We start from the raw sequence: 144,179 nt of genomic DNA on the forward strand, positions 1-144,179 counted from the left end.
AGCAGTGGCTGTAAACTGGAACAAATATCCAAACAATGCAATAAAATTAATAAGGGAGGAGCATTTTTGCTAATCCCAGAATTTTAGGGAAATGCATGTACAGCCATCCATGTATAAAAAATGTTGTGTTACGAAGTACTGTCTCTCTGGCAGCATAACTGGTACATTGGTACAGGAGAGAATACAATGAACTTAATGTAAGCAAAGTATAACAACAATAATGAGTAAATAAATTACATTTAATTCTTATGAAAATATAGCAGTCATCAGCATGTATTTAATTATCTTCTTACAGTAATATGTAAAACTTTGCAATGACACCTTTGACTTTGTGAAGGTACACCAGTTGCAGAACACTTCAATAGAGAAACACCCATGCAAAATTTCATTCACATTATAGGTGGCCAAGTGAGACTATTGGGCCACTTTATGTTCAAGGACCCTAATATAATTTTTTTATTAAACTTATTATAAGAGATAACTGCAAATGTTATCCATCTTATTTTGTGTTGAAATTTACCACTATTTATCGTAGGGAACACAGAGTTCCACAATGCTGTTGGGGTATTTTCAAATGGAGTGTAATTTCTCATCTGCTGCTTCTACATTGTCTTAAAATAACTTACAATTATAATACAGATTAGGCGTCTTTCATTCTTCTACTAAAGAGTAATTTATTAATCTCTTATTTTATCAATGCTATGGACAGTAAAAACAATTACTGAAAGCAGCTGGTATGAGAGGATACAAAATTTTGGTGAATTAAATTCAGGATTTTTCCTGTCCATGTTAAACATACAATGTCTTCTGTACTCTGGCCATTTCTAAATGAGAAAGCATGTCGATTATCTATTTTATTGTAAAAGTTGCACTGTTTAAATACTACATAAGGGCACCATTTCTATATGTAAGTTATTTCATATTACCTCAGATATTTCACATTTTGGAAAGGTTAATATGGAAGTATTACCAATTTATACAAATTTGATGAAAAAAACCATATCAAGAATTTAATGCATATTCACACCCAGAACCCTTTCAGTAAGCACGCCTTATACTGCTGTTGTGAAATGTAGTCCTGCTGTTATGAATATAAAGAAACTTTAGCTTCAATATAACTATAGCTGTTTAGGATAATTAATCTCCACAATGTAATCAAAATTAAAAGCTCTCTAAGCATTGAGCTGACTGTCTCTTTCACTTGGGATTATTAGTGCCGCCCCCCCCCCCCCCCCCCCCCCCCCCCCCCCAATAGTTTGTTGCAGATTATCCTTTTTATTGGTTGAACAGATTTTTGCTAACTAGTATCCTGATATTGCACAAATATTGTAATGCTCCAGTAGGGTTTTCACTCTGAAGAGATGATCCTTGAATTATTATCAGAGTCTCATTTGGCTATCTTTCTGAAACTGTACTGATAGTTTAAATAATTAACTGGAACTTACCTAAATTCTAACTAATACTGTAACAGTTTAAGCTTAGTTCGGGTGTTAATATTCGTAATTTCACACCTTAAAAAAATTTATACTTTTCTGTCACATGAATATATATTAATATAAATGAGTCAATTAGATAACAATGTAAACACAATATTATCAAGTTTAAATCCCTCAACTGTTGAGATGTAAATCTGAGTACAACAATTTAAAAACAAAAATTATCTCTTATTCTCTCAATGTTAAACAAGCAGCTGATGAGCAACAATTTTAGGTTCTCAAAATTACCCAATTCACTGGCTAGACAGTATAATAGTACAAATAATCTGTGAACAGAGGAATGACACATCCACACTCTTTTTGGATTGTATGTATTTCTAACAAAAATAGATTTAGATAATACTTATTCAGTTAATTTTGTTTCTTAGTTCACAGTGGTTTTAGTGAAAATAATGAAGATCAGACATTAAGTTTATTTATCACAACACACATTTATCACATAATGTTAGTATCACAATCAACAGCATTTGATATAAATAAAATTGGAGGTATATTTTGTGAAGAAACATTCATTCTTTCATGCATTATAAGCAAGAAAACTGCAATGATCAACAGTAATATAAATCAAAAAAAATTTCTTGTAACATTGAAAGCTCATCAGTACTGCTCCTGCAGTTTTATATCTTACAAAGGTGTACTATTCAATGAGCATTTAAGATTATAATGCTCTGAAGAAGCAGGCACCTAAAGTAACAGTTTTACATCATGTCTTAACTATAATATGATAAATTAGGGTGTTATCCAGTCTTTTAACCAGCTGTCACAGCTGTGTTCCAGGTACTTTTAACCTTATTCTTGTAATCACACAGTTCATGTACTGCCAGAAATTTTCAGGCAAATTACCTTATTTCAAAAACTTCCATTTTATTGTTGTTACAAACAATCAGTATTAATGAGAGTGAAATAAGGCAGCATATTCTATGCCTGTAGCATTCTGATTAGTGTATTGCGTCATCCACATTATAGAGATGTAGTCTTCACAAATACCACCTCATTAGAGGTGCATAATTACGATATGTACAGAATATACACTCTGAAAATATTTCACTATATCTTGGTAAAGGATCTCTACAGCAAGAGTAAGATCACACAATACAGCCAAAAATAAATAAAAACAGTCATTGCTATTGAAACAGTGCCATATATACAACAGGTATCACAATTGTGGTCTTCATTTTCATTATGAAAACAAACTGTAGTTTCATGGCTGCATATTGTCAAGTATCCAGTCCATGTAGTATGCCACTCTTGTGTACACTCCTGGATAGCCCTCAGATGCACACTTCTTTGGGCCAAATGAAACTATTCCATACTGCACCATCACTGGACCCTTGTTACTGTTTTCATTTATCATTAAAGGCCCTCCACTGTCTCCAGCACATGAATCACGCCCTTCAGAGCCTCCTGCACATATCTGTTTGATGTTAATTACTGCACTAGTTCTTTTATATGCTGCAGCACATCTTTGTACAGGTACAACTGGAACTGTCACTTTGAGAAGCTTTGAACTGCTGGTTCCTGTAACAGTATTTTACTTTTACTTCATCTAATTGTTTGTCATTAATACTCTTATTGGAACAAGTTTTACACAGACACTTAGAAGTGCGGTGATTTTAAAACTAAATTTTCATTAAAATGCTATTCCAGAACATTAGAGTGAACACATGAAATTTATTGATGTTTTGCCCAAAAACATGCCATCAATCCTACATCTATATCTATATCCATACTCTGCAAATCACTGAAGTGCACAGCTCGAGGTACTTCCCATTATGCAATGCATCAAAATTTCTTCTTTCATTTGTGGACTGAGTATGGGAAGCAAATATCAGTTTTGCATCTACGAGGAATGGTGTTATGAGATGTGACTGTGCTAGATGACTACAAAAATGTGGTCTGACAGATGTCACGATACAGAGGAAAGATGAAATGAGGAAAGAAAGGATAGGGTGGTGGAGATAACATTATCCATTTTGATGTAATTTAATGATTTTCTAAGCCATGCAAGCGTTGCAGAAGAAAGGTATATGGAGAAAAGCACTTAAGAATGAATTAAAACCGATGATTCAATTCAATTAAACTTAATTCAATTCAATTGATTTAATATAACATATCTCAATTATAGAGGTTTAAATTTGACCCATTGCCATTTATCATTTATATCATATGTGGAAAAAAAATCAAATGATACATCTGAAATTGTAGTATTGCAACTCCTGTGGTTTACTTGCTAGCAATAAATGTTTGTGAGGATTCCATCATACACAAAGCACACTTATTTTACTTTACTGTTTACTTAACCACATTGTTCATCACAATCTTTGTGGAATAACTATTTCCCTACATGAAAACAGCTTATGTCTTCTTTTGACGATTTCAGTGAGTAAATTTATTAGTTGTTATGATTTTTCAACACCTGATCCTAAGGAATCACTCTTTATAGTATTATATTTATGAATGTTACCATTGTTTTCGATCAGTGAGCAATAGTTTACAACAATTTTCAAAGGGCAGCAAATTTACTGTATGGTTGTGGGCAGTAAGCCAAACTGTCTATAGTGGACTTCACATATTACTCTTATTACAAACTCCTGTACAATGAGCACTTTCTTCACCAGTGAAGAGTTGGCAGAATACATCTCTGTAAGATATCTATGAGTGAAAATAAAAACAGTTTGTAAACTTTTTGACAGCATCTTCAAAACTCTGCTCTTACACACAATGCAAAAGATTTTAAGTTCCAGTGTTTAAGTGGATCAATAATATTTGACTTTTTTGGCAGGGGGGAGGATGAGTCATTAGTCTTCCGACTGGTTCAGTATGGCCAACCAGAAATTCTTGTTTTGTACCAACCTCTCCATATCAGAATAGCACTTGTAATCATACATCCTCAATATTATTTGTTTGATTATTGGATGTTTTCCATGCTGGTCATAGCATGGGGTACTGATGCTGTTTATTGGATGTAAAAGGAAGGGATTTTTCTTTAATTGTACTGATTCAAGATCTTTTCCTGGTTACCAACTTATGCCTACTATATGTCTGTTATAACATATAAACTGATAAACAATGTGTTGTTGGTGAGGGTCCAGGCTGAAAATTTATCTGGAGAAGACCCCAATAATGGTGAAATACTAACCTGAGGGTTTGCCTGCCATATGGCCAGACAACCAGGAGAGCTTGTTTGGGGTGCCATTTCATTTCATAGCTGGATCACTTTGGGTTGTCATCCATAGCACCTTTACAGCACAGGTTGCATTGACAATATGCCATGCCCCTTATTGTTCCCTTCATGGCCAGCCATCTTGAGCTTAATTGTCAGAAAGAATAATGCCCACCCACACTTGTTGCAAGTTTCTACTTCTTGTCTTTGTGCTTGCCAAATCCTACTTTGACCAGCAAGGTCACCAGATCTCTCCCCAATAGAGAACATTTGAAGCATATTGGCAGGGCCCTCCAAGCAGCTCAGGATTTTGATGATCTAAGGTACCAGTTTGACAGACTTATGCACTTTATCACTCAGAATATCCAACAACTTTTCAATCAATGCCAAGCCTAATAACTTGTGCAAGAGCCAGAGAAGGACCACCACATTACTGACTTGCTCGATTTGCAAAGCTCTTCCTCTTGAACAAATTGTCCAGATTTTCTGGAATTGTAATCAACACTGGTTTTGCAATATTTCTCACACTTATCTGCCCTTTATGTCTTCAGGGTTGTGTGGCAGATATATTTTTGAACATCTGATGCTACGCCTCCAGACTCTGATCTTACACACCTACTTAAACAGTCATGTGGTTGCCACTTTCCCCAATGACTACAGAAATTCCAAAGGAATTATCAGCATTTAACAATGCAAACACTCAAAACTATGTAATTTCTGTTTCATTTATTGATTCTCACTTAAGTATTATTTTCAGGGGGAAAGAGGAGTGTCATCAGTCCTAATACAGTACACATGTTTACTTACTGTGTATTATACAACTTCAGTATCTGTCCATATGCAATAATAAGTTAATAATTTTCAAGATATATTTATTTACCATTTATAATGTAGTAGCATCTGCATCAGATTGGATTACAGCACTTTTATCTTTCACAAAGAGTCCCTAATGCCTGCACCTTGTGAAGGTGGTGAGCTCGTAGGACATATTTCTGTGAAAACTCAAAAATGTTACATGAACTCAGCCCATTGTATTTGTCACTGTATCCATATTGGCTGAATGTGTTACTGTATTACTGTCATAGTATCCTAAACATTCAGTGATCTTGCCTTGTCTCTTCAGTACGCTAAGGTAAAAGACTCCCTATTTCTTGATGCCATCAATAAAGCGAAGGAAAGTATTGTGTTGTGACAATCTCCACCTAGAGAGCAGATGTTGATTCAGGACAGTTCTTAATCATATTCTGGGTCCAGAACCTCATTAACATGTAAAAATGTAAGTGCAGAAGACTTCCTAGTAGTGAGGGGGAGGGAGGCAGAGTAGGGGGTGGGGGGATGGAGAGTGAGGGAAGGAAATGGGTGGTGGGGAGAGGGGGGGGGGTGTGAGAGAGAGAGAGAGAGAGAGAGAGAGAGAGAGAGAGAGAGAGAGAGAGAGAGAGAGAGAGAGAGGAGAGAGAGAGAGAGAGAGAGAGAGAGAGAGAGAGAGAGGGGGGGGGGGGGTGGAGGAGGGAGGGAGAGTGACTGAGTGAACCCAACAGGTTTCATTGGTGTAGTACCAATAAAATTTAACAATGCACCATTATGTAGAAAATTTATTTCTATTTAAGATATCCTAGTTTCGGAAGCTTTAGATTCACCATCTTGTAGTTAATTTGAGTTTCACAATTGGAAAGAAGATGTTCTTTGTCTCCTTTTATTTTAGTCTGCAGTTTTGACAGTTGTATTTAAATAATAGAAATTAAACATATTTTATAATGAAATATTTACCTGTTTCAGTAACTCCCCAGCCAGCAACAATCATCCTCTTCTTGTTAGGGTTCATATATTGTTGCTCTTCTCCAACTGGTAAACAGATTGGCTTCACTGAAATAAAATTACATCAAAAAGTCAATGAAAGTGTAGCACTTTACTGTCTTAGCTGTATTGTAACAAGGGATCAGTGTTGTTTTAAGGTATTTTATCAAATTGATTGAGAGTAGATTTTGGAAGAAAAAATTTGGAAGGTTGATACCACGAGCCTTGTGAGTATAATATTTTAAGAAAACCAGCTTTCTGAATAAACCTAATTTCGACTCACTAGAAAAAAATCAGAATACAAAGAATGTTTTTAAAACTTTTCTGTCCTACCTTTTTTTGTCTCCAAACCATTTGAAAGATTTCTGATATGATGTATAGTCAAGCACACCTTGTTTTCCTGATAGATTAACATATTAATTTGTGAAGAGAGCTCAATGAAAGTGAATGTACTGTTTCTCACTAAGAAATCTAAGTAAACTTAACTGAACAGGAATGCCAGGCTCATTTTTCTTCAATCATAGAGAATGTATTTGGTGTCTTTAAAGAAATGCTTGCATACAGGATGATTCAGAAAGATGTGCACAATTTCAGTTGTCTATATTTTCTGCACTGTTATTGTACTTGAATTAAGTATATTTGAACGCATATATTGTAAAGTTTTGAATACTGCTGTTAGAGTGCTCTGGCACTGCACTGCATGTAGTGTGTACTGCAGCAGTTGGAAGTGAGCTGGCTACTATGCAACCCAACTCATTTGACATTCATTCATTTGGTTAAGTGAGACTGCAGCTGTGGTGCAGCATGCATTTCAGCCTAAGTTTGTCATTGGAACTCCAATGGGGAGAGGCACTAGTTAGTGAACAAACAATATTATCTACGACTGGAACAGACTCTTCAGGCAAATGATAAGAAGAAGCATGGAGAATTTTGTGACCAAGAGCTCTGAAACTGAGAAAAAAGATAAATTGTTTCTGCTTTGTGTAATTTTTAGTGATGGAGCTACAATTCACCTAAATGGGAAGTCAACAGGGACGTCATTTGGATCTGCAGACTACAAAATCCCCATGTAACACTGGAAACTGAACTGGACAGCCCCAAAGTTAATTTATTTCACAATGCATTGATGACAAAGGTTTATGAACCTTTCTCTTTTGATAACAGTATGGTTACTGGAATAACATACCTCAGAATGATGCAAAACTTGCTTGTTTCTCAAATGAATGAAGGTCCAAGAATCACATTTTTCAGCAGGATGGAGCTCCACCCCATTGGCATCTGAATGTTTGATGTTTTCTGAAAGAATCTCTACCTCAGTGATGGATAAGTTGCATGGAGAATGAAGACTTAGTTAGCACTTCACTTGGGGCCACTGAGATCACCTGATTTCACATTCTGCAATTTTTTTCCCGTGAGAATTTGTGAAATGTGCAGTTTATGTACCATTTTTTCTCACAGATGTGAATGCTTTTCCCACTTGAAAGACCTAAGTAAATGTATCACGTCTGCGATGAACCTAGTCATGCAAGACATTTGTCACTGAGGGTGGCAGGAATTCAGTTACTGTCTAGATGTAATCCATGGAGCCAGAGGAGGACATATTGCGCTTTTCTCACCTTCCACATATATATAATCAAATGTAATTTACAGAATTAAAATGCAACATACAGTGCAGGAAATATAGGGAATTGAAATGGTGACCATCTTTTTGTATCACCCTGGCATAACACTATGATGTTCATTCATATTGCCTGGCTAGGGTGCAGTCTAAGTGATACAAATTAAAAATCTGCAGATGTAGCACTAATAAAGGGCATTGTGGTTCATTGATAAAGTGCCAGACTAAGGTATCACTTCTTTTACCTACAACAGTGATTGTTTATGTGAAAAATGCTGAGTTGCATTGAGGTTCAGAGTCCACATCAAATCCTTAAGTCCTCTGTAAATTGGTGGTTGTCAGTTCAAATGTTGGAGGAAGGCAATGACATAACACCTCCAATAGGATCATTCCTAGTAAGCCAACCTTCGAGTTACTGACAGCTTGTAGGGCAACAATGATAGCTATGTTTGCCATGGTACTAGCACCATGATTAATAATTTTAATGCCACACTGTGATATAGAAGTGTATTTGTCACTAAATGTGCATGTCTGCAAACCCAAAATGATGAAACTACCTTTCTTCCTTTTTTGGGGGGCAATGGGAGGGGGGGGGGGGGGGGTGACAGTTGTTCTGAAAGATATAAAAGTTTAAACAGTACATGGACATAAAAGGCTGGATAACTGCTCATTAATGATCAATGAGCCAGATATTTTGAAACACCATAAATACTGTGCCCAAGTAAGTTGAATCTGAATAATGAGTGCTTAAGTATTCTACACTTTGCGAGTTAAAAATGAGGCACTTTTGTAAGTACACCACAAATATAATCTGTAACATAAAATACAATTCATGAAACAGTTTCAACACACAGGCACCTATGGTTGGGTACATGACATCATGGAACCACTAGAAGCTGCTATAATATACATTCTTGAAAAACACTGAAGATGTACATTTTGGACATCCAACAGTATCACACTGCTTAACAAACCAATAATAAAGTTCTGTTTCTGAAAAGACATTTAGGTGCAAAAATGTGAATAAATGGTCCAGTTTTATGTGCAACCATACTTACATGAAATGGAGCCATCTGTGTAATTACTTGTGTGAAAGCTTGAGAAATTGCATAATATTGTAGCTCTGAGAAACAGAGGACATTTTGCTACTCACCATAAAGTGGAGATGTTGAGTTGCAGGCAGGCACAACAAAAGGGTTGTGCAAGTAAGCTTTTGGCCAAAAGCCCTTTCTTCTGACTTAGACAACATACACGCACACATTCACGCAAGCACAACTCATGTGACCACTGTGTCTGGCTACCAAGATTGCAAGCAACAATATATGATGGGAGAAGCAATCTGAGTGGTGGTGATAAGATGGAGACTGGGGTGGGAAGGGGGGTGGGATAGCACGGCAGAGGGGGGGGGGGGGGGGGGGGGTATGGGAAAGTGCTGCTTGTGGGAGCATACAGGGTACAGGGACAGGGTGGGCAGATGGTAGGGCAGCTACATGCAGTCAGGAGGTTAGACAGAGGGTGGGGGGAGCAGAAAAGTAGGGGAGTAAAAAGACTGTGTGTGTGTTGGTGGAAAAGAACGCAGTATAGTGCTGGAATGGAAACAGAGAAGGGGATTGACAGGTGAAAGACAGTGGCTAATGAAGGTTGAGGCCAGGAGGTTTATGGATAATGTAGGATATATTTCTACATCTATATCTACATGATTACTCTGCTATTCATAATAAAGTGCCTGGCAGAGGGTTCAATGAACCACCTTCATGCTGTCTCTCTACCGTCCCACTCTCAAACGGCACACGAGAAAAACGAGCACTTAAACTTTTCTGTGCGAATCCTGATTTCTCTTATTTTATCATGACAATCATTTCTCCCTATGTAGGTGGGTGCCAACAGAATGTTTTTGCAATCAGAGGAGAAAACTGGTGATTGAAATTTCATGAGAAGATCCTGTCGCAACAAAAAACGCCTTTGTTTCAATGATTGCCACTCCAATTCACGTATCCTGTCTATGGCTCTATCTCCCCTATTTTGCGATAATACAAAACAAGCACCCTTCTTTGTACTTTTTCAATGTCATCTGTCAGTCCCACCTAATGCAGATCCCACACAGCACAGCAATACTCTTAGAACAGGGCGGACAAGTGTGGTGTAAGCAGTCTCTTTAATAGACCTGTTGCACCTTTTAAGTGTTCTGCCAATGAATCACAGTCTTTGGTTTGCTCTAACATTATCTATGTGATCATTCCAATTTAGGTTATTTGTAATTATAATCCCTAAGTATTTTGTTGAATTTACAGCCTCCAGATTTGTGTGACTTATCGTGTAATCAATATTTAGCAGATTTCTTTTAATACTCATGTGAATAACTTTCCACTTTTCTTTATTCATGGTCAATTGCCAATTTTCACACCGTGCAGATACCTAATCTAAATCATTTTGCAATTTGTTTTGGTCATCTGATGACTTTGCAAGATGGTTAATGACAGCATCATCTGCAAACAATCTAAGAATGCTACTAAGATTGTCTCCTATATTGTTAATATATATCAGGAACAATAGAGGGCCTATAACACCCTTGGGGAATGCCAGATATTACTTCTGTTTTACTCAATGACTTTCCATCTATTACTACAAACTGATCTTCCTGACAAGAAATCATGAGTCCAGTCACACAACTGAGGCGATATTCCGTAGGCACACATTTTGGTTAGAAGACACTTGTGGGGAATGGTGTCAAAAGCCTTCTGGAAATCTAAAAATACGGAATAAATTTGACATTCACTGTCGATAGCACTCATTATTTCACGAGTATAAAGAGCTAGTTGTGTTTCGCAAGAATGATATTTTCAGAATCCATACTGACTATGCATCAATAAATCTCATTTTCTTTGAGGTACTTATAATGTTCACATACAGTATATGCTCCAAAACCTTACTGATAATCAATGTTAGTGATATGGGCCTGTAATTCAATGGATAACTACTACTTCCCTTTTTGGGTACTGGTGGGACTTGAGCAATTTTCCAATCTTTAGGTACGTGTCTCTCTGTGAGCGAGCAATTGAATATAATTGCTAAATATGGAGCTATTGTATCACAGTTCGTTGGTGGCCATTCATGTGGATAGACAGCTTGTTGGCTGTCAAGCCCACATACAACACAACACAATGCAGTGGTTGCATGTAGATCATATGACTGGTTTGAAAGGTAGCCCTGCCTTTGATGGGACAGGTGATGCTTGTGACTGGACCTGGAGTAGGTGGTGATGGGAAGATTTGTGGGACAGGTATTGCATATAGGGCCATGAGGCAAAGGGTTATAAGCAGCGGTTCAGTAGGGATGGACGAGGATATTGTGTAAGTTTGGTGGGTGGTGGAGTACCATGTGGGAAAGATGGAAAGGACAGAGGGTATTCCTCAATTTAGGGCCCAACGAGATGTAGTCAAAACCCTGGCAGAGAATGTGACTCAGTTGTTTCAGTCCTGTGTGGTACTGAGTTACGAAGGAAATGCTCCTCTGTGGGCAGACAGTAGGACTTTGAGAGGTGGTGGGTGACTGGAGAGATAAGGCACAGGAGATATGTTCCTGTACGAGGTTAGGAGAGACATTATGGAGGCCTTATTGGGATGCTTGATATATTTTGAGGGGGACTGCTTGTCACTACAAATGTGATGGCCATGGGTGGCTAGGTTTGGAAGGGACTTCTTGGTATGGCATGGGTGGCAGCTGTCAAAATGGATGTATTGCTAGTGGCTGATACGTTTGACATGAATGGAGGTACTGATGTAGATGGAGGTTAACATTGAAGAAGATAGCTTGCTGGGTTGAGGAGGACCAGGCAAAGCAAATGGGGGAGAAGGTGCTGAGATCTGGAGGAACATGGATAAAGTGTCCTCATCCTAAATTCAGATCACAAAGATGTTATCAACGAATCTGAATCAGGTTCTGCGATGTCTAGGAAGGATTCCTCTAGATGATCCATGAATAGGTTTGTATATGATGGGGTCATGGGCCTGACATATCTGTAATGTGGATTTGTTTGTAGGTGGTGGTGATGCCTTGAAAGACAAAGTAATTGCAAGTGAGCATATAGTTGGTCATGGTGAACAGGAAGGAGGTTGTAGGTTTGGAATCCTTTGGGCACTGGGAAACTTAGTGTTCAGTAGTGGCAAACCCAAGGGTATTAGGGATGTTCGTGTAAAGGAAGGTGGCATCAACAGTGTCAAGCAGAGTGCTGTGTGGTGAAAGAACATGAGCTGAAGACTCAGTGAAGGAAACAGTTGGTGTCTTTATACAGGAAGGTAGGTTGCAGGTAACAGGCTGGCAAGGTGTTGGGTCTATGAGAACAGATATTCTCTCAGTGGCGGCAGAGTAACTGGTCACAACGGGGTGTACTGGGTGGTTGAGTTTATGGACTTTAGGAAGGATATAGAAGGTGGGAGTGTGGGGAGTGTTAGGAGTGAGGTAAGAGATGGACCCTGGGGAGACATTGTAGGATGGGCCAAAGGCTTTTTAAGAGTCACTGGAGATCATGCTGGATTTCTGGAATGGGAGTGGTGTGGCAGTTTTTGTAGGTGGAGTCCCTCTGCAGGTAATCTTTCTTGTTCAAAACTCCAGTGGCAGAGCCTTTGTAAACAGATTTGAGTATAAAGTTTGGATCAGTTTTTAGGTGGTGAATTTCAGTTCTTTCACAGATATAAGGTTAGCTTAAATATTGAGTGATTTGGGGAATGATGGTGATGCAAGACACAAAGTTCAAGAATTGTGGAAAGTTACTGTGTGTGTGTGTGTGTGGGGGGGGGGGGGGGGGGGGATTTTGGGGCAGCGAGCTATGGATTATGATTGAATGAAATAGGAAACTATGTCAGAAGAGGGTTCAGCATTAGGAGTTGTTGGAGTCTGGTAGGGTTGATGACGAAAACGTGTTTCCACAGTAGGGAATGGAAGAAGGAGAGATTTCCTTTAACAAGTCCACCATGACTTAATTTGGGAGTGCGGCAAAAGATAAGGGCCTTTGGGAAGGACTGATACTTCTGTGGGACCAACAATTTTGGAGGAAAGGTTAATGGCTGTGTTTCAGATCTGTTTAATCTCTGGATTCTGTGTGTTGGTGGGAGGGAGTTATTGAGGGTGGGGTAAATGTAGTAGATCATGAGGCTGGGGTTGTGTATGTAGGGAAGGTTTGAAGGCTGTTTTAAAGGTAGTGGATAGTGGTAGTCCAAGGCTGGAGTAGGAGACAAAACTGGTTGGAGAGTTTCTTGAGGTGGCGTCGTGCATGCTGCTCTAGTTCTTGGAAAGCAAGAGCTTATGTGTAAGATGAGATGCATTAATATGAGATGCATAGAAGCAGAATTTGGATGCAGAAGAGGTATTGCAAGAAGGTTTGGGCCAATTTACATGCAAGACAAGGTTGGTGAGGATTTATGACTGGTGGAATATGAATGGATGGAGGTAACTGTGGAAGGAGGGGTTGCAGCTGGAGATGTTTGATTTGGTGGTAAGGCCATTTAGAGGGTATTCTAAGAACCAGGCAACAATGCAGGAACAGTATGTGGAACTGGGTTCTGCAAGGAATAATGAAACTTTCTTGTATAGGGGGACAGCACCTGTATCCAGACTAGATGAAGTTAGTGTGTGCAATCTGGAAAAAGAAGGGGAGGGGTTGGGGAGAGGCTGGTAGGATGAGCAACGAGTGTGTGGCAGATAAATATATATGAAAAGTAACATGCGAAAACAAGTGACAGTGACGCAGGAAGAGTGATCTATTTGAAAATCTAGGATTAATGATATTGGTGAGAATAGTACTGGACATGAGATGGTGCAACAACAATCGACACAGTCACGTAGACGTGTTGTGTTCCGATGGGATGGTTGATACAGTGGTAATTTTCATTATTATGGGTGAGAGTAGAAAATTAAGGCAAAGAGGTGGTGACAGATCACAGCATATCTAAAATGGAGAAATACAGTCAGTGGGTTAATGGAGCCATCTTTGGGTTATCATGATGCCTCCAATAATAACTGAAATCAGTAGTTGTATCACATCATGGCATGGACACACACATTGAAAAAATTTATTACAATGGAGTCCAGCCATGAAAACCTACACTCTTATATATGCATCAGCCTTCTTTTCACAAGACATTATGGATACTCAATTCTGATGGTCAGTAGTTGTGTCTTTGCTTTGTCAACTCCATGTCTACCAAGTTCTGGTGAAACAATGGATGAAATGGCCATCAGTATCATCCACATTCAGAGTCAAATGAACTCGTTGCAGATGGGAAAATACCATGGACAGTCCGTTTTACTGTTGTGTTCTCCCTTAAATTTCATTATCAACTGAATGCACTAATGCAACATCTTAAATATCAAGGGACAAATCTTTAAGCTCTTCAGCTCTTCATGCCTCTTCTCTGATGAGAAGTAACACATCTTTTCCTTCATTGTTTATAATTCCTTAAAAACCTTGCAAGTCAAAGAAAAACTTATTACTCTTGAAATAGAAACAGACCCCATCAAATTCACACTTACACAGTTTCTAGCTATTAACAATACTAAACCTTATATATAAAATTCAGTTAAATGAATGTAACAGACAATAATAGTGTAAATATTTGGATACAGTGGAATCACACAGCCAAGCACGCCAAAAGTTTATTCGAACATGTACCTAGGTTTTGACAGATATAAACCTGTCTTCCTCAAATGAAGCAGTAACACCTAAAAATCTGATGTAGTACAACCTGTACATGGAAGTCATATATGCAGCAAAAAGGAACATAAAAAATTACTTACAGTGACAATATAAAATAAACTTATATGTTACATATTGTGTGAAAAGATAAATGAAGTCATAAGGTTTAGTCAATAGTAAAAATGATCCACATAAAATCTAAGGCAGATGGGCATCATACAGACTAACAGACAACAGGGCAGAAGGGACATCCCTGCAGGATACTTAGCCCCGGAGATGCTCAAATGACAGGTGGTGCCAACCACAAAAGACAGCTGATATGTTATTGAAGTTACATTAAAATAGCATTTACGGAAACAGTAACATAACAAAAATTGTTATAAAAATCATAAATCTATGCAAACGGTGAACAAAACTATGATGCACATTAAAGTAAGATAGTGACAGATTTTGTCTTTGAGAAAAATAACACTTTGAAAAGGCGCAGAAAACCTGATACAGCTGCAATGGGAGATTAAGAATAAGCTGAAAGGCATAAAAAAATCTGTTTTTAAGCTGTAAGTGATCATTATGAATAAAGTCCCTATAATTGAAATTGTGCTTAAAGTTTTGAAATCCCTCCAGCAAGTGCAATCTAAAACCCTTCTCCTCCCTATGCAAAATAATTATGTCTTTGAATTTAATAGGAGAGTGTGCACACTGTATGTGATGCTCGGCAAAAATAGAGCCACAATCGTCATATTCTCCTTTACCCAATAAATGTGATTTGAATCTAGCTTTGACTGCTCCTTCTGTCTGCACTATACAGAAACAGTGACAGCTTTTACACTTTATTTTGCAGATCTAGGAAGAGAAAATAGTTCTTATTACACTTTAAGGCATGAATTAAATTTTTTCCAAGATTTTTGTTTGCTGAGAACCAAAATTTACAGCTATATTTCTTAGTAGAAGACAGCTTATCTGGAAATGGTACAGAAAAAAAATGACCCTACTTTTTACCTTATATTTCCATTTTTATTTTTCAGCAGTTTTATTAGCCAATATTCGATCTGATAATGCCTAATGATGGTTCAGAGCCATTATTACTGGCTACAGTTTCAATCAAACTCATCTCTTCCCAAAAATTCTGTAGGGATAATGGAGTAACCAAAGTGTGAGAATGGAAAAGGCCAATCTGAGAGCTTGAGGGTGGAAATAGTGTTATCTGAAAAAGTTTGCTTATGAAAGATTCTGAAGTCTATTTGTACATATGATGTATGATTGTCTTAGATTTTATATGGATAATTTGTACTATTGACTAAGCCTTATGGTTATGCGATAGCATTTATATGGATAATTTCATTGTTCACTAAGCCTTATGACTACTTTTCTCTTTCCACACAATATGTAACCCATAAGTTTATGTTATATTTCCACTGTATGTAACTTTTTATGTTTCTTTTTGTTGTACATATGACTTACTTGTACTTGTTGTAATATATGTATATGCTGTTACTTCTTTTAAGGAAGACAGGTTTATATCTGTCTAAACCTTGGTAACGGTTTGAATAAACTTTTCGTGTGCAATTGCTTGGCTGCACGATTCTGACTGGATCCAAATTCTTCAGTTGCTGACTGCTGCCATGTTCAAGAGCACAAATACATATTTTTTCTGAATACCATCACCTAATCTACCATGTGAATATAAATGGTAGTGTAGTGCAGAAATGAACGTGGAGTTAATATTTATTTAGTGAGCATTTAACATACACTACATCTAGACAGTAAAATAACAAATTCACCCTCATCAGGGTCACTGATTTCACACTCACTCTGTTCCTTTGTCTCCCCCTTTTTCATAAGAACTATGCCACTAAGTGGCTTGCCTGATCAGTCCATTTCCTCAAACTCTATCCTCTCTTTGGCAGAAGAACAAACTTGTACTTCCAAAAACCGCAACTTAAGATTTTTTCCATTAAAGCTACTGGATATGTACTACAACCATTTTCCTCATAGATAATACTAAATCTATTTTTTTTTAGCCATTCAAAATGTTCAGGAATTATTATTTTACCTGTCTCTGTGAATTGAGCTTCTCCTCGAATACGCACAAGACCAACATCATTTTGAAGTTTGTCTTTCGTGAATGATGGATGTGCTATTGCATATTCAATTTCAAAGTCCTGTGGTTCTGGTGCACAAACTAGCCCATTGTCTTCACAGTCTCTTGGGCTTCTTAGGTCATGCTCTCCCAGTCTTATCGTGGATCTGTGTAATTGGAAATGGTCACAATAAGTGAGATTGTATTGTTGGGATAAACTATGAGTAGTTTAGTTGAACTTACAGTTTTAATCCAGAAGGGTCATGTGGATTTGGTATGCAATGGGCAGCAGTTAAGACATACTTCCCATTAATAAGTGATCCTCCACAACGGAATCCATAGAACTTATTATCTGCAAATAATTTACATTAATTAAAGCCAGATAGGGTTCCTTTAATATGAATCCATTTATTTAAGATAACCAATTCAAACTTAATTTACATCTATCGTAAGTATCTGATCTCTGCATTATACTGCACAGATTAGAAAGAAACAAATTTTCACCTAAATGACATAAGGAGGGAAGAAAGTAAATGTTGGATCAGTGCCTTAGAATCTTAATTTCCTAACCACAATCTGCAGTGGAAAATGAAGCATCAGTAAGTTTTTTCTAGATAACAAAATCAACATAGAGTTATGGGCACTGCAATTCCAGCCAAGGAAAAATAAAATAAGTGAATGGAAGGGAAACAATGGTAATTACACAAATAACAGCAAAATATGAAGTTAAGAACCATGTATTTTAATTGTCTAGTTCAAATCAAGTCTGACAAATTATTAGCACGGACAGTGACTGGCAAGCATACAAGAATGACTGTTCACAGTATAGTTATTATTTTACTGTAAATTCAAAACTGTGTTCAGTGTTCAGGTAGGAGGATTATTATTAAGTAACATATTTGTACTAATAACTTGCAAATATACAATGTATTCACTGATACTTAGCAGAACTTTCAATTTGTTAATGTCTATCTTGACTCTTTCCACAACACAACGAATAGTGTCACCATGTTTTGAAATAGTGTGCACTTGTTGTTCTCCACCAGTTCCTCCAATTAACTTTCCAGTTTCCTGTCACTAAACTTCCTAACCTTATTTTACTAACTAGTAAATACTTGTAGAATTTGACTTATCACATTTGGGAATTCATGGCTGTGTATTTGCTGTCTAACAGTTCACTGTATATTTAGGTTTATGTTCATATGGCAGTCAATCTTAGTTCATATTATTATTCCATCCTGGATTTTCCAATTTAAAAATGAGTAACACATAATATAATAATCAAAATGAAGAAATTCATAAATAAAGCTGAAAAATTTAATGCCATATTCAGAAATGGAAATGAGTGTTATGTAACTGGAGTTAATGAAATACCAAACTGAAGTCAAACACTGGAAAATAAATGACCCATAAGTTTTTCTTTTAGTTTCATTTACCATTTTATTTTCATCTATTTATTTATTTTTAATTCATCTTGCATTTTTATCTGTTAATTTATCTTTATTTATTTATTCTTATTTATCTTTTATTTACATTTTTAATTCTTTTGGCTGCAAACTTAAGACTGAACCAGATAGTATCCAAGTAACTGCATTTTAAGTTTTCCACCTCTTCCTTGAACTGTCACATACACAACATGAAGAAGTTCTAAATTATATGTATCATATTGTAAGGAAAACAGTACAGAAAAGTATTTAATAAAATTGGTGTCAGCCTACTTGAACCATGATACTTTACAGAAAATATGTTCTGAATCAATCGGACATAAACTGTAGCACAAGTTTTTTTTAACACCATGACTTGTGTCAGCCACCAAGGCCATTTTCAAGTATGGCAGACATACACACATGCAGATTTTGGATTGATATGTATGGCATCAAAATCTGGGAGAGGGGGTGGCTGGGTGTGACAAAGCAAGCTGGGATATTTTTACTTCCTCTCTTGTGCCTTCTTAAAATTCATTTTTTCATTCTTGACTAATTACTGTTAACATGTGTGAATATAATCTGCATTGCCATAAAAGAGAAAGATGGCCCTCAGTTTTAAAGGATTTAACAAAAGATCTAATGTTGTGCTTAGTTTTATGTATGTAATTGATTTTCTAATTTATTTCAACTACTCCTAGTTAATATATTTTGTTATACGGTGGAATCAGTAATTGTTTCATAACTTAGATTCTATTGTCGACTTATATACAAAGATAAATTCTGTACTAATTGTAAACATCTAGAGGAACCACCAATACTATTCTTAAAGGGTATATGCATAATGATATCTGTTCATTTCATCACTTAAGCAAATAATTCGGCCTAACCCTTGTAGCAGAAGAAACTGTTAAAAAGAATGAATTTTTCGATGTATTCATTTACTTTAATGAGTGATGTTTTAATTGCAATTTCTGTTATTTTAACTTCGAACAATGTATAGATTCTGTACCTATTATTGTGAGGATAAATGAAGGCTCTATTTTGGGACTCGAGACAGTCAGTCCACGGCTGAGATTCAGACGAGAAACCGGTATTGGTTAGAACTACAACAATGCATAATTTTAACTCTGAAATAAGTGTAACACAATTAGGCCATGTTAAAACAATGACAGTGTGTGATCCATACATACCTGACTATCCTGAAAGAATTGTGAACTATGTGCTTATGTTTTTTACTGCTCATAGATGTTCAACAGTGAACTATTGTAGCAGTATGTGAATGTTTGCCTGCAAACTATTAATGAGGCTTATTGAAAGATAACTGTGTGTTATTGGGGAGGGGGGGGGGGGGGGGTGTGTGGAGGTTGTGAACAGTGAAAGTAAAGAACTCTGAAATGCTAATGTGCACCTGTCGGCTACATCATTTAAAGTTGTTAGTGTTGAACTTCCAAGCCCCATTTTTCAGCCAGTGTAACAATGCAGTATGTTGACACTGAGGACAACAAACTATGAAATAAAGCAGGCGAACGTCACACAGGGCGAGGTGGGGTGGGGGATAGGGTTGTACCAGCGGTTTATACACAGACATTTTAGACAAAAAAAGAGAGAGAGACAGAGAGAGAGAGAGAGAGAGACAGAGAGAGAGAGAGAGAGAGAGAGAGAGAGAGAGAGAGAGAGAGAGAGAGAGAGAGAGAGAGAGAGAGAGCCTTGTAGATAAGTTTTCAGGAAGCATAAAATTCTTACTAGCTAACGGGTGTACATTCTCGAGGCAACTGCATTTGTGAAACTAAATCTACAACATAGTTCAATGAAAAGCAATGTACACAACAACAATAGATGGGGAAGCCAAAACTTTCACAGAATTATTTGCAGGCATAATAATAAGCTCCAGGCTGCAGTCCACATAAAATGTGGGCAATTGTTTTACAACAGACAACCATCTAACTTTAAGATAGCTAATGTCAATGCATTAAAGAAAATAATGAAGCATTTATTAATAAAGAAGTGCTGTTCATTCAACAGAAGGTTTCAAATTGTAGTGACCCTTAGTAAAAATTTTAGTGTACACAATATTAAGCTTTTGTAACAAAAACTGATAATTTATGATCTTTGGTTCTTATTTGAATGTAATACAGACCTATTCTCATGGGGGGAGGGGGACTTAAATCCAAACACTTACAATATTGCAATTCAGATATTCTTAAAACTGTAAATGTCACATTCTGTGTCCTTATTTAAATGGCAGAATTACTTGTTGGAATGTATTGTTGTTCATATCTGTTTACTACAAAGTATCTTGTGTTTTTTACTACTGCCAATGCTGACACTTAACTTACAATTTGTTGCAGGTAGCATTTTTAAATAAAAAGTCCAACACCACATAACAGATAACTTGAGATTGGATTCTGTTATGAAGTTTTTGTACCATGACCACACAATAACTATCACAAACAAGGGAAACTCCAGCACTGGCAGCACTGGTTGCATAAATTTGAAACTTTTTTTTTAAATTATGGCATACTGATTTCAATCACAGACAGATCTCTAGTGCTAAAATAAAAATAAAAACACACAAAGTCAACCCTGAACAATGCATGTGCCATTTTACAATACAGAACAGTGGCCTCTTCATTGAATACATTTCGGATGTGGAGTATGTGTTTGTACATGAGGAAACAATAGGTCACACAGAAATTTATGAGGAAACAGAATACAGAATTTTATAAATTAAAAATATTGCCACAAGAACATCGTACTTGCACTGTGTGTTCAGGCAATATTTTTAACTTTATAATTCTGTGTTCTATTTCTATATAAATCTCTGTAGAACCTATTGTTTTCTTCTCTACAAACAATCTGTATCATAAATGTATTCAACAAAGAGGGTTCTGATGATGTCCACCACAAACATGGAGCTTATCTGGATAGGTTTTTGTAAGCAGCTGGCTCAGTTTGAGTCTTACCTGCTAGTTGGCATGTTCTTCATGGCAAACACCTATATTTTGTGCATGATTTTTATGAGTCCACTGGATTTAGTCTTGGTATGTATTTTACCTTGTAAAGCTCAATATCGTCTACTGTAAAATGATGCATATGTTTGTACATTTAACATTTAGGTTTGACTGTATGTTTTAATTTTATTTTAGAACTGACGATGGTCACTCGGTGACTGAAATCAATATGCGATATTAACAAAAAAATGGTTTCAAATTTATGCAACCAATGCTGGAGTTTCCCCTTTTTGCAGTACAGGCAACTTGTTCATTCATTCTAAATAACATCTTGACAATGCTTGGTATTTACAGTGTTGTTATAATTAATATTTTATAAAATTTACAATTAAAAAAGCTTTTACAAGATTATTTAAATGTGACTTCACACTTAGCATAAAACTGAAACATATGTTTTATAGTTAGTTTTGTAAAATACAGAGTGTTAAATATTATGTGTATATTTTTATTAGAATTGAACTTATATTTTGATTGTTTACTATAGAGGCACCATAATTATATTCATCAGTCTTAATTATTCTACACAAAATACACCATCACATCTTGCATTGAAAACCAGTAAATAATGTGTTTACTTCATGAATATTTGTTTACATATTTTATAAGGCTTGAACAATAATTCTACTGATGTATTTTTTACATTTCTCAGATGTCATTAAACAGTAAAATATAAGTTGAATATCAAGACATGACTATAAATGTATAACCATGTAATAAAATCTACAGTGTATCATGATGTTTGTTAATCAGAGTATCATTTACAACAATACGTAAATCTCAGTCCATTATATTACAATGTGCATTTACCTTTTACTAGTAAGAGAAGTAGAGTCAGTACAATCTTGTACTGCACCATATATGTAAATTAAAGCTATGACAGTGTCTGAGAAATGATTATTATGTAGACAGCAAATAAGTAAGTAAGTAATTGGTACCAACCACGTGTCTTGTAGCCTAAGAGAGCCATCCATGGGAATTCAAATAATCCTGTTTCATTTCCACCTATAATTCGATCATTCTCTGCATGCCCACATTCACTGAATGGTAAAAGACCCACTCTTGGATGTAGACTCACATCGTTGGGCTGCTCTGAGATAGGAGCAGGAAGAGCATCAGTGGAAGAAAAGCCACTTGGTTGGATTTTTTGCTGTGGGCAGCAGACTACTGGAACCTTGCCCTGAAGTAAAGATGTAAATAATTTTCTTTGATAATTAGTCTTGGGTACATTTTCTAGTTATCCATTATGAAAAAGAGAGGCAAGGAGACATATTTAAAAACACAAAAGATATAAAAATAATCTAAAATTAGGGCAAAGTTACAGGATCTGGTTCTTCGAGAACGTTTTTTTGGCAGTGCCTTTGGTTCTGAAAAATGTCATTTTTAATTTGAATTATTTATTTTGATAAAAGCACATTTATTTCACAAGGGAACACACATTAAGACTGTCTCACCTTGTCTGAAATGGATAGCAGAAAGATCTTTCCCACCTCAAATGAGATGGGATTGTCTTGCTCTCCTGCCCTCACAAAGTGGATACCAAAATTTTTCACAAACCAGCAGCACAACACCAAATGGGAACAGTAAGGAGGCAAGTTACTTGCATTTTATGTTAACAGTGATGAAACATTGTCCTAGGAAACAACAGAGCACATATATCGAAAATTTGACTCCTAGCTACACGAAAGTTAAAATTGTGATATATAATATAAATTAAATAATATGAAATTGTTACATAATGAAATTTTATTTTATTACACCCTGTTCACTTATATTTCATATGTGCACAGTTTTAGTGTCCTTAAGGCCAAAATTTAAACACAACAAGTACATTTTCTTCACTGCATCTGAGGATCTTTTCAAGTTAAGAACGAGAGTTGAATCAATTAAGAGTTCTCCGATTCCTTAATTTGTACATCTCATTGCAAATGAGAAACTTCAGTAATATGTCAAGTTTAGTTATTCAATAACAGAGAGAAATAACTAGTTTGTATACTATACTAACAGATAACCGTTAGGTGCTGTACTACACTTTGTCTTAGAAAGGCAAAAAGATATACTAAATACAAATAGCAAAATAGTTTGAAAAAGCTGTCGTCTTCTGAGCTACAATGAGCAGCTATGAATAATCTACTTCTGCTTAATTAATATCCATAATTGTTCTGATAACTGTCAGTGGATAACAGCTAACACTACAGGAACAGAGATGCATTTATAACGGTCACTGTTACCTTGCCTATAATTGTGTTTTTCAGTCTTTAAATTCATTGACACTGATATATCACTGTAAATGGTATATCGAAAGATTTAAATGTTATTTTTAATCCCTAATACAATGAAGAGGGAATGTACAAAGGAGTGAAAGTAAGAACATCAGTATCTTTACAAGATCTGTTGTTACTCAAGTTGCAAAATATTCATACTTCTCACTCTTCCAGAACAAATACTTTGAACTGAACTGCAATATTCAACAGAAAATATTCTTGAAACATCATGGATAGAAATATTAAAATAGAGTTTGTAGTTTTGTCTTCTTTTCAGATGTAGAAACTTAAATAAAAACTAATGAATTTCCCACTAAAATAATGATTTCAGCTGGTTACTTCTCTGAACACCAATACATTTTACACATAGTGTTTTCTTTAGCCCTGGATCATCATGTATGTTTATTGTATCTGTAAGTAACACTTATTTTCTTTCTTTTACAATTGCATAATGTGAATTTCTCTCAGAAAAGAACTTATCAAGTTTGCTGTTGGCTAGGTGCCAACCTTTACAGTATTATCCCGGTATGAATTGGTCTGAACCCTTGATTAATGTTTTGTTTTATCACCATCAAACATTACAGGTTTTTGAAGAAGTCATTAATGTCTTTAGCATACTATTTGTCTCTCATATATGAATAGTAACATGCTCATTAATAAACCACACAGGATACCATACTGTATGTTGTCCATTTCAGAGTTTAATTTGATTTTCTGGTCCAATTTATCAATGAAATACTCTGTTTTCTATTAGACACGATGGAAAGATTCCAAATTAATGCAGGGGGTATGCCATTAATCACAGTATTTTACTTTCTCAAATAATGTCTTCCGGTTTACACAAGTATTTGCCATGTCAGAAACAATGAAGTGGTACCAGAACAATTAAATTTACCACTGCCGTGATTACACTAGTGATAGAAAACCAACCAGAGGCCCAGAGTCTCCTTGGAAATGTGGAGAAGTGTTTGACAGTAGGCTACATTCTTAAACATTTTTGAAAAGGCTGAAATGAGTGAACTATGTAGACAGATCATTTGCTTTACTTTGTTCCCTTTGCCTATCATCATTACTGCATGTTTAAGTCTGTCAGGAAATAAGCCTTTAGTAATTAACTGAATTAAACATATTTTGGATGAAAAAGGTGGAAAGTCATAAGTCTACAGAATTTTTAAGACTGTGCCAAAAACACCACTGTAACCAGAGAAGTTGAAACTTTTAGTAAAACATACACAATACTTACAATTTTGAGCACGTTTTACTACTATATATTTTCTACATTTTTGGAATATCCATTTTGCATGGAAATTGTATTGCATCCATAACATTATATAACAGGTACTGGAAAATGATCTTACCCAAACTGGCTGAGCAATTAAAAACAAATTATACAGCAGCTTCACATGTTATATCATTTCTTTGATTTATGAGAACCATGAAAATTATTTAGAAATCTGAGGCACAAAGTGTTATCCTGAAGTACAAAAAATTGAAATAGGAGTTATTAAAATGTCAAGAAAGCATAAAATTCAGCAAGCAGTGCCTAGCTGAGAATTTAACAGTGACGTTTGGCAAAATCAGCATCATGGCAAATACTTAAGCAGCAAAACACATGAAGCTGAAGTGTGAGAAAATGTGGGTCACTGAAGAACTTCATAAGAAACATTAAACTGAATACTTGTTTAAAGAAACAAATGTATACAGCATACTTGAATTTTGGAAAGAAACTTTGTGGGTAAGTTTTTAGTGGATGTTTGATTTAATTAACAACTGCATTAATAAGGAAACCTTAACTATTAGACAGTGCCATGTCAAGAAACAAGCTGCTCTCTTTTTTAATTATTTTCATAACAAAAAGAATGAACTGATTGTATTAAAACATAAATTTTATGATGATGTAAACAACCTGATACACAACACATGTGAGGAGAGGGAGACAGGTTTGTTGCATGAAGGCTTAACACACAACAGAACTTAGTTCCTCTACCAAGTAATCTGTAATAGCTCATGTTAAAAGTGCAATCAATGTAGCAAAAATTAACAATCCTGAACAGAACATCATGACAAGAAAAATTGCAAATATCATGTATAAACAAATTAATACTCAACAAATATATGAAATGAGTTCATCTGACAGGCATTTGTAATGAAAATCCAATACAAATTAACAGCTCACAATGCTGTAACAGTTACAGCTGACTTTTAAAGTAATTCAGCTGTCATCATATATAAATCTGGTTACACAGAAAAATATTGAAATATTTATTAAACTATTTTCAAGTTGATAATATTACTCAGATACGGACACTGCAGAAAACTGACAACTTGCTTAAAAATGCACTTAATAACAACCATTTCTTCTTAGAGAAAATAAAAATAACACTGATATGAATCCAAGAGATCCTACATTAAGAGCACACCCAAATCCACATAAGGGAAGAGTCACTGCAAGACCAATCAAACTACAGAGGAAGCCCTTCTTATCTGTGGAGTCAAAAATAAAATAAAGGAATAACTTTTTCATAATTCATATTTTTTGAACAACTCCTCTGAATCAATTTATGAGATTAAAAGTATTGACATTCCACCAGAAAGTAAATTTCTTTCATTAGATGTGTTAGAATTATATACGAATGTTCCTGTAGATGAAACAGTTAATATTCTTAAAAATAAATAAATAAATCTGAAATATGGGAAACTTAGCCAGGCAGAAATTTTTGAACTTGCTGAACTTTGACAACAAATCTTTGCTACAGCTACTTCATTTTAAAAGTGAAACTTTCATGCAAGATAAAGGCTTTGCTATTCATTGTAACCTGGCAGGAATGTTAGATCAATCATATGGAAAATGAGCTCGACAAAGTGATGTCATGTTAAGGACACTATTATTTTGTTCAGTGGAACAAATAATGACACATCCACAGTTTATCAGAAATTCAATGAATTCCACAAAACCACACACAGTACCACTTAGTATGAAAAAGAGAAGAACAATGAAAATGGAACTTATACATTTAATGTTTATGGGAAATGAATCACTTCTGATGGGATAATTACAATATCTCGTGTCATCTGACTACAGGTAAAAAAGCATTTTTACATGCCATGGTAGACAGAATAATCCATTTTCCACTGCCTGATAAGAACACTGAAACAGAGCTATATCTATTGAGAGAGACAGGCACAGAAAATGGATACAATCCTGATTTAGTGAATAAAATCTATGTAGATAAAAACTATAAGTAAGAGAGGAATAACCATAATAAATGAAAAGAGAAAAAAAAACCACAAAAATACACAGTCTTACCACATAGCAGACAAATACCTTGCAAAATTAGCTACACATTTTGTAAAACAGGAATAAAAAATGATTTTAAAACTGGTAATACAATGTATTTCAATATGGGATATACAATGAAGAGCCAAAGACACTAGTAGAGCAGCCTAATATTGTGTAGGGCACCCACGAGCCTGAAGAAGTGCCGCAACATGGTGCGGCACCTGCTTGACTAATGTCTGAAGCAGTGCTGGAGGGAGTCTTCCAGAGCTCTCCATAAATCCGTAAGAGGATGAAGGGGTGGACTCTTCTGAACAGCATGTTGCATGGCATCCCAGATATGCTCAATAATGTTGATGTCCGGGGAATTTGGTGGCCAGCAAAAGTGTTTAAACTCAGATGAGTGTTCCTGGAGCCACTCTGTAGCAGTTCTGGATGTGTGGGGTCTCTCATTGTCCTGGTGGAATTTCCCAAGTCCATCAGAATGCACATTGGACATGAATGGATTCAGGCGATCAGACAGGATGCTTACGTACATGTCACCTGTCAGAGTCTTATCTAGATGTATCAGAGGTCCCATATCATTCCAACTGCATCTGCCTCACACCATTACAGAGCCTCCACTAACTTTAACAGTTCCTTGCTGACATGCAGTGTCCATGGATTCACGAAATTGTCTCCATACCCACAAACGTCCATCTGCTCAATAAAATTTGACATGAGACCTGCCCGACCAGGCAACATGTTTCCAGTCATCAACAGCCCAGTGTTGGTGTTGATGGGCTCAGGTGAGGCATATAGTTTTGTGTTGTGCAGTCACCAAAGATAAACAAGTGGGCCTTCAGCTCCAAAAGCCCATGTTGATGTTTCCTGGAATGGTTTGCACTCTAACACATGTTGATGGCCCAGCACTGAAATCTGCAGCAATTTGTCGAAGGGTTGCACTTCTGTCACATTGAACAACTGTCTCCAGTTGTCATTGGTCCCATTCTTGCAGTATCTTTTTCTGGCCACTGTGATGTCAGAGGTTTGTAGTTTTACCAGATTCCTGATATTTATGGTACCCTCGTGAAATGTCCGTACAGGAAAATCCCCATTTCATCGCTACCATGCAGATGCTGCGTCCCATCACTTGTTCACCAACTGTAACATGACATTCAGATTCACTTAATTCGTGATAACCTGTCATTGTAGCAGCAGTAACCGATCTAACAACTGTGCCAGACACTTGTCTTATATAGGCATTGCTGACTGCAGACTGTTTACTAATCTCTGTATTTGAATATGCTTGCCTATACCAGTTTCTTTGGCACTTGAATGCAAATCTGATCCAGTACACCATTACCATACCAGGTAAGTATATGAGATACAGAGCAATGATTGCAGTAAGTTTTACATTGGACAAACTGGTAGAAAAACATACATGATATAAGTACCATTGTAACACTAACAAAAGCAACTTTTCAACATTGGTTATAGATTTAAGGAACACTAAGCATGTAAAAAAATAATGAAAACAGTGTTACTATGCTACACAAAGCAGAGAAAGGTAGATAAATGAATCTCCTGCAAGAGAGAATTTGTTTCACATTATGTTGAAGTTCCAAAATTCATGTGGAATGGGTAACTTGAATTGAAAAACAAGAACTTTATTGGAAATTCTCATGATACTTTATTAGAAGGACAATACTGGTCTTAATACCATCAAGAGTTTCAAAATTAGTATCAGGATTTTAAGAGTGTGTAGCATAAATTATATTCAATACATCACATGAAAGAGAAACTCAGTCTGTTTTGTTTGTATACCTGTGTGCATGCAGTGATTCCTGCACCTTCCAGTAGAAAAAAACAGTTTGCAAGGACTGAAACTGTTTTTACAGTGCAACACATGTTCTGTATTAGGTTCCATTGTAATCCTTCAAGTGATAATAACACTGACTGAAGGAATCATCAGTTTGAAGATACCAGCTGTATTTATAAAGAGTAAGGTATGGGAGGACCAAGAGCGAGTGAAGAAAATGTTGAACAAGTTAAAGTTTTTCCATGCATAGCACCGAGAAATCAGTCCATAAGGCTGGGTTTGAAATAGCAGTTCCAGTGATATCTGTGTGGAGATGCTTACAACTATGTCCTTACCATATGAAGTTGTTACGAGCTTTAAAGCCTATAGACTACTTTGCTAACAAAATGTTGCTACTTGACCGTGATGATTTTCTGGATAGTTTTGTCGACAGTAACTTATCAACATTTCACCCAAGTGGAAATGTGAACACACATGTCCATCTGGAGATCACGAAACCACTGTGGTATTGTTGCAATAGACTCCACTAAATTTAATGTTTTTCATAACATATAGCAGCAGAAAGTTCGTGGTCCTTTCTTTTTTGGTGAATCAACTGTAACTGGGATTTCTTATCTTATGCACTACAACTAAGGCTCTTTCCTTAATTGGAAGGTGCTGAACCAAAGAACTTTGTTTGACAGCAAGATGATGTGCTGCCTCATTGGCCTAACTCAGTATGTGGCTGATTACTCAATGTTGCAGCTGACTGCTGGATTGGCAGCAAAAAGTTGGATGACAGAACTTGTTTCACATGGCCTCCAATCTCACCTGATCTCAAGCCATGCAATTTTTACCCTGGTGGTTTCATAAAGGATCATGTATATGCAAGGGCATCCATATGATGGTTTGAGGGGGAGGGGCTAGAGACCTGGGGTATGGAGTGCTTTTAACATTTTAGAAGATGAATGGTGACTTAACTATCCACAAAAATATTCCAGTTCTGACTGTGTTAAAAACCCGCATAATAATGACTTAAATAATTTTCTTGAAAGAAAAGCACCCTGAATGGTGCTCACATTGAACACTTGTGAGAAAACTGTTTGATTTCCTCTTTCATATGCTATTTTATTTGTGTTTGTAAGCTGATTGTAGTACATGCCACAAAGCCTTCAACGCTAGCATTAATTTTGCAACACGAGGTATTATTTTCAAATGTTATATTTTGAAATTTGTTTTATGATATATATTTAACACCTGCTTTTAACAAACATTTGTAAGTATTTTGTATATTTTACTACACTGTTCAGGTATCCTTTTTGCATGTAAACTGTCCTTTATTTATAACATTGTGCAAGAGGAACTGAAAAATTGCTGTGACAGACTGGTCGTACAATTAAAAATAAATTATACAGCAGCTTCATGTGTTACCAATATAGCATTTCTAGGGAAGTTACTCATTTTCAGTAAACTAGCTGTAAGTTGGAAAGAGATGCTTGTTGAAGAATGAATTGACTCTGCAGTAAGATTTGTGCTGAAATTTAATTGATCTGGGAGGAAGTTTCAAATGTTTGTTGGTTGTGTATAGAGTCTCTACTGTATTCTAATGTTGTTACATTTGATTGTTTAGTGTTAGTTCCTACCATGTATGTAATATTAGAGAATAATAGGCGACCATTAATTTCATTGGACCATTTCAGTCTTTGAGTCTGGCTTTGCTAGAAAATTTCTCTCTTTCATTGCCTATTTTGGGAGAATTTTTAATACTACTGTAACAAGGATTGATGCAGTAATCTGCAAAACCAAATACTGAAACTTTTTCATGACCCTTGATTTTTTCAATTTTTACTGTTCATAATGATACATGTACAGATTGCCTATGATATATTGTGTGCAGATGGCCTATGATATACAGAACTGTGGCAGTATCTAAAAACAATCTCTAACAAATATTACCTCTTTCATAAGACTCAAATAAAAATTAAGTGAGTAGTATGCATTTGCCAAGTTTACACACGTGAGACGTACCTGGTATCCACAGTTCGAGCGCGAAAGAAGTTCTATGGTCTGTCGTGAGGGTGATGCCTGCAGCAGCTGAAATAGCTCTGTGCAGCGTGGCAGTGGCTTGCAAGTGCCATCTCGTCCATCAACAAACAAGCAGTCGTCACCATCGGATTCTGCAGACCATACAATTAAGATAAAAGAATGAAAACATTTACTTGTTTTTTATATACATGTTACTTCATAGTTTTTCTCCAATTCATAAAATTTTTAAAACATTAGTCCAACTAAAAGGATAAAGAAAACATGTCTTAACATTTTCAAAAAGAATATTTGTAATCATTTCAAATAACTGACAGAATGTCAGCTTTATGTAAAATCAGGTAGGAAATATTAGATTGTGGATGGATGTTATATGTTTAGGGCACACAACAAAATTGTCCTTGATGCTCTTACTTATATTAATATCTGATGAGGATAGTTAAAACAAAATACTTTTTAAAAAAAGTAGGAATAAAGCAGTCAGTATAAAACAATCTGCAGTTCAGCACATGGGTTGTGTAAGTAACTTTTGTCTTTGCTAATACTTAAAAAGAAGAACATTTAAATAGTCAAAATTATAAAACTATGATTCAGGTCAATGTAGCTGTTTCAATTTCAGGTGTTATTTCCATTTTCAAACAGAAGCAATGTCTTATGTCATGGTTGGCATAATCTGCAGTAGCTTATTATTTTGTATCTCCAGTCTCCTCCTTTTATTTCCAAGTTGGGGAGTGTATTTGACTTGGGTAGTTCATGCAACTATGTTGACCATAATGCTATGGTGGTGTAATGGTCAGCATATCTGCCTAGTAAGCAAGAAGACCCAGGTTCGAGTCATGGCTGCAGCACAAATTTTAATTAACTTCTTCAGCTTCCAACATTATTGTAGATAAATTAGTGACTTAAATGTCTTAAGGAAAATTTAATTTAATATCTATACGATCACATATAGTACAGGGCTTCCCCATTACATCCAATGCTGGGGTGCTATTCCAATGTCGGAGAGCAATGGTGTTAGTGACAATATAAGGGGAGATGTGAATTGGAGTTTGTGTTGGGGAGGGTATTTGACTTGGGTAGTTGATGCAGCTATGTTGACACTAATGCTGTGGTGGTGTAACGGTCTGCATATCTGCCTAGTAACCCAGGTTCGAGTCCCGGCCGCAGTACAAATTTTAATTCACTTCTTCAGCTTCCAACATTATCGAAGATCATGTCAACAAAGAGATACAACAGCACCCAAGGGGATAGGGCAAATTGGTTTCAGAATACGCTTTCTTTTCCTTGCCGCTATGTCAGTGAGCTCATTTCCAGAAGAATTACACATTATTACCTTGACATAGTAGTATGCGACGGATGTTTGATGTTCAATGCATTTTGACTGTTACGTACACCTACATGATAACTTAATACTCTGAAATACATTTATGAAAATCAGAGAAAATCGGTACATTACATGATTTGCAGTGTGTTGTCTGCTGCAATGCTCTAAGGATCACAGAGTTCTACATCACATACTGTATTTTATCACATACTTTATTTTTACTTGGGAGCCCTGTCCTACACCAACTGTGTGGGAAGACTGCTTAGTAGCTGACACTTTCTCATTCAGACACACCAATTATTATTTAAAAAGTATGAAGTATTTCTTTAAAGACAAAATATAGAGTAAAAAGTTTTTTGACCTGTAGCATGTAACATGCTGGTGTGTAACATAACTATGTTGGTGAGTGAGGAATAGCATGCTGTAATTGAGTTCTGAATTGGAAGACTTTATCTATGCTTCAGGGGCACTATCTCCTTCAGCATGACAATGCCAGACCACACACGAGTGCTGTCACGTCTGCAACCATCCAGTTCACTGTCTTCGATCTTCCTCCATATAGTCCCAACTTGGTCCCATCTGATTTTCCTCTGTTTTTGAAATTTAAAGAACATCTTCAAGGACTTTACTCTGATAGCAATGAAGCACTGCAAGCAGAGACGACACTGTGGATTTGTCATGAAAGGCAAACAATGCACACTGATGATATCAGCAAAGTTGTCTCTTGTCGGGAGAAATGTGCTAGTCGCCAGTGTGATAACATTGTGAAATAAATATGTAAACGTGAAGAATAAGATGTAAACTGTTAATTACACTGTTTCATTTAAAAAGCTTTTAAGAGTTTTTGTATGAAGAGTTTTTGTATGAAGAGTTTTTATATGAAGAGTTTTTATATGAAGAGTTTTTATATGAAGAGTTTTTATATGAAGAGTTTTTATATGAAGAGTTTTTATATGAAGAGTTTTTATATGAAGAGTTTTTATATGAAGAGTTTTTATATGAAGAGTTTTTATATGAAGAGTTTTTATATGAAGAGTTTTTATATGAAGAGTTTTTATATGAAGAGTTTTTATATGAAGAGTTTTTATATGAAGAGTTTTTATATGAAGAGTTTTTATATGAAGAGTTTTTATATGAAGAGTTTTTATATGAAGAGTTTTTATATGAAGAGTTTTTATATGAAGAGTTTTTATATGAAGAGTTTTTATATGAAGAGTTTTTATATGAAGAGTTTTTATATGAAGAGTTTTTATATGAAGAGTTTTTATATGAAGAGTTTTTATATGAAGAGTTTTTATATGAAGAGTTTTTATATGAAGAGTTTTTATATGAAGAGTTTTTATATGAAGAGTTTTTATATGAAGAGTTTTTATATGAAGAGTTTTTATATGAAGAGTTTTTATATGAAGAGTTTTTATATGAAGAGTTTTTATATGAAGAGTTTTTATATGAAGAGTTTTTATATGAAGAGTTTTTATATGAAGAGTTTTTATATGAAGAGTTTTTATATGAAGAGTTTTTATATGAAGAGTTTTTATATGAAGAGTTTTTATATGAAGAGTTTTTATATGAAGAGTTTTTATATGAAGAGTTTTTATATGAAGAGTTTTTATATGAAGAGTTCAGAGGCATTATGGTTTCAGATACCATTGTAAAAACAGTCTAAGCCTCACTGACAACTACTATAGATAGGAAATTTGCTCTAACCCAGCTACAGATGCTTTAGCTGCGGTAACCAAGTGAATTTCTCATAAAAATGAGTTCTCCCTAAATGTATGTCATACAGATAATGCAAAATTTCACTGTTATTAGTTTAACTAATTAATGGAAAATCTCATATAAAGATGTGAAGCATTCCGGGCGTAATGGCGCGGACAGGAGTGCTGTTTCTTCGAATGCTTGCATAAAAATATCTGCTGCAGCAGGCGAAAGAGGGGAACCCGTAGCAACACCGTCCGTCTGCTGGTTACGATACGTGGATGACACCTTTGTTATCTGGCCACACGGAGAAGAAGAGCTTCAGAACTTCCACGAACACCTTAACCAGCAGCACAGCAAAATTCATTTTACCATGGAGATTGAAAAGAACGGGGTATTGCCTTTTCTCGACGTAGAAGTTTATCGTAAGCCAGACGGGAAGCTTGGACACAGAGTTTACAGGAAGCCCACCAACACGGACAGGTACCTGCATGCATCCTCCCACCACCATCCTATGCAAAAGAATTCGGCCCTGCGAACTTTAACTAAGAGAGCCTACAGGATCAGCGATGAATACAACCTGCAAGCTGAACTGCAGAACCTCAGGACCATTTTTGGAGCTAATGGCTATGACATGAGGCTGATACGCAAAACCATGGCGCCGAAGGAAGAGGGCAACAGGGAAATACAGAACGAAGCACAGAACACCGCCGTGCTACCGTATGTACAAGGGGTTACTGAATGTCTGGGCAAAATTCTCCGTCGGGCAGGTATTAAGCCGATTTTTCGTAGCAACAACAAAATAAAAGACATTCTGGGCTCGACAAAAGATACAATTGACAAGTTTCATGCCGCCGGAGTTTATGAAATCGAGTGTGAATGTGGACTGGTGTATGTAGGTGAGACTGGGCGGCCAATAAGCACGAGGCTAACTGAACATGAGATATATATCCGCCTCAAACAATATAGCAAATCAGCGGTGTCAGAACATCATGAGCAGTGCAGGATGAACATCGAATTTCGAGAGGCCCGAGTACTGGCGAAACAGCCGTTTAGTTTGAGGAGGAAGATTAGAGAGGCTATAGAAATAGCCAAGCGATCCGATAATATGAACAGAGAAGACGGGTACAGACTTCCAGCGTCTTGGCTGCCTGCTGTGACAGCTTTGCGGAAGGACAGCTCACGCAAAGCAACAGGCGTGCGGTAGGCTACAGCGGAGGATGGTACACAGAGCGCTGACGCGGCCTAGTCGATACTGGGCAGTTAGTAAACAACGCTACGCTGCACCCGCCGCTAAGTCTCCTATTCGCCGATTTCCACCAATGGCAGGCAGTAAAGGAAACTCCAATGGAAAACGCCTATTTCTGCCAATAACAAGACGCAATGCAAACGCCAATAAAATGAACTCCTAGTACCCTTCCTCCTCATCCTCACATCCAATCACAACTCTCTTCCATAGTATATATGTACCCACACTTGCGCTCATTCAGCAGTTAGCAACACACCCTGAGGAAGGCGTCTTGCAACAGACGCTGAAACGTTGGAATTTTATAAATGACAATGCGGTCTCTAACCCAGAAGAATTTTATTGACATTGACAACGGCCGCGGAAGCCTACGGTTACATTTAACTATAGCCATACGTCAAAAGAGTGCTGTTTAATGTCCTCCATGAATATACGCGAAGCCAACGTCGCCATCAACCATCAAGCCATTAGTGTAAACCACTTCGTGGTCCTCATACACGTCAAGAATCGAGAGGAAGTGACAGCAGAGAGCTGTGAGGGTAACTAAGTCCTTAGGATCATGTGAAAGTTCCAGGAAAAGATTCGGCATGGGTGAACACCATGGATTTGTACGTGAATGGACCTTGAGTGTAGGTGGTAAAGGCACTCCAGACAGAAAAGATTGAATGGGAACTGCAATCCTAAGCCCTCACCTGTGCCTCCAATGCGGGAGATGAACCGCTGTGGATGGGAGAAGGGGATGGTAATTCAGATGCTCAGAAGAGCTATGAATGTGTACAACATAACTGGCCAGCAGTTGTGCATGTCTAACCTGTAATTGAGGGACTCTGGCCTCCACCAGGACGGTGGTCACCAGACTCGTCCTAATAAGCTACTGTCACAGGGCGAACACGAGAGTGCTGCACTGGGTCAAGTAACTGCAATGCAGAGGGCACCGCCGAACCATAAACCAGACTCCCATAGTCAAGGCAGGATTGAACAAGGGCTGTGTACAGCTGGAGCAGCATAGAGCGATCTGCACCCCAGTTAGTGTTGCTCAGGCTGTGGAGGGCACTGAGCTGCTGCCAGCACTTCCGCTTAAGCTGACGAAGGTGAGGAAGCCAAGTCAACCGGGCATCACACACCAGTCCTAAGAATCGACATGTCTCCAATACAGTGAGTGGATCGTCACTAAGATAAATTTCTGGTTCCGGATGAACTGTAAAACGCCAACAGAAGTACATGACACACGACCTCAGGGCGAAAACTGGAAGCCGTGGGCTAGAGCCCATGGCTGCGCCTTGTGGATGGCTCCTGTAGGTGCCGCTCCAGTACTGGAGGAGCAGTACAAAATACAGAAGTCGTTTGCATACAGAGAAGGTGAGACCGACAGCTCGACAGCTGCTGCTAGACCAGTAATCGCCAATAAAAATATACACTCAATACGGAGCCCTGCGAGACGCCATTCTCCTGGATATGGGGTAACTATGGGAAGCACCAACGTGGACACAGAAAGTACTAAGCGATAGGAAATTTTGGATAAAAATCGGGAGCGGGTTCCAGAGACCCCACTCATATAATGTGGCAAGGATCTGATGTTGCCAGGTCGAGTCGCTTTTTGTAAATAAAAAAAGACGGCAACCAGGTGTTGGCATTTGGAAAAGGCTGTTCAGGTGGCAAACTCGAGGGAAACTAGATTATCAATGGTAGAGCGACCCTGGTGGAAACCGCCCTGGTATGGAGCCAGTAGGCCACGTGGCTCCAGGACCCAACACACAACCGCTGACTTACCATACATTCTAACAGCGTACAAAGAACATTGGTGAGGCCGATAGCTATCCGCATCAAGCATGTGTTTACTGGGTTTGAGCACTGGAATGATGGTGCTCTCCCGCCATTGTGATGGAAACGCGCCAGCGCACCAGATCTGGTTGAAGATGAGGAGATGTCACTTGTAGTTGGATGTTTGATTATCTGACTGTGGATCCAATCTGGCCCAGGAGCTGTGTCGGGGCAATGTGCAAGGACTTCGAGGAGCTCCCACTCTGTAAATGGAGCATTATGGGGTTCACTGCGACGTTCAGTGAACGAGAGGTCTGTCCTTTTCATCCGCCATTTGAGGGTGCGAAACGCTGGGGGATAATTCTCCGACGCAGAGGCTAAAGTGTAGTGCTCAGCAAAGTGTTCGGCAACTGAATTTGCGTCGGTAGATAACACGCCATTGATGTTAATTCCAGTAACAGCTGTCAGGGTCTGGTACGCACAAACACGCATGATCTTTGTCCAGACTTGGGAAGGTGACTTATGGCACCCAATGGTCGAGATGTACCTCTCAACACACACTTGTTTCCGTCGTTTTATAAGCTGACGAACACAGGCACTGACCCGTTTAAAAGCTATTAGGTGCTCTAGGGAAGAGTGCCGCTTATGTCGCTGTAGAGCTCGCCGACGCTCTTTAAGGGCCTCAGCGACTTCCGGTGACCACCAAGGTACTGATTTTCGCTGGGGGCACCCTAAAGAACAAGGGATCGTTTTTTCCGCCGCCGAAAATATCGTTCTAGTGACCTGCTCAACTACTTCATCGATGGCACCGTGTGGGGGAGATTCAACGGTGACAGCAGAGGTGAAAGCTTCCCACCCAGTCTGCCTTGTTTAGAGCCCATCTTGGTAGACATTCGGGGGAATGGCGCTGGGGGAGTGACAGGAAGACGGGAAAGTGGTCACTACCACACAAGTCATCGTGGGCTCTCCAGTGGACAGATGGGAGAAGTCCTGGGCTGCAGAGGGATAAAGCAGTGGCTGAGTAATTGCCATGAGCCACACTGTAATGTGTGGGGCCCACATTATTTAAGAAGCAGAGTTCGAGTTGAGACATCTCTACATCGGCCATTAATCACAGTGCCACTCCACAAGGGGTTATGAGCGTTAAAATCTTCCAAGTGGGAAAGATTTAGGGAGTGGATGAATCAGTGCAGCCAATGCGTTCAGGGGTACTGCACCATCTGGAGGAAGATATACGTTGCAGACAGTTATTTCCTGCATTCTAGTTATCCTAACAGCCACAGCTTCAAAAGGGGTTTGAAGGGGCACAGGTTCACTGCATATTGAGTTCAGGCCACACACAAACTTCACCTGACACACTATTATAGTTGCTACAGTTCTTGTAACATCCCCTATTGCCGCGAAGGGCAGGGGTCTGCATTGCCGGTAAACATGTTTCCTGGAGGGCAATGCAGAAAACAGGTGTAAAGCTTAACAGTTGCCATAGCTCAGCCAGGTGGTGGTAAAAAAGCAATTTTACTGGAGGATGAGGCTGGGAAGGCCTGAAGCATGCAAGGAGGCAGGTTATGCCTCAGGGTCACCTGCTGCCACCGATTGTGTATTTGTATCCATTCCTATGGTGGATGAGGCATCAGTGAGACCCAGGTCCTCAGGGAGCGCTGAGATCTCCACCTCATGTGAAGGTGCAGAAATGGTATGGGGGGAGGGTGGTGTTGGGACCACCGGAGGGTCCTTTCCTTAGCAGACTTCTCTTTAGGGGCTTGCTAAAAGATCTTCTCTGAAATAGCTTCAGGCACAGAGGAAGACCGTGAAGCTCTTTGTCCAGCAGCTTTTGGCTCCTTTAGCCACTGGCCAGTGTCCTCTGTGGCATTAGTGGAGACCTTGGGAGAGAGGGTCCCAAGGGACCCCTTCCGCACGAGAGTAGCTGGAGGAGGCTGTTGCTTCTGTGGCTGGGGTGAGGGGACCAATGTCCTCTGCATTTGGGGGGCTTTGCTCCCGAAGTAGGTACTTTGGGAACAATGGAAGGAGATTTTCCCCCTACCACCAAGGGGGCAGATGTATTCTGGAGGCCCAGAGGGCCCACTGTTTGTGGCACAGAGTATGGTACTACTGGTACGTGTGATGGCAATGGTACTGTAGTTGCAGCAATTGTGGGTGTCAGCCGAATGGTGTGTAATCGTTCCAATTTATGTTTAGCCTCTTGGTAAGTCAATCGGTCCAGGGTTTTGTACTCCATGATTTTCTGCTCCTTTTCGAGTACTGCACAGTCTGGTGGACAGGGGAAGTGCTGCTCTCCACATTTGATACAAGTGGGAGGAGGGGCACAGGGAGTACCTGGGTGCGGTGGATGTCCACAGTCTCGACATGTGGCGTTGTATGTGCAGCAGGAAGACATGTGCCCAAATTTCCAGCACTTAAAGCATAGGGGGAGCGACGTATGGTTTAATGTCACAGCAGTAAACCATCACCTTGACCTTTTCAGGCAATGAATCACCCTCAAAGGCCAAGATGAAGGTACCTTTAGCAACCCTGTTGTCTTTCGGTACCCTGTAAACGCGCTGGATGAAATGAACGCCCCGCCGTTCTAGGTTAGTGTGGAGCTCGTCGTCAGACTGCAAGACGAGTTCGCGATGGAAAATAATCCCCTGTACAATATTGAGGCTTTTATGGAGAGAGGTGGAAACAGGAATATCACCCAGCCAGTTGCAAGCGAGTAACGCCCAGGATTGGGCTGGTGATGTCATCCGATTCAAGACTGCACCGCTTCTCGTCTTTGAGAGCACTGTCACTTCCTCAAACTTATCCTCAAGCTGTTCAACAAAAAATGGAGGCTTCATAGGTAGAAAGGAGTCCCCATCCATTCCGCTCCAGACTAAATACTGAGGCGAATATGGCTCTCTTCTTTCTGTAGCCCTACGTTCCTCCCACAGTATAGCGAGAGGGAGGGAAACTATTTAGCGTCATATCTGTCTTGCCTTTCTTAGAGACTGCTGGCGTCGTACTATCACCAGCAAGAGATGACTTAGTCTGCTTCATTGTGGGTCATCTGGACTGAGGCCACCCACTCTGATCAGGGGATCTCCCCACGGGCGCCACCCAACCAGAGCATAGGCCACCTGGCATGATGGCCGTTGCTGGGACTCCTGATGCCCCAGGAAGACATCCATGTACTCCTTGGCATACGTGGGAAGTTTACAGCTCAGGCATCAACAGTGCGATCCCTGTGTTGTCAGGGGGCTATCACCAAATAGGTACATGACGGTCCCACTACAACCGAGTTGCTACTGTGATGGATATTGGGCGCAGAGAAATCCAATACTATCATGGGGGCGAAAGAGGACAGGAAACAATGGAAGAAGATGACATACCCCGAAAAAGTGTCCTCGCCCAAACAGTTGAATTGCAGGTGGAGATGCAAAGCCATGAGAAGAGGTTCAGGAGATTGAATCTAAGGGCACTATGGATAACTCGTGCACCACGTAAGGTGTCCTTCCCCATATGGCCCCTCACTTCTGTAGAATTTGAAAAGTGGCACGTCAAAGCATAAAATGGGACCTTAACTTACATGACCGAAAAGTGGAGACTCCTTTTAGTCGCCTCTTACGACAGGCAGGGATACCTCGGGCCTATTCCAACCCCTGGACCGGCAGAGGGATTTTATAGCAGTATCCCATTCTTCTGTTGAGCTATATATGTCAACTGAGGAATAGGGTACTAGGACTCAAAGAAACGATATATTTAACATTATGTTCGAAATATAAATGTACGTGCTACATGTCTACTATATGTTTTCTCTGTTCTGCGTTCCTTTGTTTCTCAACTTTCGTCTTTGCTGTTAAATCTGTGCAATACATCATCTCTGGTACCTTCTGACGTCATTGATCAAAGCCGACGGGTTGTATCCCACCCTTCAGTAATCCCGGTTTTTGTTCAGTCACATTCGTTGGCTTAGCCAACTCACAACCAAACTTTAACACTGAAACATGGAATAGTAACCGCAGACGTTCTGTCATATACACAGAAACAAGAATACAAGACATACATACGAAAAATAGTAACTAGCTTTGTGACCCACAGTAGCCAGATCAATAATCGTCAATCTCGCGCTATCCAAGTCGAAAAGAGAAGGCATCAATTCGTATTTTCTGCTGAAACAAGTCATAGGGGACAAGAGACAATGGAATGCTATCATCCGATGGGCAACGAGCGAGGGAAATGGACTGTCGACATCAGCACGCAGGAAGAGTTACCAAATCCATTTAAGTGCGCTTTAACCACAATACATACAGAATCATTGACACCACCCAATACAACTGATGTAATCAAAAATAAAGCAGAATACGAGCAACATATTTACAATGCAATTCAAAGAGTGAAATATACGAAAGAAATCGTAATCAGGAACACAAATATAACCAGCTTTTGTTCACTACGAAACAAAAATAAATATGGAAGAATTTAAATTATGGCCTTGGTCTAGACTTCGGCCCAGGTCGTGTTACTCGAAGTTTAACCCCCGTGACGAGAACATTAAAGGAAAAGATATGAGGTCAGCGAATAGCCAGGGTTCAGTGATAACATCACAGCACATAATGAAATAACGTCTTTTTCACACTTCATTATTAAGTTTAAGTGATTTGTCTTTCCTTAGTGTAAACTTTCAGCTGTTCCACACTCCTAAATGTCCTCAATCATGATGGGATCTATGGAACATGAATGGATGACCATGGAGATTCTGAAAAACCCCGAACTATCAGAGCTTGAAGACAAATACCGATCATCTCGCACAAGCCTGTTTACAAAGGTTCGATAAACCAATATTAAATGAAGAATCTTGGAATATACTATAGCCTCCAACGTATAGCTGGTGGCCTGCAAAGACAATTCTGGAGTAATTACTGTGGGCAAAGACAGATCGAAGCAATTATTCTTCCCGCACACAATATTTGAACGGAAAGTGAAGAAACCTAATATGTGCTGCAGTGGGAAATACGTGGTGTGTCTAAAAAGTTCGGTGAATGGTGTCATACCTGAACGGCAACTTAGCGCCTGTTTGCGTGCATGCGTCTAGGTATTCAGATACTTGAGGAGAGTCTGTGGATGGCATGCACTGCATGTGACTGGCTGTGTAAACAGACTGCGACCAGTTGAACGTAGTGTGAGAGGAAGTGTCACAACGGCAATCGAACAACGTGTCAACATCAAGTTTTGCTACAAATTGGGAAAGACTGCAATGGAGTCACATGGAATGTTGGTTCAAGTGTACAGGAGGGAAGCCGTGAGCAGAAAATGTGTTTACGAATGGTTTAAACGCTTCCGTGATGGGAAGAAAACAACTGAGGATGAGCCACGTTCAGGTCGGTCATCGACAAGCAGAACCCCAGAGAAGATTGAGAAAGTGCGACAAATGCTGGCACAAGATTGGCGGCGGACTCTCAGATTGACTTCAGAGGAATTGGACATTAGCAAGGACATGGTGCACACCATCGTCCGCGATGATCTGGGTACGCGGAACATCTGCTCCCGATTCGCGCCGCACAAGCTCACAGACGAGCAGAAAGCAAAACGGATGGAAACTGCTGGTGATTTCACTTCCATGTGTGACCAGGATCCATTGCTTCTCAACACCATCGTCACGGGAGAGGAGACGTGGTGCCAGCAGTTCGATCCGGGATCAAAACGGCAATGGATGTAATGGTGTTCACAGTCTTTCCCGCGACAAGAAAAAAGAATCCATCTGCAAAAATCCAAGGTGAAAACACTGTTGATCCATTCTTCGACAACAATGGGATCATCCACAAGGAATTTGTTCCTGCAGGTCAACCCATTAATGCTGCATTTTGAACCGATTGCCACAGCGTATCCGGATGCTGCTCCATGCCAATGCCCCTTCACACTGCGCGATCCGTGTGAGCCAGTCCCTGCCGCAGAAGGTGGTAACTGCTCTTGGACACCCTTCGTACTCCCCTGATCTGGCTCCTGCGGTTTCCTTCCTGTTTCTCTGCTTCAAGACGGCCACGAATGGTGAACATCTTGCGGACGTGAATGTCTTCAAAGATCGTGTGACAGCCGTTCTGCGATTGCTTCCGCAGGAGGCCTTTGCTGATAGTTTCCAGAAGCTGTAGTAACGCTGTCAAAAGAGTGTTGTAGCGGGTGGCGACTATTTTGAAGGTCAATAAACAACATCTGTTTGTATCTTTTCTTTCGTTTATTCTCTGATAGCTTTCACCGAACTTTTTAGGCACACCACGTAGTCTGTGCCATGCACGTCACAGTGGTCTGCCTGATGAGCAGGGGGAAAAAATGTACTCTTGCGTAATACTTCAGTTGTACCTGGTTAACGTATTGCACATTTCATGAGATGTCGTGCTTAGCAGGTTCGTGTACCAAGTCTGAAACTGTCAGTTTCTATCTAATTGTAATAATATAGGTTATACGATTAAAAGTTTTGAATAAAATAGCTATGGGTATTCTTTAAGCTCTATGTCTGAAACGCCAGAGAGAGAGAGAGAGAGAGAGAGAGAGAGAGAGAGAGAGAGAGAGAGAGAGAGAGAGCTAGCTTAGATGTCCGGAAGGCGACAAAAAGAACAGGGCAAACGTACAGAAGGCCTCGTACGGATGCTGGTGGGAAACTTCCTGCTACCAGCCAACACGTAGCCGTCTTCGTCGTCTACGAAGCGGCTGCAATGACCCCGGGCGACTGTGCTTCCCGCTTGCGTCACGCAGATGGCCGCCACGTGCGCCGCCTGCTACGTCACAGCTGCTAACATCTACAGACGCTATTCTGACTCAGTCTGTTACTGCTGCGTTCAGATTCACTTACATGTTTCTTCTCGTTCGTATCTAATCAGCCTCGAAACAGTCTTCACTCATTTTGGTCTAAATCCAATCATGTACACAGCTGTTTGTTTCTCTTAAACGTTTACGTAGTGCCCTGTCATTGACTTAATCGATAACAAATTTTAAGCAATTCTATGTCGACAAGACTTGTCTCTTTAAATATCTGCCTTGTGTGTTTTACAGCTTTTACTGTTGTTTTCATCTTAAATATCATATGACAAAACAGTTGCAGTGAACAAATAATTGCGTAAAGTGTGAGGGGAAGTCATCAAGTTTCATTTATAACCTAAAAAAAACCGTATCTAATTCCGTAATTTTATAAATCCGAATTGGTAATTAGAATACTACACTACTTCCTCCCTGTATGTTGGGTGTGATGAAGTTTCTGGCAGATCGGGACCCTTTTCGCGAGCAGCAGTCTCGACAATTTGGCTTTCTGAGCACGCCGCCTGATGTGGCTTCAATTATCATGGTCACCGACGTTCCCGCCTGTGATTTCCAAACCAGACGTCCTCCTATGGGCTAAGTATGAACAGCATTACTGGAGGAACGAAGCGCAGGTGCTAGGATCGGTATATATACAGGGTGTTACTAAAGGGTGCGGCCATACTTTCAGGAAACATTCCTCATACACAAAGAAAGAAAATATGTTATGTTGACATGTGTCCGGAAACGCTTACTTTCCATGTTAGAGCTCATTTTATTATTTCTCTTCCAAATCACATTAATCATGGAATGGAAACACACAGCAACAGAATGTACCAGCGTGACTTCAAACATTTTGTTACAGGAAATGTTCAAAATGTCCTCCGTTAGCGAGGATACATGCATCCACCCTGCGTCTCATGGAATCCACGATGCGCTGATGCAGCCCTGGAGAATGGCGTATTGTATCACAGCCGTCCACAATACGAGCACGAAGAGTCTCTACATTCGGTGCCGGGATTGCGTAGACAAGAGCTTTCAAATGCCCCCATAAGTAAAGGTCAAGATGGTTGAGATCAGGAGAGCGTGGAGGCCATGGAATTGGTCCGCCCCTACCAATCCATCGGTCACCGAATCTGTTGTTGAGAAGCGTACGAACAATTCGACTGAAATGTGCAGGAGCTCCATCGTGCGTGAACCACATTTTGCGTCGTACTTGTAAAGGCACTTGTTCTAGCAGCACAGGTAGAGTATCCCGTATGAAATCACGATAACGTGCTCCATTGAGCGTAGGTGGAAGAGCATGGGGCCCAATCAAGACATCACCAACAATGCCTGCCCAAATGTACACAGAAAATCTGTGTTGATGACCTGATTGCACAATTGCGTGCGGATTCTCTTCTGCCCACACATGTTGATTGTGAAAATTTACAATTTGATCACGTTGGAATGAAGCCTCATCCGTAAAGAGAACATTTGCACTGAAATGAGGATTGACACATTGTTGGATGAACCATTCGCAGAAGTGTACCCGTGGAGGTCAATCAGCTGCTGATAGTGCCTGCACACGCTGTACATAGTACGGAAACAACTGGTTCTCCCGTAGCACTCTCCATACAGTGATGTGGTCAACGTTACCGTGTACAGCAGCAACTTCTCTGACGCTGACATTAGGGTTATCGTCAACTGCACGAAGAATTGCCACGTCCATTGCAGGTGTCCTCGTCGTTCTAGGTCTTCCCCAGTCGCGAATCATAGGCTGGAATGTTCCGTGCTCCCTAAGACGCCGATCAATTGCTTCGAACGTCTTCCTGTCGGGACACCTTCGTTCTGGAAATCTGTCTCGATACAAACGTACCGCGCCACGGCTATTGCCCCGTGCTAATCCATACATAAAATGGGCATCTGGAGCGGTGTCTGTTCTGTTAGACATGCCCGACAGAATAGACACGATTCAGATACATACATTTTGGAAGAACGTGACGACTCCTTGACATTTGTCTCAATGCGGATGCATTAGTATCGTCCGAACTCTTACGGGAGTCAATAATCTACGAGTAAGGTGTTAATGGACGAGGGACGCTGTGCTGCAGCTTGCGGTAAGTTCAGAACTTTGACGAAAAGTGTGTACGGATGGCCGATACGCTAAGGCAACCGTTCTGTAGAAGCAAAACATCCGCCATCGAGTCCCGGTCAGGTACAAATTTTCAACTTTCGCGTTTGCATTAACACAATGCCCTGTGCGGCTGGAAGTCACAATTTCAAACACATCTTTTCCCTTCACGTCCCGCCGGCCGCGGTGGTCTAGCGGTTCTAGGCGCTCAGTCCGGAGCCGTGCGATTGCTACGGTCGCAGGTTCGAATCCTGCCTCGGGCATGGATGTGTGTGATGTCCTTAGGTTAGTTAGGTTTAAGTAGTTCTATGTTCTAGGGGACTGATGACCACAGATATTAAGTCCCATAGTGCTCAGAGCCATTTGAACCTTCACGTCCCCATCCTCTATTTCACATAAATGTATATAATCTCGTCAGTCTAAATTGTACTCCAGTTAGGTTAGCTGCCACCTTATGTTGACAGCTTACTTCAAACTGGTATGTTTGACAGAATGAAACTATTTTTCCAAGAGTCAAAACACGGGAGAGGCAAGAGTTAAAGATGGCATATATGTTTCGTTTTTATTTTTTGAGAAACATTATATTGTTATCAGTAATTAGTCATTTTGCAGGAACTACGATCATACTGAAAACAAATGCTAGAGAATAAGATATTAGTAATTTGAACTGTAAGGGGCGCGCGATAACGTCTGCATAGCGGTATAAAAAGTAGAGTATATACATCCATTAAATGTGAAACTGTTGATACTATTTCTTTTATATTGTAATATTTACAATTCTTACGGATCGGTATTCGTGGGCGATTCCAGCTTAGCCGATTCAGGTACCTTTAGTGGAAATTACTGCCTTTGTTCACGTTGAGTTGGCAGAATAATGTGTGGTAAGAGTTTGATCATCTTGGTTAAAATGTCCGAAATTCACGGCGAAAGGGTTGGTGGGCGATCAGACTTAATAGCTAAGTTGGTGAGTAACCTGGACAATAAGCAAGCAGAGGTGGAGCATAAACAATTAATTGATCCGTTTATACACCACTCACGGTGCACAGTAATGAAATCTGACCACCTTTTTGTCTCAGGCTTTACATTAAGCTTACATAAATCTGTATTTCTATCAGTTTTCACTTGATAAACTACTGATATTGTCTACAGGGTACGATCTTCTCCGTCTTCCTCTTGTTGGTGAGCAAGGTTCGTTTAAGGGGCTATCCGCATGGAGTACGGAGTGCACGGACAGATGGAGCGTGGTAAGTTCTGGGACCCCACAGGAGAGCAATCGCGAGAGGAAGTCCTGTCACCAGTGGACGCTGTAAAGGAGGACGCTTCTCGTACTAGGTGTGGGAAGGTGCGACAGGAACCACGGCAGAGATCTGGTTTGAAAAACGTTGATGAAGGGGGGAGGGGGGATCGTCATGATGTTAGCATAACAGTGATATTCATAGGATGTAGGCATTCATAGTTCTTCCGTGCCTCAGCATATTACAGATAGTAGTCAATAGGTCTGTATTTTTGTATCTTCTGTTCGTTCTTAAAAACTGGACAAACTGTCGAATCATAGTTCTTCCGTGCTTCAGCACATGACAGATAGTAGTCAATAGGTCTGTATTTTTATGTCTTCTGTTCCTTCTTAAAAATTAGGCAAACTGACGAACATGGAGGGTGATGTTCTGCCAATTGACCCACAAGCTGGGTGTTCACACAAGGACTACCTTCGTCGAGTAATCATCCACAGTTGCTGCATTCGGGATCCGCCGTGCTTTGGGGTGACATACGCCGAAATTGTAAAAATTTGAAGCGCCCCATAGGCGGTGGGACATATGGTTTCACATCAAACCTGTACACAATGACCTTAATGTTTTCTGGGAGGACATTCCCTTCAAGACAAAGCCGCATGTATCCGTGGTCTTTTTTGTACATGTCTGATAAAATGTACGCCTTGTCGCTAGAGATTAGTCCGGAATTCCTCACTTGTTTAGAGCATAAGATCTCTATTAGAAATGATTTCTTGGGCCATTTTCAAAGTTTTGTGTCGGGCAATGGTTACAAATATGTTTATCTAGATCAGGGGTTTCCAAACTTTTTAGTCCGCGGGCCACATTGACTCCTCCACGAAGTCATAAGGGCCAAGATCTACCTAGTGGCATTAAAGCACCCTAGCACTCCATGATCACCGTAATCCAAGGCTAACGGAAAGATGAAATCGCAAAAATCTAAGGTTGTGGGAATAGCGTGCGCTGAAACGAACTACGATTTTTATTTAATTACATAATTTGGTTGGTGGACTTACCTGGCCGAAATTCTGGCGAATTTCACCGAGAAAAAAGTATGTCACTGCATATTCTTCACGAAAGCGTCCTGCAAAATTAACTAAATCTCAAAATCATTGTTAGCAACACTATTACTGCAAGACGTAACAGAGGTAGAGTATGTCAACGCATTGTTATTTCAAGCGGTGCAACAATAAGTTCAGTTATGTAGTCCTGTAGCGAGTAGCAGAGCCAATGTCGCGGTGTATTGGTTGCGATAGGCCTCAAATATTTGGCGGGCCGGATACCGGGGATGTCCGGCCAGCTAACGCGAGCCGGTTTCACATGCATGTAGATCTGTAGATTGTGCAACAGAGGAAGTTTTAATTACTAACGAACCACTTCGAATATTCAAATTCCCAAAATTTGGCGTAGCCAGGGAAGGAAACATCGTATCTCTCTGCATTACGGTAATCTTTTACATCTAAAGAGGCTGCTGAGGTCTTGTGGCCGCCAGCTGTAGAAAGTATAATTCGCTTAATGTGGAACCTTCCACCACAGTACCATCCACTCTGAACAGAGGCTCCCCCCTGGGCACCACCCAGCCACAGCAACGGTTACCTGGCCAGTAAACGGTTGCCCGGAGTCCTATGCAGGTTTCTTTCGTAATGAGCTGTGTGTAACGTCTGTAAGGCGCCTATAGCTTCATCGAGAGTGCTGGCTTGATAGTGGGAGTGCAGCTCTCTGCGTCGACGGTTCGGCGCCGCCCGCTGCTGCTGCCCAGTGTTGAGGCCGCCCCCCCCCCCCCCCCCCCCCATCTATTGCGAGCAACTTCAACGTCGGAATTTTTGGGGCCCTAGATATAATGTTTGACATGCACCACAGCTTCCCTGATCCGACGTTTGCCAGACAAGTCTTCCATGAAACATCTCTGGCCAACTGTAGGAAACTTGTGCTTATACAGTAACTGCTGCTGACAGTTCATGGAAACAGATACCAACTGCAGGGAGGGAAAGGGGGGGGGGGGGGTAATGATACCTTAGGAACACCTTCACGTTCTTACGTCAGACGTTTCAGAGCTGACTGGAATATGTGGGAGTTCTCAAATTATGATTTGTCAAAGTCGTAGATCAGTTACAGTCTCTCAAGCCTAATCATTTAGGTGCTGCCATGCACCCAATCTGTGATGTAAAGTACGCTTCACTCACATACATCCTTATTGTATATTACAAAGATGTTAATGTGTGTTCGTAGACCAAAATGAAGTACAGTTATTTTCGTGGACGCAAAGGAAGCAAGTAAACCTAGAAGTGCGAGCGAGGTATGGACGTTGTGGTGTGCCACAGGATTTCCTGTTCCGCCTAATTTCAGCGCACTATCCAATATTGAACGGAATGCCGTTACAGCCGAATGTTTTGATCTTGTATCGTAATTTTAAGGTCAAAACCGACTCTATGGAACGCAATTCTTAATCCAGGTTGTTATTTGAGAAGTACCAGCCGTGCAAAGACGCACGTTATCGAAACTGTTTTCGTCATTTGTTCCTCTCGGTGCCTAATTACTATCACAGATGAACTGGTCGTCAGTTTGCACTGCAGTGTTTTTGAGAATCGTTATCTGTTAGCTTCAGCTATTGTAAGTTACTAGTCAACTAGGCTAAGTACACGGCAGTAGCATCAGCAGTGAATAAGTTTGTTGGACGTACAGAAGTTTCTCTGCGCCAGGTTACATTACCAAAGTTTCAACATACAGATCTAATCAAATTCCCAGTCAACCGGTGGGGAAGTCTACAATGTACCATCCACTTGATATCTAACGTATACTGTCAAGGTTGACTAGGCTTCCAGTCTGTTCAGTTGGTACCAACACACAAACTATATGCCTTGGCTCTGTCACTCTCCTGTCATCTCTGCTGTCAGGAGTACTTTGCTGATGACTGCAATTGTATCAAATGGACTGGAAGTGTTCTGCTAGATATCTGTGGTGCAGTTCTTGCTAAAATTCTGTGCTGTACTGTAATTACTAACGTCTTCACGAAATAGCTAATTCTTAGATTTCTAGGTATCTATACCGTTCTGGGCTTTGTATGTACAGGTAAATTTTCAGTATTTTCAAGTGTTCTAACAACCCAACCTGGTCCGAGACAGGTGTCATGACCCTTGACCTCAGTTATTTTCGAAAGCGGAAACCCAAAGCAGTTGCTTTCGAGTGCCCCCCTATTGTGACCAGGATCACACTAACAAAGAGTTTGGCAGCTATTCATTTACAGGACAGCTACCACAGCAACAATCAATGCAAGTTCTATTCTCTCTTTCATATCTCTCAGATGCCAGTTGCCACAGTCAGTTGCAGATAACACTTCAGGCAGCAAAGTAACAGATGATAAGTTTTCATTGTCTGCAATGCTTCTGTATACGGCGTGTTTATTTTACACAAAAGCAACTGCGAAAGTGCGCATAAAGACTGTAACCACGATGCTAAGCCGATTCAGCACTGCATGTTAATGGGCAGCGTGTAAATACACTCCTGGAAATTGAAATAAGAACACCGTAAATTCATTGTCCCAGGAAGGGGAAACTTTATTGACACATTCCTGGGGTCAGATACATCACATGATCACACTGACAGAACCATAGGCACATAGACACAGGCAACAGAGCATCCACAATGTCGGCACTAGTACAGTGTATATCCACCTTTCGCAGCAATGCAGGCTGCTATTCTCCCATGGAGACGATCGTAGAGATGCTGGATGTAGTCCTGTGGAACGGCTTGCCATGCCATTTCCACCTGGCGCCTCATTTGGACCAGCGTTCGTGCTGGACGTGCAGACCGCGTGAGACGACGCTTCATCCAGTCCCAAACATGCTCAATGGGGGACAGATCTGGAGATCTTGCTGGCCAGGGTAGTTGACCTACACCTTCTAGAGCACGTTGGGTGGCACGGGATACATGCGGACTTGCATTGTCCTGTTGGAACAGCAAGTTCCCTTGCCGGTCTAGGAATGGTAGAACGATAGGTTCGATGACGGTTTGGATGTACCGTGCACTATTCAGTGTCCCCTCGACGATCACCAGAGGTGTACGGCCAGTGTAGAAGATCGCTCCCCACAAAATGATGCCGGGTGTTGGCCATGTGTGCCTCGGTCGTATGCAGTCCTGATTGTGGCGCTCACCTGCACGTCGCCAAACACGCATACGACCATCAGTGGCACCAAGGCAGAAGCGACTCTCATCGCTGAAGACGACACGTCTCCATTCGTCCCTCCATTCAAGCCTGTCGCGACACCACTGGAGGCGGGCTGCACGATGTTGGGGCGTGAGCGGAAGACGGCCTAACGGTGTGCGGGACCGTAGCCCAGCTTCATGGAGACGGTTGCGAATGGTCCTCGCCGATACCCCAGGAGCAACAGTGTCCCTAATTTGCTGGGAAGTGGCGGTGCGGTCCCCTACGGCACTGCGTAGGATCCTACGGTCTTGGCGTGCATCCGTGCGTCGCTGCGGTCCGGTCCCAGGTCGACGGGCACGTGCACCTTCCGCCGACCACTGGCGACAACATCGATGTACTGTGGAGAACTCACGCCCCACGTGTGGAGCAATTCGGCGGTCCACCCGGCCTCCCGCATGCCCACTATACGCCCTCGCTCAAAGTCCGTCAACTGCACATACGGTTCACGTCCACGCTGTCGCGGCATGCTACCGATGTTAAAGACTGCGATGGAGCTCCGTATGCCACGGCAAACTGGCTGACACTGACGGCGGCGGTGCACAAATGCTGCGCAGCTAGCGCCATTCGACGGCCAACAGCGCGGTTCCTGGTGTGTCCGCTGTGCCGTGCATGTGATCATTGCTTGTACAGCCCTCTCGCAGTGTCCGGAGCAAGTATGGTGAGTCTGACACACCGGTGTCAATGTGTTCTTTTTTCCATTTCCAGGAGTGTATATCCAGCTGTTGCTACCGCAGACATATTGTGTGAACAGACAACCGTGAAGCGATAACATCGCCCCCTCCCAAGATCGAATGTCTTAATTTTGTTATTTTGGCCGAGCAGTAGTATGCCTAACCTGCTCGAAATCTATGGGTCGCAGCCTCTGTCTCTCTTTATAATCGACAACTACTGATACTCCCTCATAATGTTTTCTCCTTGATAACCATGCGTTAACGCAGTAGTATTCTTCAAAGAGTAAGTTACACATATCGTTCCGCACTAAGACAATGGCACAACGAGAGCGGCACAATGTCGGAAGAGAAAATATTTTCCGGGGTTCCTGCAGTCACAATTCTACTGCGGTATGGAAAATAGATGCATGAAAGTGTGGGAGTGAAATGGCTGGGCAACAGGAGTCGTTCTCCAAACCTGAAGTACGTGGAACAGAACGACTCTTGTGAACAAAACATCTAAATTTCTGACAGAGTCACCGTGAAATTCTGGCGGTATACGGACAAAATGCAGTGTCTCGTCGAGGCCGCACAGACGTGAGTGGCGCTGACTGGGAAGGGAGGCCATCGATGTCTGCCACAGACGGGATTGTCCAGGCTGTCGACGAACTGATTCGCAGTAATCGCAGATTTTCCAACGATGAGGACCTCCACACAGCTTTTCTGGAAATGCTCTGTGACCAGGGAGCGGATTCTCATCGACGAGGAATTGAAGGATTGGTACAATATAACCGTGGGTTATAGAGATTTTCTGAATTTGTTGTATCTGTGTCACTGTGAAGTGTAGTGCAGCATTCAATGAAAGTTACTTCGCCTGTCACAATAATGAATAACTTTTTAAACTCCACTCGCACTATAATCGTGCCGTCATACGAGTTTTGACCCGTATGTTAATTTCTAAGGTCTATGAGAAACAACAAACGGATACAGGCACTAGGAAACATTTGTCAGAAATAGCTGATCGATAGCATTAACGTGATTTGTAAAACAAACAGAAAATAAAAAAATAAAAAGAGGTTCTAGTACTGTGACCTTTTGGCAGAAGTTTCTCAAATTTAGACCTCTTAAAAACGTTAAAGTAGTAGTGTAACATCTAGACAATGTAACAGAAGGAAACACGTGATAACTGAGGACGGGGAAATTAACGTTCTTGCTGCTGCTGCAGCAAAGGATCCGCAAGTCAGCTCCCGCGCAATCGCACAAGGAAGAGCCGTAAGACACGCAAGTGTCCCACGCATTCTCCATCGATACAGGTTCCTTCCCTACCACATCTCTCTCCATCAAAAACTGCATGGAAACTGTTATGAGAAGCGTATTAGCTTCTGTGCATGTTCATTAAGTCAGGATACTTGAGATGTATCACGTATCTTGTTTAGAGATGAAGCCACATTTCCTAGTCATGGTCGAAACGTGCTCTGTTGGTCTGTTGACAATCCCCATTGGCTTCATCAGATGGAACGTCGGCGCCCATGAGGTGTAAACTTGTGGTGTGGGATAGTGAATCACTAGCTCATAGGCCCAAAACACAGTGCGCCAAGTGTCGCAACTTACTAACAGACCGTCGTCCACGGATTCTGTAACACGTTCCTCTGCACTCTAGGAGGAACCTGTGCTACAAGCATGATGGCTGTCCAGCCATAGTGCACGAAGTGCTACAGCATGTCTTCAGATATTGTTTCCAAATCGTTGGATTGGGCGCAGAGGACCTCTTTATCATGGGTAGCCCGTTCCCAGGATTTGACGCCTGTATACTTTATCCTGTGGGGAAAACTGAAAGATGCTGCCTATAAGGACATACGAGCTACACTCGATGATATGCAACGACGTATTACTGCAGCCTGCTCGGCCATATCCGCTGAAATGCTAGAACGTGTGCAGCAGTCGTTCCATACCAGACTGGAAGCGTGTATTGCCGCTGCCGGTGGTCATTTTGAACACAACTTGTGATGGTCAGCAGTCTCGTTACTGGTCAGAATCCACGTAACTAATGTATGCACTTGGATTGTTTTTTAGCGTGTGCTACCAAAGGTATCGAAAGAGTGTCTGGGAAACTTTTCAAAATACGATATCTCGTAAACGACTTGCACACGACTTGCACTAGAATCCTGCAACAAAAGGTGAAAGCGTAGAGAATGGTATCACCACTGACATTGTAATGTACCCCACTTTTAGTTTGTTAATGTCAACAGGCATTGTTCCATTCAAAAGGTATGCACAAAAAATGCACTTTCTGTGTATTATTATAGTCTGCTGATTGGCTAACAATACGAGCCCATGGCTACGAATCCATGTTGTGAAAACCGCACATCAATAGCCCTTACCGTTTCCGCGATATTTGTGGTGCAAGTTTTAGGTGATACAGGGTGTATCAAAAGAATTATCAGATTTCTAAAAAAATCTTAGGTATTATGTTATTTGAGATACGCGTGAACAACGTATTGGTGGAAAGAGGAAACCCTCGAGTTTTACATGGTTCCTGCTAAGTAGCAGCGGTGTGCATACACTTCCCTTCTAGTAAAAATGGTGTCGGGACAACACAAAGTGTTTTGTTTTCTACGTTTTGCGCAATGCGGGTCAGTAATAACTTTCCAGCGTGACTTTCGTTTTAAGTATGGTGTGGATCCTCGTACAGCAAAGAGCATTGGACGATGGCATGTACAACTCCGAGAAACAGATTGTTTGTGTAGAGGCAAATCGCCGGACCGTCCCAGGGTGTCTGACAGACGTCGAACACATCGCAGAAATCCGTTCGCCGTGCAGCTCGACAGCTCAACATGCGCCCGATGTCCGTCTGGCATGCGTTCCGTCGACGTTTACACATGAAACCATACAGAATTCAGCTACTGCAAGCTCTTCGTGAAGGTGACCATCAATACCGAGTGGTGTTCTGTAATTTCGTTCTTGGCAAGATGAAGGATGACAGTTTTCTTCCACACTTAGTATTTAGTGACGAAGCAGCATTCTATTTAAATGGAAAGGTGAAACGTCATAATTTGAGAATATGTGGTATGGAACAAAAACATGAAATTGTACGGCATTAGAGGGACGCTCAAAAATTAAATGTGTTTTGTCCAGTTTCGCGGGAAAATGTGTATGGTCCATTTTTCTTTGCCGAGAACACTGTAACAGGAAGCAAATACTTCGACATGCTTGAGAACTCTTTTCCCAGAGCTGGAGACTGATTCGAACGACTTTGTTTATCAACAGCATGGGAAACAGCCACACTGGTATCTGGAAGTGCGGGAATGTTTAAATCAAAGGATTGCCGAACAATGCATCGGTCGCACTTGACCGAATGATTCAGCCGTACATTACTAGCATCCAAGGTCCCCGGACCCGACTGTACGTGATTATTTCTTGTGGGGATTTATAAAGGAGTCTGTGTATGTGCCTCAGTTACGCATAACAGCAGCTTTGGAAGCTGTAACTCAAGACATTGAACAATTTGAATACCGCATTGACATATGCCGTGCATCTCACTAGGTCATATTGAACACCTATGATAAGGTGTGGAAAAAAAAACTTTTTGAGTTTCCCATTCATCAAAAAACAAAGTTCATTGTATATGTTTGTTAGTTTCAGAAATATAAACGTGCCAAATGGTATGATTCTTTTTGATACACCCTGTATGTTTGAGAAAGCTACACTTGTTATCGAATCAAAGAGTGAACGGCTTATCATGTAAGGTTTCATGAGCTATACTACTAGTTTGTCCCACTCCATGAATGTGTAACCTCTATGTCTGTGACAAAAGGAGCCGTAGACAACCAAAGATTGCAGCAGTAAAGACAGTTATGGCGTAAGACGAATGTATACGTACTGGGAATGTGTAGATATGGAAAAACATTTACACAAAAAATAATAAAATATTAAGAACGATCAATCATCCTGTGTGCATTTGACCACTTTCATTTGACCACAGTCATTTCGACTGGATGACGGCCTTATCGGTGGACGAAGTGAAAATTGCAAAAATATATTAATAGGTATGAAGGGTGGTCATAAAGTTTTAATTATCACCTCGATAAAATAAACTGAAGTATTTTTTTTCCCAAACAGCCAAAATGCAGACTTCTACAATCAAGGTCTCCACTAAGTCATCCATCGTATGGAAAAATGTGCCATGTTCAAGGGTGAAAACGTAGAGAATGGTAACACCACTACTAATTTTCACAGTCGCAGTTTGTTGTTTATTGAAGTGATAATTAAAACTTTCTGACTCCATCTCGTACAGCGAAGCAAGTACAAAGCAAAATACGATTTTTTAACGTCAGATAAAGCGATGTTCACTTCTAGGCGTTTCGCAGTGAAAAGGCCAATATTACAAAGACCACGATTTTTAACAAACTGTTTATAAAAAAGCTAAGAGAACACTAACTTTTACAAAAAAATGATAAAAAGATACCGCAGTACATTGATAAAGATCTTTTAATGTACTTTAGGGGCCTACGCGTAACAACTGAAAAAAACCATTTTTAGAAAAGTGTGCACACGAACATTAGCTCATGTAACTGCATAACATCTTAGATCCTAAGTAAACACCTACCCAAAAGTAAAATTGACAAGAATGAAAATAAAATTAAATATTCTCATTTTTCAGTTCATCGATGGCAGAGAATCTAGACCAACTATCTCATATTTCTGATTACACATCGAGGCAATTAAATCTGCCGATTACGAGCTACACGATCCTCCCTACACGTTTCCAGTGCAGGAAACTGACAGTACAGACGTATTGTATGCGGGGACACGGTACGTTTGTTATTACGACACTCTGCACCTGTCGCTTCCAACGACAGATTACACATTTGTATGACATTACAATGTAATCCAGATCTTTAGTTGCTTACAGGCGTTGATAGATATCAACAGGGACAATTGAAAAATGTGTGCTCCGACCGGGACTCGAACCCGGGATCTGCTGCTTACATGTGAGACGCTCTATCCGCCTGAGCCACCGAGGACACAGAGGATAGTGCGACTGCAGGGACTTACGTCTGGCGCGCTCCCCGTGAGACCCACGTTTCCAACTTACTGTCCACACACTACGTTTGTAGTGCCCCTGCCCACTATACTCACTACTCGCGGCAGCCAATCTACCGATTCCCGTAAGAGTTCGGGCAGTGTGAGTGCATCCGCACTAAAGAAGATCGTTGGCCGGTAAGCCTTATATATGTGAAGATGGTATCTGTGCGGAGATTAGTCCCTGCAGTCGCACTATCCTCTGTGTCCTCGGTGGCTCAGGCGGATAGAGCGTCTGACATGTAAGCAGCAGATCCCGGGTTCGAGTCCCGGTTGGAGCACACATTTTTCAACTGTCCCTGTTGATATCTATCAACGCCTGTAAGCAACTAAAGATCTGGATTACATTGTAATTTCATTCTTCGAGATACCAATGGTATCTGTTCTTTCGGGCGTGTCCGAAAGAACAGATATTTATTAGGCATTTAGCGGCGAGCAGGAAACGGGCGTGACCTCCCCTGGGACTAGCGCGCGGCCGAGCCCGCGTTTCCAGGTTCGCGTAGGTGAGAGCACGCACAGCCGTCGTCCCGGAACTCTGCTGCGAAAGCTGGAGCCGAATGTGGGCCGCGTGCCCGGCGCCTCGCCTTCGTCTCCTCAGTCGCCTCCAGCTTCTCATATTGCCGTGGTAGTGACGCGGCGCTTCACACCGCTACAGCACAGTTCAAATGTTAAGCAACTTAAAGTGCGGTTGGCAACTTTAAACTTGGTCTGCGTCTTAGACATTAACTACAGATGAAAAATCACATTTAAAAAAATATATATTTCTTTTCTCGTCCGGTTACCGGCCGAGTTGGAAGTTTTCTCCGGTCGGGGACTGGGTGCTGCGTTGTCCTTTCGCTCGTATCGTCATTTCTGACATTCCACTACTGAGATGGCTGAATGGGAACTTCTGCAGCCTATTTATACTAAACTGAGCATATAAGCAGTTATTAGCATCTCATTTAGACAGTGAATTGGCACCAGTTAGTTGCAGTAAGATGGATGTAGAGGAATTATGGGTAAGTTTAAGCAGATAATAAATCATAGTATGGAGAGTTATCTTACTAGTAAGTCGATAAAGGACGGAAAAGACGGAAAAGACTCACCACGGTTTAATAACGAAGTTCGGAGGATGCTGAGGAAGCAGAGGCTACTGCACTCTCGGTTCAAAAGGGAGCGCACAAATGACGACAAGCAATGATTGGTAGAGATTAGGGCCACTGTGAAAAGATCTATACGCGAAGCGCACACAGACTACCACCGTCACACCTCAGCAAAAGATCTGGCAGAGAACCTGAGGAAATTCTGGTCTTACTTTCGCTCCCTTGTTGACCAGTCTCGTGTGGCAGTTCAAGATAACAAAATGGAAGCCGAAGTTGTAAATTTTAGGTTCAAGAAATCGTTCACACAAGAGAATCGTACAAACATACCGTCATTTGACAATATCATAAGCATCCCTGGCGCAGAGAAACTACTGAAAAATCTGAAAGCAAATAAATCACCAGGTCCAAATGGAATCTCAGTTCGAAGTTACAAAGAGTACTCTACGGCACTGGCCACATACCCAGCTTGTTTTTATCGCGAATCTCTCGTCCTGCGCAAAGTTTTGGAAATTTGTGGTAAGATCTTATGGGACCAGACTGCTGAGATCTCGGTCCCTAAGCTTACACACTACTTAATCTAAGTTAAGCTAAGGACAACACACACCCATGCCCAAGAAAGGACTCTAACCTCCGACGGGAGGGGGGAGGGGGGGGAGCCGAATGAACCGTGACAAGGGGCCTCATACCACACAGCTACCCCGCGCGGCAGTGCAAAGTACCAAGCAATTGGAAAAAAAAGGCGCGGGTGAGTCCTGAGTCCAGTATTTAAGAAGGGTAAAGGAACGGACTCGCAAAATTACAGACCAAAATCCCTAACTTCTGTTTGCTGCAGAATCCTTGAACATAATCCTCATTCGAATACAACAAACTTTATTGAGAGTGAGAAGCTTATGTCCACGAATCAGCACGGTTTTAGAAAGCATCGCTCATGCAAAAATCAGCTTGCCCTTTTGTCACATGATATACTGCGAACTATGGATGAAGGGCAGACAGAGAGATTCTATATTTCTAGACTTCCTGAACGCATTTGACACGAGACCACATTGCAGAATTTTAAGGAAGATACGACCAAATTAAATAAGTTCACAGATATAAGAATGGTTCGAAGACTTGTTAACTAATAAAACCCAGTGCGTTGTACTCGACGGCGAGTGTGTATAATCGTTCATGAGAGACAAGTTATCGTCAGGAATGCCCCAGGGAGGTGCGATAGGACCGCTGTTGTTCTCTATATATGTAAATGATTTGTAGGACAGTGTTTGCTGATGATTCTCTGGTGTACGGTAAGCTGTAGAAGTTGAGTGACTGTTGGAAGATACAAGACGACTTGGACAAAATGTCCAGTAGTTGTGATGACTGACAGCTTACTCTAAACGTAGAAAAATGTAAGTTAATACGGATGAGTGGGAAGAATAAACTGTAATTTTCGGATACTAGTGTTCTGCTTGACATAATAAAGTCGTTTAAATATTGGGGCGTACCACTGCAATGCTATGTGAGGTGGAACAAGCATGTCAGAACTACGGTAGGGAAAGCGAATGGTCGACGTTCGGTTTATTGGGAGTATTTTGGGAAAGAGTGGTCATCTTGTAAAGGAGACTGCATTTGAGTACTGCTCGAGTGTTTGGGATCCGTACCAAGTCGGGTTGAAGGAAGAAGTCGAAGCAATTCAGAGGCGCGCTGTTTGATTTCTTACAGGTAGTTTCGAACAACACGTAAGTGTTACGGAGATGCTTCAGGAACTCAAATTGAAACCCCTGGAGGCAAGGCGACGTTCTTTTCGAGAAACACTTTTGAGAAACTTTAGAGAACCGACGTTTGAAGCAAAGTGCCGAACAGTTGTACTGCCGCCAACATATATTGCGCGTAAGAACGACGAGAAATAAGGGCTCATGAGGAGGCATACAACTGTCGTTTTTCCCTCGTTCTATTTGCAAGTGGAACAGGAAAGCAGACGGCCAGTAGTGGTATGGGGTACCTTCCGCCACGATCCGTATGGTGGCTTGCGTATCTGTGTAGATGTAGATCCTGCTTAATGTATTCAAATGTCTTCGTCTCCCCCACACTTCTCTCCGATAGCAAATTGCCAGTTTCGGTGTGAGCTACCTCACAATGTCTGCCATCATTCATTTCCTTCTTTTAGTCAACTTGTCCCACGAATTTCTTTTCTCCTGGATTCAATTCAGTACATCATTAGTTGTGCGCTCAGCCCATCTAATCTTCAGCATTCTTCTATAGCGCCGCACCTGAAATTATTACCGTCCACGTTTCACTTCTGTACTTGCCTGCATTAGGGCCAATGTCTTCAGAAAAGACTTCCAAATACTTAAATTTGTATTCGATGTTAAAAAAATTCTCATTTTTCACAAATACTCACCTTGTTATTGACACTCTGCCCTTTAAATCCTCTGTAATTTCATCACTGATAGTCAGTGTCTTCGTGTTGGTGGTTAACGACTTGACCGGCTACACGTGTGCCGCTCGCCGGTCTCTACTGCAGGCGTCTGCGCTGGACGCCCAACACGTAACTAAGCAGATCAGGATTTAGTTTGGAAAAAAGAAAAAAAACGACTAACAAGTTTTCAAAGCAGGTTTACGTTGTTATCTAAAAACATTTGCGACAGTGTTTTCTTCGAACGAGGGTGATATACAGGGTGTCCAGAAAAGGGCTCCCTGATTTCAAAATTAAATATCTCGAAAACAAAGATCGATAGAGGAATGCAGTAAACGGTATGTTTATTGTGAAAGCTGTAAGTAGTTTATACAGCAGTTTGAAATAATAGTTACAAAAGCTGCTAACAGATGTCGCTGTACGCTGTACAGCTCATATCAGCATATGTAAGTGAAATAATCGTATGAAAACAATCTTTGCAAACAATCACATCACAATGTTTTCGAAATATTCACCATTGGTACTACAGAGGTGGCGCAAACGAAGAATGAAATTCGCCATCACATTTCGTAGTATCTCAACCGAAATGGATTCACATGCCACAGAGATCGCCGATTCAAGCTCGTCCAGCGTGGCGGGATGCTTCGGGTAGACCATGTCTTTCACTGTGCCCCACAAAAAAGAGTCACAGGGAGTCAAATCCGGCGAATATGGAGGCCAATCCATGCCTGCACCAGTAAATTTGGAATATTCCAAAGCAATGACTCGATTCCCGAAGTATTCCTCAAGAAAGGGAAACACTTGTTCGGTCCGATGTGGTTGGGCTCCATCTTGCATGAACCATTCAGTACCTGGTCGATCCTCTAACGCTTGCTGTGTGGCGACAAATTGTTCCAAAATTGCAAAGTAACGTGCACCAGTGACCGTTTCTCGAATGAAAAAAGGACCAATAATGCCTGCTGCATACTGCAGCCCACACAGTAACTTTAGGAGAATACAGGGGTTTCGCTTCACACCAATATGGCTCTTCGGAACCCCAAAATCACCAGTTACGCTTTTTCATGTATCCATTCAGGTGGAAGTGTGCTTCATCTGTAAACCAGATGCAGCTAACATCAAATCCTTCAATATCAATCATTGTGAGCATCTGATTAACAAAGCCAACCCTTTGTTGCACAGCTCGTACGGGTATGTCCTGGTGCGTTTGAATTTTGAATGAAAACCTGTGTAGGCTCTTTCTCAGTATTTTCGGCGTGCTGGAACGCTTCAAACCAGTCTCAGGTGTAATTCTACGGACGGGTGACATTGGATTCCGCTGAATAATTCCAGAAACTGTGGCGATATTTTCAGGCGTAACTGCGGTTCGCTTCCGGCCAACATGCCTCACTAGATCATCAGTTACGCTGCCTGTCGTTGAAATTTTGCGAAGAGCGTACGAATGGTTTTCGCATCGGGTCCTTTTGGAACATTAAATCGTGCTTGAAAACTTCGCCTTGTTGCCGTAGGACTCTATTCTAACCTGTGGTACTCTAGCACCAGAAAAACGCGTTGTTCAATGGAGTATATGATTTTAATCTCTTCCTTCGGTACGGTAACCTCCATTCACGTTTCAATAGTGGAACTAAGCACTCTGGGCTTCGGATCACCATTTATACTAGGCATTACGTATGGCGATTACAGCGCCATCTGTTAGCAGCTTTTGTAACTTATTTCAAACTGCTGTTTAAACTTCTTACAGCTTTTACAATAAACATACCGTTTACTGCATTCCTCTATCGATCTTTGTTTTCGCGATATTTAATTTTGAAATCAGGGAGTCCTCCTCTGAACACCCTGTATGAGACCTACGTTCCTCCCGGCGTATACTCTTCAAATAACTTACGGAAAGGCATCCGGGTACTGTTGCCGCCAACCGCCGATATTTCGACAGGTGACTACCCAGTCACTTTCAAGGCAAAACTGCAGCATGTAAGTGTCGGGAAAGTGAGTTTAAAACCACGGATAGCAGAGCAATTCTGGAAAGATAACACTCACTCACTCTCTCTCTCTCTCTCTCTCTCTCTCTCTCTCACACACACACACACACACACACACACACACACACACACACACACACACACGCACACACGCACACGGGCGCGCGCACGCTCTAACTGCAGCGCCCCCACATAAAAGACGACCCACGTTAGACGCTATTGATACTAAAAACTACTAAACAACGGGTGAGGTAGGATTAATTCTGTCCCTCTCTTTTCTGACAAGGGAAGGGGCAGAATTAAACGTAGAATTTAAGCAAAAACCTCCATCTCTATTTAAAAGGTTATTTGTTAATTTAATTTCGACAACTACCATAATAGCTACAATTGCCTGCCGGTATTTCCCTGTGTGACTCATTCTCAAAACACCGGACCTCCACAATCCTGCTAGCCAGCCACAATTGCAAGGAATACGGTAGACATCCGCCTTTATGTAAACCAAACTTAACGAAACCTAAAATGACTAACTTTATATGGAGGTCAGAGAACACATTTCCCATTAATATTTCTGCTAAATATGATTAGCCGTATTAGAAATGCTTCCTGCAAAAGGCTGAAGACTTTGGCGCCAACTCGGCATTAGCATCACTCACCCGATGCACGGGTGATCCATAGCACAATGCACTTCGGATCTTTCACTATAGCCGTTATGACGAATGGTGACCTCAAGATGTGTTAGCTGACAAAGCCTCAGTTTCTGAAATGACGGTGAGCCCTGTGAACCAAGGTATGAAGTACTCCTTCACGCTGAGTCGGATGGTGACAGCTATCAGTCTGTAGATACGAGTCACTTTCCAGATGCTTCCTATAAACGTTCCATCTACCTTCCTCCAGACCAACACACCAAGAAAGGGAAAGCAACAGTCCTCCTCCACTTCCATCGTGTAACGAATATTCGGGTGGACTGAATTCAGTTATTCAAATTGCTTACTGCCATGACGTTAAACGACACAAGTATCGCGACAAACTAAATTACTTTTAGATGATAGGTTAACTTCCAACAAACTTTCATCAACATCGTTCGGTTGCAGAAGACAAGCTACCTGTAACAAATAACACACAAGTTGTCCTGAAAAATCATGCACGCCAAGTGTAAAGATATTAACAAAAAGAAACTAACTATTGTTTGAACTAAATATCCACATAATTTTGTAATCATTTAGTAAGAATGTTCACATTACACATTAAATAAAACGGAAACCCACTGATGAAGGCACAATGGTGCTGAAACATATTTGGGTACCTGAAAAAAAGGTCTTTTGCATAACTGGCGGACCTCACATCCTACAACCGAAGTATCGTCTACCTAACTGAAAAAAAAGTAGGTTTCGTAGCCGCCGACGTGCCTCGAAATGTTCCAGAAGCAAATTTGCAGCAGCACATGATAACGGGCTTCCCATCGTAACTCCATCTGTCTGCTCATAGCAGCGGTCATTGAATAAACGGTAAGTCGAAGTCAACACAAGTCGAAATAGGTTCGTTAATTCAATACCAAATCTAATTCAAACAGAGGAACACTGTAAAGAAACAACTTACTAGAATATCGGAGTAACTCCAACGCATTTCCTCTAGTCGAGGAAGAAATCCGCCGAGATCTTAATGTCACGCTCACACAGACCAATTAGTCAGCTCAACAGAGTAACATGGTTTCTGCTACACGATACGTCGGAGCACCAGTGTTGCAATCTGACGAAGAGGAACCCCTTCCTTGTGGATACTTGGAAGGCCATATAACCTAGGCGGGACAGCTCAATAAGTATTACTTCTCTCGGTAGTCTCCTGAGACAAGGAACTTTTCTTCAGGAGGCTGTTACTCTTTGTCTCAACTCTCTTTGTGCGGCCAGCACCGATCCCGTGATACGCTGGATCAGACAGAAAACTCTGCATGTTCTGAACGTAATCATACTTGTCCAGAACAACTGAAGCATCGCCCTTGTCCGCAGGTGAAATAACAAATCCGGATCGACTAAGTGAACATAAAACAGCCCTCTGTGCTGTTGTTACATTAATCTTGGGTGGACGTCCCCAGTCAGCACACGACATGCATCCCTCCTAGTCTTCTCCACAGCCTCAGAAGGTAATTAAAAACAACCTGTTCAAGAGAACAAATAAAATCAACCACTAGCAAATGCTCGGGTGTCTTCGCAAAATTTAAACATTTCCCTAACACCTTTCCTTAGCACGTTCCCTAGCTGCGTCGTCACATGCTTTCTCCGTGAGATTTAGCACAGCACGCCGAGCGAGATGTAGAATTAGACTACGAGTCACGGAAACATTCTAAATGCCGGGTAGTCACAGAATGAAATTTACATTAAGGCTGCAAGCATGGAGCATCGTGCAGCCAATCCCAAGAAAAAGCGGGCATTTTTGAAGCAGTCATTAAATATAGTCTAAAGAGATTTATCCGTACTAGGGAACAGGTTAATTTTAGCACCGACACCCAAGCGTTTGCCAGTTTTTTTTGTTTTTTTTTTATTAAGTTCTGTTGAACAAGCTGTTTTAAACTACCCCCTGAGGCTGCAGAGGTGGCTAGGAGGGAGTCACGTCGTGTACTAACTGGAATACGGTCAACCAAGACTAATAACAGCAACAGAGCTATTTTATGTTCACTTAAGAGTTGATTCAGGTATTGTTATTTTAAGCACAGACAAGGGCAGTGCTACAGCTGTTCTGCACAGGCAAGATTACGTTCACAAGGAGCAGTGTTTACTGTCTGATTCAGAATGTCGCAAGACCGGTGCTGACCGTACAAAAATGTTCCGACAAAGACCAACAGCCTCCTGAAGAAAAGTTTCTTGTCGCAGGAGACTAGGTTATACGGCTTTCCAAACCACATCACATCAAGAACTTGGCGGATTTCTAAGTCACGTCGATCAGAGGGAATGCGTTGGAGTTACTCCGATATGCTAGTAAGTTTCGAGGTAGTCTCTCTCTTCAGAGTGTTTCTCTGTTTGAATTTAAGTTTGGTGTTGAATTAACGAACCTATTTCGACATGTGTTGGACATCCACTTACTGATTATTCAGTGACCGCTGCTATGGGCAGAGTTACGATGGGAAGCCTGTTGTTATCCGTTACTGCAAGTTTATTTCTGGAGTACTTCAAGGCACGTGCCTTGGAATCGACGGCTTTGAAACTTGGGTCTTTTTTGCAGTTATGTAGACCATACTTGTGTCGTTTGGTCTCATGACTGTGAGAATTTGGACGACTTCTTATAACACTTGAATTCAACCCACCCCAATACTCGTTTCACGACGGAGATGGGAAAGGTGGCTGCCTTCCCTTCGTTGATGTACTGGTCAGGAGAAAGGTTGATGGTACGCTGGGATATGCTGTTTATAGGAAACCAACACAGAGTCGTATCTACAGCCTGATACTTGTCCTCATGCGGCTCAGCATGAAGGAGTACTTGGTTCACAGGGCCCACGTCATTTCAGACCCTGAGAGTTTGCCAGCTGAGTTAACCCATCTTGCGGTCACCTTTCATTACAATGAATGCACTGAGAGACGAATTAAACGTTCGTTTTGGTACTGACCATCCGTACATCGGGTGACGTTTATAATACCGAGTTCGCATCGATGCCTACGCCCTTTCCGGTCTTACGCAGGAAGCATTTCCAATAAGATTCGTCGTATTTTGCGGAAATATGATGTGAAATGTGTTTTGTGACCTCCAACCAAGATTAGGGTCCTTTTAGATTCCGTTAAGGTTGATCTTGGTTTGCGTAAGGTGGGTACCTACCGCATTCCTTGCTGTTGTGGCGTCTCATTAGTCTGGCTATCAGGACCGTAGACGACCTTTGTACTGAGCAAAAGCGTCATACACGTTTACAACAGCCGAGCAAATCGGCTCCTGCAGAACATTCTCTTGGCACCGTTTACCCTATATCATAACAGCATGGCACGCACTTCTTACTATTGGGACTGTGTTATTAAGGAAGCTGCTGAAATCAAATTAGCAAGTAACCTTGTAAATACAGATGGAGATTTTTGCGTAGATTCTGCGTGGAATGTTGCTCTCTCCCTTGTCAAAAACAGAGGGACAAAGTTAACGCCACTTCACCCATCCTTTACTAATTTTGACGATCGATAACTTTTGGCGTTGGTCATCTTTCGTTGTGTGGTGGCGCTAACGTTTATAGCTGAATGTATGTGTGCTATTTTTCAGAAATTGCACCGCACATCGAAGTTTTAAACGCATTTGAACGGTGCTTACTTGCTGAAGTTTTGCTTTGAAAATCGCTTCGTAATCACTTGTTGACATAACGGCGGTTGTCGACGACGTCACCCAGATGCACTCCCGTAAGTTATTCGAACGAAGTGGATATAATTTCACACAGACGCGCAGAGCCCAATAACCTTTCATGTGAGTTGTGCACGCTTAGGTAAGTAGTTTTGCTGATATTTATGTAGTCCTAGAGTGCAATAGCGGATGACTTCACCCTATGAGATGGCATTGCTTAGTTGTACGAGGCTTTCTCCTGTACCAACATTTTCTGCATCCACATATCTACATACATGATGACCAAAAACCAATGAGCTCTGACCACTGCAAATCTAAATACTGCCTCGTAGGGTTGTGGGTAAGTGACGTGGTAAGGAAATTACGTAAAGGGAACAGAGACAAATGGGGAATCATTTCAATGATGACACGAGCCGCAAGTGGGGGGGGAATATACTGAGTAACAGATTTTCACAAAAGCCAGAGTGTTATGGCGAAACGCATGGGAACGACCAACTCGGATTCGGCAAATATGGTTTGCTGTTCATGCGCTAGTATCGTGAGTGTGTATGGAAAGCGGTTGAAGGACGGTGGAACCGCGATGTGGAGTCCACGCCTCACCACAGAACATGGAGATCGGAGGGTCGCCCGCTCTGCAAAGCAGGAGAAGCGGCGACCTGTGGCACATAATAACGACAGAGTGCAGTGCGGGTGCAGGTGTAAACATTACAGAGCACATCGTTCAAGGAACATTGTTGAAAATAGGATTCCAAAGCAGACAACACCTAAGTGTTCCCATGTACAGGTTGTGCCTTAAAAATAAGTTGAATAAATCCGACAATAAAATACAAATGTTTAGTATTTTTCGATATAGCACACTTGGACGTCATTAAACTTTTTCCAGCGATTCTTCCAAGTTTGCTTGGCTTCCTGGACCACATTGACAGGATCCTCCTTCAGGCATCTCCTCACAGCGGCTTTCACGGCATCGACCGTCCCAAAATGATGGCCCTTTAAGTTTCTTTTTATTCGAGGAAAGAGAAAGAAGTCCGCTGGTGCCTGGGGCAGCGTTGCCACACCGTTTCTGGCCAAGAACTCCCTACCAATGGCAAGCAGTATGAGGCGGCGCGTTTTCGTGATGGAATCGCCAGTTTCTACAGAACTTCGTGATGCGAAACAATCGGTTTTGGAGCCTTTCAAGGACTTAAGTGAAACTTGCTGATGACATTTTGTCTCTGTGACACAGACTCCGAGCGGACAATGCATTTCTAATCAAAAAAGACGATGAGCATTGCTTCACCCAGTATTTCGTCGTTCTTGCTTTTTTTGCCTTCAGGAAGGCCTTCGTGTGCCACTCTACTCATTGTCGTTTTGATTTGATGGCATGCCACTATTCAGTAAATCGTGGCATTTTGGTTTCCCGACGAGTCACTGGAACATAGGCACAATCTACACTGGGCAATGACCAGCAAGCAACTAGCGAGAAACGCATTGCTTTCCCATGACCTTCTCCAAATTTTCCTACACCAGTCAACACTGCAACCTTCTAGGTTGGCAGAAGAAAAAAAAAAAAAAAAAAAGAAAAAACATTCAACTTACTTTCCGGACACACTCTACATTCAATTGTAAATGCAGTGGTCACGGGATCATCTAGATTGGACCGTGGATCATTGTAAACTTGTCGGCTTGTCGGATGAACGACGTTTCTTGTAATACTAGGTCAACGATCATGTCCGCATGTACCGTCTTTCAGACATGCCTGCACGAAACATGCACCACACCACGGACAGCAAACTGGCGCGGGACATTCACGTGTGCTTCCACGGGACCTGCGGTGTTAATCTAAACCGTCATGACCGCCATGGACTACGTGAACATTACTGTGAAACACCTGCACCCTTCACTCTTGATAGCAGTTTCTGACAGGATAAATGTACGTTTCACAAGGCCAGAATCGCGCTACAATGACGAGAGGAGCATGATAGTGAGCTTACGCTGATTTCTTGGCCATCAAATTCGTCTGATCTGAACCCGATGGAACTCGTTTTAGACGCTTTCGGGCGCCGGCTCAACGCCACAAACCACTGGCCCGTTATTTTCGGGAAATGCGAAGCCTGCGCGCAGACATCTGCTGCCGCATAAGAACTTGTAGATTCGGTTCCACGCACAATCGCTGCTATATTGCGTTCCAAACGTGGACCAACACACAGTTAAGCACGTAGTCATAGTGTTTTGCTTCATAAGTGTAGGTTCCCCGCAAGCCACAGTACAGTGGATAGTGGAATGTACTTCGCACCAGTATTATCTGTGTTCTGTCCTATTTTATTAGCGTACCGGTTGAGAGGAAAACGACAGTCTATAATATGCTTGTGTCCGCGCCCTAATCTCTCTTTTCTTGTTAACGTGATCATAGGCGACGTATAACATGGCGACAGCAGAGTTATCGCACCGTCTTCTCTGAATATCTAAATTTATCCGATAGGTTTTCGCGAGAGCTCCTACTTCAACAGCAAACAGTCCAGCGCATGAAGTTTCCACCTCAGTTTCCTGACCTCAATATCGTACAACATACGTGAAATACTTGAGGTGGCAAAAGTCACGAGATAACTCATAATATTATATCAGACTTCTTTTTGGCTAGCGTAGTGCAGCAACTCAGCGCGGCATGGACCCCATAAGTAGTTGGGAGTCACTGCAAAAATACTGAGCCATGCTGTATCTGTAGCCGTCCAAAATTGCAAAGTGTTGCCGGTAGAAGAATTTGTGCAAGAACTGAGGTCTCAGTTACGTACCAAAAATGTTCGTTGGGTGGCCAGATCGTCCGCTCGAATTGTCCAGAATGTCTTTCAAACCAATCGAGAACAGCTGTGGCCCGGTAACAGGCGCACTGTCATGATAAAAACTGCATCGTTGTTTGGGAACATGAAGTCCATGAATGGCTGCAAATGGTTTACAAGTAGCCGAACAAACGTTTCCAGTCAATCGTCAGTTCGGTTGGACCAGATGACCCTGTCCATTCCATGTAAACACAGCCCACACCTTCATGGAGCCACCACCAGCTTGCACTGTGCCTTGTTGACAGCTTGGATCCATGGCTTCGTGGGGTCTGCGCCAGACTCGAATCCAACCATCCGCTCTTACCAGCTTTATAGAGACTCATCTGACCACGCCACAGTTCGAACCGATATGGTCACGAGGTGGGGAAAGCCGTTGCAGGCTGTGTCGTGCTCTTAGCGAAGGCACGCGCATCGGTGGTTTGGTACCACAGCCCATTAACGCTTAATTTCGTCGTACTATCCTAACGGATACGTTCGTCCTACGTCCCACATTGATTTCTGCGCTTTTTTCACGCAATGTTGCTTATCTTTAAGCACTGACAACTCTGTGCAAACGCCGGTGCTCTCGGTCGTCAAGTGAAAAAAGCCGTCGACTAATGCATTGCCTGTGGTGAGAGGTATTCTCGGGATACTCCTTCCTGACACTGTGGATCTCGGAATATTGAATTCCCTAACGATTTACGATATAGAATGTCCCATGCGTCTAGCTCCTGTCACTATTCCACATTCGGAGTATGTTAATTCCCGCCGTGAGGCTATAGTCACGTGGGAAACTTTTTCATCTGAGTCACCCGAGGACGAATGACAGCTCTGCCGCTGCACTGCCCTTTTATACCCTGTGTGCGCGATTCTACCGCCATCTGTATTTATGCATTTCGTTATCCCATGACTTTCGTCTCTTCAGAGAATTATTGTGGGGCGTGTTTTTAGTCGCAGTGCTCTCCAAACCACAGCCCTGCTGAGGGCGCATATGCAATGGGGCTGTACTAGGTTGATATTCAGTTCGTATGGTGCTCGTACACATCTTCGCCAACGTCGCTGTATTCTTGCAAAGGATAATGACACTCAACATACGGCGGCACTTGTCCTGTAGCAAACCTGATACATTGATATCGCATATTTAAATTATTTTGTAAGCTATAACATAAACATATTTGTCTGCAGTCGTGCTTCGCTTATCCTTCTGCCGCGTTTAAATGCTGTACACACTGCGTAAGTGTCACTACAAGCCCCACATATTTTTAAACTCATGTGATCGTTTCTGTGTTTACAGACTTAAGATTTTTTTATGTTTAAGGTTTTTCTTAAAAAACGATTAACTCACAATAGTTTATTCTCGACGGTATTACACAAGTATTATGGTATTGATATTATTGTTAAACGTCTCTGTGCGCCGGCCGCAGTGGCCGTGCGGTTCTAGGCGCTACAGTCTGGAACCGAGCGACCGCTACGGTCGCAGGTTCGAATCCTGCCTCGGAAATGGATGTGTGTGATGTCCTTAGGTTAGTTAGGTTTAATTAGTTCTAAGTTCTAGGCGACTGATGACCTCAGAAGTTAAGTCGCATAGTGCTCAGAGCCATTTGAAGCGTCTCTGTGCACTGTTAATATACATTTTCGATTTACCTAAAAGAAAGGGGGAGAGGAGTTAAAAATCCGGCATGGAAAATGATTTATCCTACGTTTATATTGTTGGGTTGTGGCCAGCCTATGGTTCGGACAGAAGAAGACATATCCGTAACCAATGGCAGCCTGAGTAGAGTTAATTCAGTTCCTGTAATGAGTGCTCTCCTCGCGCACCCACATACCCACACACAGAAACAGTAAGTTGCAAGGAATTTCCTCTTTACCATATTTTCACGACGCCGCCATTAACGAGTTAACGTCAGTACGAACAAGTGCGCTCAGACGGCGTGTTTCCCTGAATTCCCATTTCAACAGTACCAGCATCGTTCATGCCACCTGCAGGAGAATTTGAAGACATTTTCCTAGCCTCTAAACCATTTGGCGTATGAGAAATTCTGTGCTGTTAGGAAACACGTTGCCTAACATTGATTTAAAGTAGTTTGGACCTTCTACTCGAGTTAGGTAACTCGTTTCTTCATAGACTGTGTGAAACTGATCGGAAATAATATCTGTCATGACTGACACTTTTTGCCAGATAATCCTGGAATGCATTTGTTTTGATCAATAAAGTATGCAGTTACCTATACAAGTACCGACAAGAAGCGGAAAAGAGTTCAACGTTGATAATGCACTGTTCTTTAGTTTCACCAAAGAAGCAAGTAGAGGTTGGTAGCATATCGAATACACCGAAGTGGCACGTTGGTTAACACCCTGGAATAGTGGTGCGGTATGAATGAAATCAATTCGCTTGCACCAACTGAAATTTGGGCATCTCATTAGTATTGCAAAATCGCGCCAGCCAAAAGATGTGTTGGTTCCTGCAATGAGGTAAACGCCGATACCCTTGCCAACAGCGTCAGTGCTGCTGCTCAAGTGGCCGCGGCGTCAACGAGACAGACTAATGAAATGGAATCGGCTGAAGCGGCACGTAGGGTGGCTACGGGGGACCTGACCTGTCGTCCTGGCAAGGGGGCGGGCGAAGTCAGGTGCGGCATCCACACGACCTGACTAGCGTAGTCTGCTCGTGGCTGCTGTGGAGAATACAAGTGCCTCTCTTGTTCTATCCAAACAAAACGAAGTTGGCTTTGCGCTGGTAGCGTCGCTAGAAACTCCTCGCGCAAGAGCGAACGATGTGGACCAAAGAATAGTTACGAATAGTTACTGAAACGAAAATATTTTAGTCGTGTGACGCTGGATAGCGACGAGTTTCGCAATTATCTGAGATTGAACTAAGGCCGTTTCATTACACTGCTGCGCTTGATGACTCCATTGATTTCGAAGCAGAACTATGTCATGCTCAAGAAAGCCGGTTGCCACCTTTAAGATTTTCGGCTGCTGGAAGAAACTATGCAGATCTTCCATACAATACTGCAGTTACTTTCAGAATTAATCCCTGAAATATGCGAATCAGTAAGCAAAATTTCGAGGAACCACAAACGTAAAGAAATCACTTTTTGAGAATGTAAATAATTGATAATTTGATGTGAAAAGACGTTTTATTGTGTACCAGTGTTCTTAAATACAGAACTAGTTTACAGTGAAAGCTCAGTTTTGCGGTTTTCGCACTCTTGTTCTTCTACTTCACGTTGGGCAGCAGAATTGCGTAATTAGCGGAAACTGCAAAGCTGCGCGTACAGCTGGTACAACTGAATCTGTGCTTGCCTAATGACGACGACGAAGGCCATAGTGAGGGCACGGGATGGTATCACATAAATTCGCAATCGACGGCTGTATAATGAGCTTTCCTAATTTTACATAAAAATATCGTATATTATCGTAGCTGTAGGTCGACAGCAATCCCCTATATCTCAGTTTTTTTTTTCTTTCTTCACCTGAAAGTTATGAAGGTGCCATATCGATTAACCCTTCCTGTTTTCTTATGGCTTCTATTGCACGTCTTCTTTTGCATGTAACGCAGCGTGTTTCCTCCACTTGTGTTTCATATACCAGCAACTGTTCTGTATTCCTGCAACCACTTGTAGCCCCTGATTTCTGCTGTCCTTGTCGCAATACCGCTTGTTAGAAGTTTCCCTACACGCATTTGAAGTCCCTCTAGAGTTCTAAGAACTCCGTAATGGCTGGTCGCTTAATATCAACAGCGACCATTACGGTGCACGTACGCACGACCTTCTCGCGGTTAAGTCCAAAGCACACCTGACGAGCGTTCTCATACGTCAGCGCTACAGACATTCTGACGTGGTCAGGCAGTGTGGTGATCCAGTAAGGAATTGTAAGCCGACAGCTACGCACACACGGCCCGACAATGCGGCAGACCTGACCAAACCTGCTCGATCACCTGACTGAATCAGATTGTCTGTAGGCCGCTTTACAGAGGTATCGCACGTTGCAGTGGTCACCAAGACAATACAGAGGATTAACGGGTCACGAGTACCAGACCTGAGAGCATTTCTTTGTGACATAACTAAGCTCACCAGGAAGAAATGCCATCCCTTTAAACATCACACTGGTTGCTTTGGAGCACTGTAGACGGTGTACGAGGGACCTTCAGTAAGTAATGCAAGACATTTTTCTGAAAGCAAGTTGGTTTTATTCAGGATTCCCATACACATCATTATAACCACGCTTTTGGCTACAAAGCCCTATTTTCAGCATAATCGCCGTTCAATGCAACAGTCTTGCGCCAGGTTACTGGCAGGGCCTATGCGCCCACATGGCACCACTTTACTGGTTGACGTCAGAGCCATTGTCTTTCTGCAGCAATAGCCTCCCCATAATCCACGTAATACTTCCGCGCAATTCATCCGCCATTGGGCCAAACTCGTTGCTCTTCATGTCTTATTTTGTTAGGCCGCGTGGAACGCAGCGGCCACACGCCTTTGAGTACCCAACTGGTGGACGAGTGTGATAGCACTACCAACGGACGTCCAGTTGTGCAGGAAGGTGTTATGTTGTAATTTGTCGATCAGCTGGAATGAGAGTGTCCGTACGCTCCAACACTGAAGTCGCAGCATTGTGCGGTCAGCCGGCATGCGGGAGATTGGATAGGTTTGCGCGACTTTCTTGGAATGACAGACGCCTTCCCCAACGACTCACTGCCAGATCTCGGTAGACATGCGATGCTCTGGTTTCCCACCGAAAGAAACTCAACGACAACTCTCTGCTTGGAACGCGCCTCCGTTACAGCCCCTATTATAAAGGCTGCGTATAACGCCGCCACCTATCTTAACTTAATGAAAACGGAAATATTTCACGATGTCGCAAACCTGCTTCTTCAACAGAAACTGATCGAGAAAAAGAAAGTGCTGCATTAGTTATTGAACGAGCGTCGTGATAGTGTTACCGTTTGTCACGTGATACTGCGACGATACCGGCAATCGGCAGCAGGAACCGAAGCAGTACGCTGGATCTACGTGGAGAATTTGCAGAGTAGCATTAATCAGCTATCATGTTTGAATGTGCTCATGACCGCACCGTGCATTAAGTTGAATATTTATTCCTATATTAACATTGGCTGCTCAATGCGTCTATAAGAAACGATGTACCATGCACAGCAATGTAACATGACGAAAGAACAGCTATGAGAAGAGTAAGGGAACTGAACCAATATCTTTAACATCGGTTTACTACAGGATCCTTGAACATATTCTCAGATCGAATATAGTAAATTTCCTTGAGAAGGAAAAGCTTTTGTCCACAAATCAGCATAGAAAGCATCGCTCGTAGGAAATCCAGCTTGCACTTTTCTCACAGGAGACACTGCGTGGATGAAGGCCAACAGGTGGATTTCATATTCCTCGATAATTTGACACGGTGCCACAATGCTGACTTACCGGAGGTGCGAGCATACCGAATAGATTGTGAGTGGCTCCAAGTCGTCTTATGTAATAGAACTCAGTATGTTTTTTCGACGGCAAGTGTTCATCATGGAAAATGGTATTGTCAGGAGTGCTACGGGCAAGTGTTATTTTCTATAAACATAAATGACCTGGCGGACAGGGTAAGCAGCACTCTGAGGCTGTTTGCTGACGATTCTGTGTGTGTTGGAAGGTGTCGGCGTTGCATAACTTCAGCAGAGTGCAAGATGAATGAATGACTTACACAAAATTTCTAGTTGATATGACGAATAGTATCTAGCTCTAAATGTATAAAAATTTAAATCAATGCGGATGGGTAGGAAGAACAACCTATAATGTTCGAGTAAAGCATAGTAGCATGCTGCTTGATACAAGCACGTCGATTAAATATCTAGGCGCAACGTTGCAAAGTAATATTACATGGAATGAGGATAAGTACTGTAGCAGGGAAGGCCAATCGTCGACCATGGTTTACTGGGAGAATTATTGGAAAGTGTGGTTCATCTGTAAAGGAGTCGCTTATAAGACGATAGTTCCGCGTAGTGTCGAGTACTGCTCGAGTGTTTGGGATCCGGGCTGCTAGACTGGTTATCGTTGATTCGAACAAGATGCAAGTATTACAGGGGTGCTTCGGGAACTAAAATCTAAAATCGGACTCACTGGCGGAAAGGCGACGTTCTTTTCGAGGTACACTATTGAGAAGGTCTTAGGAACAGGTATTTGGGACTGACTGCAGAACGATTCTACTACCGCCAAATTATATTTCGCGAAGGACCACGAATATAAGATTAGAGAGATTGGGGCTCGTACGGAGGAATATAGACAGTCGTTTTCTCCCTCAGCATATGGCAGCTTGCGGAGTGTATTTTCATGTGGATGCAGACGTAGTCGTAAAAATATTCTAATAGACATGCCTTGCGAACTACAGCCGGTTTCAAACCCGACAGGAATTGTTGTTGTCAGCGAATGCAGGTACATCTGAACCATTTTTTGGTGAAGGAAACTGCATGCACTGGACATTTTGAGCTGGCCGGGTACCTCGCGAAAGGCCAATGCCCATGTTTTGGGGTTGTTTTTCGTACAATGCATTGGGCCCACCCATTCGATTTTCCGAGAACGCGAACCAGTGTGTATTTCAAAATTCTCAGTGCTATCTTCTGCTAAAACTTCGTGGTAAGAATCCTGTTGACATTCGTATCTTTCAGGATAACAACAGCAGCGTTGAAGAACTGCAGGAGGCGGCCGGGATGGCCGAGCGGTTCTAGACGCTACAGTCTGGAACCGCATGACCGCTACGGTCGCAGGTTAGAATCCTGCCTCGGGCATGGATGTGTGTGACGTCGTTAGGTAGTTAGGTTTAAGTAGCTCTAAGTTCTAGGAAGTCCCATAGTGCTCAGAGCCATTTTTGAACTGCACGCACGTGATCCTGATTGCTTGAACTGAGTAGCCACCCTATCCCACAGCGACAGGTTCGCTAAATCATCCGATCTTAATCCCATAGAAAGTCTCTGCGACAATTTGGAACAGCGGGTGAAACGTAGTAATAGACATCACCACAATTTGGTAATTCATTGGGATCTGATCATCAATGAGTGGCTTCAGCTAGACATGGCACACCTGATGGTCAGAGACGGCGTTAGTATTACACCATGATGCCTCCTGAGGGTAAAGAATATTTTGACTGGTGTCCTTATCAAAACAGACACCATGTCTGAGGTGCTTCCTATGAGTATCTCTATTTGAGCATATGCGCCTCCTTCAATGTCATGACAAGTGAAGCTATCGAACCTACTTCATCACAATTACAGTCTCTTTTATTTACTAATCATCTCCTAAACAGGAGTACAGATTGGGTACCTTTAATTAGAAATAGACGTAATTTTTAAAAAATAACATGTTGGTTATAATTAAACTCTCTATACTAGAGAGGACCCCCATGACAAAGGAGTGATCATAGGACAAGGAAACATTGCGGAAACGTTTGTAAGTACGCGCGGAAGAGAAATAACGAATAAACCATTGAAAGAAACAATTTCCACAGGAGAAAGTAACGTTTGGTAACTGCGCACCAGTTTTACGACCTAGATTCAGCTGTCGTAGCACAGCTCGTGCACTGCTTGAAGAGAGCACATGGCGTCCAGCATTCTCCGTGGCAACAGTTACTTGTTCAACAATTTGCGGCGCTATTGGCTGTCAGCCTATCCCAAGAGCAATTCCCAAATCGCCAGTTAATTCGAACTTCTGAATCACGTTCTTCAACCCCGGTGTGGACGGAAGAATTGTGAAGAGCAGCAGCACTATTGCTGTTGGTTTCATATAACAGATTTACTGATGCTTGTGTTTAAACATTGCCTTACCAGTATTGGCGCGTAACGGCAAGGCATGACAATAACACTACTAACAGAAGTTCTGCAGTAGATCGTCTGAACATCATCCCTATAAAGTTGGATACCCGTACGGTAAATAGATTAATATATACACTGGTTAGCAAACGATTAATTAAAACCAGCCTGTATGTAATTTTCAGCTAAATCCCTAACTGCTAATGCAAAATTAATTATTAAATGTATTTACAAACTAACTACTTAGCACCCAAGGTCTGTGTCATATCTTTATTTGCTATTTTGGTTTAATGTCGACGCATGCCATCTGCATGTAAGTCTTTTTTAACATAGAGTGAAGTGAGTACTACTTAGCAATGAGAGATGTACTACCGTTTAATATATTTTAAGTTTACAGCTGCTCAGTTCCGATCAAATATCCGGTCAAAATAGGTACACACGTATTTTACGATTTTCAGCACTAGAGCGCTGTTTCGTGTCTCTCAAATCTTGTAAACCTTGATCATGCCGAAATGGGAAACTGACATTCTTTTAAATGTGTTTCCTGATCTATCACCCTACACTTATTTCACGTTCTCTCAGTTCCACTTGTGCAGCCTCCGGAAGCGAAGTTGCCTTCTCGACGCTAGGAAACACCACAACGAACGTTCCGCTTTTTTGCGTTCCTCCTCTCCTGTACTGCAACGTGTAGCGGTGGAAACCATCTGAGATCACAACAGTTAAAACTCTCAGCATTCCTTTAACACCTATCAACCCGTCATTTTAAGATCAACATATATATTTACGCTGGCACCTTTACTTTCGACTGTTCTGACTCCGTTATATGTCTTCTGGCGAACAAACGTTGTTAAACATTCTGCAGCTCTCCTTTACCAGGGAAATAAAAACATTTAATTCTCTATGGTGCTTCGGTCCTCCTCTCATTCTTCCTTTGAAAATGTATCCATCTGCATCGTGTGAACATTCGTAGTTATTTCGTTGATACTGGGACACTGATTCATATGATCTCTTCCCCCTCCCCCCCCCCCCCCTCTTCACACCCAGCCCACGCTCACGCACACAGACAGCTCCCTCGTTACTTGTGTGTCCTCTTCGTAACCAACATTACACTTCCTTCTTTGTAAATACCTGCGTGGCGCTTTCCTAACATTACGAAAACAGTTTCCACAGAAGAGATCCTGTATGCATCCGTGGATTTCAGTAATACAATTCCATGCATTATCAACACGGCTTGTTTACGCGTAACTAATCTTCGCCAGCGTGCCGATGCTCTGGCAGGTAACTTACTAAGCAAGTGTACGTAGTTTTGTGACACATTCTAGATTCGTCTAGAAGTAAATGGGACTTCTCTGACCAACTGTGGCAGTTTTGTTCACTAGATAGAACTAGTTTGCATACAATTTAGATTTTTCGTCAATTTGCAATAACTAATTTGTTGTGGCGCATGTCAATTGCATTACTAGTTTTTTTCTTATATTCGAATTCCTTAACCATAAGAGTTCTCTCTGATCATCGCGCTAATCGCTACCATATCATCCCAAATATATATGCGATGGGGTAGTGTCCCTATTTTCTGTAATAGTGTTTCCAAGCCAATAACTCTGGTCTTTGATCCACTGCGCCACAAATTTTGAACAAGTTAGTTGCCATGGCTGAGAATGTGCACGACTTGTGTCACGGTAACTGAACATTTCATGGTCTACCTTTCTGAAAGTGCTGCGAACAATTGTGAATAGGTGTCTCCAATGCGGTTCTAGGCTGTCGTGGAAGCAGATGATCGTCACATTGAGCATCGTTGGTAACGTGGAACGTAAACAAAGTACACAATTACATACGTTACCCCCTCATGTGGAAATTAAAATGTGTTTCTTTCATTGGTTTATTCGTTATGCCTTTTTCGCATATCTTTACAAATATTTCCACAAATTGTCCTAAGATTATCGGGGGATCCTCTCAAGTAGCAGAAGTTTAATTATAAGCACTCTGTAGTTTTATACTGCTCCTATGACAAATCTATTTGTCTGCCAGCCGGCCGCAGTGGCCGTGCGGTTCTAGGCGCTACAGTTTGGAGCCGAGCGACCGCTTCGGTCGCAGGTTCGAATCCTGCCACGGGCATGGATGTGTTTGGTGTCCTTAGGTTAATTAGGTTTAATTAGTTCTTAGTTCTAGGCGACTGATGACCTCAGAATTTAAGTCGCATAGTGCTCAGAGCCATTTGGACCATATTTGTCTGCCTTTCTCTACCATAGTTTCAAATACACACGTGTATGGATCCTATCTGCCTCATTTTGGAACACAAAACACTTTTCCTACGGCTACAAAATGTTCCGATTGGTCTATTGTTACCCCATTCGTGCACTTTTCGTCAGCAGTTTTTATCAGTTTTCGGACATGATCCAGATATGAAATGAAATAAAATGGTTTATGGAATTATTGGCCAGGAACCCCGTCTGGGTTTGGTTAGATTCAGCGACCTATTACTTTATCTTTCTGAACCCGAATGAGATTCGTTCACGCCGAATAATTTTGTACAATGTATCAGTCTGCTGAATGATAGTACCATTTGCATTTCCCCTAACATGTTTAAAAAATAGATAGAACCTTAAAATATTATTGCCATCGAATCTCCGCATACCTTGTGCTGAGGGGCCTGAAGTCCGTAGTTTCGATAGTCAGGGTGTATGTACCCTGCCATAATTAATCACGCATATACTGCACAGTGCTCTAAGTTCGCAGCTGTGCCTGCCTCAGCCGCAGCTTATTTTCTTACACCGGTGCTACCTGCCCGTATAGCTAATGGTTACTAACGCGCGTTGCGTCCTCCTTCGCTTTCCCATCATAATGATACTACTTCGTACAGTTACATATATACAAAAAAATTTACACTTAAGCTAACTGTTTAAAATGGAAATGTGCTAATAGTTACGAATAAAACGAGAATTCTATTTACGCATAAAATTGCGCTAGAAGATACTCCAGCCTGCAATGTCTTATGAAATTGTGTAAATATTGAATTTATCGTCTGCATGGCGCATGAAATTATCAGAATGGCGTAAAAACCCGTCTAATTCCAGTGAGAGTAAAATACGTGCCATAGCAAGAATTTTAGTTATTCTCGTAACATCACATACAGTACTGTGACCTTCAGAAACTTCATAAAACGTTATTTTAATACTTTTCTGTGCATTTTAAATTTGCAAATACAACATTTATGCTGCTAAAAAGTAAGATATATCGTACCCCACTCAAAATCTGCGGTTCTATTGTTTCTTTCGTCAGAGGTATCGGTATGGAATACCGGCACGTACCGTAACAAATCAAGCACTGTACACTTCTTAAGTCAAATGGACAACGACAGCAACAATGCATCACGAGTCAAAGACGATGTTTGCTATCGGCAGGTTCAGTCAACCTAAAGAACAAGTGTCTGGTGACCACCTGTGTCCGCGACAAAAAAATCAAGTGGTTCTACGCACTATGGGACTTAACATCTGAGGTCATCAGTCCCCTGGACCTAGAACTTCTTAAACCTAACTAACCTAAGGATATCACACACACACACACATCCATGCCCGAGGCAGGATTCGAACCTGCGACCGTAGCAGCAGCGCGGTTCCAAACTGAAGGGCCTAGAACCGTTCGGCCACAACGGCCGGCGGTCCGTGACATTGGAAATGAAACTGCTGAGCAGCTCTGTCACGCCTGATGAGTAATAGAACTATTGTAATAACTTGCAGCGGCTCTGTTAATTAGATCTGTAACTAACTGAAGTGATACACTGCTCAGTCTCACTGGTAACACACACACACACACACACACACACACACACACACACACACACACACACACACACAATCAAACGTACCTCGTTCATGTGTCTCAGTCTGCTGCCGTTCAACGGCAACAGTTGGCACTGGATACAAGCAGTGCCGTTCCTTTCCTCCTCCTCCTCCTCCTCCTCCTCCCTCCCTCCCATCCCCTCTCGTTCGTTGCCATCACATTCCAAAGCAAGAGCGCTTTCTCAACACGAGTTAGAACTTTAAACAATGCGCAAGCCGTCCGGTGTCCAAGACATGCTGCGCTTTCAAACTGGATACACCGTTAACTACACATCTTGATACTGTGTTTCACTTGTATAAATTCAGTTATGAATTCTAGGCTTGTCACTAAAAAAACCGGGGTATGTTCTAAGCAGGAGATGCAGGGTTCAAGTTTCCATCCACCCACCCACCCTGCATACGTGTTCTACGGATTCGCTAAATGAGTGATGAGTTAGTTTCCACAAGCATTGTCAGCCAGAGCCCGAGATTTTAAATTTGTATCTTCCTACGCGTCTTCATATTTACACAGAACAGAATGGCTGGAGCAGAACGTGAAAAATCAGACTAAATATGATGAGTATTTTAAGATTATCACCACTGAGAGACGCAGTTATGAAATAGGAAAAGAAGAAACATCAGTAAGAGTCTTCCTTCATTTGGAAGGGCAGCCCTATTAACTGCAGCTACTGGTTAGTTCTCAGCACGAGGTAAAACAACAATGATACTCTGAAAATGAAAAACGGAGCAGTCAAATGTTAAAAACAAATCTGTTCCAGAAAAAAACAAAAAGAAAAAACCAGTGAACTTCATGGTACAGTGATAATTGAGGGACTTAAATGTGGGAACCGTTCGGAGAAAGACATTCTTGCGAAGATCTTCTGGATTATTTCGACTAGCAGTAGCTTGGACTTCGAAACATGTTACTGATTCAATGATACACTTTCTGTAACGATTCTTCAATTTTCACAAAAAATAGAAAATAACTTATCGTGCCAAAAAGTCATTGACAATCTTCGCTTTCCAGTTAGTTCAATACCTTTGGTGCAGCGAGATGCCAGTTTTATTCCCTCAGGAAATTAATTTTTCCGGTTCTACGTAAAACTTTTACACCTCAGACAGACTCTTAACATACGAAAAATTTCTTCTTTTACTGCTTTTTTTTAATTATGGAACTAAATATTCAAAAAAAGCCGAATTTGATGGACAGGTAAACAGCGATGGCGCAAAAGTGCTTAGTGGCCGTTGTTGTTCTGCTTACGCGCACTACATAAAGCTGCTCAGTAACGCTAGAAAACAGAGGCAGCTATTGTCTTACCCTTTTCCCTGTGATTCCACCGACAGTCCTCACTACTCCTCCTGACGACGAAAGCATTTGCACCATTTTTGGTGCACTTCTACCTTTGCTAAACTATTACTTTGACTTCAGCTTCGTCTTCGGAGCGCATCTGAGCATCCATGTTTCACCTATTCACTTAAAAGTTCGAAGTCCTTCGAATTATGCTTCAACGTTTGCAAATATTTTGAAGAATCCTTCCTTCCTCGATAGTTTGTCAAACATCCATTGTGTATCCGTTTTTTCTGTTCAAAGGTACATTCAGGATAACATATACCTATTCATATTGAATCCCTACACTTGTAATCTCAAATCTTAAAGCCACGATGTTGCATCGCGGCTCAGCGAAATTTCTCGAATACTTCATTTATAGCCTAAAGTTACTCAAGGTACTGATTGCTCATGCAAAAGCTTGGAACTTCCCTCAACAGTTTGGGGAACAGTTCACCTGAAAACAGTTTTATTACTACTTGCTGCTCGTCTCTGCCCACTTTTATAGAGCTTATTATCTCTCTTAGGATGCCTATGAACAGACAATGGGATGTATGTATGTTCGAAGAAACCTGTTACCAGAATCACGGTTCCCGACAGCTCTATTGCTTGCTAAAATTTCCCGTATTTCGTAGAGATTTACAAGATGTATCAATACATCCACTTAAATAGCAGTTAAGGAGCTGACTGCGTTAATCGAACATGGCTTAGCGAATGGAACATGAAATGGTACGAAACACACATTTCCATACACAGTACACTGATTGAGGAATATGTACACAAATGTGGAAAGGCTCGTTATTGCATGATTACACGATTGCTTGACAATTACTGGAAGCAGTCACATCCAATAAATGTCGGCGAGTATGCGACCGGAAGTGGCACTACCATTCTATAACTAATCACAGTGGTAGCAGGTGCCAGACAGACTCAGTTGAAGAATCCTCAGGAAATGTGATCCTCCCACGAAGAAGATACCCTGCAAAGCACTCGTTCGACGGACACCTGAGTGTTCCTCTTCAGTCTGGTACCATTACAGAGTAGGACTGATAAAGGAAACAGAGAAAATTCGAAGAAGAGCAGCACGTTTTGTCACGGGCTCATTTAGTAAGACGCTCACCCAACGCCAAAGGCATACGCTACAACAGAAATGTTGAGCATCAGAATGTGGTTTATTTTAATAATTTCGTGAGTACCTTAACCCTTTCGGACCCGAAATTTTTCTGGAGGAAGAAAATTTTTTCTTTATGTGGTAGTGGTCTGAGGTGATTTTTTAATGATTTTAGTAGCAAGAATTATACAAAAATATGTACCCGTTTCCAAAACGTACTTTGTTCACATGGCTTCACTTTAAGAACTAAAATAACTAATTATAAAATATTTTCTATTTTAATAAATAATAAAATGATCATTCAATCATTTTCATGTATAATAACAACAACAATATTCAATTACACACTGGAATATAGCGAACCATGTACTCTAGTGGTCACGAGTTGCTGCGCACTGCCTCATTGACTTGCCGATATTTTTATAGTGATGCCCAACGGTTGGGAGATTTGTGCGTGATGAAAAAGTTGAAAATTTACAAGTGAGCAGCTAAGGTTCGCTTAGGGAAGAAATACTTTTGTTGCAGCTTACAGACTGTAAAAGTTAATGTACACAATTGTATCCAGAGGATCTGAAAGGGTTAAAGAGTCAACTTATTGATCAGCCAGTACATTACCTAACCACCGGAATGTCCACCTTTGACACGAGTAACAGCGACGGCGCGTCGTGGCACGGAAGCAATGAGGCCTTGGTAGGTTGCTGGAGGGAGTTGGCACCACATCTGCTAGTGATTTCCCTAAATCACTCTAGGCAAATGCCGGGATGGTTCCTCTGAAAGGGCACGGCCGACTTCCTTCCCTCATCCGATGAGACCGATGACCACGCTGTCTAGTCTCCTTCCCCAAACCAACCAACCAAATCTGCACACATAAGTCACTTGGTTCCTGTAAATTCTGGGGAGGGGGGGGGGGGGGGGGCGATGATCTCTGTCGCCAGGTTCAGTCTCATCCCAGATGTGTTCGATCGCGTTCAGATCTTATGGGTTGAGGGGGGGGGGGGGGGGGCAGCACATCAACCGCAACTAGCTACTGCGGTCATCGAACCACTACATCACACTCTTGTCCTTATGACATGGGGCATTATCGTGTTGAAAATGCCACTACGGTCAGTAAAAGTGATCGTTATGAAGGAGTGTACGGGGTCTGCAACCGTCGTATGATACTCCTTGGCCGTCATGGTGCCTTACACCAGCTCTACTGGACCCATGACTTCCCCAGGTGAACGTTTCCAAGAGCATAAGCTAATTGCCACCAGCTTGTCTCAGACCCGCAGTACACGAGTCAAGGAGCTGTTCTCCCAGAAGACGACAGATTTCGCGCCCTACCATCAATGAAGGAGGTACCGGGATTCATCAGACCATGCAACGCTCTGCCACTGCGCCAACGTCCAGTGCCGACGGTCACCTGTCCATTTCAGTCGTTAAGTGCCGACGTCGTCGTGTTAACATTGGCACATGCATGCTCATCGTACGAGTGAGTATTCGGTGCACTGTGTGTTGAGACACATTTTTGCTCTGCCTAGCATTAAAGTGTGATGTTAGTTCCACCACAATTCGCCGCCTTTCCTGTTGTACTTGTACCCAGCCTACCAAGTCCGGCAGGTTCCGAAATGCTTGTGCCCAGCTTCCTGCCTCAAGTCAAGCTCTGATAGTCCGCGCGCCTTCCCCATTCTACACACGGACAGCGCGCTCACTGATGCTGCATGCACCGTGCGTGTGTCTGACTGGCAGCCATTCTCCCCTGGACGGGTTTACTGCAAGTAGGTGTTCATAATGTTTTGGCTGATCAGTGTATTTGCTTCCTCCTGTAAATTCGCGGAAAGACCGCGGAGGCAACACAAGAGATACAGGAGACGTATTCGCAGTTGCGAGTGTGAACCACCTTCGGCTGCATGTTGGAAGTAAGACAATGAAAATTTGGGGTGGACCAGGACTCCAACCGGGATTTGCCGCTTTACGTGAGCAGTCGTCTTTACCACTTCGGCCATCCGAGCAGGAATCGCGGCCAGACGCAAACTTTCTTAAGAGGGGTAGGACGTCAAACGGGCAGACTTGAAGCAGGAGAGGCACCACAGGACATTTTAATGTCTACTGTCTATACGTTTACAAATAAATTCATAGAACTTTGTCAGCATGACCAGGAAGGATTGAGGACTCACCCTCATAGCAGTAGAAGTTTAAAAAGTAGCAAACTACCTTTTTTATATGTGAAATTTCATCATTGTTTTCACTTACTACTGGCTGCATTTGTTTCTGTAGGTACACTTTTCTTCCTAAGTAAGAGAGATTCTTCGATGAATTTTGCACAGCATACAAGCAGTACTTACAGGTGTATGAAACTCTAGAATTTTCCAAATCTATTTAAAACTGTGGTAAAAATTGAGATAATTAACTATAAAATTTGAGTTTTTCCTAAACAAGAAGTTTAAAATGTAACAGTTCATTCACTTTTTCATAAATTAAATAAACTCTACAGTTTTATACACACAACTATAGTTTGTATGCTGTGCAAAATTCATCGAAGAATCTCTCTTACCTGGGAAGAAAAGTGTACCTATAGCAACAAATGCAGCCAGTAGTAACTGAAAAAAATGATGAAATTTCACATGTAAAAAATGTATTTCGTTACGTTTTTGAGCTTCCACTACTATGAGTATGAATCCTGAATACTTCCTGATAATGCTTTCAAAGTTTTATGAATGTATTTTTAGAAGAATAGACAGTGTAAATTAAAATGTCCTGTTGCCTCTCCTGCTCCAAGTCGGCCCGTTTGACGTCGTACCCCCCTTAAGTCGTCGTCCATGTATCACGACCTGCACTCGTACGTTACTTGTATTCCCATCCAGGAAGGCCATATTTAGTGAGAGTCGAGGGCCTGGTATTTGCGAACAAATACGAAATACAGTGTGTCATTATGAAGCACGATGCAACGTTCGTACCTCTTAATAACACAGGCACTGCTATTTCGTAAAATAAGAGGGATTCCAGCCCAGACGGAGACTTATTGACAGTTCTTCCCACGCATCATTGGCCACTGAAACTGTACAGGCAGGAAGTGGCAGCGATACACAAAATCCTCTCCGTCACAAACCATACGTTGGCTTACGGAGTATTGATGTTTTTTAGATGTTTGAAGAAACTTGTTGTGGGAATCACTCTTGCAAACAGCCCCTACCGTTTAACAAAATTTTCCGGTACTTCGCAGATAAGGCAGTAATATGTCACTCCATCGCGCGGTATGCAGACGGGACATCAAAGGGTGTGAGTGATAATGGTACGAAGCACACTACCATGTACAGCTGACTGCGAAACATGTGTGAATGCAGGTCGTTTCCAACGTTGAAGCGTGTGCAATAATGCTTTGGAGAAAGAAATAGATGCAACGAAAATAAAATGGCAGTGGATTGTAGAGGCTGACGATAATGGTTGTTATAATTTGCTTGTTGTGTACAGCCCGTGCTTAGAATGGAGGGGGGGGGGGGGGGGGGGGGGGAGGGGCGACGGACAGGACAGACAGTCGTCAATCCACGCAGAGCCGGCAGTGTTTACGGCTGCTGTCCTTGACCCCCCCCCTCCCCCCTCCTCCGCTCTGGCGGCAAACACTTCCCTGTGATCGCGGGCCCTCGAGCACAACGCTTTTACGCACACACATTAGCACTGTCAAGCAAATCTCAGTCCACTAGCTGCCGTCGTCCGAGACTCTGCACGCTGCGTGCGGCTAACGTGGAAACGAAAATCTTGAAAATGCTACTTCTCTCGCCTGGTACTGACTCCTCCCAGGAAATATTGTCATTCGTGCCATTTTTCAGGGCCGTCGACTCATTTACCATTTTTTGCACTATTTTTAGAGAACATCAGTATTGGATAAAAACTGTAATGGACTCCCCTCTTCCCCCCCCCCCCCCCCCCATTTTTCGTAACTTATGTACGATATATGCAAAGTGTTCTTCGCACGCTGCTCCAGTGTCTAATATAGGCATTATGAAGTTATTAAGCAGTTTCAGTTTTTATAACTAGAAGTATGTTAAATATGGCGCGAACGTAGATATCAGGCTGCACTACGCACCAGTCTGTTACCATAGCCTTTATTTCGCATTCATATTCGTTGGCTTCGACGTTCCAAAGCCAACCGTCACTTTACAGTCTAACCTACGCTGAAGTTCAGTCTACCCCACAACCAACATTCCAGGGACAACTCTATCACACTCTAGATCTGTTCCACATTTCGAAGATAACGACAAAACTCCCTTCGACAAATAAAAGGTAGCTGCGAGCAATCACCGGCCAAGTGATCGATGTTACGATACTGGATACAAAATTATCTTGCGCATGTAAAAAATTACCGTTAAATAGTCAATCGCACCTCTCAGTATAATTCGTTTCATGTCGTGGAAACAATTCAAAGAAGTGCTGCTACATTTCTTATCGGTCAAAACTGGCTCTGACCACTATGGGACTTAACTTCTGAGATCATCAGTCCCCTAGAAAGAACTACTTAAATCTAACGAACGTAAGGACATAACACACATCCATGCCCAAGGCAGGATTCGAAACTGCGACCGTAGCAGTCGTGCGGTTGCAGACTGTAGCGCCTAGAACCGCTCGACCACTCGGCCGGCTGTTATCGGTCAGCTCAATCATTACGAGAGCGCCGTGGGAAAATTCTGTGATAGTCCAAGCATTCTGTGGTGGCTTAATGCTAAATTTGCAAAAATTATTACTGTAAGAAACTAAATTTTTGATAGTTTCTTTTTCATGAACCCAATCGAAGACTGCGAATGCGAAAAAAAAAAAGTCTTCAAAGTTGCACAAAACGGTTTTTCTTAAATAAGTAAAAAGCTATAGAGCCAGTCGAAAATTGTTACTAGAAATATAAGTTTTCAGTAGTAACCTCTATTAAGCGCATCGCTGTGAAACGTTAATTGCATCTACTACATTTAAAAAAACCACGCCCAACGAAAAAGCAAGTTTTCCGAAGTAATTTTTGATCCTTACAATTAATCGTAAAAATTGGTAGCACATCACTTTGTGAAGAAAATAAATCTAAAACCGCTGCTGTAGGGCTATCCATTGAGAAGATCTAGCCAATTGTTGAGCGCTTTTTTTTAAAAAAAAAAAAGGGAGCGTTGTACCTCGCAAAATAATGAATATTTTTCAGTTTTTCGTACAAGTACTCAATTTCTTTACTGTGGGTTACTGTTACAGTAAATACGCGCAAGGGAACGCGAATATTTACGAGTTAAAGAGGACTCAACTTTTAAGCATTTTTCCGGCGTATCTCGAAATGTAAGAAAGCAATCGATACTTATAAAATAAAGCAATCGACAGATCTTTTTATGCTCTACAACTTTTTCATTTAACAATTTTCGACCGGAGCTACAGTATTTTACTTACTTAAGAAGACAGATTTTTTTTCAACTTTGCAAATTTTTTGGCCATGTTCACCATTTCTGTTCCAACCTCATGAACAGTATTTAAAATTTACTTCCTCGTATCCTCCTACTTTTTGTTTTAAAGTAATATTTTTTGCAATCACTTTTCAATTATGCTTGTATATGAGCTCTTTATGGGAATCCTTGGCATTCGGAGGGAAGAGGATTATCTTTTAGTGAAAAGCTGTTGAAGTCTAAGAACCTGCATTTCTGAGAGGCTGCAGAACGCTTTTATTACCTCTAACGTTTATCTATCATGAGAACCGTAAGGAGAAAATAGGGGAAATTAGGGTTTGTAGAGCGGCACACATGCAATGGTATCTCTCTTCCTCAATTTGGAAACCGAATAGGAAAGGAATGACGTTAAGTAGCCCCCGCCAGTACAGCGTGTAGTGGATTGTGAATTACGTAGATAAAACACAGAAGACGTTCCCGTATAACACACCGAGGTGGGCGGGCTCTACAGGAATCATGCACATCAAGCAGGAAAAACGTTTGAAAAGAAATCATTACTATATGAGTTTCCTTTTACTCGTACTGTTTGGCTTTACCCTACAAATTCAGGAAAGAACTGCAGCTGCCGACCAGCTGAGTGTGTTTCTGAGGCGACGCCAGGACGCCAGCTGCACTCTTTTTATTAATCTGGTCGCAGCTCGCCGAGGACATCAGTAGTGCAAGTTTCTCCGGTTCGCGTGCCTTTCGGCTTCTTCGTATCCTGTCTGGCGTGCCAGTGGACGCTATAACTAGTTTTCTCCGTGCTCGCTTAAGATACCTTCAATTTTTCGTGAATCTCTCCTTGTACTGCGGAAGACGATAGCAGCAGCTCTACGTGAGAACAGTCGGTACCAATTAAATGAGGAGGAGATAGGTATTTAACGTCCCGTCGACAACGAGACCATTAGAGACGGAGCACGTGCTCGGATTAGGAAGGATGGAGAAGGAAGTCTGCCGTGCCCTTTCAAAGGAACAATCTTGGAATTTTCCTGAAGCGATTTTGGGAAATCAAGAAAAATCTAAATCAGGATGGCCGGACACGAGTTTGAACCGTCGTCCTTCCGAATGAGCGTCCAGTGTGGTAACCACCCGTGAAATTCCGATTAACTACGCACTCTTAGCTCCTCTAAAAGAGTGATGCAAGTGCAATTTCCCTACTGATGTGCACTACTGTACAAACAGTGTCATTGTTCGGAAAGGAGGTGCTGTTTGCTTGGACCACCAGCTATACCCACATGCCGTTGCAACCAGATAAAGCGAACAATCGAGGTGAAGATATGGCCACTATTTGGAAATAGTGGAGGCGTGTTTCATTTTATATTCTCAGCCGAGAGGGAGAATAACAGTAATTCTTAGTATTCCATTTCTTATTTATTCCGAACACGCGGATGGTGTCATTCTTTGTTTCCAAAGCACAACATGGCACAGTCTTGCAGTCATTCCGAATCCGATTCCACTTCAACAAGTTTGATCAGTTTAAGTGTTGTGGACAATTAGCATCAATATGTAAGAAAGTTATCTTAAACGACAAAAGGGACACCTTGGCCACTCACAGTTCAATGAGAGATCTTCATACCGACTGTTTCCAGATTGGATGGAGCATCATATTATGATACACGACTATATTATATTTCGGTGTTTCAATGATGTTTGGTGTGTTGTTTACGAAATATGCGTCAAGTAGAATCTACCGCAGTGACTATGGCATTTCATTTGAAATTATAAGTATAGAGCTGACAATGAAATGACAACGGACGGGCGAGATTGTTTCTGCTCACGTACGTTTCCTCATCCAAACAGTACCGTAGTCCAGTAAAAACATAACATAAAATAAAACTGTGAAAAGAAGAAATTAAAAAATAAGGCACACATCTGAGTTATTAAAGACGCGAAAAGCGTTGCACGAAGATTGTTACTACTTACACAACACAAGCTGTTGTCGTTGCACAGTGACAGTAGGCTGAAAGTGAAAAAGGTCTGCTTCAAGCACATTTTCTGTATTATTTACTAGACGGACTATCACAGACGAAAGTGTTTCGATGAGAATGAAAGTTGGGGTAGAAGTATTTGTTTACCGCGGCTGTCACAAATGCATTGCATGACGTAACATACAAACTGCTGTCGAAATCATCGATATCGTTTACGTAAGCTACCAAGCTTCTTACCAGTTGCACATAAGACGCAGAGTGAAATCCTGTATCCTCAACACTGCTGGACTTTACGTATACGTTCGTTAGTTCCACTTCGCTTCGAAACAACGCTGGCATGTTCAGCGGTGAACATTCAGCTTGAAAACACACACACACACACAAAGGAGAGGAAGGCGCAGCTACGCTGCGCGAGCGAGATGCTTGCCGGCAGCAGTACTTACGCGCGGCGGCCAGCAGAGGCAGCAGCAGCAGCAGGACAGGTAGCAGCGAGTGCGCCATGGGGCAGGCTGCGGCCAACTGCCGGCGGCGGGCGAGAGCGGCCGGCCCCACCGACCTCCCACCAGGCGCGCCGCGCCAAACAGGTGGCGCGGGTTAACAGCACAGCGCCGCACACCAAAGCCCCGCAGCTGCACGCCAGCTTGCTCCGACCTCTGCACGCACAGGATTGAGGCTACGTTATGGCTGTCGTGCTTTCCAACATCAGAGTCTGGGGATGGGAAAAACCGACCGGTTGAAACCCCTACCGGTATTTTAGTCTGAATAACCGGTATTTTTCAGTATTTCTTTGGTCTCGGTTGTAACAGATATTTTTCATTTTTTACGATTAACCGTTGAAACAGGTGTATTGTGGGTTTGTTATTTGCATTTCTGGAATTTGTACGTTCTATGGATGTCTCAGGTTCTAAGCAACAATTTCTGAATTGCTTATTATTCGCGCGCAGTCTTTGGTCAGCAGGCCCGAATATGGGGGTGGGGGAGGGAGGAGTGGGCGAACCGGAGTATCTGCCCCGGCGGCAATTTCAGGGACTGCCAAATTCATTTTCTTGAAGAGAAAAAAAATCCTTGTCTTAGAAAGCGCGTATCGAGCAGCGCACATGGCTCTATCGATTATTCATTTGATATCGACACGCATCCCAGTATGTTTATGATCATTCTGAACACATTCTAAGTTGATTTCTGAACGAATCGTAAGATGTTTTTTGGATGCTTGCATAGTGTACGCGATTTTTCTGCCAGGGGAATCCCCGTCGCATCTAGAAATAACAAGCTCGCCCGCGGACAGAAGGGACGGCGCTATAGGAGCTGAGCCGAATAAACCCGAACGCCTGAATGCCAATTGCTCTTTGTTTATGTAGTTCACTGGGTGAGCGAACGATAAGGGTTGTTATAATTACTGGCGGAATCCATAGATTTAGATTACCACAGCGGAAATAAACGACTAATAGGAATAACGTGTAGGAAAGATTACATATTACCTTCTTGGTGTGTCCAAGAAAATGAAATTTTTACAGAAAAATTTTGCCACGTCGCTACACTACTAGTTGTACAGTCTCAGGTTAGCAGCCGCTTTAAATTCTACCCTAGGAACAGCGCGGAAGACGCGTAGTGTGAACACGTAATAACGCCTAACCGGAGAATAAACAATGGATAACTGAAACTGATTCTGGCAGTTTTAGTGAAGTTAACCCGAGAATAAGTTTTGACAGAGCCAGGAATAGTTACAGAATTAGTGATGACACTTTGTTAGAACGAGGAAGGAGAAGAAACGGGGACATCACTCAAATTATATGGAAGAACATGACGATTCCAAATTTATATAAAAATTTCGCATTACTACTTTTCGATCTTATGCTTGAGAAACTCTAGGGTGTGAATGAAATTTGAAACTATTTCTTAACATAAAACTTTCTGCTGGTAGTAGCCCTAATTGGCGTTTTGTATTGGTATTTTGTGAATTATGTTCTGTCGTGTTATTTATGTGAATGAGTTACATAAAAGTGACCATTTGTGCCAAAACAGTCTCGCTTATTTGGCGTGTGTCACAACTGCTGCAATATTAGAAAGGTCTATCTCCTTTTCATCTAGCTGAGAGTGACAAAATAGACGTAATCAAATCGAGAAGCCACACGAGTCTTGGGTACTATTCGTATCGACAGCGTTTTCAGCACTAGGATACGACATTTTGATTTTTTGTGTAGCTAAATGTTTGACGAACGTCGAGGTAATAGATAGTTTCGCAGAAAGGAAAGCACGCCGTGTAAAGCTGTAGCAAGATTAAAGAGAAATGCTGGGGCCTAAGGATTGAAAAAAATATGTATCCTCTTGATTGTCGCTTATCGTTAGTGGTTTTATGTTTTCTATATTTAATTAGCTCATAGGCAATAAAGAGTGCAAATTTTCTGAAGAGTTCTTATTCGTTTTTTCACAAATAATTTTGAATAATGTTAATTGTGAGTCCTTTTTTAAGCGATTGTCAAAACAGCCGACTGGGACCTGGAGGGGCACCACAAGGGACTCTGATTTCCACTGTCCTCAATATGGGTTTGGTGGCTTCCATTACAAAATACAGTTAAGTGCGGTAGTAGAATGCTGTGTGAAGAGGCGTAGCACTACGCTTTAACAGACTTACACTTCGTCGAACATATACATTAAACTCTTGGGAAATATATGCGCTATGAACATATTTTTGAAATATCATTTTTTTTTAAATTTTTGTGCCCCTATTTGAAACGCTCGACAGGGGGCGGGGGTAAGCCCCGGTTCGGAAATACCGTAGATCCGGGGCTGATGGTGAGAGTAGCTGCGTCGCTGGAAGACGTGTTTGTTTTTGTCATCGCTTCTCTGGGCAGCGAGGAGAGCCTGAGTTCTATCGTTAGAGCGTTAGAGAGACGGACGCAGAGCAGACTCGTGGCACTGCAGACATAAAGTTAAGTGGATCTGTGTTCAAGTAGAATGATTTGTATTTGAATATTGTGAACCAGACGAGAAGGATTTGTTGAGTGATTCAGAATTAAAACAGTATGAAGAGGAATGAAGGTAATATTTGTTATTTATTGGAAATGCAGTCGCGTAATTAGGACTCATTGTTGAATAAGACATCCGTATCAGGGAACTTTAGAATTTTCACCAAAGACTGAGTAATTTTCACTGAAAGGTATTTTTTCATGTTTATTAACGATTTGTCCAACGTTAGTAAGAGTAAGAATTTATTACCAACGTTGTTCTTTGTCAACGTTAGTGAGTTCTGTAATATGAATTGCGTACAAGTAATAATATATCAGATAATTTAGATACAGTTTGTTAAAGGAATATTTCACCAAAGAGCATTGTGCACATCTTCGATCCAAGTCCTTCTTTTATTTAAAGGGGTGTAAATTGTTTAGCCGCGTGGGATTAGCCGAGCGGTCTTAGGCGCTGCAGTCGTGGACTGTGCGGCTGGTCCCGGCGGAGGTTCGAGTCCTCCCTCGGGCATGGGTGTGTGTGTTTGTCCTTAGGATAATTTAGGTTAAGTAGTGCGTAAGCTTAGGGACTGATGACCTTAGCAGTTAAGTCCCATAAGCTTTCACACACGTTTGAACATTTGTAAATAGTTAACTTCTTGTCCGGAGCATCGCACTAAGCTATCAGCTACTGCTGTTAGCAATTTGCAGCTCGCGAACAGAGAGCAGCAAGAACCGCGTTTCCAAGCAATTACTTTACGAGGTAAGATTTTTCGTTTCAGGATCAGTTTGCTACGAAAATTGATCAACGCACAGCATTATTAGGCAGATCGTTAACGCACAGGGACCACTTTGTTTAACTACAGAGACTAGTAGTAAAGTCCAGTATTTGATCAGTTTCAACAGGGCCAAATTCATATTGCATTCTCGTAGGCAGATATATTTGGTTTCTCTCGCTGCTGGCTGAAAGCACGGTGTCATCAGCAAATCGGATGTCACAGTCGCCGTGTGACGTGGTTTAAGGTACGCCTTACCTGCAGTATGCAAGGTTTTCCGCCACCTGGTCTATTCGATAATTCCTCGCCGTCGTTGCAGAATGGCACCAACTTTAGTTTAAAATTATTTTTATCAAGTTATGTAGCAGTGAAGTACAATGCTTTATTTGCTTTAAAAGATCAAAGAATTGTCCGCCTTTTATATGCAATAATGAAAGAGGTAGGAATTATGGTACAGTAATAAATTAAAAACTTGTTTTTAGTCATTGTTCTTCTGATTAATTTGATGCGGCCATCACGAAGCCTCCCTCTACAGCTCCCTTTGGTACCATGGAAATTGTTGCCTTATGTCTTAACATATGTCCTATCGTCCTGTCCTTTCCTCTCTTCGGCGTCTTCCGTACATTCCTCCCACGCCGATACCGAGGGGAACTTCTTTATCCCTTATCTTATCATTCCGCCTAATTTTCAACAGTCTTCTGCAGCACCGCATCGCAAATACTTCTCTTCTGTCCTGGTTGTCCTGTAGTCCATGTCCGACTGCCGTACAATGCTGTACTCCAAACGTCCATTCTCGCAAATTTCTTTTTCAAATGACGACCTATGTTTGAATCTAGTAGACTTCTCTTGGCCCCGAAATCCCTCTGTACCAGCGCTACTCTGCTTTTTATGTCTTCCTCGCTCCGTCCGTCATGAGTTATTTTGCTACCTAGGTAGAAGAATTACTTAACTTTATCTACATCGCGATCACCAATTACGATGTTAAGTTTGTCGCTGACCTCGTTTCTGCTACTGTCACACCTTTTGTCTTTCTTCGATTTACTTTAATCCATATTCTTTAGTCATTAGATTGTTCATTCCATTGAACAGATCCTGTGATTCTTCTTCACTTTCACTGAAAAGTATATAATGACAATAGATGGTAGCTAACCTGCTGCCCGTGTCTATATAATTTGCTTGTAGCCCTTGAAAACGCACAAACTACCACTACACACAGAGTTCTTCAACCTCAATTTTCACCCTTCAGCATGAACTATACATAATGTCCAAATAGTGGTACGATCCCCAGTTACAATATGATTTTTGAGCCCAGTTTCAAAAAATTAGAATCAATATGAGATAGGAGATTTTTTGTAGTATTCACCTACTTATCACTTTTCGGGAAAGGCGGCGAACGGTGGAAAGACTAAGTTTTATTGTATTTGGGTATTTAATATTTTGATTCTACTTATATTGAAAGCGGGAGGGTCCAAAAAACCTTTGTTTAATTTCTACGTTTATTATAGAAGATAATGGGAATATAAACCGAAAAACGGTTATTTCAGAATCCGGTTATTCTGTGCTCTTTTAACAGTCAGATTAAACTAGCGTGGAGTAACACCAATATAACCAAGACCGGTTGTTCCGACTATAACCGCCATCCCTACATCAGACGCAGTGACAGGTTAGATTAGCTACATCTACATCTACATTTATACTCTGCAAGCCACCCAACGGTGTGTGGCGGAGGGCACTTTACGTGCCACTGTCATTACCTCCATTTTCTGTTCCAGTAGCGTATGGTTAGCGGGAAGAACGACTGTCTGAAAGCCTCGCGCGCTCGAATCTCTCTAATTTTACATTCGTACACAGTACCGTGTTCTCCACAAGACGACAGGGCGTTATCGTTATGGCGGTGCATCGAAATACATAAATAATTGCCGGCATAGTGGGATATTAGGGCAGATGAATAGAAAACCTGAACTACTAAGAATTGCTCAGTAAATTTGGGGAAAGGCCACGGAGAATAATTTAAAAAATATGAATAATAATAATATATATGGGTATTTATGTGTGTATATACATTACCTAGCGGAATATAATCGTTTAGTGCACGTATTATTGAATAACACGTTTTCATAACTATATATTAAATACTTTTAAGATGAAACTGCACTTGTAATGTCAAATACTAGAAACAACTGCCAGTTGCAAGGTAATGTAGCATTATATGTTAACACTGACTTTGCTGAATTACGCCTCTCATTGTGGAATTTGGTTTCTTTGATCATGGGGATTTGAGAGCTCACAGAAATTTAGTCGGGATTGGAGGGGGGGGGGGGGGGGAGTGCAACACATTTGTATTTTTAATATAAATGAACTGGTCAGTTTTGAGACATATCACGCATGACTTTTATAGATGACACAAAAAAAAAAAATTGTATCTCAGAGAATTGATAGTCACTCCATATTTGTCACACGTACATTACTTCGATTATGTATTTAAAACAACAAGCAAACTATTATAAAGCAATTGTTCCCTCCAGATAATTGTCTCACTGCCATCAGTCACGTGATGCTTGGCTAAACGAGAGGCTTGGTGGCGAGTATGTTGACAACCATGCCCAATAATGTATCATCAGCACGCAAATAGTCAACCACAATTCGATCAAAAAGTTTTCATGAATGATGTTTGACGCTTCTTTACCCAATTTTTCATTCCTTTTATTCTTCTTGCAGCAAGGTAGAGCAATTATCACAGCAGCAGTGTCTTTATCGCAAACATTCCGAATTACAATATTAGTGCACAACTTTATTCAGCAATGGAGAGAGAATGTCAATAATATTGCAAAGTATTATTGTTCAGTATTACTGACGATCAAGGAGCCTCTTTTAGAGTTTGAAAGCATTGTTTAAATTAAAAATTAGTAATTAGTCGGGCTTCCCTTTGCAGTTATTACCGCCTGCAGTTGTCTGGCCGTAGACCTAACCAAGTTTGCTCTCACAGAGGATGGAACTTTGTCCATTTTTCTTGAAGAGTTTGTTTTAAAACTTATTGTTGGAATCACTTTCCAGGATGTTCAGTGGGATTACTATCTGGCCTCTTAGGAGGGGTTCTGAGTTGTTCCGGCTGTTATTGTACAGCAATCACATCGTCGCATTTCTAGCCATATTCTTCAGGTCGTTGTCCTGTTGAAAGAAGTAATTTCCCTGGACACATAATTTTTCGGCACTGGTATTCAGATTCTCCTTTAATATATTAACAAACATTTTGTGATCAATAGTACCCTCTGTAAAAAGTGCAGTAGTTTTCCAACACGCCGACTCCGGCAGGGAACCCCACAATGTTCTGCGGCAACATCTCCGTGTTTTTTCTTACGCCACACCATTCGCCTGCTATCCGATCCGAATATGTTATATTCACTTTCGTCAGGAAATATAACTCTATTGCAGAAGTCTTCCATCTTCAATCTGTGTTACTGGGCAAAATAAAGACGTTTCTTCTGATTCCGTTCACTGACCCAACATTTCTTGCGAGTTACCTAGCCATTATTTTCGTGCTTATTGCAGGTATTTCGGACTGTACTTGCACATACCTTCTTGATCCTCGACTTCAACTCCCATCCAACGTAGTAGGGCTGATCTTAGGATTTGTCTTGGGTTTCTTCACGATAAAACTCATGCCTGCATCCGTCAGTAAGTGAAGGCGACCGGTCCGTGGCTGGTTGTTCGATGTTTCGATACCCAAAAGCGAGCTTTTATCGACTGAACCGTCGATATAGATCTGCCGGCTACTTTCTCAATCTCGCAAGAGGATGTGCACTAATTATGGAACTGTAAAATAACTTTTTTTGTAGTTAGCGTCGTCTCATTACCTTTACAGCCGATGTTGCAAATTTGCGGTTGATGCTAGATTGCCCTGCCAGTCAGCATTAAAGTTTCGTCCCTGGACATGAATTTTAGGCGTATTCAGACGGAGGTGGGATACTTCAAGGAGTAGTTTTTGTATAAATTTTCTATTTTGTTAATCTCGTTATTGCCCTGAATCATTTGATCGTTGTTTTTCAACAAAAATGATTTATTGAGTATTTTCCACAGGATTGACTCTTCAGATTTTGTATGTTCTTCCTTGCACGTGCCACAAACTTACTTTTTTAAAAGCTATACATCTAGACGAATACTTTTTAGCGTCACTGTAAGTTGCATGTCAAGTTAAGTTTTTTTTTAAAAAAGATACATCAAATCGAAACACTTTTATACGAACTCCTACATTGACTCGTAGAATGTCTAGTCTGCATTCGATTTCCATCCAGGTCCGCTGCAATACGTCCGGAGGCATGGTATTAATGGCTTTCACAGTCCGAGGACGGAGTTCTTGAAGACCCAGCATTGCAGAGGCCAGCATCTTGTCCTTCACACAGACCAATGGTGTTACTTCAGGAGGACGTAGAGGCCAATTCACGGGCTCCATCATGTCCACTTCCTGTAAATGTTCGATTCAGAATTTTCCCATACGACGGAGATCTTACTGAAACCAAAGATTCGGTTGCAGGTCTTCAGCCTGGGGAACAACATACAGCTCAAACATGTCTAGGTACGTCGTTCCGTGACAGCCTCCTCAGCAAGAAAAAAAAAAGGTCCAATTATCTTGTCGCACATTAGGCCACACTAAATGTTCACTTTCGGACTATCTTGTACTTTTTTTCCCTGATACTGTGAGAATTCTGTGACCCCCAAATGCAAACTGTATAGTTATTCACAGATCTGCAGACAGGTAATGTGGCTGCGTTAGAAAACATTACAATTGACAAGAAAGCAGCCTTCTGGTCGATTCGGTTTAAGCATTTCACACCCAAATTCATGTCGTCGTTGCCATCAGGCTTTACAGCCTGCAGTATCTGCACCTCGTGTGAATGCTGATGCAACCGCTTTTTGTGGACGTTATGAACAGTTGCACGTGGTATCTAAAGTTCCAGGGAAGCCTGGCAAACACATCTGCGTTCACTTCGTGGGAACGCCTAGCAGACATTCTCAACTTGTTCTTCAAAGCCAGAGCCGACACCCTGCCTGCTGTTTCAGCACGCTGCCAGTGTCCAGAAGCTGCCTGTGCCGCGCTTTTATCCTCTTGGCCTTCGCATCATGACAATGGATTTAAACTCTGAGTACGAAACCAAGCCTGTACCTTCTCCTGAACTGACACCATTTTGGCGTAAACTGACAACAAGGAAACAATGAAGACGCACCAAACTAGACAGCAACTTTCCATCTTTCTGCATGAAACGGACGAGTCAGACCTGGAACAAAGGAAGATTTACCATTTTTAAACCGACTCAAAAAATAGGGCATTTCATCCTACACTTCAAGAAGAATGTAATAATTCCAACTCCAAAGGAAGCAGATGCTGACAGATATGAATACTACAGAACTATCAATTTAATAAGTCGTGGTTGCAAAATACCAACACGAATTCCTTACAAAAGAATAAAAAACTCAGGCACGGTGCGTTTGGATTCTGGAGAAATGTGGGAACACGCGATTGAATATTGATACTATGACTTCTCTTAGAAGATAGTTTAACTAAAGACAAATCTACGTGTATACCATTTGTAGCCCTAGAGAAAGCTTTTGACAATATTGACTGGAATATTCCTTTTGAAATTTTGAAGGTAGCAGACGTAAGATACATGGAGCAAAATTTTATTTGCAACTCGTACAGAAACCAGGCGGCAGTTATAAGAGTCGAGGGGTATGATCGTGAGGTTGTGAAGGGAGTGAGACAGGGCTGTAACCTATCCCCGACGTATTCAATTTGTACACTGAGCAAGCAGTGAAGCAAACCAAAGAAAAAAAAATTGGACTAGAAATTAAAGTATAGGGAAAATAAATAAAATCTTTCAAGAATGAGATTTTCACTCTGCAGCGGAGTGTGCGCTGATATGAAACTTCCTAGCAGATTAAAACTGTGTGCCGGGCCGAGACTCGAACTAGGCAGTTCGACTCTCGGCCCGGCACACAGTTTTAATCTGCTAGGAAGTTTCAAAATCTTTCAAGTTTGTCGATGACATCGGAGCGGCAGCCGTGGGCTAGGAGTAGCCGGTACGGTAGCCCAGCGTGTTCGGTCAGAGTAAGAAAAAAAAAAAATACTGAATCAACGGAGAACTTGAACGGGTGCTATGGGACGCCCACCCCGAACAAATGCAACGAACAGTAACGGATAAAATGAGACCTCACCGTCGCTTAAATTTAGAATAAAAATCAGCATGGTGGCCGAAGACTCCCGGCATAAGAAGTCACCCTCATTCTGCCAGCGGCCTTGTCGAAGAAGGCAAAGGAGAGGGTAGATGTTCTGGGACTCCCTTGCCCCTGGGGTGGGAAGCTGCCCCTAAAGGCGAAAGAATCAGCAATGATCTATGGCAGAGGATGCAGAATGCAATGGAAACCACTGCATTAAAGGCACATAATGTGAATCTACAGGACATGTGGCCTGTAACTGAAAAAGTGTCATGATGATCTCTCCATTGGCAAAAGATTCCGGAATAGTCCCCCATTCGGATCTCTGGGAGGGGACTCTCAAGGCCGATGTGACCACTAGAAAAAGATTGAATAACCAACGAAAGGATAATGTTCTACGTGTTTGGGCATGGAATATCAAAAGTTTGAATTTGTTAAGAAAGTTAGAAAATGTGAAAAGGGAAATGCAAAGGCTCAACCTAGATAATAATGGAGGTCAGTGAAGTGAAATTCAACGAAGACAAGGACTTCTGGCCAAATAAGTACAGGGCAATATCAACAGCAGCGAAAAATGGTACAATGGGAGTAGGATTCGTTCAGAATAGGAAGGTAGGGTAGAGAGTGTGTTACTGTGAACGTTTCAATGATAAGGTTGTTCTCATCAGAATCGACAGCAAGTCAACACTGACAACGATTTTCAGGCACACATGCCGACGTCGCAAGCTGAAAATGAAGAGACAGGGAAAGTATATGAGGATACTGAATGGGTAATGCAGTACGTAGGCGAAAACATAATAGTCATGGGGGACTGGAATGCGGTTGGAGGGGAAGGAGCAGAAGAAAGAGTTATGGGAGAATATGGGCTTGGTACTAGGAATAAGAGAGGAGAAAGACTAATTGAGTTTTGCAACAAATTTCAGCTATTAATAGCAAATACTGTGTTCTAGACTCATAAGACTCTTGATAATAAATGTATTCTTAGGTGTTAAACTATTTTCAGTTGAAAAAATAGGTTTATTGTCAAATGTAGCGACATTTGAGATAGACTATAGTTTTCTGTTCTGCTCCTATTATATATACTTTCGTATGACTGCACTGCTGCGAAGATAAAATGAGAACACTAATATCAAACAGATTCAACAACGAAGAATCGATGTCCAAGATGCTGGAATCGTTTGATTTCGATATTAGTCGATTACTAGAGGATCGACGATTCTTTAACTCTTGAGGTTGGAATCGGCACATGACTCATTCATAATTAAAATAATTAGGATAAACTTTCTACTAATTTTTTTTGCAGTAGCATAGTATAAGGAAAACAACCACATACAAGCTACCTACTTACTATAAACAACACTTTATATCAAGAATTACTTTTAAACTTGGGTTTTATTTTCTTTTTTAATTATGTACTACTCTAAGAATTGACCTCACTAAAAATGTATAGTTATGTTTACAGTCCAATTTATTTTCCCCAACAACTTTTCCCTAACTCTTAAGCAGCTTTTTCAATTTGGTTGCCCAACCCCTACAGGAGCGGTTTGGACGACGAAACGACTGCATGAAAAATGTGAAGAAATTGAAAAAGAAGTGATTGTCTTAAGGACTGACTCAACATATAGGAAAGTCAAAACAACCTTCTGTGAACTTAAAAGCGAGGGTGTTAATATTAAGAGTGCAACTTGAATTCCACTGTTAAATGCGAAGGAAAGAGCAGGTTGGTGGGAAAAGTACATTGAAGACCTCTAGGAGGGGGCAGATTCATCTGATGTGACAGAAGAAGAAACAGGAGTCGATTTACAAGGGGATTAAGTATTAGAATCAAGATCAAAAAAGGCAAAAGGGATGGACAACATTCCATCTTAATTTCTAAAATCATTGGGGAAGTGGCAACAAAACGACTATTCACGTTGGTATGTAGAATATGTGAGTCTGACGATATACCATCTGACTTTCGGAAAAATATCGTGCACACAATGTCGAAGACTCCAAGAGCCGACGAGTGCGAGAATTATTGCACAATCAGCTTAATACCTAATACATCTAAGCTGCTGACAAGAATAATATACAGAAGAATCGAAAAGAAAATTGGGAATATGTTGAATGATGATCCGTTTGGCTACAGGAAAGGTATACAGGTAGGCACCAGGGAGGCAATGCTGGCGTTGCGGTTGATAAGGAAGCAAAACTAAAGAAAAGTCAAGACTCGTTCGTAGGATTCGTCGACATGGAAAAAGTAGTCGACCATGTCAGATGGTGCATGATGTTCGAAATTCTGAGGAAAATAAGGCTAAGTTATAGGGAGACGGGTAATGTACAACATGTAGAAGAACCAAGAGGGAATAAATAGAGTGGAAGACCAAGAACGAAGTTCTCGGATCAAAAAGGGTGTAAGACAGGGATTCAGTCTTTCACCCGTACTGTTCAATCTATACGTAGAAGAAGTAATGATGGAAATAAAAGAAAGGTTCAGGAGTGGAATTAAAATTCATGGTGAAAGAATATCAGTGATTGCCCGCATCTCGTGGTCGTGCGGTAGATTTCTCGCTTCCCGCGCCCGGATTCCCGGGTTCGATTCCCGGCGGGGTCAGGGATTTTCTCTGCCTCGTGATGGCTGGGTGTTGTGTGTTGTCCTTAGGTTAGCTAGGTTTAAGTAGTTCTAAGTTCTAGGGGACTGATGACCATAGATGTTAAGTCCAATAGTGCTCAGAGCCATTTGAACCATTTGATGTCAGTGATTAGATTCGCTCATTAAATTGCTATCCTCAGTAAAAGTGAAGAAGAAATACATGATCTGCTGACCGAAATGAATAATGAGGACAGATTATAGATTGAGAGTAAATCGAAGATTGGTGAAAGTAATGAGAAGTAGCAGAAATGAGAACAGCGAAAAAGTTAACATCAGGACTGGTGGTCACAGAGTAGATGAAGTTATGGAATTCTGCTGCCTAGGCATGAAAACAGACAATGATGGACGGAGCGAGGAGGGCATCAAAAGCAGACTAGCACCGGCAGGAAGGGCATTCATGGCCAAGAGAAGTCTAGTAGTATCGAATATAGGCCTTAACTTGAGAAAGAGATTCCTGAGAATGTACGTCTGGAGCACAGCATTGTGTGGTAGTGAAACGTGGACTGTGGGAAAACCGGAAAAGAAGAGAATCGAAGCATCTGAGATGTGTTGCTATAGACGGATGTTGAAAATCTGGTGGACTGGTAAGGAAAAGTGTGAGGAGGTTCTGCGCAGAATTCGAGAGGAAAGGACTATGTGGAAAACACTGACAGGGACAGTATGATAGGATATCTGTTAAGACACCAGGGAATAACTTCCATGGTACTAGAGAGCACTGTAGAGGAAGACAGAGATATGAATACATCTAGAAAATAATTGGAAGAGCATTTGAAGGGAATGGGCAGAGTCTTTCAAGAAGGAATAAGTTGAATATCAGCAACAGAATAACGCGGATAACGGATGGAATTAGATTATAAAATAAGAAACTTAAAGTAGTAGATGAGTTATGCTATTTGAGCAGCAAAATAACGTACGATGGACGAAGCAGAGAAGATATAAAATGTAGAATGGAAATGGCTAGGAAAACATTCCTGAACATCAGCAATTTGGTAACATCTAATACAGATTTAACTGTTAGGAAGTCATTTCTGAAGGTATTTATATAGTTTGTAATGATGTATGGAAGTGGTACATGGACAATAAACAGTTTAGACAAGAAAATAATAAATTCTGAGGATTAGGTGGGCATATCACGTTACTAATGAGGAGTTACTGCGTAGAATTGGGGAGATAAGAATTTTGTAGTACAACCTGACTAGAAAAAGTGATCGATAGAGAGGATGCATTCTGAAACATCAAGGAATCATCAGTTTAGTATCGAAGGGAAGTTTGGGGCTTAGAACTTTAGAGGGAGACCAAGAGATGAGTATAGTAAGTAGAATCAGAAGAATTTAAGTTGCAGCAGTTATTCGGAAACGAAGAGGCTAGCCCAGGATAGCGTAACATGGGGAGTTGCATCAAACCAGTACTCAGACTGGAGACCACAACATGAACAACATTCACCATCCACCTTCGTGGTTGTAGTATGACTGTTATGACACCTTTTACTAATGGTACTGGGTGTTGTAGAATGGAAAGCTTAACGAGCACACGTCACAACTTACCGATATCCCACATGACACAAACAAAGGCCTTTTTACAATCTAGTAAACAAATGTAGGCAGATACGCAGAACTCGCAGCATTTTTCAATTATCTGTTTCAAATTCATGACTTGATGAAATTACATTTTAAAATTAAAATTTGTGCGACAGCCAGCTCGTGAACCCCCTTCTCTTCCTTACTAGGCAAATGTGTCAACCATCGTAGCATTGTGGCTACCATACCTGTAGAGACTACCTTACTCTAGTGTCCTCCCTAAAGGAAGCTCCAATTCACACCGTCAGCCTATTTTTACGCTTTTTCGGCCGAGGCTCTCCGACTATTTAAGGAGTGGAAGAAGATGTGAATTAAAGTTTGTGTTAGAGAGGGCATTGCAACAGGGTAGTCTTAGCTACAGTGCTGCGCTGGCGTAGCGGTTAGCACATCTGCATAATAAACAGGAGACTTCTGTTAAAGTCCCAGTCATGCACAAATTTTAATTCATTGCTTCATGTTTTATCCTGAACGAAAGAAATCATGATTAGTTCTCGAATACTTTCACCTGTCACAAAGAATACTTGTTCTTCAGAAATCTGAAACAGCAGGAATTTCCTCAGGCATTGATTCATTGTGTAAGGAGGACTTTTCTAGCATGTTGTATTAATGCTGTAGGCTGCTTATTGGAGCAGTCCCTAGATGATTCGATTTTGTGAGTAGGAGCTAGAATAGATGCAGTCCAGGATTTAGACCATTCGTCAGCTTTCCACACCACATTACGTATTAAATGTAAAGCCCCACATGTCTTTCTCTCTCGTAGTTTGTTGTTTCGCAGATACTTGACGTATTCTCGATGTTGTTTCCTTCGTTTCCACCTAACTATTGCTTCTTTATTGTTACGAGTAAAAATGTGATCTTCATCTTCTGTCACTCATGTGTGCAGTTTGAATTTCTTGAAGACATCATACTTTTAAAACATTTACCTTTTTATGGATTCGAACTTCCAGATTTCTTAGCCAATTTTCGAAGAGCACAGTATCGTGAAAAGTAAGAGTCCCAAAAATGACGAGATATTCTAGAAAAAAAAATTTAAGCTTCGTCTAGCACAGAATACTGTTTCAGTTGCGTTCCTAAGGACTTACCCACTCGAACTGGTTCGAGGCCTGACTGTTTGCAGAAAGCTACTCACAGAACAACCGGACTTGCTGCCAACAATCTGACACGCCTCGTGAGTCCACTGGCAGTACTGGCCTACAAAAGGTTTACAGGGAAGGCAACACACAAGGGGAAGTAGGTTCCACCGAGCAAAATAACAGAATGACTGACGTAACCAAACGTAGGAGGAAACAATGGAAATATAAGCCCCCCCCCCCCCCCCCCGGTTTATATGCTTGTATAGCCATAGTCTGCACATCTATGTTCAGCGGTATTATAGGTAAGTGAAACACTGATCATGGTGAGTGCAAATGTCGATTTTATCTCGTATAAATTATAAAGTTATTGAACTTGTCAAATTTCTGGACAAATGTTTTTCAGGTAATATATTTATCTGAACTGCAATTTCGTTGAAGGTGTGCTAAAGCAATGCACTAAGGACTTATGTGAACAAATTACATTACTTTTTTAAAATGGTAATAATAATATAATGCTAATTGAAGGTGAGAGTGACGGCACATAACAAACTGTGGCCCTCCCCCTTTCCTCCTGCATTCCATGAGCACCAGACCCTAGACCTGCACCTGATGTGCTCGGATGTAATGAAAACCACTTCTGTCAGTACCTATTTGCTTGAAGCTCACGAGATGTCCCTGCTGTTATTACATGCTTACATTACATTAGCCATATTCCATGGAAATTAGTCTCTGGGATGGGGAAAGAAGACAAAGACGTACATTTAATTTAGTTTAAGTGCATTGCAGCGAAATGACGTAATACACTAATGTAACAGTGCTAATTGTAATTATAACCTTACTTAAAATATTATATTTGAAAGTTTCTGTGAAGATATCCTTCTGTAAAAGTCATCTAAATGAAAGTTCTGTAACTCAGTTCTAATTTCCACAACATCACATGTCATTAACGTGCTCTGATAGCTTGTTGAGTACGTGCGTATATGACCTTTTCTGTTCTAATATTTACCACTTGAAGTGTTCTTGGAGATTATTTTAGGATCTAATCATAAATTAAGGCCTTACAACTTTATAGTATTTTTTGAGAAAAGATACATATTGATAATGACGTAGAATACATATCGGCGAAGAAACTGGTATAGGCATGCGTATTCAAATATAGAGACATGTAAACAGGCAGAATACGGCGCTACGGTCGGCAACACCTATGTAAGACAAGTGCGTGGCGCAGTAGTTAGATCGGTTACTGTTGCTACAACGGCAGGCTATCAAGATTTCAGTGAGTTTGAAGGTGGTGTTCTAGTCGGCGCACGAGCGATGGGACACAGCATCCTTGAGGTAATGATAAAGTGGGGATTTTACCGTACGACCATTTCACGAGTGTACTGTGAATATCAGGAATCCGGTAAAACATCAAATTTCCGATAACGCTGCGGCCGGAAAAAGATCCTGCAAGAACGGTACCAATGATGACTAACAGAATCGTTCAAGGTGACGGAAGTGCAACCCTTCCACAAATTGCTCCAGATTTCAATGCTGGGCCATCAACAAGTGTCAGCGTGCGAACCATTCAGTGAAAAAATCATCGATATGGGCTTGCGGATCCGAAGGCTCACTCGTGTACTTTTGATGACAGCACGACACAAAGCTTTACGCCTCCCTTCGGTTCGTCAACACCGACATTGGACTTTTGATGACTGAAACACGTTGCCTGGTCGGACGAGTCTCGTTTCAAATCTTATCGAGCGGATGGACAAGTGCGGGTACGGAGTCAACCTCATGAATCCATGGATCGTGCATGTAGGTACGGTACTCTTGAAGGTGGTAGAGGCTCTATAATGGTGTGGAGCGTGTGCAGTTGGAGTAGTATAGGACACCCTGACACGCCTGGTTACGACTCTGACAGGTGACACGTACGTAAGCATCCTGTCTGATCACCTGAATCCATTCATGACCATTGTGTTTTCCGAGGGACGTGGGCAATTCCAGCAGGACAATGCAACATCCCACAGAGTGGCTCCAGAAACACTCTTCTGAGTTTAAACACTTCCGCTGGTCACCAAACTCCCCAGACATGAACATTGTTGAACACACCTGGGGTGCCTTGCAACGTACTGTTCAGAAGAGATCTACATCCTCTCGTACTCTTACTGATTTATGGACAACTCTGCAGGACTCATGACGTCAATTCCCTTCAGCACTACTCCAGACGTTAGTCGAGTCCATGCTACGTCGTGTTGCGGCACTTCTGCATGCTCACGGCGGCCCTACACGATGTTAGCCAGGTATACCAGTTTCATTACAACTTTCATATCTCTTCTCAACGGTAGGAAATGCAGTGTTCAGATTAATTCAAAAGCTCTTTCCTAAAGCTTGGTTCACTTGCAATGATCTGTGTGCGCAGACATCGGCGCAGATGTCTGTACATGCAAAATTCGCTGCAAATGTGGTGTGTTCACATGACACAAACCCCAATCTACTACTCGCCCGCCATCTGTCGGTGTAGAAAAGAAATATCAGAAGCAAGCGACTACGCTCCCCGTAACGTAAAAAATTTCCTTCAGTTATTTTGAAATATAGAAATGGAGGAAGTTCTGTTGTGGTCTGTGTTCGCAACTTGTGTTGGAAAAATAACATTCAGACCAACCGCAGCAAACAGAGAAAGCGGTCAAAATGGTGTAGACAGTGGCTGCTAAAGCGAAAGCAGTTTAATTGCTGTAGCTAATGCAAATTATGAATTTGTGTACTGTGATGTTCGAACAAATGGGAGAGTATCCGATGGAGGGGTTCTGCAGAACACAAAATTTTACGAACTTCTTGTTAATAATAGTTTAAAAATTCCTCAGCCTCAACGAACTGCAAATTCACATGAAATAGGCCTAATGGAGTTTTTTTTTTTTTTTTTTTTTTTTTTTTTGACGATGCCTTCGCAATTCGCAAAGATTTAATGAAGCCATGTCGTCAAGAAAAATTATTAAAGGAAGAAAGAATCTTTTACTACCGCCTTTCTAGGGGACGCAGAATTGTTGAAAATACGTTTGGAATATTGGCATCAAGGTTCCGTATTTTCCATACAACCATAAACTTGAAGCTGGGGAATATTGAAGCTGTGGTATTAACTTGCTGTGTTTTACACAACTTTTTGCGCAGAAGAAACGCGCAATTTTACACACCATATGAGTCACTGGGTCACGAAAATATCAACGAATGTTCTCTTGAACTGGGCGTAAGATGTGACGAAGAAGTTATGCACGCCCTGCGACGTGGAAGGAGTGGACAAATTTTTGAAAGCGCAAAAACTGATAGAAATAAATATAAACATTACCTCATTACTACTGGAGCTGTTCCATGGCAGGATGGATTTGTATCGTAATAAACTTCGTTTTGTAAAACATGCATAAGTATATTCATGTTTCTTTTTATAACAGCAGTTAATTTTCTATTATGTTTGCACACAAATATATTCATTTGAGTAAACTTTTGATAAACGTATGTGAAATATGTTGTTTTACGTTACCTCGTGTTCCATTTCCTCGAACATTGACACTCCAATTTCATCTTCAATTGTACTCCTGCTTGGTCTTGGCGTTTCTTGATCACTAAGAAAGCCAAGCAGATCAGAATACCATAACGTTGGCTGGTATACTTGATCTACTCCTACACCAGATCTTCTAGATTTCTGAACTTTGGATAACTCTTTTCGGTAAACAGTTCGCAACGAATTTTTTTTAAATTTCTGTTTCCCTGTTTGCCGAGGCGTCAACTGCCCGCAGTTTTTCAATTAGAGCATTACATGCTGCTGTCTTTTTGTCTGGGGCACTATATTCTTTACTTTTAATCTTCCACAAACATGGGTGGTTTCCATATATTTCAATGAATTCACTTACAAACTCTCGAGAACACTGACGAGTATCAGCCATTTTAATGCCCTGTGCGCTCAAATACGAACACTAGACTGAGCAAACAGCTGTTTTGCGCCAGATTTGCGGCGATCTCCTACCCACACTCCCCGGCTTGTCTGCGCAGATGTGGTTTGAACCCACAGATTTGGGAGGTTTCGCTCAAACCCCCAACTCCAACTTCCAGGTTTGCACACACCTCAGGTTGGTGCAAATCTTCTGTCCACACGCAACGATCTGTCTGCGCAGATGTGATGTGCGCAGACATTTGCGCAGACAGATCGTTGCGCGTGGACGGGCCTTAAGGCCAGTCCGAGTGAGCTTGCTTACGACCAAGTGGTACAGATTCTGTATTACAGAACCTAACAAACTATAATGCCCAACAAGAGAATGTGGTAGCAGCTAGGTATCAATTCTTCAATTTCAAAAAACGGTCAGAACAAACTTATCGCGAGTGGGTAACAGATTTGCAAGGTACGATAAGGAAATGTGTTTGTGGTGCTTTATATTCAGACATTATGTTGCGTGATGCGATCGTGTATAATGTGCCTGATGTCAAACTCAGAGAACAAATTTTGAAACAGCCCGATCCTTTATTTCAGTAGGTAGTGCAAATACTAGATCAGTACGACTCCGGTGCCTTGTCGGCTTACACATTTGAGAAGCCAGCTATTTGTCGAATTGAGTTCCTTGCTTGTGCTCGCCCCATTCCGCATCAGCGGCTTGCGGTAGCCAATTCAAGTAAACATCTGTCCACATCGCATAAGCAGTTCGCTAAGCAGGCGCCTACACAGGCGAACAGAATTAAGTCTTGCTCTCGCCGTTACACACAGCACCAACGCCAACACTGTTCCTCCCGACAAGCTCAGTGTTACGCCTGTGGTAGTCAAACTTTTTGTTCATTTACTTATTTGTGGGAAACGTGTGAAATTTCAGTTGGAGACGGGTGCCTCTGTCGCATTGCTAAATCGTCACACATACGAATTCCGTACGCCTGTCTATAACTAGTACGAAACTGACGACTTATAATAGACAAGACATTCCCGTTCTCGGAACATGTACTTTGCCTGCCATGTGTCGCTCGCATATGCGAACAGTGACTTTCACAGTGCTACAATCCTGCCGGTGTGAGAACAAATTTGGTCTTGATTCTTTTGACTTGTTTGGCTGTAACATTCAGGACAATGTCTGTAAGTGTCTGCATTCAATGCAAAAGACAATGTAGCTGGCTTGCTAAAAAAAATTCCCGGAACTCTTTTCTGAAGGTTTAGGCAAAGCTAACAATTTTGTTGCACATATTATGCTGAAAGACAATGCTCAGCCGAAGTTTTGCTGGGCCAGAACTGTTCCCATTGCATTACGGGACAAAGTCGCTGCTGAACTTGAAGAATTGCAAGATAACAGAGTTATTGCGCCCACATCAGCTAGATAATGGGGAAGTCCACTGGTTTTGCTCCCCAAACCTTCAGGTCGCATTCGCCTCTGTGTTAACTTTAAGGTCACTTGCTAGTAAATCTGCTTCAAAAATTCGATTTTTTTTTCCTTCTTAAATAAATATTTAGATTTTTGTGAACAAAATGGTAGTTAAATGAATCGATTCGGGCGTCGGGAACATCTGTAAAAACAAATTTAAATATATGTCGGTATGCGGCAACGACTGTGTTTCCGCCGGCCGCGGTGGTCTCGCGGTTGTAGGCGCGCAGTCCGGAACCGTGCGGCTGCTACGGTCGCAGGTTCGAATCCTGCCTTGGGCATGGATGTGTGTGATGTCCTTAGGTTAGTTAGGTTTAAGTAGTTCTAAGTTCTAGGGGACTGATGACCACAGCTGTTAAGTCCCATAGTGCTCAGAGCCATTTTTTTTGACTGTGTTTCCACTGCGGTAGGATGTCAAATGGCGTCAATATTGTTATGCCACTTCGAAAGTATGCGGCAACGACTGTTTTTCCACTGCGGTAGGATGTCAAATGGCGTCATTATTGTTATGCCACTTCGAAAGATACACTGCATAATCGTATTTTGACTTGGCACCCCTGACACACGCTTTCCGATGCTCCTTTGTTTTCCTTTGCATATCTATGGTTTTCGAGAGTTGTTTGTGTTCAAACTTCTGTATGTTGTTGAGTTGATTGTTCTGTGTCATGCTCGGAAGTAATTATGCCTCCAAGAAAGTGTTTCGGAACGGGAAAACGTAAGTTTTGTGATAATCGGTTTATTTCGTTGGCAATTAGAGACTGTGAAATTACATCCACAAACCAAATGGATGTTATGTCGACAGAAGCTGAAATATTTGAGTACCCAGATTGACATTTATATAAAATATGATTAAAACACTGTAACGGAATGTGTTTCCATAATTACTGAATTGTGTGCTTTATGTTCGCTTCTAAAGAATGCTGCTGTGTGTGTGTTTTGTGGAAATGTGGTATTAATATCGTCGAAGATTTTGAAGGCAGGAAAGGTGTGGCTAGTAAGTTATAAGAGTTTAGTGATTTCTGTGGGGTAACTAAAACTAGGTATTCTTCTGGATTGTGCAACGGAAGAGTTTATAATACAAATATCAGACTTGCATATGGAATGTGGTGTATTGGGAAGGACAGAGAGGCAGCTCAAAGATTTTGTGCTATAATGAATTTGCCCTCACCTATAAGATTTGAGAAGTACACACATTTACTTCTTGAAAGTCTTAGCCAAGTGAGTGTTGTCAATGAAGAAAGCAGTGCTATGCAATAAAGGTGGCAGTGGTATAGCTGCAGCCTTTGATGGGACATGGCAGAAGCGTGGTCACCTATGATTGAATGGTGTTGTCACCGCAACATCCCTAGAAAATGGAAAGGTGATTGACATAGAATATATGACAAAGTACTGTCATGGTTGCAAATGAAATAACCAGCATCATTTTTGTGTTCAGAATTTTTCTGGGTACAGTGGTGGAATGTAATCAGAGGGAGCTCTCAGAATATTTCGAAGGTCAGAGGAGAATTATGATGTACGGTTGTGAAGTACCTTGGAGATGGAGACTCCAAAGGGTTTGCAAATGTGATGGAAAATTGCCTTATGGAAGAACTGTAAAAATTGAAAAGTTAGAGTATGTTTGTCATGTCCAAAAGAGGATGGGCACACATTTACGTAAGTTAATAAAAGATATGAAGGGGAAGAAGCTCAGTGATGGCAAACCAATTGGTGGTCAGGGTCGTCTTACTAAGGAAGAGGTGGACAAACTGCAGCTCTATTGTGGTTTAGTCATAATGCGGAATCGAGACAATATTGAGGCTATGAAGAAAGCAGTATGGGCTACCTTCTTCCATAAAGCTTCTGTGTATGACCATCCACAGCATGCCCTCTACGACTATGGTGTAGACACATGGTGTGGATACAAAAAAGCATTAGCAATTGGTGAAACTTATGCACACCATCACTCCCTGCCATTTGAGGCATTGGAAACAATTAAGCCCATATATAGGCACCTAAGTGACGCTAAAGTATTGTCATGGTTCTTACATGGAAAGACACAAAATGTTAATGAATGTTTCAACCATGTGATATGAGAACACCTGCCTGAAACTGTGTTTGTTGGTTTTAGTACCATGAGATGAGGTGTATTAGATGCAGTTATTTGCTTTAATGATGGAGCAGTTAGCAAATGTGATGTTTTAGAATTGTTGGGTCCTACTCCTGGTTTCAATATGAGACAAGCATTGATGAAAATTGATTCCTTGAGAGAGGCCGAAGGCGAAAAATGGGCTCTTGAGGCAACTAAAGAGGCCAGAATAGCAAAGAGGAGCAAGAAAAGGAAGATAGAAGATGAGAAACACACAAACCAAGAATATTATGCAAGTGGAGTGTTTAGAGAACAACAGAGGTGAGTAACAGATGAAATGTACCTTTAAACTGTATTTACCAAGAATCAAATTTTCTGACACGTTTATTTTATGCAAAGAGAAAAACTATTTGAACTAGAGGTCTGAAAGTTTTTGTGATATTTCAGGCTACCATTTGGAGAAAAGTAGACCACAGACACCAGCTTACTATCACCAGGAGGAAAAATATACCCTTATTAATTATAAAAGAATTACCTTAATTTTGATTGTCTAATTTATGTATTTATAGTGTAAAAGCTATTGATTGAGATAATTTGAGTGTAGTCTACTTTTTAGATAACAATGTCACAAATGTGTACACAAAGTTTTAAGTATCTAAGGAAAGTAGTTAATAAATCTATAGACTTCAAACATAGGCAGGCAGGAAAAATTTAAAATTACTGACTGACATAAATGTTTATATAATAAAGTTTATATCAAAGCTATTCTGATTATTCTTATACGAAAATCTTCATCGTTAAAACAGTTTCATTGTCCTAAAATTTGTTTGTATCCAGAGTTCAAATAATGTAGTTAGACCCTCATAAACTTTATGAAAATTCTTATTGTTTTTCCAGTTCTTCACTGGCAAGTCACGTTAAGTCTACAGTCAACCCACAAACTGTCATTGATACTTATCCATTGCCACACCCAGAGAATCTCATGAACAAATTAGGCGCTGGACGCTACTTTAAAAAATTGATTTGCGCGACGCATATAAAAAATGGTTCAAATGGCTCTAAGCACTATGGGACTTAACGTCTGAGGCCATCAGTCCCATAGACTTAGAGTTACATAAACGTAGCTAACTTAAGGACATCACGCACATCCATGCCCGAGGCAGAATTCTAAACTGCGACCATAGCAGCAGTGCAGTTCCAGACCTAGAACCGCTCGGCCACAGCGGCCGGCCGGCGCGTATCTTCAACTGCTGCTCGATGAAGAGTCTCAAAAAGTGTCTGTAGTAAATACTCCCTTGGGCTTGTTTATATATTTGCATTTGACCTTTGGCAGTGTTTCCGCACCCGCCATTTTACAAAGGTATTTGGAACAGCTGACTGCACAAGTGCCAAACCTTTAAAACTATTTGGACGACGTTGTCGTAGCAGGTCGCACATCTGAAGAACATATTTCAAATTTACGTGCTTTGTTTCGTGTTTTATCTGATGCAAGACTAAAGTGTACACTGGACAAGTGTGATTTTTTAAAACCTGAGTTACAGCATCTTGGTTATGTCATAAACAGTGAAAGTGCCCATCCTCTTAAGTCACATTTGGTAGCCATATGTGATTTTCCAGTTCCTCGCAATATCACAGATTTGCAATCAGTTTTAGGGAAAATGACCTATTACATTACATTCATACCAAATGGTGCACAAATTGTAGCTCCGTTGCATCGCTTGCTTCGCAAGAATGTCCTCTTTATTTGGAAAGATGAGGGGCAAGTAGCTTTTCAAAAACTTAAAGATGCATTGCTCAGTGATCGATGCTTAGTTCACTTTGATCCTGAAAAACTAGTTGTACTGAAAGTTGACGTTTCCTCGTACAGAATCGGTGCAGTGCTTTCGCGCAGAATAGGTGATAAAGAAAGACCTATTGCCTTCGCATCAAAAGTGTTGTCCAAACCTCAGTGTAACTATTCACATTTTGAAAAAGAGGCTTTGACTATTGTGTATGGTGTCACCACATTCCACCATTATTTGTATGGCAGAAAATTTTACTTAGTAATGGATCACAAGCATTTGTAGTCCTTATTTCATCCAACGAAACCGGTTCCTGTAGGAACTGCCCAAAAATTGCAAAGATGGGCTTTGTTGTTGCCTCAAAACCAGTGCGAGATTGTTAATCGTCCGACAGCTCAACGTCGTAATGCAGAGGCTTTTTCACGTCTTCCGACTGGACCTGATACAGACTTTGACGCTTCTGCTACATCTTTTTTCAACATTGATGCTCAGGATTCTAAAACGCTTCAGCCTTTTCCGTTGAACTATAGGAAAATTGCACAGGCTACGGAAGCTGATCCGGATTTGAACATTTTGCTAACGTACATAAGCACATTTTGGCCTCGTTCCTTGCATAGCATAAAGAACTCTGTAGTACGCTGATACTTGGCACATCGGCATAGCCTCGCTATACAGAAAGGTGTGATGGCACTGGGCAGTCACTTGTGTTGATCCCTAAAGCTTTGCAAAAGGAAGTGTTGCAGTTATTTCACCGAGGACGCTGGGGGATTCTTCGTACGAAACAGTTAGCGCATCGACACTGTACTTGGCAGAGTATGGATGCCCAAATAGAACAGATGACGTCACAGTGTCACGCTTGTACGGAAAATCATTCCGCTCCACTGCAACAGTTCTCTGCTTGACCTAAGTTGCAATCGCCGTGGCAGCGTGTGGACATAGAATCTGCAGGATCTTTTTGGAACACCCGTTGGTTGATTGTTGTTGACCCGTATAGCTAGTTTTCTTTTGCTGTGTCAATGAACTCGACGACCTCACGTAGCACATATAAGGTGTCGTCATCGATTTTTTGTCTATAAGGTTTACCTGAAGTACTTGTGTCAGACAACGGATCTCAGTTCGCCTCAGATGAATTTGAAACATTCTGTGAACGCAATGGCATACAGCATTGGACTAGTGCACCGTTCCATCCACATTTAAACGGCGAAGCGGAACGTTTTGTCAGAACATTCAAGTAGCAGATGGGCAAACTTCGCTCCACACACACCAGGGATCAAGCATTGCAACCGTTTCTCGCCTCACATCGTTCGCACCCACGAGATGGGCCATCGCCGGAATAACTGCTTCACGGCCGCCGCCACCGCATCCTGCTCCACCCTCCTCAGCATCCGGCGCCGATGGAAGGCCGCAAGTATCGCTTCGCGCCGCGTGACATTGTGTTTTACAGGGCAGCAGACGATGGGCACGAGGCGAGATCGTCCGTCGACTTGGCGCTTGCAAGTATTTTCTTTCAGGTCCAGATAGCTAGCAGCGCCGCCATCAAAAATCAGTTTCGCCTCTGTCATGTACACGATGATCTTTCAGTCTCTCTTCCCCCAGATTCACGGGTCCGGAGAACAGCGCGGCCACAGCGGCCGCCAGAGAGTCCAGAGAGTGTCATCACGACACGCCGGGACGATCCCATAGAGACGGAGTCTTCGCCTCCTCCTCCTCCTCTCGTCCTCCCGCTGGAACTGCACCCGCCCACACCGCAGCAGTCGCCGCCTTCTTCATCTGGTTCATGGCAGCAGGAGGTGGACGCGTACCCTTCTGGTCGTTTTGCGGGGGACGTTTCTGCCAGAGCGCAGGCCGGAAGCTTGACGTCCCCTGCAGCCACAGCTTTCTGCCCGTCGGAGCGACCACACTCCGGCGTACCCCGCAGTGGTCGCACTCCATACAGGAGGACAGTTCGTCGCTTTGGGGGCGAGGCAAGTTCTGGCGTAACCACAAGCGCTGGGACTAATTCAAAGACGTAAAACCAGAGAATGGGTAGAGCTAATGTCAGCCAGCAGCCGCTGACAATGATCGAGCCGCGCCAGGAGCACTCCCTGCATGAAGTGAATATAAGCGCTGCTTCTGCCAGCCTCGGTCGCTCAAATCGTATACAGACAGTAGTGGACAGGATTCCTCGAGCAGTATTAGTGACGTATGTCAACTTCCAGGAACATTACACATAGCCAAGGATTCTAAATTATATTTTGTCACCCCTCGCTTGCGACTACTACTTGTAAATTTCAAAGTTAAGTATTGTCAATCTGCTTATTTGAAATAAAACTACTAATGTTATTTGTTTGAATTGTTTTATAGCATTCCGAGAACGTAGCATCATTTAGGCACCTTGTAAGTGACGTCTGGGCAAGACCCAACACTTTATTCCGTATCACCTGCTGTGTTGGAACCCGTGGCAAACTGTGCACTGCTCCACTAAAGGGATTGACTCAGTTTATATGAATAGCCGACATTGCTGTTGGACGCTGCATATTTACTGATGATGTCATCTGTATCACTTGGTATGAACCATTGCACTTCATTAAAAACTACTTTGTTCTTCCTTTTCTTATATAAGGGTTTGTTACCAAAACCCAGTTACCTATTCAATATTGTGGCAACTTCCCTGTACGTTATCTCGTTTGTTTGTAATGTTCGAGTCCTTTGTATTCGTTCCTTTGACCTTCTGCCAAATTTCTCTTAACTGTTTCATGAACTTTTAAGGGATCTCCTCATTAGCACCTATTTTAGATTTCATAACTTCGAAAGGAGACGGCATCTTTCTACTACATACCACCTCGTGTGGCGAAAGACCAGTACTAGCATGTACTTTAGAATTATATGCTGAGACGATACATGTCCCATTTGTCATGCTGACACTCAGCATTTTCGAAATTGTGTGATGAACCCTCTCAGAATGTTCATCTGCTTACGGGTGGAAATGACTAGTGCGAAGTTTTCATATGTAGCAGGTGACACAACTGCTTCAAGAGGTCTGACATAGAATTTGTATGTAATTGTAGTACCAGGAACACTAAATGTTAACATCCAATTATTAACCGTCGTGCTTGTGACTGTGCCTCCTTGCTGGTAAGGAATCCCTATCGATACTATGAACCAGGAAATGTGGTCTTTTACTGTCAGAATATACCTGTCTTCAGTTGCTGTCTTATTAAATGGTTCTAGAATATCTAAACCAAGCATTTCAATGGATTTTGATGCTTCAGGCAACCTTTGTAATAGCATAAGGCCTGCTCTTCTTGCACATGGTACACATACTGTTCAACATCTTGCTTTTTGTTTCTGCACCAAAACTGTTTGGCTGCACATGTGTCTGTCATTTTATGTCCCTCATGGCCCATCAACATATGGTATGTGCCTGCTGCAATACTTTGTTTCTGAACGATGTGTGAACTACTATGTGTGTTCTGCACTTCATATTTCTGCACAGCAAGTTGTCGTGTGCCACAAACTGTGGTTGTGAACTGAAAGCCAGACAGCTTGTGTGCTGCTTGTGCCTTTTGCCACTCTGTCAAGCTTTTGTCTAGTGCTTGCAGAGCTCCAATTTTCCTGCTTACCATGACTGTTGGTGTGCTTATTCCCTGGTTTATAAACCACTTCATATTTAAAACTCCTTATCTTCAATGCCTGCAAAAACCTACTCCCTTTACGGAGAGTTAGAAATAATGCTGGTTATTTATCCATCTACATGTCTCCCCCAATGGATCATGTTAATTAAACTGGGAACAACAGAGTGCATGAAAACTGCTTTTCGGTCCAGCAATGGATTAATGGTTGGGGGTTATCACATAGTTTCCTTAGTTATGAACAGAGATGACTAGCTGTAAAGCTGCTACAGATCCAATGACAATAATGATAAACACAAAACAAGATAAAACTGAAGTGACTTATGGTTCGCAAATTTCAGAAATGGATGCATGTAATGGTAATTTCAGCCCTCTAACATATTAAATGTTTACTGACTCAAATCCACAGCTTGACAACAGTGATTACTTGGAAAATATTGTTCTGCAACTGTTTCAGCCCTAGTGGCCAGAAGGACGTAACTGTGAAATTCCTGACGGTTATTAAATTCATTATGACCTATACTACTGGCACTGCGTGTAAATCTCACCTTTGTTGGAGTGTCGATGTGCTGGCTATGGGAGGTGCCGATGGCTTGCTAAGCATGTGTCAGTGCCGTTGCTGCATCACCCTCAGATGAGGTCTGACTGTATCTGCTTGTGAAGTCTCCGCTTAGAGCATTGTGACTGCAGAGTCTCCCAGCTGTTTGTGGAACCAAAAGTGTCTCTCCCAAGTGCAAGACATGAAATGAATCTGCTGCAAACAGAGGCCATACTATGCCTTTTGCAAGTAGAGCCTGAAGTTGCTCTACTTACAGCAAAATCCAAAGTGAAGTTAAAAGCACAGAGCGAGTCATTTTTAAGGGGACTTCCGACATCTCAAGCAGCAATTGCCAATCAGAAAGTTATACTTTTGTTCCACCGGAGACAAAATAAAAAAGACGCCGCTTCACTCCCACCACCATAGAAAAAATGCAGCTATTCCAAAGAAACTTGTATCTTAAAATTTTACATCACGATACTCCATCCAAGCCTTTTGGTGCCTTTTTCATGCTGGTTTCTACCTTGGGAACATAAAACAGAAAAAAGAAGTGAAAAATGTTGGGCTAGATGCCAAAGAGATGGCAGAAGGATGTAGCCCTCATTCCCAGTGTCTGCCAGTGTCTGTTAGAAAGTTTTAGAGATTAGTATCTCTCCTAGAAAGTTTTATATTAACAGTGGTTCAAACATTGTCCATGTGATATACCTAACCCTCTTCCCACAAGGGAAACTTTGAGCGAAAGTTCCTAGCGGAAAAATGTCGCATAGTGCCCCTGGCTGACAAAGTCTCTCCAGGAAGCCAATAGAGCACAATGTATGGCTATCTGTATCATCTGTCCTCCCCTCCTCCCCCTTGCTGAGTCTGGCACCAGACCTGATGCAAACCATTAGGGACTGAAATGGGTCTTCTGTTGGACTGCCCTTGCTGTTCTGTGGCTGGCGCAGCCCACAGATATCGCCATAGTCTATACCTAGTACATGCGATGGAATATCCACAAGTATATAGATGGAATAAAAAGAAAGAAATCGCTGACGAAATCACTGTTGTTGTATTACAGTTGAAAATAAAGGTGCGTTTCCGCAGTCTCCCTGATTGCAATTGGATTTAATTTTAAATATAATTGATTTTCATATCAAATTGACTCTAATTTGCATATAAAATGTGGTCAATTTGCATAATAACATATCGTTGGAATGAAAAGAGAGAAGGTATTCTGCTTCGACACTTTTCTTGCCCATTATGTCAATTTACTGAAAGAGTCTTTCAATCCCAATTGCCACTCAAGCGAAGCGTGATTAGTTATTACTTCAAATGTTTGTCCTTATAAATAACGGAGAAAGTAAGTTATACCTTAAATAAGAGCTAGCATGTAGTTGCATTCTGCCTTGTTCAATTGCATTAATACATAAGCGACGGAATGTTACATATTCCTCACCAGCTGCTCTATCGCTTGCATCACACAGCAGGATGAACTCTTGATCAAAGTTAGGAAATACAACACAGGACTCAATACCAAACCATGTTTTAATTTCTCATGTGGAGCTTGATGCTCTGCTGACCATTCAAATTTCACTCCTTTTCTTAATAGATGATTCAAAGGCTTGGCAGTGTGTGCAAAATCCCTCACAAACTCCCTATAATAATTAAAGAGGCCTAAAAACGACTGTAACTGCTTTGTAGTCTACAGTGATAAAAATGATGAACCAGTAATTTTAGCCATTGATCGGGTTTCTCTTCTCCCTGACTAATTACATGCCCCTGATAGTTTACTTCTGTTTGAACAAAATGGCACAGGGTGCTTCCAGAATGAAATTTTAACGAAGCAGCTGAGTATGCGCTGATATGAAACTTCCTGGCAGATGAAAACTGTGTGCCGGACCGAGACTTGAACTCGGGACCTTTGCCTTTCACGGGCAAGTGCTCTACCACCTGAGCTACCCAAGCACTACTGCCAGCACTTGTCCGCGAAAGGCAAAGGTCCCGAGTTCAAGTCTCGGTCCGGCCCACAGTTTTGATCTGTCAGGAGGTTTCGTGGCACTGGGTATTAGGCATGCTGCATGTAATCATTTAATAGTCTTCCAACCATTTCATGTGTTCTTTCATATTCTTTTGAAAATGTAATTACGTCATCAAGATAAACCAAGCATTTTTTAGGTTCCAGTCCCTGAAACACTCTACCCAGGAGTCTTAAATATAAGTGGTGAATTTTTAAGTCCAAACAGCATCCTACAGTACTGGTAATGCCCCTATGGTGTGGAAAAACCTGTCTCCAGCCTGTCTTCTGAAACTATTTTAAGCTGGTGGTAGCCACTCTTCGAATCCATGATCAATAAGACCCAGCTTATCGAATGTTTCCGTAATGTTTGGGATGGGATACGCATCAGTTTAGGTAGTGGTAAGTGCAACATGACCTGTATTTCCTGATACCATCTGATGACTTTTTGGGTGCAATAACAATGTTTGCAGTCCAGAGGCTGTCACTATCCTTTATGATTCCATGAGCCAGCTGCTGGTCAGTAAATTCCTTCATCAATATTAATGCTTTGGGACCCAGTGTGGCTTCTTATACTTGTGAGTGTTGCTTCCTGTTGGTATTCTATGTTCTGTTATTGGTAATGCTGGTAATGGACCCGCTGGATTGAACAAATCTGTGAACCGAAGCGATTACGCTTCCATGTCTTTTCTTCCTTTTCCTTGCATGTGTTTAGCTTCATTGCTTATTGCAGAAATGGTAACACGGGCTTGTGGCCGTGGTTGTCACCCAACCTATCAATAATATATTTCTCCGAGACACTCAAACTGGCAATCATTGGGCCCTTTGGCAGGCTAATCTTGTCCAAGCCAAATTTTTTCAAACTCAGAGGAACTATAAATTGTTCATGTATTCTGTAGTGCTTACTACACTCCTTTGCGCTATACAGTGTGACTTATCCAATTCTTCATTGCAGGTCAATGATTCTACTGTGCATAACAATTACCTTGCTAAGTTCATACCTACTCTAAGACAGACAAATTTTCCTGTAACTGCCGGTGCATTGTCCAATAAATTAACCTTTAGTATAAGTGTAAACATTTGAGATGACCTTCATAACAGGTGCACCTTGTGACCTTGTTCAACTAGCAGCTCTGTCCCCTTGTGGAAACAAAGCTCCATCAAGTTCGATCGTACACTGTAAAAGATCAATTATAGAGTGATGTTTATACAGCAAATCGAGTCTGAGTATTGGATACATTTTCTCACCAACATATGGGAATATCCCCATATGCTTCTTAAACCTTTCAGCCACAATGGTATAAGTGAGCAGCGTAGTCCCCAATGATTCCGCTTCTTTGCTACCCACTCCATGTAACCTGTACTGTGGAGACTGAAATCTCTTCCTACCTAAGACGTCCAGACCACCAACTGTCACACGTGCATCCATGTCTACCAAGAATTTATTTTCTTTATTATTCGCTGTACCAAGAAAGAAACATTCTGTCTCTGCATAAGTCCTTGCAGTATACTTCTTTACTGGGAATCAATTGTGCCAGTTAAAGCATCTCCATTCAGTTTTAATGAATTGCCCTTATTCTGCTTTCTACTTTTTCAATCACACACCTTATGCCACATTTCACTTTCAAAGCACGGTGGCTGATGACTTCGATTCTTCACGTGGCTCCCTTATCCACATCTGTAACATATGATGTCAGAGGAGTAGAACCACTGTCACTCCGTTTCTGAGTCGTTGTACCTAACTCTTCGAATTGCGTGGCTATCCTGATAGCTGAGGACAAATCACTAGTGTTTTCCATCGTCACCAATCGCGACATATCCGCTGAACTATCCCTTACGAATACGTCCAACGCTCTAGTCTCTGCTTCCTGCAAGAGGATTCTAGCCATCTCTGCATTGCATGTCAACTCATAAGACTGCTAGTTCATGATACGAATCTCTCAGAGAATGCTTCTACTGACTCATTGTACCTCTTTGTTAATCCCACGAGCTTTTCCCTGAAAAATCTGACACTACTTTGCTTACACAGCCCTTTGGCCAGCTGGTCAAATGTCTGTGTTTTACTAAAGGGTTCGTAGCATGTGAAGTACGATTTAGCATCATACATTATCCAGAACTTAGCCATAGATAGACATGTCGGATCCGACCAATACCCTGATTGATCTGCCTCCCTCAAGTCACCCAGAAAAGCTGATACATCCTTAGATGCTTTCCCACAAAAAGGCATAATGAGATTAGCTGCCGAAAGATCAATGGATAGGACAGGTACGTTCACTAAGATCTTGTTTCCCCCTCCCTGGGACTGTATGAGAGCACTCGTGACTTGCAATGCTTCCAGTTGTTTGTGCAACTTCTCATTGAGCTGTTTTTTTTCCTACTTTACCCTGGAGTAAATAGGATACCTGACTCTTCAAAACTTCAGTAGCTTCATTTAATGTTGCTCTGCGCGTTTTTGGTGATTATGCAACTTCCATTTTGAATTATATAGTGCAGAATAAGTGGGAATGTAGTACACTGACACAATATCAATAAGCGAAAACTATTACAAGTATCATGGTCCAACGATATCAATGCACTGCCATGCTTCAAGGCCAAAACTTCTACAAGTTTCAAACGTTACTGGCACTGCATCAGTACATGATCATTTGTGGCCTGATAAATTATAATACTGTCACCTATTTGGCCACAACTACACTGTCCTACAGTTACCCATCAACTGTGATAGGTCTGGAGGTTTTACTGCTCTAAATAAAGTCTCTTTCAGGTTTCTTTGCAGAACCTTCCAACACAACATAGCCCCAAAATAAAAGAAAAAAGTAAGCAGGAAAACCAAAATAAGTTGCTCCCTGCATTACCTAATGACAGATCCTGATATGCAATCTGCTACTGGCAATGTCTGAGGTCAGCGCCGCGGATCCACCATAGCAGAGTGTGACAGCGGGTGTATCTCTGCGGCCTGGCTTGGCTGTGGACATCTGTCGGACCCTCAGCATTTTCATTGAGTGCAGCTGTACTTAGGCATGGCCCCAGAAATCTGCATGTCCCTTTTGACATTTGTCATGATGGTGTATAGGCAGAAGACCAAACAATGACATGGAGAACAGCCCACGAGGTGTTCCCAGCGTATAGCTGGTAAGGCAGTACTATCCTGGAATGGTGGAATACGTGCCATATTCCCAAGCTGAATGGCTCACAGATGGGCAGATCGGTTCTTTGTTCTGAGAGAGGACAAGTCACTCTCTCACTTATTTTCATATTCAAGGCTACTCTTTAAAGTTGTTATTACACCACACCTCTTGACAGGAAGTTATCAACATGAGCAGGCACTGATGGAAGCATATACATTGTTAATGCATCTGGGATCTTTATGGCGGCTCTCTATTTGTGGAGATGTCCTGAGTCAAGCTAGCGACTTATGCACTCTAACATGAGTTTGACAACAAAATATTGTGAGTTTCGTATGTGTTATGATAATGATATTCGTCGGAATACCAAAGTTAATTTGTGTGAAAATGGTCGTGTGACCTACAGACGCAAAAACGGAGGTGGAAAGTCTGCTTCTGAATTCTGCACCTGAATACATTAGCTAAAATAATACAGTTATTTTAAATATGAATTATTCCTTCCGACGTTTTCACTCACTATGTTTTAAGTTTACAATAGGTAGATTCACAAACGACAGTGGAAGGAAATGCTTATGGGTAAAGGCTTTCAGATGAAATATAGCACATCAGTCATGTGCAGCACAGTACGTCTAAAACGTTCCGGCGAAGCTCAATCTGATCGAATTTCAAAGTCGCGTATCCACAACAAAGCATAGCATCTTTTCATCGTTTCTCTCATACGTGCAGAATGTAACTGGGACTAGAATTTTGATAAATGATTGTAATGTTTCAGTGCACGATACCCATTTATTTGACAGAATTTGCTATTAAACTTGTTTTCCTTTGTTCTAGGCAGCTGGTGTCACAGCAGCTGTGTATGCTTTGTGTAGTTTACGTAAGTGTTTACGTCTGAGATAAGCCAGTGACTGAACATGGTGACTAGGCAATAAATTATTCTTTTGAAACTTCCATCATATTAATTCTTTTTTGTGCATACACGATTATTCTGCTCAGTACTAAATGTTACGTTGGTAGGATTTCCTTTATTTTGGGAACTCCTGCTCCAAAAAGAAATAATAATTTATGTGCATCAAAAAATTTGTCATATAAAGCTCATTTTATGTATCTATTTGTTTTCTGTTGTTTCCAAAAGATATTTTCCTGGAAGATGCACCACTACACGAAACTGTCGTTTGCATCAGTGAAAAGGTGTACGCTGGTGTGTGGAGTAAACATACGAAACAGAAACAAATCAAACTCCTTCAGCAACCAAACTGCCGCCTCAAGCAGTGAAATGGTCATTTGAATCATGTGATAAGCGCCCCCTCCTGTAAGAAATACAAATGTGAAGAGTATTTCAGTGCTTAACAGTGATGTGTTGTTGTTGGTCTTCAGTCCGAAGATTGGTTTGTTGCACCTCTCCATGCTGCTCATCCTGTGCAAGCCTTTTCATCTTCAGATTACTGCTGCAATCTACATCCTTCTGAATTTGCTTACTGTGTTTATCTCTTAGTTCCCCGTGCGATTTTCACCCCCACACTTCTCTCCAGCACTAAACTGGTGATCCTTTAATGTCTCATATGTGTCCTATCAATCGATCTCTTCTTTTAGTCAAGTTGTGCTACAAATTTTGTTTCGCCCCAGTTCTGTTCAGTACCTCCGAATTACTTACGTGATCCACTCGTCTAATTTTCAGCACTCTTTTGCAGAACAACATTTCAAAAGCCTCTGTTCTCTTCTTGTCTAAACTGTGAAGCGTTGTCATAACAGTGTATCCAGTGTAAAGGAAGAGTTGTCATGTCAGTCTGCCACGAAGACAGGTTTTTTTCGGCCTTCAGACTGAGGTCGAGCTTCTAGGCCTTTGCCTCGGCGCTTAACTTTTTATTCTATAAGGTCATATAACAATTTCACTGTTATATTTGATAATTATTTGCCACATACTGGAATAATAAGTAGTAGCAAAGTGGTGCACCTGGTTTCATAAGTGATGCAATGTATATGTCCACAGAATTCCATTTATTTAATGATTGCTGAAGTTATGAGTAAGTGTTGCGAGTCCACATGAAACATCAATGGCCACTTGATGATCACTTGTTATTACAGCCTAGTATGGCTCACGCAGTGAGAGTACTAAAAGTATTTTTCTCACAAAACAAAAGAACAAAAGTGAATACAAATACAGTAATCTCATTATCTGTGTGACTGTGGACACAGCCAAACCACCAGCCACCTCACGCAGTGTGTGCTGTGCCCGAGCACCTGCACCAACAAGGATTTGATGAGTACCAACCCGGTAGCGCTGGCCGTGGCCAGCTTCTGGTCCAAGACTACTTCACCCTGCTTATAAATCTGTATACTTTTATACGGTTTTTGTATTTGTTACATACGTGATATGTATGTGTTAATCATTCTGATTTTATGTACGATGCTTCTGACACGATAAAATAAACAAAATATCTTCGAAAGATAATAAACTAGATTTATGATAAAGTACACTGGTTAAGAAGCTGCAAGTTTATTTTGTTTGTGAAAGTGAAATAAAAATTTAATTTCCCCAAGCACTGGAGTACTGGAGTATTGTTTCCTGCATATAAAATGATCACGTAAATGCAAAACCGATTTGTTATTGAAATTCCGTTTTACAGACGTTTTAACTGATTATATGTCCATTACCGATTGTAATGACATATTATCAAACGAAATTGATTGCTTGTAGAACGACCAAAATATTCTTAGAATGGGAAAATGTGTAGGAAAGTCGAAATTAGCTTTAATTGACATTAATGGTAAGCGTTTGATTTTAGTGGTAATGCTTAATGGCACCTAAACTCAGTCAATAATTTTCATAGAATATCGTTGCATTTCTAAGACTAAAAAGTGCCATTTCAGAGCTTACATTCAGAAACCGCAGAGTTTGGTAATGAATTGATTGAAAAAATCATGGGCATTTTTTATTGTTAACTATTACGGCTGATAGTACAGTTTAAATTAAAACGATCGGCGGTTTTGCCGCGATGTAATCAATGCTTAACGAATGAATTTTCGCATCAAAAAATAAAATTCTCAGCCGTCTGATCATGTGTACTCATCCCCGAACGTATGTCGTGTCTAAGTACACACATTGGCGAGACTGTGAATTCAGTGGGCGGTAGAAATGGTAAATGTTACAAACGAATGTAGGGGAGAAGCACTTGTTTTGGTCTCAACAGGATGACGGACTGCCCTACATCCTGGCTCCAAAGAACGCCTCTTCTCAGAATCGTTAACGCCATCTCCCTTTATTCGAACCTCCTTGGTAGCACTGCTGAATGAAGTGGTACCGGGCGGAGAGCCGGAGTAGATAATGAAAACGGAGTGGAGCGGAGTGCCGTTCTGTGCGGCTGTGCGGCGCCTTGCTCACGGTCGGCGCCAAGGTCGCCTTCATAGAGGACGGCGCCCAAAGAAGCAGCTTCACGCACCTGGCGGACAGCGGTGACCGGCGACGAATGCCCTGCTGATGGTCATCTGACTACAACGTCCAGTGTCTCATACATAAAGGCTAAAACGGCCACCAGTTTTCAGTTGCAGGCTGTCTGTCTAACGCCTTCCAAAAACAACAAAAATTTGATTTCCAGTGTTTCGTATAATTACAGAATGCATTTAAAAAATTACAAGGCTGTTAACTGTTTGAACGCTATAAGTTATGTATTGAAGTTAGAAACACTGTAGACACTGAGATGACAAAAGTCATGGGCTACCTCCTAATATCGAGTCGGGCTTGCTTTTTCCCGGCATAGTGCAACATGTCATTGGAAGTCCCTGCAAAAATATTGAGCCATACTGCCTCTACAGTCGTCGGTAACTGCGAAAGTGTTGCCGGTGCAGGATTTTGTGCACGAGCAGATCTCTCGATTGTGTCCCATAAATTTTCGATGGGTAGCCGAATCATTCGCTTCCAGAATGTTCTTCAAACCAGTAGCGAACAATTGTGGCCCAGTGACATGGCGCATTGTCATCCGTAAAAGTTCCATCATTGTTTGGTAACGTGAAGTCCATGAATAGCTGAAAATGGTCTCCAAGTCTCCTGAACACTACCATTTCCAGTCAGTGATCGGTTCAGCTGGACCAGAGTACGTCCGTAGGTTCGTGGGGTCTGCGCCTAACTCAAATCCTAGTATCAGCTCATACAAAGTGAGATCGAGACTCATCTGAGCAGGCTACGGTTTTCCAGTCGACTAAGACCAACTGTTATGGTCACGAGCCCAGGAGAGGCGCTGCAGGCGATGTCGTGCTGTCAGCAAAGGGACTCGCGTCGTTCGCTTGGTACCATAGCCCAAAGACGTCAAATTTCGCTGCAGTGTCCCAACGGATACGTTCGTCGTACGTCCCACCAATGTGCGCTAATTTCAAGCGGTGCTGTGTCTCTGTTAACGCTGACAACTCTACGCAAAAGCCGTAACGGAGGCCGTCGACCGCTGTGCCGTCCGTAGTGAGTAAGGATAATGCCTGAAATTTGGTATTCTCGGCGCACTCCTGACAATGTGGATCTCGGAATACTGGATTTCCTAACGATTTCCGAAATGGAATGTCACAGGCGTCTAGCTGCGACTACCATTGCCCGTTCTGAATATGTCAGTTTCCGTCGTACGGCCATAACTGCGTCGGAAGCTTCTTCACATGAATCACCTACGTGCAGATGACAGTTCCAACAATGCACTGTCCTTTTACACCTGTTTACACCATACTGTCGCCATCTGTATGTGTCACCTCAGTGTATGTCTCAAACTATATTCATCCAGTATTTGATAATGAGAGCGCTTAGCGGCTACCAGCAACCTTCACACATAATGTCAAACCTTTTCGAAGCTTTTTCCCGCTGACGCCCTCCACAAATTATTAACAGCCAAAACTGCTTACTACATTTTCGCTGTTCATGCAGTAAAACTTTAGCAGCAGGCGTTTCGTTTTAATTTATTAGCTCTTTACTGAAGACTCTATTCGCAACACATTGTTGCATGCAGTATCCACATATACCACTGAAAGGACCTGCAAAAATATATCATCGTGCGACCTATAGTTCAGAAGATACGACGTCATGAACACTGACATTCGTGGGAAACTAGTTTTTCCTTGAAATGGAGCGCAAATTACCGAGACTGTACTCAACGACAGTGTAAGCAAAACTGAGGGTGAATCGATATCAATGATAAGATTCGCTGCTGACATTGCTATCTTCAGTTGAGATAAAAGAGAATTACAAGACAATTGACAGTCTAACGAGTACAGAATACTGATTGAGAGTAAGCCGAAGAAAGAGGAAAGTAAAGGTGGCAGAAATTAAAATAGTGAAAAGCGTGACATGAAAACTGGTGGGTAGGAAGCAGACGAAGTTAAGGAATTCTGCTACCTTGGAAGCAAAATAATCCATGACGGACGAAGCAAGAAGAACTTAAAAAGCAGACTAGCACAGACGAAGGTGGAATTCTTGGCCAAAAGAAATCTGCTAGTATCAGACATTAATTTGAGGAAGAAATTTCTTTACGTTTGGAACTCAGCATTGTGTGGTAGTACATCATCGACTGTGGGGAAATCGGAACAAAAGAGAATCGAAGCCTTCGAGATTTGGTGATAAAGAAGAACGTCGAAAATTAGGTGGACTGATGAGGTAAGGAATTAGGAGGTTCTGCGAGGATCGGGGAGGAAAGGAACGTATGGAAAACACTGACAAGAAGAAGCGACAGGATGGTGGGACATGGGGTGAGATATCAGGAAATGATAGAGGTAGCTGTAGAAGGTAAGCCAGCCGTATGGCCGAGCGGTTCTAGGCGCTACAGTCTGGAACCGCGCGACCACTTCGGTCGCAGGTTCAAATCCTACATCGGGCATGGATGTGTGTGACGTTCTTAAGTTAGTTAGGTTTAAGTAGTTCTAAGTTCTAGGGGACTGATGACCTCAGAAGTTAAGTCCCATAGTGCTCAGAGCCATTCTTTTTTTGTAGAAGTTAAAAACAGTACAGGAAGTCAGAGAGACTGAAATACGTGGAATAAATCAAAAAACAATTGAATATCAATGGCGCAAGTGCTACTGTGAGATGAAGAGTTTGACACAGGGCAGGAATTCGTGGCGAGCAGCATCGGATATTAAACCAGTGACAAGCACTGAATGTTCGTTGCTCATGTGGAAAAAGTTTGCTACGACCAAGCCTAAAATAAACGGTTTGACACTATGCACTGTTTTCCAAAAAGGTCTTCCACAGACATATGACAGGGGTATCACCTGGTTTTGGTTACTTTTATTAGTCTACGTGTGAATAATACGGAACTAGGACTAGTAAAACCAACGTGACTGAGGTTTTGCACCTTCAACATAAAGATTTTGCATGCTTAACCTTCGAATATTTAACAATTAACTCATTTGTAATCAGACGTTTGAAGCAGTTTCGTACATGGGAGTCTGAGTCTTTAAAGAACGGAGGCGGTCGGTTCTGGTTCCTCCTGAAACCACATCTATTATAGCTGGAATTTAATTAAAAAGTGGAAATCCATTACACAAAACAGCGCAGACCGTTTCATCGGTGGGTGTGGTCTTTCTACTTAATAACAATCTTATATCCTCAAAGTATTGGTTTCGTATAAGCTGAAACAAGATTCGTCTTTACTTCTTGACGCAAGTAGCTATGCTGTGTCCTCTTAGCAAAACAAGGAGACGCTGAAGGTGAAAGTCTGAAGGTCAGGACAGGCTACACAAAAGCGATTCTGCGAAAACGTAGGTGCCTTCCTTCTTCTCTTTGGTTCTCCCATGTGGTTCCATTCACAGCGTGCTCCGTAAATTACAGGAGAAAAATCGGCTTTCTCTGCTGCACGAGGTCCCTGACAAATGCCGATTACCTTGCCTCACGTCAACCTGTTTTTATCACGCTTCATTTCGAAATGTCCATCGTAGGTCATTGCGTCTCATAGCGCCGCTGCAATTGTTTTGTACTGAAAGAGTAGTGGAACTCCTGAAATACAAAGAGTAACACCGTGCAGACTGCGAGCGCAAGACAGAGCTAACGAGCAAAAACCTGCACCTGTCGCCGTAGTTGTTTTTAAGAACTGACATATTCTCAAACGGAAACCTGAGACATTATAAATGTTCATATAATAATTTATGGTGTCTATATCGCCTAATTACACCAATATTACCGGTTTCAACGAATATTTCCCACCTTCAGATGTAATAATTAACCCACAAACATTTTCGTCATAAACTCTGGTTAAATGATATTGAACATCACGAACCACACCATTTTCTTGATATTCATTACGCATATAACTAGAGTTTATACATCAGGATAAACCTGTTTATGAGTTATATTATCTGAAGATTGAAATAATTTTGTGAAACCAGTAATGTTAATATTTGTAGTAATTAGGCAATTTTGACAGAATGAACTATTATTACGCCATAATAGTACCTAGGTTCGACGTCTCCTCAAGCACGCAGCCAGTAGGTAAGGGCCACTTACAACATTCTGAGGGCAGAAATTGTATTTACGGCCAAACTTTGATGATGAGAATGGGCTCTGTAATTGTGGATACGACAAATCCCACTTCAAGCCCAATGCTTGATATATTGATTTCGGAAGAATGACGCTTTTGGTAAAGAAAGGGATACAAAATTGTTTGACGTGAGCTTGTATCAAAGAGCTCTAGCGTTCTAATCCCAAGTATAAATGTACTCGTATCTTTATTGTTCGCAATTTAAAAAAAAAGTTAATGAACTGTGATTTGTGAAAATGAGGCAATAGTAAATTGATATTGTAGTACACGTAGACTCGTAGAATATTCGCCTATCAGTCATATGAAATGAGATAGACGAAAGAGAAATCCTTCAGCTACTATCAGGAGTTCCATACACAGACTGACTGCTGTGTCTTAGGTTGTTCACCGCTCTCTTTAATTTATTAGATGTCCAATTTTTTTCTTTGGTTGTCTGTTATTTAAGTATATCACTGCGAGTGTTGCAATATGCATTCTGTGCGCACCTTATCGTTCGTTTAATGTTACGCATTCAGTTTCATAGATCACGAATTACCATGAATTACCATTTTACACTCCTGGAAATGGAAAAAAGAACACATTGACACCGGTGTGTCAGACCCACCATACTTGCTCCGGACACTGCGAGAGGGCTTACAAGCAATGATCACACGCACGGCACAGCGGACACAGCAGGAACCGCGGTGTTGGCCGTCGAATGGCGCTAGCTGCGCAGCATTTGTGCATCGCCGCCGTCAGTGTCAGCCAGTTTGCCGTGGCATACGGAGTGGACGTGAACCGTATGTGCAGTTGACGGACTTTGAGCGAGGGCGTATAGTGGGCATGCGGGAGGCCGGGTGGACGTACCGCCGAATTGCTCAACACGTGGGGCGTGAGGTCTCCACAGTACATCGATGTTGTCGCCAGTGGTCGGCGGAAGGTGCACGTGCCCGTCGACCTGGGACCGGACCGCAGCGACGCACGGATGCACGCCAAGACCGTAGGATCCTACGCAGTGCCGTAGGGGACCGCACCGCCACTTCCCAGCAAATTAGGGACACTGTTGCTCCTGGGGTATCGGCGAGGACCATTCGCAACCGTCTCCATGAAGCTGGGCTACGGTCCCGCACACCGTTAGGCCGTCTTCCGCTCACGCCCCAACATCGTGCAGCCCGCCTCCAGTGGTGTCGTGACAGGCGTGAATGGAGGGACGAATGGAGACGTGTCGTCTTCAGCGATGAGAGTCGCTTCTGCCTTGGTGCCAATGATGGTCGTATGCGTGTATGGCGCCGTGCAGGTGAGCGCCACAATCAGGACTGCATACGACCGAGGCACACAGGGCCAACACCCGGCATCATGGTGTGGGGAGCGATCTCCTACACTGGCCGTACACCTCTGGTGATCGTCGAGGGGACACTGAATAGTGCACGGTACCTCCAAACCGTCATCGAACCCATCGTTCTACCATTCCTAGACCGTCAAGGGAACTTGCTGTTCCAACAGGACAATGCACGTCCGCATGTATCCCGTGCCACCCAACGTGCTCTAGAAGGTGTAAGTCAACTACCCTGGCCAGCAAGATCTCCGGATCTGTCCCCCATTGAGCATGTTTGGGACTGGATGAAGCGTCATCTCACGCAGTCTGCACGTCCAGCACGAACGCTGGTCCAACTGAGGCGCCAGGTGGAAATGGCATGGCAAGCCGTTCCACAGGACTACATCCAGCATCTCTACGATCGTCTCCATGGGAGAATAGCAGCCTGCATTGCTGCGAAAGGTGGATATACACTGTACTAGTGCCGACATTGTGCATGCTCTGTTGCCTGTGTCTATGTGCCTGTGGTTCTGTCAGTGTGATCATGTGATGTATCTGACCCCAGGAATGTGTCAATCAAGTTTCCCCTTCCTGGGATAATGAATTCACGGTGTTCTTATTTCAATTTCCAGGAGTGTATCTGAGATTCATACATTTCAGGACAGTTTTTAAAACGATTTCAAAGTAGTCTGGACCAACAGCTGTGGATAAACAGTGCCCATGTGATTATCTGTGGTACAGCTTTCGTCAACTAGATTGTCAGATACTTGATTTGAAGTTGGAGTCAGGGAAGGAGATTTTGTCTTGCCAAAATTATTCCCAGGAATCAGGTTTTCAGCCTCTTAAACTGGAAAAACAAAGGAATCACAACAAGTGAATGAAGGAGACTTCCTTAACAGACGAAGTACCCCCTGCAGCCCCTCCTCATAGTGATGTGTGATCACGCCACTGTCATGGAGAACATTACTGCCCAATAGAGTGTGGAACTAAAAAACTAATACAGACAGAATATTTCCACTTTCCTGACTGACTGTATTTACTGCCAAACTTTGATGATGAGAATTGGTTCTGTAATTGTGGATACGACATGTCTGACTCAAAGCTCAATGCTTGAAATATTGACTTCGCAAGAATGACGCTTTTAGTAAAGAAACGGATAAAAAATTGTTCAACAGAGCTCTAGCGTTCCAATCTCAAGTTCTACTTTCAAGTGCGTGCACCTCCATTCCACAGCGCAGCCACTGTTTTTTGGCGCTACAAAGTAAAATACACTCCTGCAAATTGAAATAAGAACACCGTGAATTCATTGTCCCAGGAAGGGGAAACTTTATTGACACATTCCTGGGGTAAGATACATCACATGATCACACTGACAGAACCACAGGCACATAGACACAGGCAACAGAGCATGCACTATGTCGGCGCTAGTACAGTGTATAACCACCTTTCGCAGCAATGCAGGCTGCTATTCTCCCATGGAGACGATCGTAGAGATGCTGGATGTAGTCCTGTGGAACGGCTTGCCATGCCATTTCCACCTGGCGCCTCAGTTGGACCAGCGTTCGTGCTGGAAGTGCAGATCGCGTGAGACGACGCTTCATCCAGTCCCAAACATGCTCAATGGGGGACAGATCCGGAGATCTTGCTGGCCAGGGTAGTTGACTTACACCTTTTAGAGCACGTTGGGTGGCATGGGATACATGCGGACGTGCATTGTCCTGTTGGAACAGCAAGTTCCCTTGCCGGTCTAGGAGTGGTAGAACGATGGATTCGATGACGGTTTGGAGGTACCGTGCACTATTCAGTGTCCCCTCGATGATCACCAGAGGTGTACGGCCAGTGTAGGAGGTCGCTCCCCACACCATGATGCCGGGTGTTGGCCCTGTGTGCCTCGGTCATATGCAGTCCTGATTGTGGCGCTCACCTGCACGGCGCCAAACACGCATACGACCATCTTTGGCACCAAGGCAGAAGCGACTCTCATCGCTGAAGACGGCACTTCTTCATTCGTCCCTCCATTCACGCCTGTCGCGACACCACTGGAGGCGGGCTGCACGATGTTGGGGCGTGAGCGGAAGACGGCCTAACGGTGTGCGGGACCGTAGCCCAGCTTCATGGAGACGTTTGCGAATGGTCCTCGCCGATACCCCAGGAGCAACAGTGTCCCTAATTTGCTGGGAAGTGGCGGTGCGGTCCCCTACGGCACTGCGTAGGATCCTACGGTCTTGGCGTGCATCCGTGCGTCGCTGCGGTCCGGTCCCAGGTCGACGGGAACGTGCACCTTCCGCCGACCACTGGCGACAACATCATGTACTGTGGAGACCTCACGCCCCACGTGTTGAGCAATTCGGCGGTACGTCCACCCGGCCTCCCGCATGCCCACTATACGCCCTCGCTCAAAGTCCGTCAATTGCACATACGGTTCACGTCCACGCTGTCGCGGCATGCTACCAGTGTTAAAGACTACGATGGAGCTCCGTATGCCACGGCAAACTGGCTGACACTGACGGCGGCGGTGCACAAATGCTGCGCAGCTAGCGCCATTCGACGGCCAACACCGCGGTTCCTGGTGTGTCCGCTGTGCCGTGCGTGTGATCATTGCCCGTACAGCCCTCTCGCAGTGTCCGGAGCAAGTATGGTGGATTTGACACACCGGTGTCAATGTGTTCTTTTTTCCATTTCCAGGAGTGTAGTAGCATTGCCGCAAATGTCGCAAACGGGCTGTAGTCGCCAACAGGCACAGATGGGGTCAAAACATCGTTGCATCACACGCAGCAGTACCATCAGCCCATTTACACATTGCGAGACAGCGGCCAGTGCTCGCGGTATCGAAGATGCAGCAGAAAGGCGGGCCAAACATGACAGCGGCAGGTCTGTTGCCACACTTTCTGAATGAAACTTTCTTTTGAAGTAACTAGTCCAAAGGGGTGCATCGGTATAACAAATAGACCCTCGACCTGTATCAATACCTATCACTTTTAATGAAGGGGATTGCAGTCCAGCAGCACCAGTTATCAGAGGAGGTCCACCATGGCGACATAGGTTTGCAGGCTGCAAACCACAAAACTTTGTCTCTGCATGTGGACTTGTCACCTTCCACTTGGCAGACTACCTTCCGGCTCACTTCAGCTACAACTGGATTCCTGTCTTTGAGCGTTGTCATTTGTGACCAGGGCAGTGTAACCATCCACCTGCCCGTACTTGTGCAGGAAGATGGACAATTTACACCTCTGCTTGCAAGAATGGACACCACCGTTGGGGGGCTGCCTTCATATGCAAGAATTGCGACAAGCTTCCACGTCTGCAGGTGTGTCATGATGGGGTAGTGCACATGCTGCTGCAGGCACCCCACGTCAGTATACTGGCCCAGCTGCCAGCCAGCTGCTTCCCACCTGTTGCTTCAGTGCCACTGGCCTCATGTTGTCATAATGTGCTGCGTAGGCATTGCTACTAAGGGACGATACTATAGATGCTGTAACTGTTTTGTAATAAAATGTGCGTATGTTAATGATGTTTTCTTGAATCACCATCAGACAAACTCCGATGTCAACCCACTGCCATCAGATGTCAACTCTGCTAATTGTACGGGCCACCTTTCTCCACCTTCTACATTTTGGTGTCAGAAGCACCTCTGAATAGACACCTGCAGCCAGACCCTGCATCACGTAGCAACCACAGCAGTTAGCATCGAGAGTTACAGCACGATGAGTGGGCAAACTGCTCTGTTTTCTTCTCCTTTTTACGTGTGCAGAGAAATGGTTCTAGGCATTATTGTCATCATAACTTAAAAGAAGTAATTATGAAGCTGGAGGAATTGGAGATGGGATTAATCGGGAAGGCGTAAAAACAGACGCAAAGTTGGTGCATACAGTTAGGGATTTTCATGTTCCTCAGACGTGTAAGGAGTTACAGTCATTCTTGGGCTTGCCCAATTAATACAAAAGCTCTGTGAAATGATTTGCACATACTACACAGCCGCTTTCGCAATTTCTAAAAAAAGGTGTAAAATTTCAGTGTCTATGGAGTATCCACATCTGAAAAGCTGAAGGAGGCGTTAATGCTGTGTCTGGTGTTGACTTTCCCAGTTTGTACTATCATGTGACACTTCCAGCCAAGCATTGTGGTGCAGTCTGAGTCACGTGATGCTCGGTGAGGAACAACCTGTGGCTTAAGTCTCTTGGCAGTTGATCAAAGCTGAAAGGAATTACTCCTCAACAGGGAAGTAGATGTTAAGCCTGACATATGGGGTTCCATGTGCATATGTTATTTATATAGCCAAAAATTCAAAATGGTAACCAGTCATGCAATGTTAATTTTCCAGTGGGTGCACCATTTTTCATGACACGAGTGGGAACATGGCATACCTTGTACATGTGCAAGGAGTAACTTCATTATGTTACCAAGGTAAACATGTATGAGCAAAATGACAGTTTAATCTCAGTTTAATGAAACAACGATAACTGAAACTTACATTATACGAGCCAAAGCATTGTTTAACTAAACAATAATCAAATAATCTTTCATTATATTACTCTCTTACCATGGACAATTGTTACCTCACAGCAATGACTCAATCAAAGCATTAAACATTGCAGCTGCATCAGATCCCAGCCAATGTCTTACTTGATTACTGATTATCTTGTACACAATAGCCTCATTGTGATATTGTGCTGGTAGCTGGTAATCTGCGTCATTTCCTTGCACTGACCGTAAATGTTTTCTCACCCACCTTGCAGTTTATTTTATATTACCGCTGCTCACTCGAACACATGATAATGCAATTTATCACTAAATTAGCTGAAGTAATATTGAAGGTTTAAGTATGTGCTTGCAATTGTGAAACAACAGTGGGACAATGCAAAACATCTTTATTTGTGGTTGGCATTCTTTATGCATAGGCGCACCTGCTTCAGGGTTTAACTAGTTGTTGGGGTTGAAAGATCTCTGAATGAGACTCATGAGCTGGGCATTGAGACTAGGTGAGTTTGATTTTTAGGTAGTCCGTAAACCAGGCAGCAAGCTTGGAAACATGGACAGACTGAGCAGGAAGGTTAGAGCAGCACAGGCATTGAGTCACAGCCTTGCAAAGTGAAAGACAGCACAGGCAGCTGATGTGGACTGCAGGCTGTTTACAAAACAGCCGCAGTTCTTTGTACACAATGGGTTGTTATGTAGGTCAACAAGACTGGGAATATACACAGAAGTACCTGTTAAGATAAAGGAAGAAGCATTAAAGGAGGCACATGACAACACATGTGGGTGTTGGGGTCACAGGTTAACAGCTCAAAGACAGAACGTTAATGGTGGAGAATAAGGAAAATAAATTAAGATCAGTATATAAAGACATGTGTGCCATGTGCACAGTGAGCAGATGTGAGCCATCAGCAAGTATTACAACAAAGGTTCCCAGAAAACCAAAACTTTTGAAATGATAGGAATGGCTATTTTAGAACCTTTTACCTGGTTCCAGTAGAAAAGTACTATGTTCTGATTATCACTGATCATTTCTCATGATACATTGCAGTGATTGCCATTCCAAAGCAACAAGCAACTGGACTGGTATAGGCCTTGGCGAATAACTGGTTGTTTAAAGTTTGGTGTCACTGAAATGGTAATCATGTTGGACTTAATGAAACTGTTATATCACCTATTACAGTTTCAAAAACTAAGGACTAGACCAGTGCAGCCATAAGCTAATGGCAATACTGAGTACATATCTCATATTATTCGCAGGATGTTTAGCTATTATGTCAACAGCCGCGATTATGTTCCACAGTGTTGTGGGAAATTTGGAAACATCTGCTGAGGGCAAACACCAGGGTGCTGGAGCATCAGGATATTGTAGGGAAACATGAAAGAAAATAAACACAGTATTGACTAGGACAATGGGTGAGGTTATCAAGCCCATTCATTCCAAAGGGTAAGACCAAGAAGTTTACTATCCAACACTGGGGGTCCTTCCAAATGATTGAAATGACATCACTACTGAAGGTGCAGCTGCAGTTGCCAACCCAAATGACAATATTTTACGTTGGACGCCTACCATCATTTCAAGGTGTTCTGGATTCATCGCCACAAGTGTTAGCAATGACCATTAAGGAAAGAGCAAGGAACAATAGGGAGAATGAAGTCCAAAAAGTGCCTTGTGCCACCTATATCCAAGATACCATATGTCTTGAAATTCCAGACGTAGGAAAGGAGGATGCATACTACCATGAAATTTTCTTTAGTGGATGTAGCATGAAGGATTATTTTGGAGGGTTGTAACAACTAAGGTAGTCTTTTGGAAGAGATAAGACAGCTAGCATGTAAATGCTGTATAGTGTAATTTTGTTGACAGACAATAATTGTGAAATACTTGTTGTTACTGGAATTACTATTACTTTATATTAGTATTTGTGTTATTTAATGACAAGAGCAGTTGTCTGAGGGGATATTGGGTCTTTCAAAAGGGGAAACGGGTGTAATGAAAGCCTTCTTCCCCAGGTTGCTGCACATCAGAGGATGGCTGTCAGAGGTGTCTTAAACTGGACACAAAAGCTAAAATCTGCTGCCATACTGTAATGTACCAACTGTAGAAATCAAGATGGAGATCTGATCACACCTGTTATACTGACTAGATAAACATTTATGTTCTGTGCAGCTTTCATCTATCTTAGGTTAAGAGCTGCTCACATATGTGACACCCCAGTACACAAGATACTAGTAAACTGCGCTATCAGTTGGGTGCAGGATAGGATAAATTGAGAAACAATGTGTTACAAGAATTTGAAAGAGACAAAAAGAGTAACAGCATTACTTTTAGTTTGTTCTAAATCTATTACGACGAATGATATGGATGCGTGGATACATGATTAAGATTATTCAATCAATAACATTGCAGATTCTTTTATTGTACTAAAATAACCTACAGTATTAATGATGTACTGCTCTAAATGATTTTTGTGTAATAATTAATGAGGGATGGAAACAGTTTATGTCATGTTGAGGAGTTGCCAGTGGTGTGTGGATTGTTAGGGGCCAGTGAAACTTTTGTATTGTGATTTGTGTAAATCTGTAGGGAACCTGTCAAGCAACTTTACTGTTAAGGGATATCCAACAAAAGAGAAAAATTCGGGAGCACGGCCATGTTGCTTGATAATAGTCTCTTAAGGAAATAGCATATCGTTGTTTAAGTTAAAGGCGGGTGGCTAATGTCGTAGGCTTAGTATGCAGTAAATGAATCTTGTGGTTCAAACTGAGTGGACTAAGGAAAATGTACTGTACACTGAAAATATATTCCGAGTCTTTTTAGAATTACCTTGAGCTGAGATACGGGACTGGTTCTATCAGAGTAGGGAAATATTGTAGCACTGCCGCTTTTTCTCGGCGTTAGTCAGTAGCACTGCCTCAGGTTTTATTAAAGTCCACGTCACTTTGGAAGGCGGCTCAGTTTGCAGCCGTTCTACGCATCCCCCTCCACTAGTCACTGGGAGCCAATAATATTCAAATGTTCAAATGCGTGTAAATTCTTAAGGGACCAAACTGCTGACGTCATCGGTCCCTAGACTTAGCACTACTTAAACTAACTTAAGGGCGCCACACTGGTTCACGTAGAAAAAAATCGATTTTCGGTTTTCATCATATTTCGACAGATTATGAGTTTATTTAAATAATCTGAAAATGATTTTGCTGAAAATTTTTTTTTCGTGCATTTAAAGAGCATTTTCCTACCACATGTGTTTATGTGCCACGCCCAATTTTCTGTCACCCACTTTTATGCATGCATTTTAGATCTTTATATCCCCTACATTCCACGTAAGGGATTTTTTTTTTTTTTTTTTTTTTTACTTCCGAGTGTGTTGCCTTTCCTTGAAGTGTAACGGTCGGTATTCTTTTGTTTCTGCTGTTTGTAAACAACACGCTTTCAAACACGCAATTAGTTTTGTTCAAGTGTGATTGCGAGTACTTGTTATACTTACGTTTGCGGTGTTTGTTTACGTGTGTTTTGTTGTGGTTCAAATGGCTTTGAGCACTATGCGACTTAACTTCTGAGGTCATCAGTCGCCTAGAACTTAGAACTACTTAAACCTAAGGATATCACACACATCCATGCCCGAGGCAGGATTCGAACCTGCGACCGTAGCGGTCGCTCGGTTCCAGACTGTAGCGCCTAGAACCGCACGGCCACTCCGGCCGGCTTTTGCTGTGTTTTTTGAAGATAACGAAACGTAAAGGCATTTTCAAGCAACGACAAATTAGAGGAAACAAGTTTAGAAAGCTTTCTGTGCAAGAGGTTATGTCGCCTGGCAACGATGTTTCTAATTGTAATTCTTCAACAAGTGCATCATCAAAGAAGCTCTCACCATTTCAAGAGAGTTACAACGAATTTACTGTAAGTGACAAGGGGTGCAGTAACATCATTATAAATTTGAGAATATTATCAGATCTAATTTCTAAATCTGTACAATGTAGACAGTGTGGTGAGTCACAGAACGTGAAAATTTATGAGAGTGACAGTGGGAGAAAAGGCGTAGCAATTGCTTTGGATTTAATTTGCACTAAATGCTCAGCTGTGATTTCATTTATGAGTTCTTCAAAACCAGATGCAAGTGGCCCTTATGATATCAATACTAGATTAGTTTATGCCTTACGATCCATTGGTAAGGGCATGGCTGCAGGGAGAACATTTTGTTCAGTGATGAACTTACATCAACCACCGAATAAGTTTGAAAAACTGACTGCAGTGTTAGAGGAAGCTGTATGTGAGGTCAGTGAGGAAAGCATGAAACTGTCTGCTAGGGAAGTACTTTAAGAAAATTATGAATGTTCAGATATTGCAGTTGCACTTGATGGAAGTTGGCATAAAAGAGGACATACTTCTCTGAATGGAGAAGTGACTGCCACGGGTGTAGACACTGGTAAAGTGTGAGATGTGGAGATAATGTCTAAATATTGCAAATGTTGTAAAGTCAATGAACATAAAGAACACAGCTGTGTTGCTAATTTTAGAGGAACAAGTGGTGGTATGGAAGATCATGGAGTACAACAAATATTTCATCGCTCTGTAGAAAAAAGAGGCGTACAGTACACCAAATATTTGGGCGATGGTGACAGTAAGGCATATAACAATGTGGTGAACTCTAAGAAATATGGAGATGCCATTATTAGCAAAATAGAATGTGTACGCAATGTTAAAAAACTTTTAGAAACAAGGCTGAGAAAACTAAATGTTGATATGAGAGGAAAAAATGGAAAATTGTTGACCGAACAGGGTCGGTTAACTAAAACTAAAATAGAGCAGGCAATTAGGAGAAATAAAGAAAATCTGAAGGCAATGAAGGGAGATGTTTGGACCATATTCTTCCATAAGTCTTCTGCTGATGATAAGCAATGTCATGGATTGTGTCCATCAGGAGAAAATTCATGGTGCAAATACAATAGGGCTGAGGCAACTGTAGAATCTTATTCTCACCAGCATTCTCTTCCTGCTGCTGTTGTTACAGCAATTAAACCTATTTTCAGAGACTTGGCTCACCCTGACCTTCTAAGGAAATGTCTGCATGAGCAGACACAGAACCCAAATGAATGTTTCAACAGCATAATTTGGAACCGCCTACCTAAAACTGCATTTGTAGGCATGCATACAATGAAACTAGGAGTTCATGACGCTGTTATTACATTCAATTGTGGTAATATTGGGAAGTGTTGGGTACTAAAGAAGTTGGGAATTAACCTTGGTTAAAATATGATCACTGGGCTGCAACATTGCGATAAACTGAGGATAGCCGATGCAGACAGGTCTGCATCTAATACGGCCAAGAAAACAAGACAGACAGCCAGGAAGATGAAAAAGAAGCTGGAAGACCTGCTAGAGGCCAAAGAAGGGCCATCATATGCAGTAGGACAGTTTTAATTAACTGTAAGTAACAAATTTCAGAAGTTTTTTCTTTAAAGTCAATTTCCCGTAAACAAAAATTTTCAGTAATATGCCACATTATATCATAAACTATCATAGATAATGATTGAAATTTTCAGAGACTCTGCATAATAAAAAAGCCACGTCTTGTACTACATTCATTAATTTCCCCCTTAGGAAGTTCACAAAAAGTAATTTCTGCAGAAAAAAACTTAATATTTTTTGTTAATAAATTTAAAAAGTATATCTTAAAAACTATAAAATGGATAAAGTAGATTTTAGTACAGTTGACCCTATTAGCATCATGTAATATACAGGGAAAATATTAAGATCCTGCATCAAATAGTTTTTTCAGAAATGGGTCAAATACTTGCCTAAATTAACATGTGTTAGATAGGCACGATGTGGTCCCCTTAAACTAACTTATACTAAGAACAACACACACACCCATGCCCGAGGGAGGACTCGAACCTCCGGCCGGAGGAGCTGTGCAGTCTGCGCATGGTGCCTCAAACCGCGGGGTCACTCCGCGAGGCAATAATATTCATTCTCTTTCCGAGTGGGTAGCAGCGAGTTAGAGCTAGACATCGAGAACCTTGCTCCTGCACTGTTGTCGTACTTCGCGACAACCAAATTATTCTTTCAGCTATTAGTTTTTTTTGTATTCCTCTCATTCCTGCAACAGTATAGGTGTGAGTGTGTCTGTACATGTTAAAGTACGTTTAAAAAAAGAGTCAGGTGACGGCAATAAATGTGAAGTGCTTCACAAGCAGGCTAGGGGTATTATTTACCGCATTTATAACTTTGTCAAACGTCAATTTGAAAGGTGGTGTCCTACTGTTGACATCTGAAGACACAAGAACGGACTCCAGATCCATGTGGTGTCGGCAACAGAACTGTAAAGAGAATTGCAAACGAAAGTGTCAGAGCTGTAGGAACCGTAGAAAAAGATGGTTTCATGTCCACAGGAAAGCATCGAAATCGCAAGGGACCTGCAACACAAATGGACGGTTTTAACAACGATGTTTTTCAGTGATCCATGTGAACGATGAATACCCGTTATCACAAAACCGTGTTACAGTTATGCGGGAG

At 41.7% G+C, this 144,179-nt stretch overlaps 2 protein-coding genes across 2 annotated transcripts; one reads left to right on the top strand and one right to left on the bottom strand.

The window, feature by feature from the left end:
* Positions 1–220: 220 nt before the first annotated feature.
* On the bottom strand, positions 221–91,384 carry LOC126352738 (CLIP domain-containing serine protease HP8-like). Its single transcript, XM_050002710.1, has 7 exons — positions 91,151–91,384; positions 30,627–30,775; positions 22,220–22,457; positions 17,086–17,194; positions 16,816–17,009; positions 6,427–6,522; positions 221–3,014 (listed from the first exon to the last, which is right to left on the bottom strand). The coding sequence occupies exons 1-7, from the start codon at positions 91,206–91,208 to the stop codon at positions 2,698–2,700; spliced, it is 1,161 nt and encodes a 386-aa protein (XP_049858667.1). The 5' UTR covers positions 91,209–91,384; the 3' UTR covers positions 221–2,697.
* A 20,518-nt stretch (positions 91,385–111,902) lies between these two features.
* Positions 111,903–117,449, top strand: LOC126318282 (uncharacterized). The gene is made up of 2 exons (XM_049993311.1): positions 111,903–113,669; positions 116,726–117,449. Exons 1-2 carry the CDS (start codon positions 113,494–113,496, stop codon positions 117,126–117,128), a joined length of 579 nt encoding a protein of 192 aa, XP_049849268.1. The 5' UTR covers positions 111,903–113,493; the 3' UTR covers positions 117,129–117,449.
* The last annotated feature ends 26,730 nt before the right edge of the window (positions 117,450–144,179 follow it).

This window comes from Schistocerca gregaria, chromosome 1 (assembly GCF_023897955.1).
Source record: "Schistocerca gregaria isolate iqSchGreg1 chromosome 1, iqSchGreg1.2, whole genome shotgun sequence".
Lineage (NCBI taxonomy): Eukaryota > Metazoa > Arthropoda > Insecta > Orthoptera > Acrididae > Schistocerca > Schistocerca gregaria.

Excerpts from the sequence above, each read along its gene's own strand:
- LOC126318282 (XM_049993311.1), top strand. The coding sequence starts at position 113,494 with ATGAGACAAGCATTGATGAAAATTGATTCCTTGAGAGAGGCCGAAGGC. Across the intron at positions 113,670-116,725 it reads GTGTTTAGAGAACAACAGAG|ATTCACGGGTCCGGAGAACA; the intron begins GTGAGTAACAGA and ends CTCTTCCCCCAG.
- LOC126352738 (XM_050002710.1), bottom strand. The coding sequence starts at position 91,208 with ATGGCGCACTCGCTGCTACCTGTCCTGCTGCTGCTGCTGCCTCTGCTG. Across the intron at positions 17,195-22,219 it reads CTTAGGCTACAAGACACGTG|ATAATAAGTTCTATGGATTC; the intron begins GTTGGTACCAAT and ends AATTATTTGCAG. Across the intron at positions 3,015-6,426 it reads CTGGGGAGTTACTGAAACAG|GAACCAGCAGTTCAAAGCTT; the intron begins GTAAATATTTCA and ends ATACTGTTACAG.